General features: G+C 40.5%; 4 protein-coding genes across 6 annotated transcripts; 2 read left to right on the top strand and 2 right to left on the bottom strand.

The window, feature by feature from the left end:
- Window positions 1-7515: 7515 nt before the first annotated feature.
- On the top strand, window positions 7516-32768 carry LOC128700759 (uncharacterized). Its single transcript, XM_053794169.2, has 4 exons — window positions 7516-7731; window positions 26179-26254; window positions 29607-29939; window positions 30890-32768. The coding sequence occupies exons 1-4, from the start codon at window positions 7653-7655 to the stop codon at window positions 31143-31145; spliced, it is 744 nt and encodes a 247-aa protein (XP_053650144.1). The 5' UTR covers window positions 7516-7652; the 3' UTR covers window positions 31146-32768.
- Window positions 32769-37106: 4338 nt separating this feature from the next.
- LOC128700757 (heparanase) lies at window positions 37107-51410 on the bottom strand. Of its 2 annotated transcripts, XM_053794165.2 has the most exons (11): window positions 50093-51407; window positions 49259-49424; window positions 48495-48937; window positions 48100-48273; window positions 47668-47838; window positions 46679-46760; window positions 46243-46376; window positions 45708-45898; window positions 45221-45353; window positions 43763-43889; window positions 37108-39347 (listed from the first exon to the last, which is right to left on the bottom strand). In XM_053794165.2, exons 1-11 carry the CDS (start codon window positions 50637-50639, stop codon window positions 39191-39193), a joined length of 2325 nt encoding a protein of 774 aa, XP_053650140.2. In that variant the 5' UTR covers window positions 50640-51407; the 3' UTR covers window positions 37108-39190. The 2 variants fall into 2 exon arrangements, with proteins under 2 accessions (XP_053650141.2, XP_053650140.2); XM_053794166.2 differs by lacking the exon at window positions 47668-47838 and having other exon boundaries at window positions 37107-39347; window positions 50093-51410.
- A 214-nt stretch (window positions 51411-51624) lies between these two features.
- LOC128700758 (uncharacterized) lies at window positions 51625-69845 on the top strand. Of its 2 annotated transcripts, XM_053794167.2 has the most exons (6): window positions 51625-52603; window positions 54318-54935; window positions 58893-58976; window positions 60805-60962; window positions 66755-66898; window positions 67811-69845. In XM_053794167.2, the coding sequence occupies exons 2-6, from the start codon at window positions 54318-54320 to the stop codon at window positions 67830-67832; spliced, it is 1026 nt and encodes a 341-aa protein (XP_053650142.2). In that variant the 5' UTR covers window positions 51625-52603; the 3' UTR covers window positions 67833-69845. The 2 variants fall into 2 exon arrangements, 1 of the variants encoding a protein (XP_053650142.2); XR_008408795.2 differs by lacking the exon at window positions 51625-52603 and having other exon boundaries at window positions 54298-54935; window positions 66766-66898.
- A 4782-nt stretch (window positions 69846-74627) lies between these two features.
- LOC128700812 (uncharacterized) lies at window positions 74628-139248 on the bottom strand. The gene is made up of 22 exons (XM_070096989.1): window positions 139118-139248; window positions 135246-135348; window positions 130864-131022; window positions 129704-129898; window positions 127173-127325; window positions 125455-125673; window positions 122203-122351; window positions 116580-116724; window positions 115481-115595; window positions 114160-114382; window positions 101932-102129; window positions 96191-96435; window positions 95428-95597; window positions 91162-91350; window positions 85307-85484; window positions 84724-84841; window positions 83352-83462; window positions 81963-82073; window positions 81378-81488; window positions 79716-79811; window positions 78192-78338; window positions 74628-77908 (listed from the first exon to the last, which is right to left on the bottom strand). The coding sequence occupies exons 2-22, from the start codon at window positions 135307-135309 to the stop codon at window positions 77723-77725; spliced, it is 3282 nt and encodes a 1093-aa protein (XP_069953090.1). The 5' UTR covers window positions 135310-135348; window positions 139118-139248; the 3' UTR covers window positions 74628-77722.
- Window positions 139249-144179: the final 4931 nt, after the last annotated feature.

Raw genomic sequence — 144179 nt, 5'->3', positions numbered from 1 at the left:
ATTGTAGATAGTCTTAATGACCGGTGTAGCAGAAGTTTTTTAGTATGATAATAAGATGTTATCTTCATTGTAGAATAAAAGAAAATATTATAACCTTTATATAAATAAAAAGGAAAAAGGGCCCAAAATTGGAAAAAAAGGTCACTTTTTGTCGGGACGGGTTTATCCTAGGCCCTCTACACATATGCTGCTAGGGTTATGAAAATTTCCCAAATGTAACTGTATTTTTGTATCCCCTAAATAAACCTTTAACTTACACAGCCTACTGGCCCATACTTGGCAAATCCAACCCCTAGAATTGCGATTACTAGCCTAGGGAATAATATTTCGAGGGCCCAGAAGTGAGGAAAGTCTTAGGTCTGTTCTGCCTTTTATTGACAAGTCAAGGTGGCTAGCAAAATTACAATTGAATATCAAAAGAAGTGAGTAATCAAAAGATAGTACCTGCCTACTTGGAGGTTGCTCTGGGGGTCAACGCCCCCCGAGGCCTGGTCCACCACCAGACCTCACTATGCCAGTTTATATAATGTGGTGAAAGCCTGTTCCCCATTCCCAGTTTTTGGGGTTACATGGATTGTGTGTTGGTTATCAAGGTATAAAACACGGGGCAAAAAAGGTTAACGGGTATAAAACCACTGGTATATAGTGGTTGGTTATCACAGGTATACAACACTGGTATATAGTGGTTGGTTATCACAGGTATACAACACTGGTAGATCAGTGGTTGGTTAACCACGGGTATACAACCCCCTGAACCCAAACCAGTGGCGGGGCTCCAACGTAGGGCAAGACTGATCCCAGTGGTAGAGAAACACATACAGCACCGGAAACTCAGTGGCTCTTTAATCACCGAGCGTCATCAACTGACAGGAGAAAAATTTCCTGTTTCCTGAAGACTAAAAACACCACCACTACCACCTGTTCAACCACCACTACCACCTGCACAACCACCACCACAACCATCTACACAACCACCACCACTGCCACCTGCACAACCACCACTACCACCTGCACAACAACCACTACCATCTACACAACCACCACCGCCACTTTTTAACAAATAGTCTAGGGGCAGTCTCCCGGGACACGGGGTTTTGGCTCTGATCTGGGGCATTGGGAAGAGACGGTTATTTAACATAAAAAAAAACCAAATGGGTATCAAAAGCACCGTGGGAGGTACAATGGCTGTATTCTGATAGTTGGGTGAAAATGTGTTTCGTAACGTTCGTGCTAGGATGCGAGTGTTCTTAGGATATATGGAAAGAATGTTAAAAAAAAAAATTAAAAGGTTTTGGCTGGGAAAGTCAACGGAAAGGGCCCCAAACAGGGTGACCAAAAAACCCAGCTGTGGGTCATCATGTGACTTAGACCCACGTCAGAAAAAACTTGTCTTGTTTCCTGACGATTCTTACCTAATCTAACATGCCAAGATATCTAAGGTGTGAGTGATGGTGAATGTTTTCATTCCTGTCATGTTAATGAGCAACGAACACAGAGCAACACAGCCAACCACCGCTGCTCTCTAAGACATCCTTCATAATCCAACATCATCCTGAGGAAGACATTGTTTACAAGACAACTACATGAGTGTCTTCAGTAACAATGGGTGTAAGAGAGGCTACACATCCGTCTGCTACATTGTTCTCCAAGAAGATGCTCTCTATAATGAGCGCTTCTTAACTATCTCATTTTTATTTCCTCTGGCGTTTTGACTTGCAATAAATCGGTTTCCTCTCTCTCTCTCCTATTATTTTCTCTTGCCCTATTTACTTCTTTCTCTATACCATTTCCCTCCTCTTATACATTATATCCCTTTTCTTTTTTACTCTTCTTTCTTCGTATCCGTCCTCTCATTTCCTATATTGCTCCTCTGTTTCCCTGAATCCCTCCTGACTTTTCTTATATCCCTCCTCCCTTTAGCTTTATCCCCGCTCTCTTTTCTTATATTTCTCCTTTTTTTCCCCTGCATTCCTTCTCCGCTCTTTTCCTGTATCCTTCCTTATACCTTTCTTTCACTGTATTTCTGCTTTTTTCCCTATATCCCGCCTATCATTATCTATACCCCTTACGCTTTATTTCTCCTCTTTTCCTATTTCCCTCTTCTCTTTTGGTCCCACTTCTCTTCCAATCCATCCTTCGTCTTTCAATCTCCCACTTCTCTCACACTTTCTTCCCCCTGCAGTCGCTACCATAATTAAGTTTAAGAACATAAGAAGAGTCTCAACAAGAAAAAGGGGGGAGGAAAAAAAACCTTTTTATATTATGCGGAATTCTCCCCTTTTTAATTTCCCAAATTTAAACACTTTTGTTGCTTTTCAGTGACATCTTTCTTCTTGATCAGTGACATCTCGGTGTTCTAGATTTTAATAGGAAAGACGAGTAGGAAGGAAGTCTGAGCGTGGTGAGTTATGGATAGGAGGAGACACATTTAAAATTTTAAACAGTAGTGACGAAGGTTGTAAACCCAGTTTTGATAAAATTTGTAACAATTGTAAACAACACAAGTGCGAGTGTGGTAGCCGTCGGCTCTATGGAAGAGCTCGGCAAAACAGTGGCGTCTGTGGTTAAATGAGGACGGGGAAAGATGTTAGTATGGGGGCCACCTTTCCCCACATTTTACCCAATGAACCCAGTGTTACTATGTTGGACCGCGGTAATAGAGACCTCTAGTTATTTCGTCTGACTTTATTGGGTTATCCTAGGTAATTTACACATATGCTACTATGCATGATAATTTGCGTATCTGTATTTATGTGTAGCTGTACCTAAATAAACTTACTTAGTTAACCTGTGGTGTGAGTGGTGGAAATCTTGCATGCTTGTGTATAGTATTTTATCAGTGCATTGATGAGGCGCTGTGGGAAAATTTCCACAAAAATTTAGAAGGGGAGATGATAAAGGTCTTCAAAAGGGGCGAGAAACTTTCCGGGAAAGAAATTCCAGACCCAAAAAAGTATATTTCACGCTAAAAATGATTCCCAAAAAGTTTTAAATTTTTTTGGTTTTTTTAAATGCAACGATAAAAAAACTGGTAAGGGGAAAAAGGTTTTTTTTATTAATGGTGAATATTTCCAGTGAATGCGGGGGCCACTTCCCGTTAAAAATTCCGCCAGTGTGGAGTGTCAAAGAAGAGAAATAATATTCAGACTGTCTTTATTGGCCTCGGGAGGACAAGAAACCTGTTCCCCCGGGAGCCCCCACCCCGCCTGAAGGAAAACATATTTAGGATTACTAGTAATTTTGGTGTGCTTTTAAGGGGAGACATGCAATATGGAACTCACATTATGAGTTCTTACAACTAAATTTTAAAAGAATGATAGATTTAGGCGGCCGTGTCTAGCAGTAAAATTATGATACTAATCTTCTGAGGAGACAGACTTGTTAACTGATTGTTGTGTTCATGTATCAAATAAACGATGAAGAAAGGAAATGTATCACTGGGATACACAGATCTGGTCGTCAGGACCACAATGGCAGACCAGCATCAGCTCAAGGCCTGAACAAAAGAAGTACGTACATGTAATAAGTGATCTCTCCACACCCACCTCACTTACACAACCAAGAGATGGTTATCTTACATCACTACACACACACACACACACACACACACACGATGTAGTGGAGGCAGTGATCCATACATAGCTTTAAGAAGAGGTATGATAAAGCTCATGGAGCAGGAAGTGATCCAGTAAAGGGCCCAAAGAAGGAAAAGGGGGGCCCGGGCCGGGAAACGACCGCTGGGGAAAAATAACTAGGTGAGGCCCCACACAAACACACACAAGGGGACCGTAGAAAATAGGAAAGAACGGCAGGTGAAGGGGGAGAAGGGCAGACTAATTTAGGAAAGGGGACTTGAGGGAATAAATTAAAAGCCCGTGGGACGGGGAAAATGGGAAAGGGGGAGCCCGGATGAGACGAAATCTTAAAATGAAAATTATGTGGAAACGCAAGGACCGAGTCCTTGGTTTAACCAAAGATACAGAAGGGTATATTAAAAAAGAAAAGCATATGAGCGTGAAGAAACTACAGAAAGCGGGCACATGAGAATAGAGAAGTGAGCGAGTTAATGAGAAACGAACATGCTGGATGAGGAGAGAGGCTTAACGACAGTCAATTTGAGACTGACAGCAGCAAATGTTAAGTCTGAACCAAAACAACCGCGCCACATCAGAAGAAAGATAAGAGTAAAAGACCACGTAATTCGACTGAAGGAGGAAAGTTCATGAACAATGCCAAGGAAGCCTGTGAGGTGTTGATCAAATATTTTGAAGAGTCTTCTGTGTGGAAACAGGAGCAATACTAGAAAGACTAGGGTACACCGACAGGTACTGGATGTCATCCACAATACGGAGATATTTCAAAGGCAATTGGACCTCATAAGCTGTTACCATGAATTCTGCGAGAGGGAGCAGAAACACATGAATCTCTAGCTAAGATTTACAACAAGTCAATGGATGCAGGACAGTTGCCAGAGATCTGGAAGACAGGGAATGTAGTCCCTACATATAAAGGAGAAAGACATGAAGCGCTGAACCACAGACCAGTTTCTCTGACATGCATACCTTGCAAGCTAATGGAAAAGATTATCAGGAGAGTGGTAGAATACTTAAAAGTGACTTCATAAATAATATCCAGAAAGGGTTCAGAGATGGCAAATCTTGTCTTATCAGTCTGTTAGTTCTATTAGAAAGTAACAGCTGAAAAAAACAAAGGGAAAAAAGAAAAAGGGTCCCCTTTTTGAAAAATAAGAAGGCATTTGATACCGTACCCCATAAGAGTCTGAGGCAAAAACTTGAGGTGCAGGCAGGAATAACAGGGAACGCATTCCAACGGATCAAAGAGTCCTTTAGAAAAGGAAGAAAAAGAGTGATTGTCAGGAAAGAGATGTCAGGATGAGGAAGAGCAAATTAACAGGGTTTTCCCCCAAAGGGCCCGTATAAGGTTTTAGTTTTTTTTGGTAAATTTCCCGATGGGGACTGAATCAGATGTATTCCTGTTTTATTATTATTAAAAAATTAGCCAGGTTTTTCCCCGGGGGGCCTTTTAAATGGTGGCCCGGCCGGTTCCTTTGGGTGTCTGAGACCCTGGGGCTCCCCATGGGAGGGGCACAAAACCCCCTACCTTTTGGGGCCAATTTTCCCCGGGCCCAGCCACAAGCTAGGCCCCTGGTCTGCATCCCCCCCCCAAAGGGGAAAAGGGGAAAGACAGTCTTATGGAAAAAGGGTCGGGGTCCCGGCACCCACCCTACCCCAGAAGGGTTGGGGCGGTGTCGATGATCCCCTGTTTGATGATGATGTAAAGCTAATGAGGAAACTAATAACACGAGTACAGGGAAAAACTCCAACTGGATCTGGACAAACTGCAATATTGGTCAGATAAATAGATGCATTAATTCAACCCCAGTAAATGCAAGGTTATGAAGATTGGCGAAGGGCAAGACCTGACACGCAATATATTCGGGGGACAAAGACTGCAAGACCTCACCCATTGGGAAAGATTTAGGAGTGAGCCAATAAACGCCTGGTGTACCGCCAGAGGTTCACATCAGCCGAATAACCTCTGCATCCAATGCCATCTGGCAAATCTTTTAGAGTAGCCTTTGGAAATCTCAGTAAAGAGTCATTTTTTACCCCCAAAAGGAAAGTCAAAGGGCCCCTCTTCGGATCGGGAATTATGGAAACCCCCCCCCTGAAAAAAACATTTTAAGAAACTGAAGAAAGTGCAGAGGTTTGCACCGAATTTTGCTATGTTAAGGAGCATGAACTACCAGAAGAGGCTAGAGGAATTGTATGTAACGATACTGGAGGACAGAAGAACTAGGGAAGACATGATAACAACATGCAAAGTACTTAAAGAAATTGATAAGGTAGACGGGGATAAACTGAGGCGGGAAACCGGTACTCAGGGACACAGCTGTTACACACAGCCTCAGGGATGTCAGGAAATATTTCAACCTGAAGGTGGCGGGAAGTGCAATGATCTCGATGAAAAACTGGTGAAGGCGGGCTCCATACATAGTTTTAAGAGCAGGTATGTCTTGGAGCCCATGAGGCTATAATTTAAATTTAATCCCCGGCAAATGGTGTTGAAGGCAGGCCAGGCCCAAGACTCAACCTCTTAACTGTAATAGGGGGATATAAAACAAAGTATATTTTGTGTATATCTACTGTTCTTTAAACCTTGCATATAAATGTAAGAATCATCCACTTGAGTGACCATCCACAGTACGCGTCTCCAGATAAGATGTTATCAGGTGAGCTACAAAATATTGACCAATATTTGATTTTCTTCATTTATATAACCAACATTTTTGAATAAAGGTGCTATATGCCTAATTAATTAACATATTTAATTTTTATACTACTTTCAATAATTTACTTTAACATAATGTAATTAAATATTTGAGATAAATGATACTTTAAAAATTTACTTTTATTTTGAGTTTTCCATATAAATACTACTAAAAATTTTTTTAACATAAAATTTTCAAGAAATTCAACATTAAATCACCCAAAATTTTTCAGTCTTATTGCTTGGGCCCCAATTTCACCCGGGGTTTTAAAATCCATTCAGTTTTTTATCATTTCATAGGGAAGCACTTAATTGAAGGGGGCCCTAGAAGCCTAGGGGAAGGGGGGGGAAAAACAAATTCCCCTTTTTTAAAAATCCTTTACCAAAAAAGGCAACCCTTCCATCTTGGAATTATATGGATATCATGTTATTTCTACAGTACCGAAATATGCGCCCTCTCAAAAATATCAAACCGGATCAATTTCAAGGCTGAAACATCCTACATTCATTAAATACACTTTAAGTTTACTTTAATCCCGATTTTAGATATTAAAATATTTACTGGTGGAACAGTTTGCATGCAATCTCGTGCAATAAACCCTAAACCTAACATACTGCTAATCGTTAAAGGTTTACGACCTGTGTCAGGATAATTCTCCTGGCACAAGAACAAAAAAGTATGTGAAACTCACAGTTATGTAACTCTTAAAAGAAAATCAGTAGATTATTAGTATAGTCAGAAAAACACAGTAAAAGCCTACGGGTCATTAACAGATAATTTGCAGAACAAAACCTCAAAAATATTATATTTCTTATTAAACAGTCTTAAACAAATTAAAAAAATAGTGAAAATTGGATCAAGTCTCATTCCCCCACGTACTGTATGACCCTTGTGGGTTTAACACTGCCCAATGTATATCATAATAATTCTCTAGAGATTGAGATGTACCGTGTGATAAGCAAAATAATTTTTTTTTTTATCAACAAAAATTTTTTTTTTGGGGTGAGTCAAACTCCAAACGACATCTCAATAAACATTTCTGTGAAATAAACTTCACATCACATTCTTGCAGTCCGATGTTAAAAACATAATGGTTCTATGGCGGTTTAGGAGCTATGAAAAAAAAAAGAATAGTTTCCGAGTATTCGTTGTTACGCGTGTGTGTGTGGGAGGCGGGGCCAGCATCTGCTGCCACGCCTATAACACTGGTATATATTAGTGGCCCTCGCTGCCAGGGAGTCAGTTGTGCACCAACACAAGTCTTAGTAGTACTCACGTGCACTCCCAACACCAGCGGCAGGAATTCCCACGTGTGGAGGCAGAAGAAGATTTCTTGTTGGCCTGTGTGGAGTGAGAAAGAATGCAGCTCTCTGTGACTCTCCTGGGCTGCCTGGCCGCCTGCGTCAGCGCCTTCCCCGTCATGTTTCTGGCTTATTCAGGTGAGATATGTTATGTGCTAGCACTCACACGTTGTAGAACGGCATTTTACTGGAACGACCGTTTCGGTTTGTGGAAAGCTTTTATCACGGCTTGATAAAGTTATACACAGCAAAACGTTGTCGCAGTGAAAGCTGTAACCTGTCTGTCTTACACCTGCCAGCATTACGTTATTTGACCCCAAGTAGCACTGAAGCATGCCTACTGGCCCATGCTAGGCACGTTAAATATTAAATCCCTGAGGACCAGGCAGCATACAAGGTGTGGTTGGTGGCTTGATTCACCGTCCACAAATCACGAGAAACTTTTTCCAATTTGCACTAACCTTTATTTTTTGTTTTTTGAGATCCTGCTCACATCCGCCCATTCTCACTCACGTATTTAATGCATTTATAAAACTGCCCGTGCGATCTCGGCTACAATAAAACTATTGATTCTTTCTGTATATGGTGTGTAAGACCTTTGTTGATTCCCATGAGCATATTATCTTTTCGTAAGTACACACTCCGAGTTTGAGTTGTATTGCTCAAGGCTGTTTAATGTTTGTGCTGTGTTCAGGGTTTTGTTTTCTCATTGCTTGTGCTGTGTTGTTCAGGGATTTGTTGTCTCATGTTTCTACTGTGTCATGTTTTTCCTATGTTGTGTTATATTTTTATTATATTGTCTCTTCTTTGAACAAACATTTCACTCTGGAATAATAATAATAAAAGGGTAATCAAGTTTGATCCTTAAAAAAAGGGAATATTACTTCCAGTTCCTTGAATTAGGAGCCCGTCCTTCCCTTGAACTTACCGTGTGGATAATTATTCTTGTGTTTCAGCACCAGACTCGCTAGGATAAAAGCTATGCTTGTTATTTCCTGTTGGGATACTTTCCACATTATTTCTCTAAGTTGTTATTTATGTTTTTTGTGTTAGGATAATTTTCAGCTTTCTGCTCGCAGGCTGTATTTGCTGCCTCTCGTGGCAAGATGAACTATCAGGATTTTTCTTGGCTAAGTTATGCTTTACTTTTCGTTTAAGTATAATAAATACTAGACTGTTTTGGATATCAGGATAAGTGTAATGTTGCTGAAAAAACGTGGGTTACTCCATAAGTTATAATGTGTGTGTTGGTTATCAGTTGTCAAAGGCATTTGCCTCTCCCTCTATTTTTTTTTTTTTTTGAGAGGGGATGGTTTGATGAATGAGCTAGAGTGAGATCTTGGTTATCACCCTCCCCCCTTTCCCCCTACTTATGATACAGTGCCACACATGATAATGGTGGCACTGTCGGCACCTGTCAGTCATTGTGATGGCATCATCTGCAGAAGGGAGAGAGATTGTTGAGATGAAGGTCAAAGCCCTCACTCCAGTGCTATACTAGACCAAGGCTACCTCGGAAACTGCTCCCCCAAGCTATTAAAATTTCCAGTGGGGGAGCACTAAATCCGTAGGGGCTATACAGAGTCAGGGTAATGGGAGGCAATCTGATTCGACCCAAGGAAAGGGATGATAGTTCCAATTCTTGATATCAAAAGCCTTCACCAGACTGAAGGCACCCCCCTTAAGGGGTACGTCTCAGGCCCGTCATGAACCTGTTTCAAGGCCTTAACTTGTCCAAATAAGTGTGTTCTACATACTTGTACTCATCAATTTGTGGTTGCAGGGGTCGATTCACAGCTCCAGGCCCCTTCTCGTGCACATGTGTCTGTGTACACATACCTGTGTCTTTCAGCACTTACCCTTCTGAATTATCAAGCTGCGTGAATATCTTGTTAAAACAAAAGATTGTTTTGTTTTTTGTGTGATGTATAATAATGAGAAGACAGTTCAGCTGAATGTTAAAACCCACCTGCCTTCTGCTCCAAGTTGGGTCTGCTGTCTACAATCTACTTTCACTTCATTAACTCATAATTATTTTATTCGCTGGGAAGCAGTAAACATGTAAGAATCATGCAGTGCTTGATAAATGGGATTGGTAGGGGTAGGGTAGCTACAGTTACTAGGATAAGTTTTAGTTATAGTTTGCACATTCGTTATTCGTATATATCTGTTTTATATTGCACATTCACTATTTGTGTATACATATATTCAGTTAGGAGGGTATTTAATTTGATATCTTGTTATTTTAGTTTAATTTTGTGATATTCTGCTTGCCGATGCGGACTCATGATGCATCTTTGTAATATTTTATTACTGCCCACATGATGGCTATGGGGCGCATAATATATTAAACTAAGTAACAGATGCCCGTAAGGTAGTGAAGGTTATATGTTTATCAGCAAGCATCTTAACAGATTATATAACGGAGTATTAACATGGCAGAAGATAATGAAATGATTACAGGGGAGAGGGTATAGTAGTCCATCACCGTAATAAAGTTACCCATGGGGCGTCGAGTGGAGGGAGAGTCACCCCAGTACAGGCTGCTCAAACCCCATCAACATCATTACCACTAACACTACCACCACATAATGATAAGGTCACACAGTGTCAGGTAAAGAGAGGGAGTTGCGGTGAATGGACATAACTGACCTTGGTAGTCTTCCACAAGAATGACCGGCCCGCCAGGTAACATGCGTCGTTAGTTTACGGTACACAACAGGGGATATTATATATATATATATATATATATATATATATATATATATATATATATATATATATATATATATATATATATATATATATATATATATATATATATATATATATATATATATATATATATATATATATATATATATATATATATATATATATATATATATATATATATATACAGTATATATATATATATATATATATATATATATATATATATATATATATATATATATATATATATATATATATATATATATATATATATATATATATATATATATAATATATATATATATATATATATATATATATATATATATATATATATATATATATATTTTTTTTTTTTTTTTTTTTTTTTTTTTTTTTTTTTTTTTTTTTTTTCAACAAGTTGGTCGTCTCCCACCGAGGCAGGGTGACCCAAAAAAGAAAGAAAATCCCCAAAAAGAAAATACTTTCATCATCATTCAACACTTTCACCACACTCACACATTATCACTGCTTTTGCAGAGGTGCTCAGAATACAACAGTTTAGAAGCATATACGTATAAAGATACACAACATATCCCTCCAAACTGCCAATATCCCAAACCCCTCCTTTAAAGTGCAGGCATTGTACTTCCCATTTCCAGGACTCAAGTCCGACTATAAGAAAATAACCGGTTTCCCTGAATCCCTTCACTAAATATTACCCTGCTCACACTCCAACAGATCGTCAGGTCCCAAGTATCATTCGTCTCCATTCACTCCTATCTAACACGCTCATGCACGCTTGCTGGAAGTCCAAGCCCCTCGCCCACAAAACCTCCTTTACCCCCTCTTTCCAACCCTTTCGAGGACGACCCCTACCCCTCTTTCCTTCCCCTATAGATTTATATGCTTTCCATGTCATTCTACTTTGATCCATTCTCTCTAAATGACCAAACCACCTCAACAACCCCTCTTCTGCCCTCTGACTAATGCTTTTATTAACTCCACACCTTCTCCTAATTTCCACACTCCGAATTTTCTGCATAATATTTACACCACACATTGCCCTTAGACAGGACATCTCCACTGCCTCCAACCGTCTCCTCGCTGCTGCATTTACCACCCAAGCTTCACATCCATATAAGAGTGTTGGTACTACTATACTTTCATACATTCCCTTCTTTGCCTCCATAGATAACGTTTTTTGACTCCACATATACCTCAACGCACCACTCACCTTTTTTCCCTCATCAATTCTATGATTAACCTCATCCTTCATAAATCCATCCGCCGACACGTCAACTCCCAAGTATCTGAAAACATTCACTTCTTCCATACTCCTCCTCCCCAATTTGATATCCAATTTTTCTTTATCTAAATCATTTGATACCCTCATCACCTTACTCTTTTCTATGTTCACTTTCAACTTTCTACCTTTACACACATTCTCAAACTCATCCACTAACCTTTGCAATTTTTCTTTAGAATCTCCCATAAGCACAGTATCATCAGCAAAAAGTAACTGTGTCAATTCCCATTTTGAATTTGATTCCCCATAATTTAATCCCACCCCTCTCCCGAACACCCTAGCATTTACTTCTTTTACAACCCCATCTATAAATATATTAAACAACCATGGTGACATTACACATCCCTGTCTAAGACCTACTTTTACCGGGAAGTATTCTCCCTCTCTTCTACACACCCTAACCTGAGCCTCACTATCCTCATAAAAGCTCTTTACAGCATTTAGTAACTTACCACCTATTCCATAAACTTGCAACATCTGCCACATTGCTCCTCTATCCACTCTATCATATACCTTTTCTAAATCCATAAATGCAATAAAAACTTCCCTACCTTTATCTAAATACTGTTCACATATATGCTTCAATGTAAACACTTGATCTACACATCCCCTACCCACTCTGAAGCCTCCTTGCTCATCCGCAATTCTACATTCTGTCTTACCTCAAATTCTTTCAATTATAACTCTACCGTATACTTTTCCTGGTATACTCAGTAAACTTATTCCTCTATAATTTTTACAATCTCTTTTGTCCCCTTTCCCTTTATATAAAGGGACTATACATGCTCTCCGCCAATCCCTAGGTACCTTCCCCTCTTTCATACATTTATTAAACAAAAGTACCAACCACTCCAACACTATATCCCCCCCTGCTTTTAACATTTCTGTCATGATCCCATCAGTTCCAGCTGCTTTACCCCCTTTCATTCTACGTAATGCCTCACGTACCTCCACCACACTTACATTCTGCTCTTCTTCACTCCGAAAAGATGGTATACCTCCCTGGCCAGTGCATGAAATTACCGCCTCCCTTTCTTCCTCAACATTTAAAAGTTCCTCAAAATATTCTCGCCATCTACCTAATACCTCCCTCTCCCCATCTACTAACTCCCCTACTCTGTTTTTAACGGACAAATCCATACTTTCCCTAGGCTTTCTTAACTTGTTTAACTCACTCCAAAATTTTTTCTTATTTTCATTAAAATTTCTTGACAGTGCCTCTCCCACTCTTTCATCTGCTCTCCTTTTGCACTCTCTCACCACTCTCTTCACCTTTCTTTTACTCTCCATATACTCTGCTCTTCTTATAACACTTCTGCTTTGTAAAAACCTCTCGTAAGCTACCTTTTTCTCTTTTATCACACCCTTTACTTCATCATTCCACCAATCACTCCTCTTTCCTCCTGCCCCCACCCTCCTATAACCACAAACTTCTGCCCCACATTCTAATACTGTATTTTTAAAACTATTCCAACCCTCTTCAACCCCCCCCCCCCCTCACTACTCATCTTTGCACTAGCCCACCTTTCTGCCAATAGTCGCTTATATCTCGCCCGAACTTCCTCCTCCCTTAGTTTATACACTTTCACCTCCCTCTTACTTGTTGTTGCCACCTTCCTCTTTTCCCATCTACCTCTTATTCTAACTGTAGCTACAACTAAATAATGATCTGATATATCAGTTGCCCCTCTATAAACATGTACATCCTGGAGCCTACCCATCAACCTTTTATCCACCAATACATAATCTAACAAACTACTTTCATTACGTGCTACATCATACCTTGTATATTTATTTATCCTCTTTTTCATAAAATATGTATTACTTATTACCAAATTTCTTTCTACACATAGCTCAATTAAAGGCTCCCCATTTACATTTACCCCTGGCACCCCAAATTTACCTACTACTCCCTCCATAACATTTTTACCCACTTTAGCATTGAAATCCCCAACCACCATTACTCTCACACTTGATTCAAAACTCCCCACGCATTCACTCAACATTTCCCAGAATCTCTCTCTCTCCTCTACACTTCTCTCTTCTCCAGGTGCATATACGCTTACTATAACCCACTTTTCACATCCAATCTTTATTTTACTCCACATAATCCTTGAATTTATGCATTTGTAGTCCCTCTTTTCCTGCCATAGCTTATCCTTCAACATTATTGCTACTCCTTCTTTAGCTCTAACTCTATTTGAAACCCCTGACCTAATCCCATTTATTCCTCTCCATTGAAACTCTCCCACCCCCTTCAGCTTTGTTTCACTTAAAGCCAGGACATCCAGTTTCTTCTCATTCATAACATCCACAATCATCTCTTTCTTATCATTTGCACAACATCCACGCACATTCAGACTTCCCACTTTGACAATTTTCTTCTTCTTATTCTTTTTAGTAGTCTTTACAGGAAAAGGAGTTACTAGCCCATTGTTCCCGGCATTTTAGTTGACTTTTACAACACGCATGGCTTACGGAGGAAAGATTCTTATTCCACTTCCCCATGGATATAAAAGGAAAAGTAATAAGACCAAGAACTATTAAGATAAAATCAAAGAAAACTCAGATGAGTGTGTATAAATAAACATGTACATGTATGTGTAGTGTGACCTAAGTGTAAGTAGAAGTAGCAAGACGTACCTGTAATCTTGCATATTTATGAGACAGACAAAAGACACCAGCAATCCTACCATCATGTAAAACAATTACAGGCTTTCGTTTTACACTCACTTGGCAGGACGGTAGTACCTCCCTGGGTGGTTGCTGTCTACCAACCTACTACCTATATATATATATATATATATATATATATATATATATATATATATATATATATATATATATATATGTATATATAGGTAGTAGGTTGGTAGACAGCAACCACCACCCTATATATATATATATATATATATATATATATATATATATATATATATATATATATATATATATATATATATATATATATATATATATATATATATATATATATATATATGTCGTGCCGAATAGGCAGAACTTGCGATCTGGGCTTAAATAGCAACGTTCATCTTGCCATATAGGACAAGTGAAAATTTGTGTATGCAATAATTTCGCCAAAATCACTCTGAACCTAAAGAAAAAAATATATTTCACTGTGTTTGTTTAGTATTAAATTATTTTAAACAAATCTAAAATATATTTAGTTGGGTTAGGCTAAAATAAACTGTTCTTGTTATAATAAGGTTAGGTAAGTTTTCTAAGATTCTTTTGGAGCAAAATTAAAAATTTTTTACATTAACATTAATGAAAAATATATATCTTTAAACGTATAAGAGAAAATTTTAGAAAGGACTTAATTTTAAACGAGTTCTTGCTAATTGACCAGTTTTACATATTCGGCACGACATATATATATTATATATATATATATATATATATATATATATATATATATATATATATATATATATATATATATATATATATATATATATATATATATATATATATATATATATATATATATATATATATATATATATATATATGTGTGTGTGTGTGTGTGTGTGTGTGTGTGTGTGTGTGTGTGTGTGTGTGTGTGTGTGTGTGTAACGCTGGCCATCTCCCACAGAGGCAGGGTGTACATTTCAGTATAAACATAATATATATATATACTTGTTTCTACCATACAAGTATAAGTTGGAAATCATAAATTTACGGCATTGAGTTCAACAACACAAAAAATGAAACATTTGATTAATTACGGGAAGCGTTAAACCCATAGGGATCATAAAGCGCCTAGGGAATTTGAGGTAATTAGGTTTGATGTAAGGACTGTAACTTAAATTTACTAAATCAAGAACCTCTCATAGTCAGCAAGGTAACCTACCATCGTAGAATGAAATGAGACATACACCTGTGTGTGTCATCTTAAGTTACAGTGGAGTGTTTAATGGTTGGTATCTCGTATAAGTTAACTAAATCTTGGCTGCATTCTGCTGGAGTCGTTGGTAGTGTATTCGTCAGGCCTAAAGTTATGGACCGGTAACCGAGTAAAATGTCAAAGTCATATGACCAGAAGCTTAAGTGGAAGATTATTATATGACTAAGACACGCGTCATGAGGCATTTATCATGTTTTCTGACGAATCTTACTTAACCTGAACCCTGAGAGAGCACAGCACCATCTGGTGCTCCACGGTATCTACCACGGTATCTACACTCTTCAGGTCACTTGTTCTATCTAGGCTGGAATATTGCTGCACTCTAACAGCACCTTTCAAGGCAGGTGAAATTGCTGGCCTAGAAAATGTACAGAGAACTTTCACGGCGCGCATAACGGAGATAAAACACCTCAATTACTGGGAGCGCTTGAGGTTTCTAAACCTGTATTCCCTGGAACGCAGGAGGGAGAGATACATGATTATATACACCTGGAAAATCCTAGAGGGACTAGTACCGAACTTGCACACGAAAATCACTCACTACGAAAGCAAAAGACTTGGCAGACGATGCACCATCCCCCCCAATGAAAAGCAGGGGTGTCACTAGCACGTTAAGAGACCATACAATAAGTGTCAGGGGCCCGAGACTGTTCAACTGCCTCCCAGCACACATAAGGGGGATTACCAACAGACCCCTGGCAGTCTTCAAGCTGGCACTGGACAAGCACCTAAAGTCAGTTCCTGATCAGCCGGGCTGTGGCTCGTACGTTGGTTTGCGTGCAGCCAGCAGCAACAGCCTGGTTGATCAGGGGCTGATCCACCAGGAGGCCTGGTCACAGACCGGGCCGCGGGGGCGTTGACCCCCGAAACTCTCTCCAGGTAAACTCCCTACGAACCCCGTACGGGCGGTATAAGGGGTGGACCAGAGGCCTAACTTCTCCCTGCGAGCCCTGTGAGGGCGGGGAATGTAGCTAGGATTAGAGACAATTGTCCCAGATGAAGAGGATCAAACACCTCTTCCCATGGAAAGACATTTTGTATATCAATGACTCCACAGTGGGGAGCCAAGGCCGGGTCACCATAGGTAAAGACCCGGGTAGTGTAATACTGCGAATCTCTACCAACCTGAACCCTGACATGCCTTTGTCATGAGATAAGCCGTTCTGTTGTGCTGGTACTACGTTAGGGGCGCTGCAAGTCACCATAGGTGGCCGATGATGGGGGTGTATACTTAGAGGTGGTTTCGGGGGTCAACGCCCCCGCGGCCCGGTCCGTGACCAGTCCTCGCGGTGGATCAGGGTCTGATCACCCAGGCTGTTACTACTGGCCGCACGTAAACCAACGTACAAACCACAGCCCGGCTGGTCAGGAACCAGGCTGGTCAGGGGTGCTACTTAGGCCTAAATACAGTTACTGTTTGATTCACTTTTAGGACAAAATAGCAGTTCTATAGATTCAGTATCAAAAGCCTGATCGATCATTGCCAATATCTGGGAAGTCTGGTGTGAGATCGGGGCGCAGGGACGGTGACTACCGAAATCGACTCCAGGTCAAGTTGGAACCTGATGACCTCCCACTGTCTCAGTGCTGCATGGACCATCACTCCTTCCCCTACGGGTTAAGCGTTTCCTCATGCATATAGTAATCATAATATCTACGCCACACATTTTCAGCCGTAATGATAATATTTATAACTACGCCACACAGTATGGGGTGACGCATTTAAGACGCATGTAATAGTGATTGCGGAAGTTAGTGGGACGGGACCCACATGTTGAAGGTAAACACGCTGTTGGGTACTGGAGAGTGAGGGGAGGGGTACGGGAACGGGAGAGGGGATGAGGTGGAGTTATTAGATGGGGAGGTGGTATCCAGTGATGGGTTTGTATGAGTTGAAGGGTGGTAGTGGTGATGGTGAAGGGTGGTGGTGGTGAAGGGTGGTGGTGGTGAAGGGTGGTGCTGGTGGAGACGGTGGTGAGGGGAGAGTGGGTGGCTGTTTATTATTATTATTATTATTATTATTATTATTATTATTATTATTATTATTATTATTATTATTATTATCATTATCATCATCGCGACTTATGTACCTGGACTTAATCAGGTTTGATCCAAGGGGTGGGTGGCTCTAATACCTGTAATCAAGAGTTCTTCACCAACATCGAGGCACCTTCCCTCCCCCTCTCCCCCGGCCACTTGAAGGATTGATGGGAATAGATTGTAAAGAAGTGAAAATAAACATGACTGTCCGGATTTTACAGACACGGAGTCACCTTTCGTAACATAACATTTACCATAACAAAGAAATAAAATTTACCAATAACAAATGATAACATTTACTGTTAACAATGAGTAACATTTAGCAAAAATGAATAACATTTAACAATTACAATGGAAAAGGTTGAGAAAAGTTATAACGCAACAGTTGCCTGGTCAAGGACTGGGGAGGCCTGGTCAAGGACAGGAAGCCTGGTCAGGGACTGGGGAGGCCTAGTCAAGGACTGGGCTGCGGGGGGACGTTGACTCCCGGATTATTATTATTATAATCAAGGGGGAAGCGCTAAACCCGGAGGATTATACAGCGCCTGGGGGGGATGTGGAAGGCATTCAGGCTTAATTCGGGGAACTGGAGCACAGATCCAGTTCCCTAAATCAAGAGCCCCTCACCAACATCAAGGAACCTTCCTTGAGGGGTTTGACTCCCGGAACATCCTCCAGGTACACACCAGGTAGTAAAAGTTATTTGTCGCTAAAGAGAGGAAAGGTGGTGGGTGGAGGAGTAATAGTGGAGGGAAGAGAGGGTGGGAGAACAGGGAGGAAGGTACGAGTGTTCACGTCTGGTATGAACAGATGTCACGACAGCTGCAGACACACAAAACGAACGAACAGTTACGAAAGACCACCGAAAAAAAAAAAGAAAGGGGGACAGGAGAATAGGCTTGGTGAATTGGATTTTGATGCTCCAAAGTTTGACTCGCTGCTTAGTAATTTGATTATTTGACAGTAGTATATACATATGTTCAAAGACTCTTATGACAGCGAATTCAAATTACAATGAACCCTCTTGTAAGTGGAGTTGGAAGCTACGCTCTGCCTTCCTGGCCTTTACCAGACATTTAAAGAGCAATGAATAACTCCACTCAACCAGGAACTCCTTAAATAAGGATTGAGCGATGGTTTCACCCTTTACGTATCCTATTCAATCTATCTAAATTAATCAGATTCACAGAGGACTGACGACTTAGTCTAACATTTGCATAGGCTTCGAAGTTACTTTAAGGAAACCCCCTCAAAGGAATCAGTCTGATCAGCTGTGTTGTGGTGCATACGTTGGCCTGCCAGCGGCTAGCACCACCAGCCTGGTTGATAAGGCCATCCACCGGGAGAGATTTGGTACCGGGCCCCCTGAACAGTGTCTAAGTAGACGTCTGACTGAGTTATTTGTATATGCATTTATGGGACGGTAACATTGAAAATTGTAGTGTCTGCAGTAAACAGAAGAGTTACTAACGGGAACTCACACCCTCCACACCCACATCCACCCTACCCCCCACCCACTTCCACACCCACATCTACACCTCACAAACATACCCCAACCTTTCACCATGGCTAACAGTATATTCGTGGAGAAGTGATAAGCCCATATGGATCATACAGCGCCTGTAGCAAGACTAATAACTGATGCATGGGAGAAGGTAACCCCAATTCTCTGAATCTAGAGTCTTTTCCCGGGAACAATACGCTCTTCCTACAGGGTTTACCATTGATAGTTTGGGTGGCCTCTAGCTTATTGACCTTTGGTCATAACCCAAAAGTCAAGGTTTTGATTCCCAGTCCGGCGAAACTACGAGCAAGCTTCTTACGCTCTCTGCTGTCCTTGTTCACCTAGCAGAAGCAGATGCTATCATTATTCGCCTAGCAGTTGGAGTAGCATATTATTAATGGTATACAATACCGACAAATTGATGAATAAGACACATGTACAGCACTTGGGTATCTTTATTTCCCAAACTCTTCACTTGCACATCAGATTTTTTTCAGTGGAATACAGAAGGGAGACGATTTTCATAGTAGAATAAGTGGATACAATGTTTATTAGTGGATCCTATTAGTTGCATCCAGAAAAAATGCAGCCACTATATATATATATATAAGAAAATTGCAGAGCTACTGAAAGTATTCAGATGAGCGCCTGAAGTGTTCACAGAACGCAATCTAAAACGGTGACCGCATGAGACCTACTTGGTATTTCCCAGCCAACTCGTAAAACATACTTTCTTCTGGTCATTAATCCCGTTCCGTTGTGGTTCTTGCGTCCTCCACAGCGGTGGACTATGTGAACTGCACTGCTAGGTGAACAGGGACAGCAAGTGAATAGAGACAGCAGATAAGGAACAGCAAGTGAAGACGAGCACAAAGTGAACAGGAACAACGAGGGACAGTAGGTGAAAAAGGACAGCAGGTGAATAGGGACAGCAGGTATAAGGAGACTTCCTCATGTCTCAAGCCACCTGTGTCCTTACGATTGCAAACTGTATACACCACTGATCTTTAAGGAGGGTCACTAACCCACCCAAGAAAGCCAAGCAGTGTGGCTTATTTAAGGCCCTCCCCAAAGATGTGATCCACAGTAGTTTACTGGAGTAGCTCTAGGTATTTAATTTTAATGTTGAGACAGGGACAGCAGGTGTTAGGGAGACTAGTTATGCATACGTCTCGCATCACCAAGGGTTTACAAGTCGACGTGCGCACATGCACGCAGTCGTGAGATCTTCCCACAAGACTCAGCCAGGGTCAACTATGATTCACTAGGTTAGGGATGCAACACGTAATCTCTTACATTGTTCTACACCTTATCAATCAGCAGATGTGGAATGGGCTAAGTCATGGAGAATCACCTGACCCATTATAAGTGTCCTTACGTCAGAATACTAAGGTCAGCGTGGGTACTTATTTAAATGATAGGTGAACAGGGGGAGGTTCGGAGAGTTGCTAATGTTTCAGCAGGCCTGAGTATCGAGCCCAGGACCTCTGAATTGTAAGACGAACGCAGTTACGGGTGAGCTTGGGGTCACCCCCGGTCACTAGCCATTGTGAAAGGTTGTGGGAGTGGAGTGAGTTCCCACTCGTCACACACCACCACTACACGCGCCACAGCTTTCACATAAAAAAAATAACCTACACTTTGGAGGAAGAACTTTACACGACGTTTCGGTCCGCCCTGGACCGTTATTAAGTGACAACCCTGACAGCAAAAAGAGATGCTACCATATGTTTCACCTATATAAGCTTTACCGAGCACAAAAAAAAAGCCTCGTGTGGGTGAAACGTCATTCTTATAATGGTTTCCTTTCGCTGTATGTTTCCTTTTAAGATTTGATAATGGTTCAGGATGGACCGAAACGTCGTCTAAAGCCTCTTCAAAGTGTAGTTTATTTGTGGATTGTTCCGTCCACAGTACTGTGACTCATTCTTCACACAAGACGAGCACCACCATCACAGCTGCCACACACAAGAGAACCACACCTACATTCTTTGGCCCTTTGATCCCCGCGTTTTTTTGTTTTCCCCAAAATTTGTGTGCGTGTGTGTACGTGCTTGCTTGTGTGTGTGCTCACCGACATGTGTTTGCTGGGATGGAGACACTGTTCGTGACACTGCTTCTTGGGTTTTGTCTGGGTGTTCACGTGCATGCGCGGGGTTGTACATGTGAGGTATGCAATACCGACAAGATGAAGAACAGAACACATGTGCAACATCTGGATATGTTTAAAGATACCCAGATGTTCCACATGTCTTGTTCTTCATGTGTGGGTTTACACGAAATGAGTGGGAGGGGCTCAGACATCAGCAAAGCCATTCAGGTCACACGTATAACATTGCCCAGACGGTACCTGCACATGCCAATAATTGCACGAATCTTTCCCAGTTTACAGTACACCAACGTTGAAAATTTGGAGCCGATCCGATGAAGCGTTCTCAAGTTATTAACGAAAACTGGAGGAAAAAAAATGCAGACAACCAGTGTAAGGTGATAATGCAGTAGGCATTGTGGGTCATGCTAGGCAGGTCCTAATCACACCCAACCATTCTTCTATATGTGCAGGAAAACATCAAAATAACTGTTTTGAGTACCCAAAAGGACGGTAGGAAAACAGATGTAACTGTTAACTCGTCAATAATGATCACCCAGGATGCTCACTGTGATAGGAAACACAATGAAGCTTTATTAATTTGTTTATGACCTCACTAAATTCCTTATCAGTGACTCGGATTTCCTGGTATCGTCGCATTTGACAGGACAAAACATCGCTCCAGGAGGAAGTGGCTGCATGTGATTGTTTGTCGTTTGTGTTGCTGGGGAAGGCAGTGCTTCCTGCGCGTTTTAATGTCAAGTAGTGAGAGTTACAGCGACAGGAAGTGGGGATACTTAGCACGTGAGGTGGGTAGATAAGAGAGGAAAAATAAAATTAGAATGTGAAATATACTAGGCTATCCTGCACCCCCCGCAAAGCCTTTCCTGATAGTTTTTTTTTTTTTTGAGGGGGAAGGGGGTTCGCATCTGACGGACCTTGGTTCGATCCCAACACAAGTTGGAGCGGTGAACATATTTCTTTACACCTATTGTTTCCGTTCACCTAGTAGTAGTAGTTACCGGGGTTTTAGCCGATTACCGTGGGTCGCCTCCTGGGGAAGATCAAAGGACCCACAATGGATATAAACCACATATAGTGGCTTTATTGGGTTATCCTGGGTTACTAACCCTCTGCGTTAATAATCCGAATAAAATTTTCAACTTATAATGTATCTTAGTTATTTTTACGGGGTGAACCAGTGAACCAAGAAAAGTTTCACAGTCTCATGACCAAGAGAGCCACTGAGCGAGTCGTCATGTGACCAAGACTCATGTCAAGGAATGTTTTTGCTGACATCATACCTGCGCCACCCACAGGTCCTGGTGGCTGTTGCCCACCCTCCTGACGCAGGCGCCGTCGTAAGACCCTACTTGCTGTCTTCATTTATTTGTAGTTACAAGAAATGATATTAAACGAAACATCCTGTCTTGCAAGGGAAGATAATACCCATGACATCCTATATTTGTATCATGTTTTTAATGACTGTAGCCTCTTGAAGCCAGTTCCACCAATCTACAGTATTGCTGTGCCTGCAGGGGTTAGTTTCCAGTTCCCGGTCCATGGTTTCTGAGCATGCAGTATCCGGTGTAGTTTTTTTCGTATATCATCCTTCACACTCATATTGGAACATTATGTGACGATCTTGTGATTTTTAAATGACTGTAAAATATATTCCCGGTACGGAGAACAATCACCGACCAGGACCCATGTCCCGAGACATTTCCTGACGATCAAAACATCACCATTTGTCACCTCCTTGTGAGACAATGTTTCTTTTTCTTGACTTGTTTTCCCTTCAAGTGTGTGGAGGGAGGGGTGATTTTAGGGCTCTTGATCCTAGTAATTGGAGCTGTCCACCCCTTCCTAGTATCAGGCGCTGTATGACCCCTACAGGTTTAGCGCTTCCCGCGATTTAATAAAAAGTAATGTGGTTCTAGGGACTTCGAGAAGTTTGAATATTAGTGTTTCATTTAGCCTCCTGATACACCTCTGGAATTCATCTGTTTAATGGATTATGGGCTGGTCAGGAGCATGCTGGCCACTCCAAGCAGAGACCAGAACTCTTCTATGACATATTAATCACAATGTCATGAAATTGTATACGCGGGATATTGTGGGATTACAGATATTGTCTTTCATAACCATGTTACTACACAAACGTTAACTTGTGGATTTAATGCCTTTCTTTTGATGAATGTAATAATAATGAAGACTGTGTTTGGTTGGTTTAATTTTTTTAAATTATTATCGTCAAATTAAGCGCTAAGCTCGTAAGGGTCACATTGCTGCAATGAGGTATGTTTTGAAAGAGAGTTTGCATCAACGGTGGGACTTTGAGACAGGTCATTATTATTATTATTATTATTATTATTATTATTATTATTATTATTATTATTATTATTATAAAAAAGAAGCGCTAAACCTGAGAGAGGAGGCCATCTAGTGTGTACTGGGATGGTTTGGACGACGGAAGTTCATCCTGTGTGCACTCTGATAGGTAGGATAGAGTATTAATAAATTTTGGATTGCCAGTTGTTTCCTTATGTGATATCCGCGTGTCCAGTAGGTAAGCGTTAACGTGTCTCCCAAACCCGACAACGGTGGGAAGATGGCCAAAATCTTAAACGTGGTTTGACAGAAAAAAATTTATTGTGGTCGAGTGCGGACAAACCTTGTTGTCAACGGTTGCCTAGGTGATGAAAGAGCACTGAAAAAATAGTCCAAATAAGATATATCCCTGTGGGATATCTGAAGGCATAGGTAGGTACAGGCAGTTTCTGCCCCCTTTCGAGCGTTCATAAGTTCTAACCTAAAGAGTAAAGCCTTTTGACTACACGAGAACCATTAAGGCTGCATGTCAATTGTACATCACCAGAGAGCTTAAATGAGAGGTAAAGACGCAGAATGCTTCACAGGATGTGGTGAAGCAACCTTCATGAGAGTGCTTTGAGGCTGTATATAATAGGGCCCACGAGGCAGAGATTAATGTTACTGCTTGTGTGTAATTTGGGGTCTCAGGAACTGAGACTCAACCCAGGCAACCACAGAGAGGTAAGCACATAGATAACTGCAAGATGGCACCGGAGGAATTCAATACCAACAAATGCTTCTGTTGATATCGAATTTCAGTAGTCACTTGTTGGGCCAGTCTTGTAATCTTATAGTCCAGATGTGTTGGTTTACATGCGTATGCGATCACTTGTCCGCTGACACGGGATAACCAAAGAAAGCAGTCTGGCTTATTTCATTTGAAGTCTTTCTGGCCCTTATCCAGGAATCAGTACACAACAATCGATTAACACGGTACATATTTATTGATAGCTGAACATGGGAAGCAAGTGTTAGGAAACTTGCCCGTAAGTTTCACCTCAACCGGGAATCGAGCTCCGGTCCTTTCGGTTAAGCTAAATGCTCTAGCACAGATCATGGAGTCCTCCCTAGCTACGAGACGTTTATATATATATATCTACATTAACCAAGGCGTGTATAAGTATGTCCTTGGCTAGTGTTTGAACAACAAGCGTCTCCCGCTCAACATGTATATTGAGGCCAAAAGACTACTTGGCAAGATAACAATGCATCTATATATCATTTAACTGCCAGAGCAGACAAAGATAATGATGATGGTGACAAAGACAGCATAAAGTATTTGAAATTACCGCAGGATGGGACACTAGCGCATCTCCCTGTTATTTGCAGTGAGCAAGGGCTACAGTGTGTTGGTTATCCAATGTTATTGTAGCTCCTGATCGAAAAGACTTTAGTTTTAATACCCGGTGAAGATAAGACGTGTGAGCAAGTTTCCTTACACCTACCTGCTGCTCTTGTTCACTTAGCAGTAAATAGCTACCTAGCATTTATATTAATCAAGTGTTGTGGGTCGCAACCTACGGAAGAGGCTCTAAGGAACCACAGAAGACAAGCCACAATTTTTTTTAGTGGTTATTAATCCTCCCGGGGGTAATAAACCGAAGCCTTCGCTTGCTTTTAATTGAGTCTGTACACGCTCCAATGTGCTGGCTATGGATTTTGAAAAGAATGTGTTGCGCAGTGAGTGCGTCCGCTGAGTATGCGAGTGTTTGCGTGTCTCCTGAGGACCACCATAGTTACCCCTCACACCAGGGAAATGATCTAACATTAGATTAAAGTACTAAGTCTTAACAGATAACTTAGAATTCTTTAGATTAAATTTTTTTTAAAGGCTCTTGGATGGTACATATAGCTTAGAATTCTTAGTACAAAGATCTTTTCAAAGATCTGAGATGATTTGAGAAATCTTAGAAATATATGTATCATATCTAAGTTTGATCTTCTAGGGTGTTGCACTGTGGGCGAAATGTCGTATAATAAATATTCACTGGGTGAAACTTCGAATAATTAAGCATTACTGTGAGTAAAAGTCATATAATAAAGACACAGTAAAACGTCATATAAAGAATCACAGTAAAACGTCATATTATAAAGCCCCGATGGGTAAAACGTTTTATAATAGAGCCTCATAGGGTGAAACGTCGAAAATAAAAATTTCCCTTTCTAGTGTGTTTTTTAAAATTACCAGAATCTTGAAAGAATATAGCAGGTGTGATTGAAGGCCAAAATACCGAATATTTTTAGTCATCCCTCATTGATTAGATCGCAAATAAACTTTACATAGCTTTTTCAATTTTAATACGGTAGTGATTATACTGTTTATTTAAAAGGAGTTTTGATATAAGTAAAAAGAAAATATATTAGGCTATGGAATCAAATTTTAGTGACTTGTGAAACGAAAGATTGTTTGTGGATGAAGTATTGTGCTTTTTTGGGTACCATTTTCCGTTTTTGGAGTTTTTTATTGATTTTTATTATATTGCATTGTATTTTGGGGTATTGTGTTGTATTTTTGGATATTGTTCCACAGAGATTTTTGCAAGCCCAGATGTACACCGCTGCATTATAGTTGTATTAATCGTATTGCTGTATTATGGTGTATTAATCGTATTGCTTTATTATATTGTATTGTAATTGTTGTATTACAGATGGACGAGCACTCACTCGTCGAGCCAGCCTACTAGACTGTAATCCCCCCCTCCCAGGCCTACCACCATCATACAGGTGAGTAATTCCATCAATCCACTATTCAACCTGTCATTCTACCAGTCATTCAACCTGTCATTCTACCCGTCATTCAACCTGTCATTCTACCCGTCATTCAACCTGTCATTCAACCTGTCATTCTATCCGTCATTCAACCTGTCATTCTATCCGTCATTCAACCTGTCATTCTATCCGTTATTCAACCTGTCATACTACCCGTCATTCAACCCGTCATTCTATCCGTCATTCAACCTGTCATTCTATCCGTCATTCAACCTGTCATTCTACCCGTCATTCTATTCGTCAGTCTACCCATAACAATAGGGTAGCAACACACTGCTCATATGTACGTTTGTTTTCTAACACATCTGCCACCAAGGTTGGATGACCCACAAAAAAGGAAGAACACTCGCCATCATTCATTCATTAGATTTCTGCAAACTTTTCTGACAACCCATCTATTAAATGAGTGACGATGAATGTTTCTCGTCCTTGGCTCACCTCACTTCGAATGTAAAAATCAACCCAACCGGCATCAACCGATGCCGTTAAAAAAAATTCATGGCAGTGAAAAGGCTTTTGATTCAAGGAGTTTGATCTACCTTATCCCATTTCTCCCAAGGCGTTGTATGACCCTTGCGGGTTTTGCGCTTTCCCTTGAATAAAATGACCCAATGGAAAACGTCACATTGACTTTAATGTTAGCCTACATTCAGTTCTACATAATTTCCTACGTTAAACTATTATCAAGTTTCAGTGATGCATGAGGCCTCAATAAAAAAAAAATTGCTTACTAATAAAACATCATCGTATGGGTCGCCAGCTGTTACCAGTCACACGAGATTTATATACAAGACAGGTGGTCTGGTAATTATCAATTACCCAGGACACGTTCATACACCTCACCTAGTGATAAGTGTGGAGGGAGGAAGGAAAGATATTGGAGGAGGATGTGGGTAAATGCAGTGGTTAAGGAGGGTGAAGAGGAGATACAGGTCACTGGGGACTCCTGATAAAAGTGTGAGGATACTGGTAATTAAAAGAGCAGGTGGAGTGAACATAAGAAAGAACGCTTCAGCAGGCCTATTGGCCCATGCGAGGCAGGTCCAATTCTCCTACCGGCTTAAGCCAACGCCCTAACCTAGTCAGGTCAGGTCACATTCACTTAAGGAAGGAGCACGGCATCTGACCTAGTAGCACAAGCTAGTCAGGTCCAACTCACACCCACTCAAGGAGGAGAGAATGCTATGAAGAGAGAGAAAAAGAAGAGAAAGGAGAGGCAACAAAGCGGAAAAGAGAGAGCAGGAAGGAGGAGGTAATATTGGAAAGCGAAGGGCAACGAGAATGTTAGGTAGGCAGAGATAATGTGATGTGACAACAGAGGTGGTGGAAGGAAGGGATGTGTTGGGAGGGGGAGGGAATAACACTGGAGACCTTGCAAGGCGAGACCTTGCAACACACATCAGTATGACTCTCTGCAAGGTCGCCTGCCAGTTTGTGTATTGGGGGTTGAGTTTTGGCTCCAGAAAGTCACACATGGAGTTCATAAGAGTATCACGGTTCGTGTGGTCAGTCTGCCTAGTATTTGCTCTTTTGAATCCCTGAGATATAATTGAGATATAAAAGGACAAAAGTGCATACATTTTGAACATTTTTTTTTTTAGATATATTTCGGTCCTAGGACCTTTGGATTGACCTGGTCACAGGACCGAAACGTATCCAATAAAGGTGTCCAAAGTGTATTATACACCTGTGACCTTTCCATCCATACTGTCAATATCAATATAGCTTCTACCTTTAAATAATCCCCCGTCTCCTCCCTTTCTCCGTTGTCCCTCCTGTATTCGTTTCCTGGCGACCTTCCTTTGGTACTGGTCTTAAATTTTTATTAGGATAATTACCGATAATTTTACATGGAATATTATTTTTTTTACAATGGTTACATTCAGCATAGAGCTGTTAATATGCACATCTTGGTGATATATTATGATGATTTAGCTAGGATAACCCAACAAACGCCAATGGCGTGGTGTGGGTGCTTTTAATGAAAGGGGCAAGAGGGCAGATATCTAGGTGAGAGGTACTCTTAAGATGAATGGGGTTAGAGGGACTTTTCTTATTTTACAATAAAGTTCAAACCTGCAGCTACCCTGTTCTACATGAGCGCTACATGATGGGAATAAAAGCTAGTTATGTTTCCCTATCGTATTCCATCACATAGGATGGGTTGTGTCTACATGAAGTAATGAAATAGGTCAGCAGGACCTGGGAGATTTCAGTAGGACGATAGGGATATCGTCAAGCATGCTATCATAGGTTCAGTCGCTAGAATTTAAATGTTGCGTTCCAGCGGAGCTGGAGTTGGGGTAACAAGCCCACAGGTGTGAATTGAGACAAGTAATGAGCACATGCCTAAATTTTAGAAGTCATTTTGGGCAAGACTGAGATTTTATATGAAAATAGTTGAACAAACTCAATCCTGAGCTAAGCGTTATCTAGAATAAGGATTTCCTCAGCAGAGCTGGTGTAACTATTACGTGGGAATCAACATCTCTCAAGATGGTATTTCTGTGTGACCTTAAGGGAAAGGGAGGGGGGGGAGTGAAGGACATTTAGAGGGCGTCCCAGGTAGCCTCGTCGTCTCCAATGTCAACAACTTACCCCACCTACCTCTCAGGGGAATACCCAACACTTATCAACCCCCATCCCTTGCGGCCTTCCACCACTATCCCCTTCTCTTCCTCCACTACATCCCTCCCCCTTACCTCCACACCTGATACACTTGTCCCCAACCATATCCCTTTATCTGAGCCTCATCATATAAATTGCGTGAGGTCGTAATATCAACTTGCAACACGGTAGCAACTCTGGTATTAATGAATTACGACAATCACCTGTAAAAACCATTTGCAGATTTTACTAGATAAAAAAATGAATCTTATGAATAAGGTTATATATAGCATGATGTATGTATCTCACAGTGTGCACATGATGGGATGTTGATAAGAACATTTATATACCGTTCAGGACATTTATTAGTGGAAACATTTCGCCATGAGTGGCTTTATGGATTGATGGAGCTACTCGTGGTGAAGCGTTTTCTCTAATAACTGTCCTGAACTGTACATAAGTGTCCTTACTCCTTATCCACAGCTTGTCGGTATCACCATACCATTTACAACCATATGTGCTGAGTTTACTTTATTCTTTGTATTAAAGTATTCTTGACTGGTGGTGTATAGGTGACTTGCAGCATTAATGACCCTCGTGTAGTCGATAGGCTTTGAACAATAAACCAACTAGCTTCTTAAGTATTCTAATCATCTAGGTGTCTCTTAAGTGTGGTCACAGTGGTTTACCTTTGTTGTAGATGTCGTCCTGTGAACGAACAGAGCCGCCAGCGTTCCGTGCTACCTAGCCCGGAGCGTCTACCCATACTGGAGATCCTTGAAGATAACCTCGACGGAGAGACAGTAGTGGAGATAGCTGAGCAGATCGAGCCTTGGATGGCCCCCATTAGACAGGCAGAGCAGGCCGCTGAACAGGTCGAGCCTCGTATAGCACTCTTGAAGAAGGCACAGCAGGCCCTAGCGCTAGACCACGCTGAGAGAGAGCCAAGTTATATCATCACTGTACCTAAAGTCAAGAAGCTCAGGAAACATAAATGTCGTTCTGGCCAAGTCTACATCGCCGAGGTTGATCTGTAAGTTATTCGCCTTTGTTTTCTCTCTCTCTCTCTCTCTCTCTCTCTCTCTCTCTCTCTCTCTCTCTCTCTCTCTGTTGAGGTAAATCTGTAAGTTATTTTGTCTTATATTCTCTCTTGCACCCTGGCAACAAAGAAGTACCAAGGAGTTTATTGGCTGTTGTGGGTCGCATCCTACGGGAGGACCCCAATGGAAGTAAGCCATTGTATTCAGGTTATCCTGATTAATAACCCTCCGCGGTTAAATGGCCTTGTGAATGCCCCTCTATACTCTTAAGGTAAAAAAAAGTTTAAGAAAACTGCTCTACAGCACTGTCTTTTGAAGGCTTCACTGATTGAAGACGACGACTTCATACAGATTGTAAACCCTTGGTAAGTTTACTGGCTATCAGATGCACGACGGTAATTAGGCTGCATGTAACTTGTACACGGATGCTTTCAACATATATACCCTAAGCGATATACACCTCTCGGTGTATATAACCTGTGACCTGGAATATACGTGTCCTTAGATTTCAGTATGCTCTACTTTTGCTTGGTTAATTGGCTTTAAATCGTATCGACCATAAAGGTCAGTAAATCTGCATGTAACCTGTTTACCAACACTCAAGGCCATATTAATCCCTAATATAAGAATTAAAGTAAACTTAGTGTATATACACCGAGAACTGAACACCCATCTGTGTAAATACAATACACAGCCATACACCTCTGTGTATATACACAGATTATTATAATCAAAAAGAAGCGCTAAGCCACAAGGGCCATACAGCGCTGCTTATATACACAGAGACAAACACTTATGGGTATATATAACATTGGTTGTACTCCCGTTTAGAATTTGGATATTTATTTTCACTATTTGAGTTCGTTTGTTTTATATACTGTACCTTTGTTTAGAAATTAAGGTCATTTGTAAATAAACTAACCTTTCATTTTTTTTCGCTCAGATGTGTTGACATGGATGGTCATGAAGTTCTCCATTCAGATTCTTTAGTGAGTGATGACTCCAAAACACAGCCTCACTACCCACAGTACCCCACTAGACTCACCCCCGTTGAAGTGGGCTACGAGAAGAGAAAGAAATGTCCGGAGGGTCAGATATACGTTCCCGAAGTGGACATATGCTCGGATATAGACCCAGTGATTCTGCCTCCTAAGTTCAGCCACAAGAAGGAGGCGGGGTCCAAGAAGGAGAAGAATTAATTAAGGAGGCCACTTGAGGCAGCTGGAAAATTAGTGTTAAGAAGGGGACCAAGAGTTACAGCTCATTTCCCGGCAAACGTAAATACGTAATTTTAAATAGATAAATTACAGACTTAATGCCTGAAAGTTGGAGCTTTTGTACATATCAAATTAAAGTTTATTTATTGACTTTTATACATATATACATATGATTTAGTTAAGTGCATTGGGGTTCCAAAGTGGTTCATTGGTAGGTTGTGGGTTCTAATGGGTGGTAGTCTTGATAAATACTAGTTATGGCTGTTTCTTGGTAACTACTTGGACGGGGGGGGGGAGTGAGGGGAATTATATTAAAACATCGCTAATCCGGCCAGGGTCAAACAACGCTGACCGGGAGGGAAGGGTTTATGTATAGACCCCAGGAGAGTCAAAGAACAGAGTATAACACATTATAACTTCCTCAACTAGTTTTGGAGTGTTATTAAAAGTGACGAGGATGAAATTTATATTTTTATGCTGTGTTTTGCGTGTTTGTGGGTATAAGATGTCTTTCATAGGATATATAATAAAAATATTTATGTCCACGAGTATATTTTATGGACATAATGGAGCACACCCATAGGACTAATGGCCCATGCTAGATAAGTCATATACATTTATGTAACCTGTTTTAAAATTGATCAAAAGTTTGTTTAAATTATGCTACTTGGCTTTCTAAATCTGAATTTATATAGAGTTTTTTTTTTTTTTTAAGATATTTCCAACACCTTATTTTTATCCCTGCTCCTTTCCTTTAAAAATCCCCTCATTCTGCTCCTCTCTCGGTTGCAAGTATTTTTAATTCATCTTTTTAGGAAATATTTCTGATGTAAGATTAACTTCGCCATTCTCCCCTGTTTACCAGCGCACTTACATCTATCCTGTAATAGATTTTACCTGCCTTACCAATGAGAATTGTCACATGTCAGTGTAACTTTATTCAATTTGGTATACCGATTATGTTGTATAAACTGTATATTTGTGAGTGCTGTACGTATGTCTACTGAGTAATCGTATCAGTGGATTCAGATTTGAAGAAATTAGTGTAATTATTTAATTCGTGGGGAGGCAATAAATCCAAAGAAGTCATACGGCAGCTGAGAAATGGGAGATAATGAGGTATGATACACTGGAGGGATGGCACCAGCTCCTTGATGGGCGTGAATGAGGAGAATGTTGAAACTGCCAAATAACGTCATGAAAGCCAATGCTTTAGGGAAGGTTTAAAAATAAGTTAGAAAAAGACTTCACTGGGAATTACTGGATGTTAGGAAGACCTGCCTAGCATGGGTCAGTAAGTTTGTTAAACTGCTTATACCAGGAATTTTTAATATTTCCATATTAAATATTTTCTTGAACAATTCAGTGTTTCACAAATATTCTTTATCTCAAAGACTAACACGTATATTATGTATAACAATATGTATATCCACGAATATTCAGTATGTACAGTATACGAATTATTCATGTCTACTTCTATACATATACCACTGTGTATGTCCCAAAAAAAAAATGTTGAATTGGAGCGAATATTCTGTCAGTTTGAAAGTACAAAACAGTTGCCAATTCGCATTTTCCTTGTCCAATAAATTATTATAACTTTTACTCAAATTTTAATTCAACCTTCTATGAAAAAGACTAAGGAAAATTCGGAATGTATGAATTTTTCATGTTTATTAAATGCTAATACGATATAAGAATAAATGGTAATTAAAAAGCTAGGGTTTAATTTGGTAGGCCTATAACTTTAGAATTAACATAAGCCCAGATTAACCTTATAAACACAAGTATATGGAATAGGTGGTAAGTTACTAAATGCTGTAAAGAGTTTTTAAGAGGATAGTGAGGCTCAGGTTAGGGTGTGTAGAAGAGAGGGAGAATACTTCCTGGTAAAAGTAGGTCTTAGACAGGGATGTGTAATGTCACCATGGTTTTTTAATATATTTATAGATGGGGTTGTAAAAGAAGTAAAAGCTAGAGTGTTCGGGAGAGGGGTGGGATTAAATTATGGGGAATCAAATACAAAATGGGAATTGACACAGTTACTTTTTGTTGATGATACTGTGCTTATGGGAGATTCTAAAGAAAAACTGCGAAGGTTAGTGGATGAGTTTGGGAATGTGTGTAAAGGTAGACAGTTGAAAGTGAACATAGAAAAGAGTAAGGTGATGAGGGTATCAAATGATTTAGATAAAGAAAAATTGGATATCAAATTGGGGAGGAGGAGTATGGAAGAAGTGAATGTTTTCAGATACTTGGGAGTTGACGTTTCGGTGGATGGATTTATGAAGGATGAGGTTAATCATAGAATTGATGAGGGAAAAAAGGTGAGTGGTGCATTGAGGTATATGTGGAGACAAAAAACGTTATCTATGGAGGCAAAGAAGGGAATGTATGAAAGTATAGTTGTACCAACACTCTTATATGGGTGTGAAGCTTGGGTGGTAAATGCTGCAGTGAGGAGGTGGTTGGAGGCAGTGGAGATGTCCTGTCTAAGGGCAATACGTGGTGTAAATATGGAGAAAATTCGGAGTGTGGAAATTAGGAGAAGGTGTGGAGTTAATAGATGTATTAGTCAGAGGGCTGAAGAGGGGTTGTTGAGGTGGTTTGGTCATTTAGAGAGAATGGATCAAAGTAGAATGACATGGAGAGCGTTTAAATCTGTAGGGGAAGGAAGGCGGGGTAGGAGTCGTCCTCGAAAGGGGTGGAAGGGGTAAAAGAGGTTTTGTGGGCGAGGGGCTTGGACTTCCAGCAGGCGTGCGTGAGCGTGTTCGATAGGAGTGAATGGAGACGAATGGTATTTGGGACCTAACGATCTGTTGGAGTGTGAGCAGGGTAATATTTAGTGAAGGGATTCAAGGAAACCGGTTATTTTTTGTATAGCCGGACTTTAGATTAGATTTTAGATTTTGCCACCGAAGTGGCTAGTTTATTGTGCACCCCATATCCATCCTGTGGACGGTAGCGCGAGAGCATATGGATACACAAAAGGCCTAGGAACTAGGCCCCAAAGGGTTAACAGGAATACATATGGATTTATATCTACATATCTATAGTTCACTTATCTGTTGCAAGCAAATTTAGGAAATTTGCTTAGTATACCTGGTATCTTATTTTCATTAATAAGATATCTTGACATGTCACATAGGTTATTATACTGTCTGTCTCTGTATTCCTCAATAAGTGGACAATTAAGCACATAGTGTTCAAGAGAGTGACCATATGCCTGATCACATAATTTACATTTGGTTTGATCATCATCTGTGTCTCCCAAACTGCCAGAAGTACTTGTAACCAAGCCTAAGCCTGGCCACTACAACATCAGTCAGTCTGTTCACATTGCAAGTTGCTCCATAAACATACTTATCTACGTTCATGTTATCATAGTGGGTTATAGATCTACTCAGGCTTCTAACTGCATTCCTGAGTCCTGGAAATGGGAAGTACAATGCCTGCACTCTAAAGGAGGGGTTTGGGATATTAGCAGTTTGGAGGGATATGTTGTGTATCTTTATACGTATATGCTTCGAAACTGTTGTGTTCTGAGCACCTCTGTAAAAACAGAGATTATGTGTGAGTGAGGTGAAAGTGTTGAATGATGAAAGTATTTTCTTTTTGGGGATTTTCTTTCTTTTTGGGTCTCCCTGCCTCGGTGGGAGACGGCCGACTTGTTAAAAAAAAGTTTATATAAATGAGTCTTTATTTCCCTTTTTATTTCTTATTCCTGAAATATTTAATTTCCAAAAACAGGATGTATATATATAGGTGTATTTCAGAGTATATCTGCTGAGAGTTTAATTCCTATTTTATATCGGTTTTACAGGTGAAAGTATTCATGTCTGGTGGTGACCATGTCAGGTGGAGCTTTATTGACCCTAGAGCAGTCGACAGGCTTTAACCCCTCCCCCCTGCCTCCCCATTAACCAACTAGCTGACCGGTTTCAATTTTGCTGCCTGTATTGAAATAAATAACACTTCGGAAAAGGTAAGCCTAACAATAGCTTATACATACTTTATTATTCTATTGACAAATGTCACACTGACGTTCCTCGCTTCCATACTACACTGACACACTGAAGTTACTTCACACTCAAATTGGCAGGTTTATATCTTCCTGGTTTTCAGGTCATCATGTGTAAAAAATAAATAAAAAAAGACCCCTCCTGACCTAATATCTATGTATGTTACTGATTGGATTCTTTGACACTGATTAAGAAACTGGAGTACAAACGATTAAAAACCAATAATTTTGTCATAGTGTTCTACCTGACCTTCAACAATTTTTTTTTTTTTTACATTTGCAGGAAGTAAATGATCAAACAAATAGATCTGCCATGTCTATTGCCAATTTTGGGAGGGAATTGTTTTGGACTCGAAAAAAAATAATATAGGCTTACATTTTTCGAGAATTTTGTCAAAATTTCAATAGTTACTGCTTAAAATAACTCCATATTTACCAACCCATCCTTTTAATCCCATAAGTATTTATGTGTATTCTTAACTACGAATTTCAGCAAATTCCTTGGTTAAATCAGATTACGTTACATTATCATCTATCCATCAAAAAGTATAACACCACAACAGAAAAAATATCTAAATATAAGATAAAGGCAATAAAAAGTTCAGCCGTGAGCAGTGAACTGGGAGCCACTGAATGAGGGAAAGATAAAGACAGCTTAAACAAGGTTTAAGCTGCCTTTATCAGTCTCCCGTTCGACTGTCTTTACAACAGTGAAATGATGTCTGATCAAGAGACGGGCTGATTTTGACGTATCTAATTAACAAAATAAAGTGGACCCTCGGTTATCTGCCGTAATCCATTCCCGGTCAGCCTAAAAACCGAAATGGCCGAAAACCAAAATAATATTTCCCATAAGAATTAATGTAAATACAGTTAATCCGTTCCAGGCACCCAAAAATATTAAAAAAAATAATTTTTTTAAAGATTAAATACAGGTATTTTTTTAGGATATTATATGGTTACCCACACCTCCCTTCGACACAGCATACCCACACCTCCCTTCAACACAGCATACCTACACCTCCCTCCAACACAGCATACCTACACCTCCCTCCAACACAGCCAACCCACACCTCCCTTCGACACAGCATACCCACACCTCCCTTCGACACAGCATACCCACACCTCCCTTCGACACAGCATACCCACACCTCCCTTCGACACAGCATACCCACCCCTCCCTTCGACACAGCATACCCACACCTCCCTTCGACACAGCATACCCACACCTCCCTTCGACACAGCATACCCACACCTCCCTTCGACACAGCATACCCACACCTCCCTTCGACACAGCATACCCACACCTCCCTTCGACACAGCATACCCACACCTCCCTTCGACACAGCATACCCACACCTCCCTTCGACACAGCATACCCACCCCTCCCTTCGACACAGCATACCCACACCTCCCTTCGACACAGCATACCCACACCTCCCTTCAACACAGCCAACCCACACCTCCCTTCGACACAGCCTACCCACACCTCCCTTCGACACAGCCTACCTACACCTCCCTTCGACACAGCATACCTACACCTCCCTTCAACACAGCCAACCCACACCTCCCTTCGACACAGCCTACCTACACCTCCCTTCGACACAGCATACCCACCCCTCCCTTCGACACAGCATACCCACACCTCCCTTCGACACAGCATACCCACACCTCCCTTCAACACAGCCAACCCACACCTCCCTTCGACACAGCATACCCACACCTCCCTTCGACACAGCATACCCACCCCTCCCTTCGACACAGCATACCCACACCTCCCTTCGACACAGCATACCCACACCTCCCTTCGACACAGCATACCCACACCTCCCTTCGACACAGCATACCCACACCTCCCTTCGACACAGCATACCCACCCCTCCCTTCGACACAGCATACCCACACCTCCCTTCGACACAGCATACCCACACCTCCCTTCAACACAGCCAACCCACACCTCCCTTCGACACAGCCTACCCACACCTCCCTTCGACACAGCCTACCTACACCTCCCTTCGACACAGCATACCTACACCTCCCTTCAACACAGCCAACCCACACCTCCCTTCGACACAGCCTACCTACACCTCCCTTCGACACAGCCTACCCACACCTCCCTTCGACACAGCCTACCTACACCTCCCTTTGACACAGCCTACCTACACCTCCCTTCAACACAGCCAACCCACACCTCCCTTCGACACAGCCTACCTACACCTCCCTTCAACACAGCCAACCCACACCTCCCTTCGACACAGCCTACCTACACCTCCCTTCAACACAGCCAACCCACACCTCCCTTCGACACAGCCTACCTACACCTCCCTTCGACACAGCATACCTACACCTCCCTTCAACACAGCCAACCCACACCTCCCTTCGACACAGCCTACCTACACCTCCCTTCAACACAGCATACCTACACCTCCCTTCAACACAGCCAACCCACACCTCCCTTCGACACAGCCTACCCACACCTCCCTTCGACACAGCCTACCCACACCTTCCTTCGACACAACTTACCCACACCTCCCTTCGATACAGCCTACCCACACCTCCCTTCGATACAGCCTACCCACACCTCCCTTTGACACAGCCTACCCACACCTCCCTTCGACACAACTTACCCACACCTCCCTTCGATACAGCCTACCCACACCTCCCTTCGACACAGCCTACCCACACCTCCCTTCGACACAGCCTACCCACACCTCCCTTCGACACAACTTACCCACACCTCCCTTCGATACAGCCTACCCACACCTCCCTTCGATACAGCCTACCCACACCTCCCTTTGACACAGCCTACCCACACCTCCCTTCGACACAACCTACCCACACCTCCCTTCAAAGCAGCCTACTCACTCCCCCACAGCCTACCAGCAATCCTATCTTCCCCACAACCTACCCACACCCCACACAGCCAGTGTTCCTTCATGACTAGGCTCTCCAACAATAAACAATCACAAGAACGATTTCTTCCATCACTTAAAAGCCAAGGTCAGTGATGTGACCGAGTCAATATTGTTCCTAAATTTGCAAGATCACGTTAATGTTGCATGTACAATACACATATGGTACTTCCTTATCATTATTATTGGTCAATATTTACTACAGAGGTTAGGTTAAGTAAGGTTATGTTAAATGTAGGTTAGACGAGTACATGCGTGCGTGGGTGGGTGTGAGATAGACTTGCCTAACATGGACCACTTAGTAGAACTGCTGCTGTGTTCCCCCATCCTTGTATTCTAATTTAGATTCCGTTAGGTTGGGTTCTAACCAAACCCAAGCTATATAAAAAATTATGTTGAAGACTTATTCATTTACGTGAAGAGGCAAACTCGTGTGAGTTATTCAGCTCAAGGGGTGGTGGTGTTAGATCAGTATTATATTTATGAGGTAGCTTTAAACTCATAGGGGTCATACAGCGTTTGGGGTAATCAGGTTTGACCCAAGGAGGGAGGACTAGTGCAGGCTTGATTCATTTCCCGTAGCTCGCCTGCTAAGGCACTCTGCTCACACACTGAGGTCCGTGGTGCGATCCCCGGTACGAGTGAATATATTAGGACGTGTTTCCTTAAGACACCTGCTGTCTCTGTTCACCTATCAGTAAAACTGGTACCTGGGTGTTAGTCGATTGGTGTGAGTCGCATCCTGGGACAAGGCCTAATTTGCCTGAAATGCCCTGCATAACAAGGGGCTTTCTGTATAGTAGTGTGTCATTGATGTCAGCTAGGCCTATATACCTTGTACACGTACTTTTAGAAATAAAGATCACTTTTATTTTTATTATTATTCCGCTGATGGAGAGCCGGACGCTGCCTAACATGTTACCTGAAGGACTTCCGCGTGTTGAAGATATCCTTGTGTTTGACGAGGTGTCTGGCTGCCCACCAGCGGGGTAGGGTGAGGTGAGGGCATGAAGCAACACATGTACAGGGTTGTCTAGCTACACACAGACTGTAGGTATGGGCATGAGGCAGCACTTGTATAGAGGAAGGTCTGGTTACACACAGGCGGGGGCTTGGGCATGGGGCAGGACCCAGAAACCCAGGGAGGTAGCGGGTATTTGGAGGGTGCCGGGGGGCTGGGAGCTGGGCATTAGGTCTGGCAGCTGCCCATCTGATGTCACGTCCAACACTCTGCCATTCAACATCACCTGTCTGAAGAGAAGATAAATTAAGTGAGAAACTATCTACGACTAAGCTGACAATGAGCAGAGCTTTGCCTGAGAAAATCTACGGAAATGTTTCACCGGACTTCGTGTTTATGTACTGTATGTTAGTTACCATTTTGTCCTAGGCACATGTCGATTAGACACTTGGCCTATTGTATATAAGTGTGTGCGTGTGTGCGTGTACTCACCTAGTTGTACTCACCTAGTTGAGGTTGCGGGGGTCGAGTCCGAGCTCCTGGCCCCGCCTCTTCACTGATCGCTACTAGGTCACTCTCCCTGAGCCGTGAGCTTCATCATACCTCTGCTTAAAGCTATGTATGGATCCTGCCTCCACTACATCGCTTCCCAAACTATTCCACTTACTGACTACTCTGTGGCTGAAGAAATACTTCCTAACATCCCTGTGATTCATCTGTGTCTTCAGCTTCCAACTGTGTCCCCTTGTTACTGTGTCCAATCTCTGGAACATCCTGTCTTTGTCCACCTTGTCAATTCCTCTCAGTATTTTGTATGTCGTTATCATGTCCCCCCTATCTCTCCTGTCCTCCAGTGTCGTCAGGTTGATTTCCCTTAACCTCTCCTCGTAGGACATACCTCTTAGCTCTGGGACTAGTCTTGTTGCAAACCTTTGCACTTTCTCTAGTTTCTTCACGTGCTTGGCTAGGTGTGGGTTCCAAACTGGTGCCGCATACTGCAATATGGGCCTAACATACACGGTGTACAGGGTCCTGAATGATTCCTTATTAAGATGTCGGAATGCTGTTCTGAGGTTTGCTAGGCGCCCATATGCTGCAGCAGTTATTTGGTTGATGTGCGCTTCAGGAGATGTGCCTGGTGTTATACTCACCCCAAGATCTTTTTCCTTGAGTGAGGTTTGTAGTCTCTGACCCCCTAGACTGTACTCCGTCTGCGGCCTTCTTTGCCCTTCCCCAATCTTCATGACTTTGCACTTGGTGGGATTGAACTCCAGGAGCCAATTGCTGGACCAGGTCTGCAGCCTGTCCAGATCCCTTTGTAGTTCTGCCTGGTCTTCGATCGAGTGAATTCTTCTCATCAACTTCACGTCATCTGCAAACAGGGACACCTCAGAGTCTATTCCTTCCGTCATGTCGTTCACAAATACCAGAAACAGCACTGGTCCTAGGACTGACCCCTGCGGGACCCCGCTGGTCACAGGTGCCCACTCTGACACCTCGCCACGTACCATGACTCGCTGCTGTCTTCCTGACAAGTATTCCCTGATCCATTGTAGTGCCTTCCCTGTTATCCCTGCTTGGTCCTCCAGTTTTTGCACTAATCTCTTGTGTGGAACTGTGTCAAACGCCTTCTTGCAGTCCAAGAAAATGCAATCCACCCACCCCTCTCTCTCTTGTCTTACTGCTGTCACCATGTCATAGAACTCCAGTAGGTTTGTGTGCGTGTGTGTGTGTGTGTGTGTGTGTGTGTGTGTGTGTGTGTGTGTGTGTGTGTGTGTGTGTGTGTGTGTGTGTGTGTGTGTGTGTGTGTGTGTGTGTGTGTGTGTGTGTGTGTACTCACCTAGTTGTACTCACCTAGTTGAGGTTGCGGGGGTCGAGTCCGAGCTCCTGGCCCCGCCTCTTCACTGATCGCTACTAGGTCACTCTCCCTGAGCCGTGAGCTTTATCATACCTCTGCTTAAAGCTATGTATGGATCCTGCCTCCACTACATCGCTTCCCAAACTATTCCACTTACTGACTACTCTGTGGCTGAAGAAATACTTCCTAACATCCCTGTGATTCATCTGTGTCTTCAGCTTCCAACTGTGTCCCCTTGTTACTGTGTCCAATCTCTGGAACATCCTGTCTTTGTCCACCTTGTCAATTCCTCTCAGTATTTTGTATGTCGTTATCATGTCCCCCCTATCTCTCCTGTCCTCCAGTGTCGTCAGGTTGATTTCCCTTAACCTCTCCTCGTAGGACATACCTCTTAGCTCTGGGACTAGTCTTGTTGCAAACCTTTGCACTTTCTCTAGTTTCTTTACGTGCTTGGCTAGGTGTGGGTTCCAAACTGGTGCCGCATACTCCAATATGGGCCTAACGTACACGGTGTACAGGGTCCTGAATGATTCCTTATTAAGATGTCGGAATGCTGTTTTGAGGTTTGCTAGGCGCCCATATGCTGCAGCAGTTATTTGGTTGATGTGCGCTTCAGGAGATGTGCCTGGTGTTATACTCACCCCAAGATCTTTTTCCTTGAGTGAGGTTTGTAGTCTCTGGCCCCCTAGACTGTACTCCGTCTGCGGTCTTCTTTGCCCTTCCCCAATCTTCATGACTTTGCACTTGGTGGGATTGAACTCCAGGAGCCAATTGCTGGACCAGGTCTGCAGCCTGTCCAGATCCCTTTGTAGTTCTGCCTGGTCTTCGATCGAGTGAATTCTTCTCATCAACTTCACGTCATCTGCAAACAGGGACACCTCAGAGTCTATTCCTTCCGTCATGTCGTTCACAAATACCAGAAACAGCACTGGTCCTAGGACTGACCCCTGTGGGACCCCGCTGGTCACAGGTGCCCACTCTGACACCTCGCCACGTACCATGACTCGCTGCTGTCTTCCTGACAAGTATTCCCTGATCCATTGTAGTGCCTTCCCTGTTATCCCTGCTTGGTCCTCCAGTTTTTGCACCAATCTCCTGTGTGGAACTGTGTCAAACGTGTGTGTGTACTCACCTAGTTGAGGTTGCAGGGGTCGAGTCCAAGCTCCTGGCCCCCGCCTCTTCACTGGTCGCTACTAGGTCACTCTCCCTGAACCATGAGCTTGTGTGTACTCACCTAGTTGTACTCACCTAGTTGAGGTTGCGGGGGTCGAGTCCGAGCTCCTGGCCCCGCCTCTTCACTGATCGCTACTAGGTCACTCTCCCTGAGCCGTGAGCTTTATCATACCTCTGCTTAAAGCTATGTATGGATCCTGCCTCCACTACATCGCTTCCCAAACTATTCCACTTACTGACCACTCTGTGGCTGAAGAAATACTTCCTAACATCCCTGTGACTCATCTGTGTCTTCAGCTTCCAACTGTGTCCCCTTGTTACTGTGTCCAATCTCTGGAACATCCTGTCTTTGTCCACCTTGTCAATTCCTCTCAGTATTTTGTGTGTGTGTGTGTGTGTGTGTGTGTGTGTGTGTGTGTGTGTGTGTGTGTGTGTGTGTGTGTGTGTGTGTGTGTGTGTGTGTGTGTGTGTGTGTGTGTGTATGTATGTATGTGTATGTGTGTGTGTGTGTGTGTGTGTGTGTGTGTGTGTGTGTGTATGTGTGTGTGTGTGTGTGTGTATGTATATGTATATGTATATGTATGTGTATATGCATGTGTATATGTATATGTGTTTAATGGCTACTGCAATTATTTCTCTCTCTCTCTCTTTGGGGTCCAGTCCCTGGACCCATTATGTACCTTTGTAATCTTTTGACTACCGTCCACAGGATGGGTATGGGGTGCATAATAAATATATTAAACTAAAAACTCTCTCTCTCTCTCTCGTAAAAACATACATAAGGGAGATTACCAATAGACCCCTGGCTGTCTTCAAGCAGGCACTGGACAAGCACCTGAAGTCAGTACCTGACCAGCCGGACTGTGGTTCGTACGTTGGATTGCGTGCGGCCAGCAGTAACAGCCTGGTTGATCAGGCTCTGATCCACCATGAGGGCTGGTCACAGACCGGGCCGCGGGGGCGTTGAACCCCGGAACTCTCTCCGGGTAAATTCCAGGTAATATAAATACATACTGTATTGTACAGGAACACGAAGTCCGGTGACAAATTTCCGTAGACTTTCCATCGCACTGCAAGACAATCCACTGGGTGGGTCTTGCATTAAGATCGCTGTCTGCGACTGTATTGTGTGTGTGTGTGTGTGTGTGTGTGTGTGTGTGTGTGTGTGTGTGTGTGTGTGTGTGTGTGTGTGTGTGTGTGTGTGTGTGTGTGTGTGTGTGTGTGTGTGTGTGTGTGTGTGTGTGTGTGTGTGTGTGTGTGTGTGTGTAAATACTACAGTGAAAATAGGAAATAAAACTTAAGCGCTTTCATGTGCTTACACATATATTTATATCAGTAACAAACCGCGGCTAGCCGGGGGATCGAACCCGTGTTTTAGCCCGCCTCATGGAAGAGGGAAAATTCACGACGCCCAGTGATGTAGAGCATGGTGAATTTTCGCTCTTCCCACGAGGCAGGCTAAAACAACACGGGTTCGATCCCCCGGCTAGCCGCAGTTTGTTACTGATTAAATACCACTTGTTCGTGGTTACAATAATATTTATATAAATAAAGCGCATATATTACTATAAATGACTGCAGAAGCGGTGTGTGTCAGCAGGGTAACTGAACACAACTGGAAAACGTTGTCAAATCTACACTAGTATCACTCGAAATACAAGAAGTGCGGCTCACCTGGACTGCAGGTTTCCATCAGGTGGCTGGAGTAGGTACTTGAGGAGAGGTGATGTGGCCAGGTGGCCACTCAGAGTCACCTGCGCCGGCTCCTTGGACAGGTTCATCCCAAACACTACCACACTTCCTGTCACGGCACCGTGTTGTGGAGAAAACATAAGAACAACCTTAATAATACTTATTTCCACAAGTACATGTACAAGGTATACAGGCCTAGCTGACATAAACGACATAATACTATATAGAAAGCACCTTGTTATGTAGAAAATTTCGGGCAAATTAGGTCAGTTTTGTCCCCAGGATGCGACCCACACCAGCCGACTAACACCCAGGTGATCATGGACAGTAGGTGCCTTATGCAAACACGTCCTAATGTTTCCACCCGTACCGGGGATCGACCCCTGAACCTCAATGTATGAGCTGAGTGCACTACCAATCGAGCTACGGAACACTTTGATGTACGTATTTCAGCCTTGAGACCGAAATGATTACTGGGTTTGGAAATTGGGTTGATGGTTTAAATTTTGGATAATGAATTATAATACATGTAATAGGTTTGATGAGTAATTTTGGATGACCAGTTGGGCTTGGATTATATTTTGATGGAAATACTGAATTGACGGGTTCGATTTTGGGGGAATTTGTGAAATCTGAGTTGGAATATTTAATCATGGATGGCATACTAGGTTGATGGATTCAGTTATGGATGACATACTACGTTAATGGACTTAATTATAGATGACATGCTACGTTGATGGATTCCACCATGGATACCATTACCAGGTTGATAGATTCAATTACAGATGACATACTAGGTTGGCGGAGTCAGTATAGGATGACACATTAGGTCGATGGAAAAATCCTGGATGATATACTTGGATCAAGAGCCCTTCACTATCAGGTTCTTACACTACCTCTCTTAAAAATGAATTCGTTAAGTATTGGAGCGAAAAGTTGAAGTTTGAAGAACGAGGTTAAATGAACCAGGAGGGTGGGGGGGGGGTCATACATATTTGGTCAAATAATAGTCAGCCTTAGGTCACTAAGTTAAATTATCTTTACTTTGCTCAAATGTAGCATTATTTTCTCAAAATACAAAAGGATTTGGTCAAATAGAGATTTTTTTTTGGTTAAAATGTTAAGAGTAATGGGTAAATTTTTTAGAGCATTTGGTAAAATGTTGATTATTTGGTAAAAATTTTTATACGATTTAGTCGAAAACCTTTTACATTCTAGCTCAACTGTAAATGAATGGGATTAAATAATGACCCTCTGTTACCCCATTTTTTCCCTCAAATTTATCCTAGTCTCAAAAATTCGTCTTCTATTATGTAAAGTACGCTGATTTTCAGGAATTGTATATTAAATTATTAGGACAAAATTTAATTTTTTGGCTTTTGAATATAGTGTGTAATGCGGGACTAGTTTTGCCTGGCTGAATTATAGCAACAGACTCACCTGGTGTATAATCCCCAGTTAGGTTCCTGAGGCAGTGGGCGTAGAGGCGAGTAGTGGGTTGAGTTCCCCTAAGACGCAGACTTAGAACTCTACCTCCTACAAGACGCTTGTAGAGCACAGAGAGCCAGTAGTCCTGTTGCGAGGGAATGTTGGACAAAAGTACCTTAGGACAAAAGCCCCTAAAAAGGCAACAAACCTAACATAACCTATTTGCCCTACTTTGCAATGGAATTCCAGGGTTTTTGTTTGGTAGGCTCTTTCAGTGACCCACCAGGTCACTGAAGCAGACATTTTGCGTAGTCTCGGGTCATTCCGGGTGATGTTGAACAGGTGTGTATATCAAGCGAAACCTTATCATATATTATGATACTGCTTAGATTATCTTATTTTCCAGTACTACTACTCCAACTAATACTAATAACTAATGTACATTTGTTGAGACGCTGACCGTATGTAGCCATGTTCACCTCCAGTTTCTGTCTCTTACCGGATTCGGAACTAGATCCGTAGAAATCAGGGCGTAGCAGCTTTCATAAAGCGTCTCCCTAGCCACAAGCTCCACTCCACCACTACCATGGAGGGCGGCTGCCAGCCCCAGTTTGTCCAGCCAGAGGAAACCAGCCACGAAGGCGTCGCTCAGACCCCTGGCACCACCACCATAGGCTGAGCTTGTCTCCGCTGTCAACACAGTCCTGGCGTCAGTGTTAGCCAGGTAAAGCGTAAATTTATGACAGTCCTGAAGAATACTAGAAGAGGAACTGAAAACAAGGGTGAAACGGACTAGAAGAATAGGAACTATAAGTCACTGGCGACGAGTACTAGAAGAGGAACTAGAAAACAATAGTGAAGAGTCCTGGAAGAGGAATTATTAAATAATGGTGAAAAGTACTAGAAGAGGAATTATAAGATAATGGAAAAAATAAAATTCTCAAGGGAGAGGGAATATAGGACAAGCGTGAAAAATACCTGGAGTTACAGGAAGCCAATATAAGAAATCACCTGAAGAGGGAACAGGTTCTTACTTAGCCAAATAGGAGTCCCGGGAGAGAACTGGTCACGGACCGAGACCACCTGAGTAATTTGCCACTTGAATTGGTCCATCAAAGAGGGGGAGAGGAAGTCTTCTACCTGGGCCGTCCTGCCATCCATGTAATACCTAAAATGTTATATGCTATTTAGTAAACCAAACTTGGATACACTCGAGGTGAGATGTTATACTAGTCGATAGATTATTATTATTAGTTGTATCAGTAATAGTAATAGTAGCAGTAGTACTGTAATTTTTATTATTAAAAACTTAAAAAAACATGCACTGAATCCCTGTTCTATAGATATATAAAAAATACAGCTCCATTGTTTACAAAACCTGTGATTTTTTTTTAATATATTTTTCGAAAGTCAAGCATGTATATGTTTAGTATGAATGCATGTAGGAAGTTTGAGAGTATACATGCTTACTGGTGCCAGGTGACAGCAGTCAAGTTGATCTTGAGGGAACCCAGAAACACTCTGAGGAACTCCAGCGACGTTTCGCCCAAGCCTGACCACAGTGAGTAAACATTTGAGCATATTTATTTTGTTTCGTGTAAACTTTAGATTTGCAGCTCGTATCTATATATATTAAGAAATGGTAGTCTACATTATTTTTAAATTTCTGGAAAAAGCTGTCAAACATAGCTTTACATTTTTTAAACAGTAGGCGACTGACTATTATTAGACATTCCCGAAGAGGGATCTTTAAAGCTGATAAATCTTACTTGGAGAAACATTTCTGTGACCTGTGTTGGTCCCAATTTGCCTTTTTTATGTAGAATAAACTGACAAAATTGAAATACTGATTTTCACGAGATAATTTCTGACAGCCTCATCTCATTGCCCTTACCTTTCAACGCTGATAGCTTGATAATTCAAATTCTGAGCGGCATAAAACTTACTGTGCTTGTGTATTTTAGGATATTTGTCCCTCTGAGATAACAAGAGAATTCGTCTTTAATTTTGCTTCAAAGTTAATGTTTCTTAGTGGAAGATTTGAATTAGTCTAGGGCTGTAGGTGTCCTAATTTTGTTATTTTCATTGAAAAAGGTGGGGATATTAGTGTCCATATGATAACTTGTAAATATCAAATCTGATTCGCTTCAAATCTTTAACGCCAATACGCAACTGCTTTATAAATATATTCCAGACTCAGCATTAACATTTTCGCGTGGATTGACCTACAGAGCTGGAGTTATGCAGTGCGGGAATACCTTACACGGATCGTACAGCAAACGTAATATATCTCGTTAAATTTTTATGCATCATACAGCGCCTGGGGAAAATGGAGTTATTGTTTGATCCACAAAAGGGGAGGATAATTCCAAATCTTTACATCAAGAGACCTTCACCAGTATCAAGGACCTGCTCTCCCTACCCTGAAGGGGCGTGCAACAAGTAACGAGGTTCAGTACCCTGGTGGTCCTGCTGCTGGCCACGTTGTTTAGGTCTGGTGATGTCTGGAGCCACGATGGGTGCTTGGCCAGGGAAGTGGTGTTGCAGCTCCCGGTACAGCTGCAGGTGGTCACTGGCTGACCTCTCTCCGGTGATGTTGAAGCCGAAATTGTGAGTGTAAGCGTTGGGCTCTAGGAATAAAATAGGTCGAATTAGTTTTTAAGAAGAGATATGATAAGGCTCTTGGAGCCGGGAGAGTGAGTGGACCGAGTAGCGACCAGCCAAGAAGCTGTGAATCGACCCTTGCAACCACATATAGGTGAGTACACACACACGCACAATCATTTATTTAGTTACTAAAGTTTAATTCGTATAATAATTTGAATAATTAGAAACGGGACTCATAAGTATGTGGTTTGCTACTCCTATAAATGATATAGGTGGAGCCTTACCGTTGCCCAGCTGCCAGATAAGGTGAGCATCCTTGGCAGCAGCAGCTTGCATGAGGAGCCTAGCATTGGTGGGGTCCCAGGAACCATCCTTACCCCGGTAGAACTGGTTCACATCGAACAACAACTTCATCCCTGTTGCCTCTGCCAGCACCATCAGCTGATCCCAGTCTTGTCCTGCCCACAAAACACTACGTAATTTTGCTTTCAAGTATAACATTGTTTCACTGTGGTGCATGAGTAAATAGGTCAAGGTAATTTAAGTGTTACATGAATGAGGATAAGGAATAATTCATTGCACAGTGTTGACAACGAAAAAAATATATTTCATTCTTGGTTTCCCTAAACAGTAAATAACAAAATAAACGCAACTAAACAAGCTAAATCAGAACTCTTACTAGTCATGGTGAAGTTTGTGAACGTTGACGAGGCGAGGTCACTGTTACAGCGACGTCTTTCAACGTTTTCCTCTGGAGAAAGATGACCTGTTCCAGCACTACTGTGAGAGCTGTCTGCTACCTCAGTGATGGAACTCCAGCCTCTCTGACTCCATGGGTACTGGTACCTGTTCCATTTAGCGTTTTTTATGTAGGGAATGTCTGTTCCAGCCTTAGTGTGGTTATTCTCATAGTTTATTTCGTTGCCAGAGTTTGCGGTGTCTTGCAGGACCTGGAGTGAGGGAGTTACTGAGGTAGTGTGTTGCTCGAGGTTGTGGCTGGGAGACGCTGGCCAGGAAACGTTTTGACTTGCTGGGTCATAAGTGAGAAAGTTAGCTGCTGATCCCCCCATCCTGAGGACAGCTGGAGCCAAGGCTCTGGTGAGAGTCAACACCAGAGGGGAGCTGAGGTCAAAGAGATCAAGTCAGGTCAGATTGAGTCACGTACCAAGTGTCACTGTCATTGATTTATTGTTGACTTATTAGCTATACTGAAGGGACTAATAAGCCAAAAAAATGAACAAACTTGATGACTAACATGCATAATTAGTGGGAAATAAGGAAGACTTCATGCTTATAGACCGAAGGTAACGAACTTATCTTTATCAAGTAGAAGTGGTTTTCCACATGAACACACTGTGTGTGCTAACCTATTTGTGGTTGCGGGGGTCGAGTCACAACTCCTGGCCCCGTGTGTGTGTGTGTGTGTGTGTGTGTGTGTTTCACCTGGTGTTGAAGTTTAACCATTTGTGTTGGATAAGGCGGGGACCCAGTGCCACGCTCAGGAAAGTTGCTGGCACTTCCCTCACCACTGCTGCCACGTCGACCTCTGCCACGCTTACTTTGTTTGACTCGCCCGCTTCCTCCATCCTGCACACCTTCACCAACAACTCTACCAGGAAGAGAGAGAGAGAGAGAGAGGCAGGTGAGGAGGATACAAGAACATTAGGTCTCTACTCCGCTCTAACACACACATGCCTGCTGGGTGCTCAGGCCTCTACTTTTCAATATTTTTCCTCACATCATTCATCCAACCTTTCTCAGGACTTTCCTAACACTGCCTTCCATCTACCAGAGTTATACACCCTCTTGATCCACAAGAGTCTATCCTGTTACTCGGCCATTATATTTTTTTATTCAGCATATAGGCCACTCCCTATTATATAATATTAATAGTCATGTCAATTTCAGGTATGTCCAGCTGTAGTATTCACCCTAAGAGTTTTTACATTTACTACCCACAAAAATCAATAAATGTCTGAGCTATTGGAAACATTTCACATCACTTGGACTGTACTTTCTAGAGCGGTGAAGAGAGATACCTGATACTCTAATATACACATAGAAAATACTTAAGAGTAAGGTCATCAATCTTTACGCTACTATAACAAAATGCTGGAGCGAGAAACACGGGAACAAGTATAAACTTAATGAAGAGAAGGGGTGCCCTAGGCATACTTAAAGAACAGTCACCATCCGTGATCATCTTCCTACCAGAAGATATCAGAAATAATGGTGAAACATAGGTAAAAGTTGTCAAGAGGAAACTGGATGGGGTACCTTCAAGAAGTGCTAGATCAGCCTGGCTGTGATGGCTATGTTGTGCGGGGAATCTTGTTCGCTTCTTGTGCTGAACGATAAAATTAGCGAAGGTTTTACTTGCCAGCCAGTAAGGTTGAAGAGCTGTAAATCTTGTCTTTTGAAGTTGTATAACGCTGTCTGGTGACGTTAAAAGAGGGTTGGGTAAATACCGTTGGTCAGCCTCCCTCTCCACAGTGTTTACCAGCGGCTTTCTTAACTTATACATCTTGGTGAACCAACGTAGATCACGCTGGAACTTTGTGGCCCTTTGTTGGGCTCGCGTTACTAAAACGTTCAAGGTGTTTGAGTCTTTCATTATGTGGTTTGTATCAGCGGCCGCCAGGAGTGTCTTGAGGTCTTTACAAGCCTCTTGCAGACATCCTAGTAGGCTGGAGTAGGTTGTGCAAGAAGTGTGTAGGCCGGTGTAGGGAAGGAGAGAAGGGCCGGCGTGCACCGATGATACCCCAAATAAGGTATGCGCACATGCAACATATACCAACACCTGCAACATAACCTTCAGTCCCATGGCTGGTTTTCAAAGTACAATATTCACCGGCAAATTTCAGCCATCTACCATATCTACGTTTTCTCTCGCTTTCACTTAAAATTGTCAGATCGTTGGGTTTAGTGTTTCCCGTGATTGTAATAATAATATTCACAGGTCACTTGCGTTAAAAACACTTATTATTGTAACTATAACTTATGAAGCAGTAAGCCCCGTGTGGGTCATACTGTGGAGGGTGTGATAGAGGTTTGAGTCTTCCATCTCTCAGTGCGTCTCTGTCTCTAAGCATCCAGGCTGCTGGTGATTGTTAGAAGCACAAAATACAGATTATTAGTTGCACACAACGTCACAAGCTATGTGGAGAGATATACACTTAAGAGTCTCTTGTAAAATGGCGAAGGTTTGACCACTGTGATAGTTTTGTCCAGTGGTGTGGCTGAGGGTCGAGCAGCAGTGGCTACTTGGGAACACGGGAGTGTTGAGTGCTCACTACACGACAGGATGATCTGAATGACTTATTAGTGGCGGTGGTGGTGGTGGGTGATGGTGCTGGTAGTAGTAGTACTGATGACTTGCACTCGTCCAAGATAAGTCAGCTGGTGTTCTCCACGCTGGTGTCCTCCACGAAGGTGTTGTCCACGACGGTGTTCTCCACGCTGGTATCCTCCACGCTGGTCTTTTAGTGCTCTGTAATGTGCTTCTGTCTCCTCGAGGAGGGTTATCCTGATTTCATCTAGTGTATTAAACAAATTTAATCAGTAATTTATCTTTGTTTTGATCGTTCTTATCTCTCTCCACACACACACACACACACTCACTTACAGTGTGTGTGGAGAGAGATAAAAATGATCACACTCTAGGATCCATACACAGGCAGGATCCATACATACCTGGAGAGAGTTCCGGGGGTCAACGCCCCCGCGGCCCGGTCTGTGACCAGGCCTCCTGGTAGATCAGAGCCTGATCAACCAGGCTGTTGCTGCTGGCTGCACGCAAACCAACGTACGAGCCACAGCCCGGCTGATCCGGAACTGACTTTAGGTGCTTGTCCAGTGCCAGCTTGAAGACTGCCAGGGGTCTGTTGGTAATCCCCCTTATGTGTGCTGGGAGGCAGGTGAACAGTCTCGGGCCCCTGACACTTATTGTATGGTCTCTTAACGTGCTAGTGACACCCCTGCTTTTCATTGGGGGGATGGTGCATCGTCTGCCAAGTCTTTTGCTTTCGTAGTGAGTGATTTTCGTGTGCAAGTTCGGTACTAGTCCCTCTAGGATTTTCCAGGTGTATATAATCATGTATCTCTCCCTCCTGCGTTCCAGGGAATACAGGTTTAGGAACCTCAAGCGCTCCCAATAATTGAGGTGTTTTATCTCCGTTATGCGCGCCGTGAAGGTTCTCTGTACATTTTCTAGGTCGGCAATTGCACCTGCCTTGAAAGGTGCTGTTAGTGTGCAGCAATATTCCAGCCTAGATAGAACAAGTGACCTGAAGAGTGTCATCATGGGCTTGGCCTCCCTAGTTTTGAAGGTTCTCATTATCCATCCTGTCATTTTTCTAGAAGATGCTATTGATACAATGTTATGGTCCTTGAAGGTGAGATCCTCCGACATGATCACTCCCAGGTCTTTGACGTTGGTGTTTCGCTCTATTTTGTGGCCAGAATTTGTTTTGTACTCTGATGAAGATTTAATTTCCTCATGTTTACCATATCTGAGTAATTGAAATTTCTCATCGTTGAACTTCATATTGTTTTCTGCAGCCCACTGAAAGATTTGGTTGATGTCCGCCTGGAGCCTTGCAGTGTCTGCAATGGAAGACACTGTCATGCAGATTCGGGTGTCATCTGCAAAGGAAGACACGGTGCTGTGGCTGACATCCTAAGAAGAGGTATGATAAAGCTCATGGAGTAGGGAGAGAGTGGATCTAGTAGCGATCAGTGAAGAGGCAGGGCCAGGAGCTATGAATCGACCCCTGCAACCACAATTAGGTGAGTGCACACACACACACACACGCACACACACACCTACTGTCCCGTGACCTTTACTAATCAGCTAACTAAGCTAGGTGACCTGCTATTTAATTTGTATGTAACACGTCTGTACACACTAACAAGTGTTCCCTTCCGAGAGAGAAGTGGCGTGCCTTGATGCTGCTGGTCTGCTCTTGATGCAAGAAATTGAGGTTTACCTATTTATTTAGCAAAATTGGATGCATCAAGAGTGTGCTGCTACTCTATTCTATGTAACATTTAGACGGTGGGAAGAAGAGCTATTTCCCTGTCACTTCCCATTACACGAGCTGGGTTACAAACAAGGTCTTGAAATGTGTAAGCCTGGGCTGGGAGACATCAGTAGGGCAATGACGATACCAAGTGTTGGATTAAAAGTTCATCAGCTACAGTCGCTTCAAGGGTCATTTAGTACAGGGAGCTGTGGAGGATCGATCCTCCATCCATTAATCGCAGCCCCGTGGCTCACCAGCCAGGCTGTCCGCGATCTGTTGAAATACTGGAATGTTAATTAAGATCCAGCACTGGTCAACCAGTGGTGGGTGTTGCTGTGGTCCACCGTACTGCCATCAGTTACCCTTCCTTCACTTGTTCTTCAGCGTCAAGGTGGTAAACAAGTGGAATCCACTGAAGGAGACGAAAGATGCAGGTTCTATGCAATTTTAAATCATGAAAAAATACGATAGTTCAAGATTGGGGATCATGAACTCGAACTGAACTAGTTACTCTGTAAATCTGAAGGATTTACATGTTTGTTAAAGAGCTGCATTATTATTAAATGGAAGGCCTTAAGCCTGAATTGTTACACAGCGCCTTTGTGCTGGTACGTTATCAGGTATGATTCCAGGAAGGTGATTTACTGTATGACCCTAGTAGGTTCAGCGCTTCTTTTTGCTAATAATAATTAATTAAGGAAGGTGAGTGTAGCTCAAATTTTTTGAGTCGTGAGCACTTCGCCAGACTTAGGACATGTTTCCTAACTCTAAGATGGTAGGGTGCCTGTAGGGACCTCGGTAAGAATTCTGGAGACTAGTGTAATATTTGTCATTCTGATGTTCTTTAAATGACGCCGAATATTTTACTCTGGTACGAAAGTACTTATTGTTTTATTAAGTCTGTGTGAATGTTTTTACCTGGAAGAGGAGGAGCGTTAGTTTCGACTTCGCATACGTGAAATAAACACGTGTGAGGCTGGAATCTTTTTGCACAGTGATGATTAATATTTAAGTTCCAATGTTGTGTACGTACACACGAAAACTTCCTGAATTAGTGACCCTGGTTTTGTACGCGTGTGAGCGAGCTATACCACGTGCACAGTCAGGGACATGTTATTTCCTCATATTAACATGGAAAACAAATAATTGAAGAACTAAACTTCCCGACTTTACACTAATACACGAATTAATGATACCAGTAAAGATGAAATGGGTTAGTTTAACTTTGTGAAGAGGAATTAGTGCAGAAAGTAATTCACAGGTGAAATGGATAGTGCTAGTCAATAAGGTCCCATTTGGCAGTATGACGACAGGGACTGTTTATTACATGTTGTATAATCATCGGTGGTGGCCTTGTGAGTGTAGGAAGAGTGTACAGCTGTACGAATGTGGGGAAGGGTTGGTGGGTTAGTGGGCCTCCACCACACCTGTTATTCATCATAGTTGTATAGAGACTCATTGTGGCAGGAGTTCCTCAGATGGCTACTACTGATTCTGCTCACACCTGGACCCCACCGTCAGCCAAAGTGTTGAGGGCGGGGGAGCCAAGCGATGGGCGTACTCACGCCCACACGCTGCCCCAGGAGGACTACTACAACAGTGTGAAGTTCACAGTCGGGTACCAGGAACTGCAGGCTCGCTGGTCCAGGGGCACACCCGGGCACACACCAAGGACCTCTCACAAGACAAGCACTTTTATGCCACACCAGGAATTACTGACTACTCAAGCAAGGTACGCGAGCGACGCCCCACGCCCCAACAAACGATGGGATTCGTCAGTGGACACCTCGTCTCTGGACATACCCCACACTGTCCCTTCCTCAGTGGACACGTCCCCAGCTATCTCTCCAAGACCAGAGAGAATGCGTGACGAAAAAACTGTTCGGGATATATCATATACGTTGTCTTGTGCGTGTGCGTCACAGGAGTCATATTGTGAGTGCGAACAGGTCTCCAGGGAGGAGGTCCAGGATGCTGTGGGTGACCACAGTAGCAAGGGACGCTGGGCGGGCGTAGTGGACGCCTTGCGGAGAGTTCTTACGAGTCTTCGAAGTCGCCCACCACCAGCTCCCCCCAACACTTCCCTCCACAGGAAGGTCAGTCACGTAGGGCAACTCCTACCCTGTGTTCCATCACTAGTAAGTTTATTTAGGCACATGTACACATAACAGTTATAATTTGCCTAAGATAACCCCCCTCCCCACAAAAAAAAAAATCAGACAAAGTGACATTTCCATTGGGGTCGTACACTACACTTCCACCCAGGGTACTGGAGTACCTTTCCCTTTCTTCGGATGGAACTTGATTGTCTCCCGGTCCCCCCAAGAGCTGTCTAACCCCGTATTGGATTTCTGTATTTCATGTATACATCTTACTTATCTCCCGTGTACTGCTTGCACACTTCATGTATACTTCCTCTGTACATTCTTACTTCCTGTGTACATCTTTTGTAATTCGTATGTATATATTGAGTGCTTTATGTGTGCATCATGTGTACTTCGAGTGTACATTTTGTGTGCTTACCGTGTGTACACTTTTCATTCCCATTTTGAGTAATTCATGTGCACTTCTTGTGCATGTCCTGTATGCATCTTGTGTACTTCATATATATTTATCATGTGTATTTCCTGTGTACATTTTATGTATTTCCTTTGTACATTTTGTGCATTTTATGTGTACATCTTCTCATATGCACATCTGTTTTCTGTGCCACGTGTATATCTGTATTTCCTGCGCAAATCACTTCCACTGCCTGTGCACACCTTGTCTCTTGCATGTGTACAGCTCTCTCCCTCTCTATCCATCTCTGTCTGTCTGTCTGTCTGTCTGTCTGTCTGTCTGTCTGTCTGTCTGCCTGTCTGCCTGTCTCTCTCTCTCTCTCTCTCTCTCTCTCTCTCTCTCTCTCTCTCTCTCTCTCTCTCTCTCTCTCTCTCTCTCTCCCTCAATCTCGCTCTCCACATAAACACGATCATAACGTGTCTAATCAGCTGTTACAATTAACTCATCTTACGATAGGTTCCTCATTAACTACATTGAAAACAATTTTATAGAATTTCAAATATGTTGTGTATATCTGTCATGACATATTAAACTAACCTACTCTGAGGTGTGAAATATGTTTAGAATTTGAAGTAGATCGAACCAGACAGGATTTTAATACACGTAACATATGTTCATTGTTTTCGTTGTGTAGAATTTAATTGTGGTGTGTGTGGGGTGGGTAAGAACAAGGTGTGAGGCGGGATGTGAGGTAGGGATGAGGCAGGTGTGAGGCAGGGGTGAGTCAGGTGTCCACTTTACACATCTGTGAAACTCACCACCCAGACAGACAAGGCCAAATTTGTGTGTATATACGTGTCCTCCCTTCACACATCTGTGCTTATACACAAAGATAGAAATATGTATGTATGTATATATATATATATATATATATATATATATATATATATATATATATATATATATATATATATATATATATATATATATATATATATATATATATATATATATATATATATATAATGTATATATTATGTATATCTATATCTATATATATATATATATATATATATATATATATATATATATATATATATATATATATTATATAATATAATGTATATATTATATATATCTCTATCTATATATATATATATATATATATATATATATATATATATATATATATATATATATATATATATATATATATAATATATATTATATAAATATATATATATATAATATATATTATATATATATATATATTTTTTTTTTCAACAAGTTGGTCGTCTCCCACCGAGGCAGGGTGACCCAAAAAAGAAAGAAAATCCCCAAAAAGAAAATACTTTCATCATCATTCAACACTTTCACCACACTCACACATTATCACTGCTTTTCAGAGGTGCTCAGAATACAACAGTTTAGAAGCATATACGTATAAAGATACACAACATATCCCTCCAAACTGCCAATATCCCAAACCCCTCCTTTAAAGTGCAGGCATTGTACTTCCCATTTCCAGGACTCAAGTCCGACTATAAGAAAATAACCGGTTTCCCTGAATCCCTTCACTAAATATTACCCTGCTCACACTCCAACAGATCGTCAGGTCCCAAGTATCATTCGTCTCCATTCACTCCTATCTAACACGCTCATGCACGCTTGCTGGAAGTCCAAGCCCCTCGCCCACAAAACCTCCTTTACCCCCTCTTTCCAACCCTTTCGAGGACGACCCCTACCCCTCTTTCCTTCCCCTATAGATTTATATGCTTTCCATGTCATTCTACTTTGATCCATTCTCTCTAAATGACCAAACCACCTCAACAACCCCTCTTCTGCCCTCTGACTAATGCTTTTATTAACTCCCACACCTTCTCCTAATTTCCACACTCCGAATTTTCTGCATAATATTTACACCACACATTGCCCTTAGACAGGACATCTCCACTGCCTCCAACCGTCTCCTCGCTGCTGCATTTACCACCCAAGCTTCACACCCATATAAGAGTGTTGGTACTACTATACTTTCATACATTCCCTTCTTTGCCTCCATAGATAACGTTTTTTGACTCCACATATACCTCAATGCACCACTCACCTTTTTTCCCTCATCAATTCTATGATTAACCTCATCCTTCATAAATCCATCCGCCGACACGTCAACTCCCAAGTATCTGAAAACATTCACTTCTTCCATACTCCTCCTCCCCAATTTGATATCCAATTTTTCTTTATCTAAATCATTTGATACCCTCATCACCTTACTCTTTTCTATGTTCACTTTCAACTTTCTACCTTTACACACACATTCTCAAACTCATCCACTAACCTTTGCAATTTTTCTTTAGAATCTCCCATAAGCACAGTATCATCAGCAAAAAGTAACTGTGTCAATTCCCAGTTTGAATTTGATTCCCCATAATTTAATCCCACCCCTCTCCCGAACACCCTAGCATTTACTTCTTTTACAACCCCATCTATAAATATATTAAACAACCATGGTGACATTACACATCCCTGTCTAAGACCTACTTTTACCGGGAAGTATTCTCCCTCTCTTCTACACACCCTAACCTGAGCCTCACTATCCTCATAAAAGCTCTTTACAGCATTTAATAACTTACCACCTATTCCATAAACTTGCAACATCTGCCACATTGCTCCTCTATCCACTCTATCATATGCCTTTTCTAAATCCATAAATGCAATAAAAACTTCCCTACCTTTATCTAAATACTGTTCACATATATGCTTCAATGTAAACACTTGATCTACACATCCCCTACCCACTCTGAAGCCTCCTTGCTCATCCGCAATTCTACATTCTGTCTTACCTCTAATTCTTTCAATTATAACTCTACCGTATACTTTTCCTGGTATACTCAGTAAACTTATTCCTCTATAATTTTTACAATCTCTTTTGTCCCCTTTCCCTTTATATAAAGGGACTGTACATGCTCTCCGCCAATCCCTAGGTACCTTCCCCTCTTTCATACATTTATTAAACAAAAGTACCAACCACTCCAACACTATATCCCCCCCTGCTTTTAACATTTCTGTCATGATCCCATCAGTTCCAGCTGCTTTACCCCCTTTCATTCTACGTAATGCCTCACGTACCTCCACCACACTTACATCCTGCTCTTCTTCACTCCTAAAAGATGGTATACCTCCCTGGCCAGTGCATGAAATATATATATATATATATATATATATATATATATATATATATATATATATATATATATATATATATATATATATATATATATATATATAAATATATAAAGAGAGAGAGAGAGAGAGATAAATCACAAGATTCTTCCCTCAAGACGTCAGAGTTAACTTCTGGCACGAGATGAGATCATTGTTCATGTTTCCTTAATTTTTTTGCCGCTGTTCACCTAGCAGTCAGTAGGTACACAGGTTTTGGCAGCCTCTTGCGTGAAGAGGGCCAATGAGCCCCTATGAATATAAGCCAGATAGAGTATACTTATTGAGTTTTCACGACCTGCTAACTCTTCGAGTTAACTGAATATAATCTGCAGGTGGCTGAGCTGGAGTGCGAGTTAGAGACATACAAGCAACTCTCTGAGGCCAAGAAACGTTCTGCTGACCTCCTCAAATATCAGGTGAGCCTCGTGTGTGTGTTTGACAGCTTACTGGTAATTATCTTTAGTTACAGGGGTGACCCATATGGGCTTAAAGCTTTTTTTCTACTGTTTACCTGGAGTTTACCTGGAGAGAGTTCGGGAGGTCAACGCCCCCGCGGCCCGGTCTGTGACCAGGCCTCCTGGTGGATCAGAGCCTGATCAACCAGGCTGTTACTGTTGGCTGCACGCAAACCAACGTACGAGCCACAGCCCGGCTGATCAGGAACCGACTTTAGGTGCTTGTCCAGTGCCAGCTTGAAGACTGCCAGGGGTCTGTTGGTAATCCTCCTTATGTGTGCTGGGAGGCAGTTGAACAGTCTCGGGCCCCTGACACTTATTGAATGCTAGTGACACCCCTGCTTTTCATTAATAATAATAGCAGGAGTAGATCCATGCTCGCAGTCAATTGCAATTGTCTATTGCTTAATTTGAAGAAAAACTGTACTTCCGTCTTTTAAATATTTTTAGCGAGTTAAAATTGTCATATTCTCCCTGTTTTTACATATATTTTCCTTCAGATCCTGTTATAAACGTGTGATGATCGTGTTTCCTGTCGTTCTTGACTATATTAACTTCTTGTGATAGTACATATTAATGTTCCTTTACAACTTTTGTCTATTTTCTCTATTAGGTCAGATTCTAATTTTTATTAAATTTCATCATATATTTCTTCACCTGAGCATTTTATTCAAGTCTTCCTCAGCAGGGACTTAGTGCTTCTTTCATTGCATAGTTTTCTCAGCAGCTGCAAGCTTGTCTGTAGAATTATCAGTAGTTATACTCTGGCAGATAGTTATCTCAAAGACCATAACTAGGACAAGTACTGAGTTCTGTGACAATACTACCAATACTGCACTAGTGGGATATCATGTTTGATCACAGTAGTCATTCTCTCGTGGTAGTTTATCCCTCAGGACACAACACAGTGTTTCTTGACAACGTTGGTCTTAAACTATGACCGGTTCAGTGTTCAAGTGTTCAATTACCTACTCCAGCTAGATTCCACATGCAATTTAAAAAGCAATGGCTCATTACATAGTAAATTCTAAAGGTTAGGTAAGGTTTGTCAGGAAACAAGAGGAAGTGTTTCCTGACCCGGGTCTTAGTCATATGATAACCCGCAGCTAGAGCTTTTGGTCATCTGACAGAGGACTTCCGCAGGCTTACCTCTCCACCTCTTTAAAAATCATGGCTATGATTATAACTATTTAATAATTAGGTGTATCCCATTTATACAATAAGATAGTCTCGTTAAATGTATTAATGTGCCATTTATACCTCCAATTACTGGACTATTATGCCAGGATTCCATCAGATGCTTTCTTGATATGCAAATAAAGACCAGCCCATCTCTTTCTAGCTTCCATAATTCTTTTATCACAAAAAATGAGCAAATTTGATACATACTGGTAGAATTTGTCAATGCAATTGTTTCATTAGCTGTCTTTAACACTATTGTTTGTGGATGTGTAATTTTGAGGAGGAGATAGGCTTCCCGTGTTTAATTTTAAATAAACTTGTAAAAGAAGCCGATTTAACCAAAAACAATTGAATTCAAATTATTGTATGTAAATTACACCACCATTACTGAGCACCATAACCCAAAGATCTCTCATCACTCAGCAACGAGACACAGAGAGGTATAGATCTCTCAGTGTATATTCACTGAGGATTTGCTTAAATCCCTATTTTAGGGGTTAAAGTATTCTTCACTGGTAATGAACAGGTTCTGTGCAGCTTTAATGACCCGAGTGTAGATAATCATCTATTGACCAACCAGCCAATGTAACTACCTTGTGTGTTTCAGTTAATGGAGGTGTTGTACGAGCAGGTGGTGAAGCAGGTGGAGGACCACCACCTGCGGCGCCTTCTGGAGAGGGAGGTGATGGGGTTAGAGATCGAGAACCACCTGTTGAGGCTGACCACTAACCATGACCTCATAGTTCTCTGCACACAGCTGCTCAGGTGAGACAGTTTGACATGGAGACATGGTGAGAACGAGTCAGTGGTGAGAGCGAGACGGGTGCGACTGAGTTCATTAGCGAGGCATTCTTAGTTATGAAAGTTAAGACACATGTGCAACACCTGGATAGCTTTATTGTTGACGTTTCGCCATCCAGTGGCTTTATCAATGCAGATTCTAGGACATAATTAGAAGACAGTAGAACTATATACAAAAGATGAGAATATACAGAAGATGGGAATCTCTGGAGAGATTCTCCACCACCACGATGCTGTGAACACTAACTCCAACGCTGAGGGACTGATTACCTCATCTTTTGTATATAGTTCTACTGTCTTCTAATTATGTCCTAGAATCTGTATTGATAAAGCCACTGGAGGGCGAAACGTCTACAATAAAGATATCCAGATGTTGTACATGTGTCTTAACTTTCATATTGTCGGTATTTTATACCTTTCTTGCACATTCTTAGTTATCCTTGCTGTCCTGTGTGACTTGTGGGTTTAGCGCTTAGTTTTGACTAATAATTTCCCAGCTTTCAGTACACATAGCACTGTAAAACAAGTACGAAGAAGTAACCTAACTTTAAAACTTTGGTTGCGTGATGCAGTAGCATAGTTCACTGCTGGATGATAATAAGAACTTCGTACATAGTTTTACAAAATAGTCTGACACTCATTCTAGTAGATACATATGTACGGGCATTATAAATATGTACGGGCATTATAAATATGTACGGGCATTATAAATATGTATGGGCATAGACAAAGTTACAGACATCTTAAAAAAGAGACTGTGTATATACTCACTAAATATGTGTTCCTTTCATTAATTTCAAAATTTGTTTGAAGTTATTATTGCGCTGCAGTGTACAAAATGATGTACTGATGAGCTGGTTTAGAAAGACACGTAAGCAAACACTATAACATATTTATTAGAAAACGTTTCAGTCCTGGGACCTTGAGAAGTGATCAAGGTCCCAGGACTGAAACGTTTTCTAATAAATATGTTATAGTGTTTGCTTACGTGTCTTTCTAAACCAACTTGTCGGTATTTATTACCAAGGTTTGTACCATCTTGTCTGACACTGATGAGCTACGTATTATATATGTCTTTCTTAGCTCGTTTTAATGGCAGAGAATGAACCAGTTCTGTGCAGTCGAGCATAATGTGGACTTAAAATGTTTTTAACACTCACCTGTGTACCACACCTATGATTAATATTATTTAAAAATAAACTATCAGTCGTTAACAATGGAAATTAGCTCCTATACAATGTGTTTTTCCTGATCCTTTTCCAGTGTATTAATGAGTACATATGCTGAGGCTTTAAGAAAAAATAAATTTAAAGAATAGTGGCATCATACGTAATTTTAAAATTATCATGAATTTTGAAATTTACTTATTATGCTTGTTTATCAACTACACTCATGCAATAGACTGAAAAATGAAAGATTACAAGAATTCACATGATATATACACCAAGATGTGGATTTCTCTCAGTCTGTATATGAAGAGAAGCTTATTTATTCTTTATTAGGGATTAAAGTATTCTTATATGGTGGCGAAAAAGTTACATGTAACTTTAACCTAACCTAACCTAACCTAACCTAACCTAACTTAACCTAACCTAACCTAACCTAACTTAACCTAACCTAACCTAACCTAACCTAACCTAACCTAACCTAACCTAACCTAACCTAACCTAACTTAACCTAACCTAACCTAACCTAACCTAACCTAACCTAACCTAACCTAACCTAACCTAACCTAACCTAACTTAACCTAACCTAACCTAACCTAACCTAACTTAACCTAACCTAACCTAACCTAACCTAACCTAACCTAACCTAACTTAACCTAACCTAACCTAACCTAACCTAACCTAACCTAACCTAACCTAACCTAACCTAACCTAACCTAACCTAACCTAACTTAACCTAACCTAACCTAACCTAACCTAACCTAGCCTGTCCTGGGAGACAGTAATGGTGAAGCTGGAGGTGCTGTCTTGGGAGACAGTAATGGTGAAGCTGGAGGTGCTGTCCTGGGAGACAGTAATGGTGAAGCTGGAGATTTTGTCCAGGTAGTCGGGAATTATACGCAGGAAGGAATACATATAAATGACCTCATAGGGGACAGGAGCCGTAGTGGGGAAACAAGTGTAGTCAAAGATAAGATAAAACCAATATTGCAAACTAGAAATACCACAGGAAATAGCAAACAAGAGGACTCCACTAGCAATAGTGAGGATATATTACCAAAAACAACTGGTGGGAGCTCCATTGTTGGTGCTAGGGAGGATAGGAATAAGACAGGGAAACATGCACCAACAGGGAATACAGTCACAGAAACCCAAGGCAAACGGAAACCAAGCCTGTGCACATACTATGCACTTGGTATCTGCAGACATGGGAAATCTGGAAAAACAGACGGGACGTGCAACTATGACCACCCTAGAAAATGCCGTGCCCATATGACAACAGGAAAATGCAAACTCCCTTCCTGTAAGCTTTTTCACCCTGAAATGTGTACCTCTTCAGTACAGGAAAGACTGTGCTATAACTTAAATTGCCAGGCACACCATCTAAAGGGGACAAAAAGATACAAAACATCCAGGCCATGGGAAAACCTGGGTAGCCACAGCCACTCAAGAGGGAGAGGTTTTTTAGTGCCAGGAAGGAAAAAAAACTGGCAGGAAATGGCAGAAATCGTACACCTAATCCAGTCATTCCTGGAGTGGAACCACAGTCGATAGCCTCCACTCCAAACCAACAGATACAGATACTAATGCCTGAAAAAAAATCCCCCCCCAGTACCAACAATACCACCAGTCCGATGACATTCTTCTTTGCAAATATACAGGGTCTAAAGCCAGCAACAAACAACAAAATACCTTTCATCCGTGGACTGCTTGCAGAGGCAAAGGCAATGTTCGCGGCTTTCACTGAGACCCACATAAAGGATCACTTGGACAACGAAATATGGATCCCAGGTTACAACCTATACAGATGTGACAGAGTGAACAGGCAAAAGGGGGTGGGTTGGCCTGTACATTGCAGAGTCACTTGTTTGCACAGAATAAATGCCTCAAATGATGTAGTGGAAGTTTTAGCAGTAAAGGTCGAGAACCAAAACCTAGTCATTGTGGTAGTCTACAAGCCTCCGGATGCAACATCCCAGCAATTCCAGGAACGGCTGTTAAAAATTGACCACTGTCTGGAAAATCTTCCAGCTCCTGCACCCAACATCTTGCTCCTGGGGGATTTCAACTTAAGGCACCTAAAATGGAGGAATATAGCAAATAATATTGTTGCAGACCGACATAATGAGATTAGTCACGAGGGAGCATTCACCAAATTCAACTTCAATAACAAAAACATAAAGTGGGACCAAGTAAACCAAATCCTAACTGATATAAGCTGGGAAGATATACTAAGCAACACAGACCCCAACTTATGCCTAGAACAGATTAACTTGGTGGCACTCGATGTATGCACAAGGCTTATTCCTCTAAGAAAAAGGAGGAGTAGATGTAAAATAGAAAGAGACAGGCGCTCCCTTTACAGGCGACGGAAAAGAATGACAGAGCGGCTAAAGGAGGTCAATATATCTGAAATGCGTAGGGAGACACTGGTCAGAGAAATAGCAAGCATCGAACTTAAGCTAAAGGAATCTTATAGGAGTCAGGAATCGCGGGAAGAAATAAAAGCCATAAATGAAATCGAAAGAAACCCAAAGTATTTCTTCTCCTATGCCAAATCAAAGTCAAGAACAACGTCCAGTATTGGGCCCCTACTTAAACAAGATGGGTCCTACACAGATGACAGCAAGGAAATGAGTGAGCTACTCAAGTCCCAATATGACTCAGTTTTTAGCAAGCCGCTAACCAGACTGAGAGTCGAAGATCAAAATTAATTTTTTATGAGAGAGCTACAGAATTTGGTTAACACAAGCCTATCCGATGTTATCCTGACGCCAAATGACTTCGAACAGGCGATAAATGACATGCCCATGCACTCTGCCCCAGGGCCAGACTCATGGAACTCCGTGTTCATCAAGAACTGCAAGAAGCCCCTATCACGAGCTTTTTCCGTCCTATGGAGAGGGAGCATGGACACGGGGGTCGTCCCACAGTTACTAAAAACAACAGACATAGCCCCACTCCACGAAGGGGGCAGTAAAGCAACAGCAAAGAACTACAGACCGATAGCACTAACATCACATTTCATAAAAATCTTTGAAAGGGTCCTAAGAAGCAAGATCATCACCCATCTAGAAACCCATCAGTTACACAACCCAGGGTAACATGGGTTTAGAACAGGTCGCTCCTGTCTGTCTCAACTATTGGATCACTACGACAAGGTCCTAGATGCACTAGAAGACAAAAAGAATGCAGATGTAATATATACAGACTTTGCAAAAGCCTTCGACAAGTGTGACCATGGCGTAATAGCGCACAAAATGCGTGCTAAAGGAATAACAGGAAAAGTCGGTCGATGGATCTATAATTTCCTCACTAACAGAACACAGAGAGTAGTCATCAACAGAGTAAAGTCCGAGGCAGCTACGGTGAAAAGCTCTGTTCCACAAGGCACAGTACTCGCTCCCATCTTGTTCCTCATCCTCATATCCGACATAGACAAGGATGTCAGCCACAGCACCGTGTCTTCCTTTGCAGATGACACCCGAATCTGCATGACAGTGTCTTCCATTGCAAACACTGCAAGGCTCCAGGCGGACATGAGCCAAATCTTTCAGTGGGCTGCAGAAAACAATATGAAGTTCAACGATGAGAAATTTCAATTACTCAGATATGGTAAACACGAGGAAATTAAATCTTCATCGGAGTACAAAATAAATTCTGGCCACAAAATAGAGCGAAACACCAACGTCAAAGACCTGGGAGTGATCATGTCGGAGGATCTCACCTTCAAGGACCATAACATTGTATCAATCGCATCTGCTAGAAAAATGACAGGATGGATAATGAGAACCTTCAAAACTAGGGTGGCCAAGCCCATGATGACACTCTTCAGGTCACTTGTTCTATCTAGGCTGGAATATTGCTGCACACTAACAGCACCTTTCAAGGCAGGTGAAATTGCTGACCTAGAAAATGTACAGAGAACCTTCACGGCGCGCATAATGGAGATAAAACACCTCAATTACTGGGCGCGATTGAGGTTCCTGAACCTGTATTCCCCGGAACGCAGGCGGGAGAGATACATGATTATATACACCTGGAAAATCCTAGAGGGACTAGTACCGAACTTGCACACGAAAATCACTCACTACGAAAGCAAAAGACTTGGCAGACGATACAACATCCCCCCAATGAAAAGCAGGGGTGTCACTAGCACGTTAAGAGACCATGCAATAAGTGTCAGGGGCCCGAGACTGTTCAACTGCCTCTCAGCATACATAAGGGGGATTACCAACAGACCCCTGGCAGTCTTCAAGCTGGCACTGGACAAGCACCTAAAGTCGGTTCCTGACCAGCCGGGCTGTGGCTCGTACGTTGGTTTGCGTGCAGCCAGCAGTAACAGCCTGGTTGATCAGGCTCTGATCTACCAGGAGGCCTGGTCACAGACCGGGCCGCGGGGGCGTTGACCCCCGGTACTCTCTCCAGGTAAACTCCAGGTAACCTAACCTAACCTAACCTATTAATGACCCAAGTGTAGTCGATAGAGCTTTAAACCCCATTAACAATCCCAGCTTATTCTACTTATTTAGTTTGAGGCTCGAGATATTGCAGTACCATTGGTATAAACAAGCAATAAATCTGCATTAGTGATCTTGCAGAGAAGCTGCAGCATCATCTTCATACCGAACACCTGACTCATGACGAAGCTACGTACCTGGGTCCTGACATTACCACATACAACAGTGGCATCATGTCTCCCAAGTTACGTCTCTTCCCCACTACCATTCTCACGTAATTATTGTTATACTTTGTTACTGTTCTGCCTCTTCCTACCACCCTCCTTATCATACCTCCCAACTCACCATATCACTCATATCATACCTCTCATTATACCACTCATCACATACTTCTCAACTCACCATACTACCAGTCACATGCCCCTCATCGCATCATACCACCCATCACAGACCCATCATCGCATCATACCACCCATCACAAACCCATCATCTCATCATACCACTCATCACAAACCCATCATCTCATCATACCACCCATCACATACCCATCATCTCATTATACCATCCATCACATACCCATCATCTCATCATACCACCCATCACATACCTCACAATACCCGCACCACACCATTTATAAATTTTATTCATCCAGTGGGTAAATATTTAAGCAAGACATTCATTTTTACATGGAAGATGGATTTTCGGTGTAACTTAACTAGTCAAACAAAAGCAATGAAAGTCCATAGTTTAGGAAAAGTTACAGAGAGCATTCAAAAAGTCTCGTAGTATCTATTTCAGCAAAATACGTGATATCTTTAAACAGTGTAAGTCCGTGGTGAAATGAAACAATACAATTAAGTTTAAATAGAATCTGAACAAAAGTCCAGGACTTTTTATAGCTGGACAGATTCATTAATGATAAAATGTGTAAAAAAATTGTAGGTTGTTTGAGTTTCGGTCTTGAGAAGACGTGGACTATGGCTGTCATTTGACCAAGACAGGTCCACGAGTCAAGTGCAGTCCTGATATATAAGACACCTGTTATTGCTTTCTAACTTCCTTCGATGTTCCATGAGAATGAAATTGATGTGTCATGAATATGCTTGAAATTTTCTATTTAATTGTGATAACTCTATTAGAGTGTTATGGCATTTATTTCGATTTATCTATTTTCTTGTTTCTTCAGGAGCTGGGCGTCGTGCAGATGAAGATATACAGTGGTGGCTCTCGTCAGTGTGACAGAAAAGTTTATGTTGAGGATGCTGTGTATTATTTATTATTTTAAAATGAAAGATGTATAAACATTCTAATATGTGATAATATAGTTTAGTGAAACTATTAAGCTACCAAGTTCTACGCAGTGATATAGACTAGGTCCTATGTGAATAATAGTATATTTCTATGACTAATCCCGTGTTTAAAAACATAGGACTAGTCATAAAAACACTTGGCATCACTCTAAACCGATCGACACCATGCCTAACCCTTCTAGGGTAGGGTAGGTGCCTGAGCCCGAGCCTTTAGCTCATAAGACTGTCATTCCCATTAGCCCCCTTGGGGCGGGGATGGCAGACCAGAGAGGCCTAGCTTGTGGCTAGGCCTGGGGACAGTTGGTCCCAAAGATGAGGAGGTACTTGTGCCTCCTCCCATGGGAGACTTAGGTCTCAGACACTCCCTAAAGAGGGAGCCAAGGCCGGGCCACCACTTGGAAAAGGCCCGGGCCGGGAGAATACCGGCTAATCTTTAACTAACTAACTAACACTCTAAACCAGATTTCGTTCGCACGCGACCACTTGGGTATCGTGAGCAATAAAATATATTAGACTGAGTCACTCAGTCACCTTGAGCTCCACAACAAGGCTTCCTCTTTATCATCTCACAAATATGTTGCCTTGGATGTCAGGACCTTGTCTGCTCTCCAAACCACTGTGCCCTGGTATCATTTGATTCCTGGTTTCTTGACCAAACTGTTGTATCCCTTGACTTCAACATCTACAGCGGTTCTCAATTGCACATTCTCTAGTTATGTCACATTTCCATGCAACTCGAGAAGCAGATTAATAAGAATCGTCTTAGATACCTAGAATTCTTTTCCCTTCAAGATGACATACATTGTCTTCTGATCTTGTCTGAGCTCACATCACCATTACTTTAAGCTTATTCAGGTTGAACTTGTGTGAAGAATTGCAGAACCAGCCATACAGTCTTTTCAAGTCTACAGTTTCTTCTAGCCATGTAATGTGCATGTACTCATCATTGTATACTTTATGTACACAGATATATGTTTGTATATAATGTACTCGTAGGTTAGGTATAATGACCCGCCATTGGAGCTTTTGGTCATTTGAGCGAGGACTTCAGCTGGCTTACCGGTCCACTCTTTTACAAATTATGGTCATAGTTATAACCTTTTTTTGTACTCGTACACATGAACCATTATATATACTTGACAGTTTGCTTTTATCTCCATTTTAAGAATTAATATGCAGCATTTATTGCTGATTAATAGAGGACAGGTGAATTAAATAAAACCTTAGTGACTCGTGTGCAGTCGATGAGCTTTTTACCTGCGACTTTTAATAAATTATGAATATTTCTTAGACTTATTTACAGCTCAATTTATTTACTTATTTTGAATCATCAGTAAATATTTCATACCCATTATAATAATAATGGTACAGAGTACTGATAAGTACTGTAATTCAAGCTATAAAGTTCCCCTGAACTAATCTGCTTGGACTTCCTACTCATTTCCGCAATATTGCAAGCACCTGATGATCTGTTGATTGCAAAACGAAAGGCCTAGAGCTATTCAACTCCCCCTGTCATTGTTTTGCATCTTGTATAGTTTGATGTTTCCTTCCTTAACATGTTTTAGTTGTTTTGATAGTAACCCAGTATGTCTTCAATATTTACACTTTACATATAAAGTACAAGGAACAATAACAGTGCCAGTACTGAGCCTTGTGGGACTCCCACCAATATTTCTAATCCTGATGTCTCAGTATTCTTGCTGTCTTCACTTTATCATCTCTACAGCAAATAAACATCTCACAGTGACTTAATGAGTTACACAAATCCATGTCATGTGAAGTAACAGGTCAGGTATTGATTTTCCCTGCGCTTTATTGGATAGAATATCTTCTAGTATTATTATTGTACGTTGCCTGGTCTACACTTACTGTTTATTGCTAAATAAATAAATATACTTTTATGGCGAACGTTTTATTTATTTTCTTCGGAAAATGTATATAAAAACAGAGAGAAAAACAAACAACTAACTGAATTATTAAAAAAAAAAAATTTCATTCAAATTCTCTGATGTGAATGAAATGCATATTTGGTGCGATGGAACTGAGCTGGAACAACATCTCATAAGATGGGTTGCTGCACTGAATACTGGGTGACGTCATCAGTGATACCGACCTCTCATTGGCTGAACCTTTTGATTACATTTACATAACAAATCACCGACCGTCTTACAAGCCTAGTGAGGACTTGCAGTGCTAAAGTACGCTTTCTCTTATTGGCTGTCACGATGGGTGTGTCTACAGAGTTTCCACCAATGAAATACGAGCGCGGGAAAGTCACCATCAGCTCAACAACCCGAGTTATGAATCGCTGTTAGCGCGTTCGTCCTCAAATCTTCACTGAGGAGACAGGTCAAAGTGTCCCCGACACGGAAAGGTCCGTTAATTATCATTCATACATAATATATATATATATATATATATATATATATATATATATATATTTTATATATAAATATATATATATATATATATATATATATATATATATGTATATATATAATTATATATATAAATATATATATATAAAAATATATATATTATGTATATAAATATATATATATATATATATATATGTGTGTGTGTGTGTGTATATATATTTTTTTTTTTTCAACAAGTCAGCCGTCTCCCACCGAGGCAGAGTGACCCAAAAAAGAAAGAAAATCCCCAAAAAGAAAATACTTTCATCATTCAACACTTTCACCACACTCACACATTATCACTGTTTTTGCAGAGGTGCTCAGAATACAACAGTTTAGAAGCATACACATATAAAGATACACAACATATCCCTCCAAGTTGCCAATATCCCAAACCCTTCCTTTAAAGTGCAGGCTTTTACTTCCCATTTCCAGGACTCAAGTCCGACTATATGAAAATAACCGGTTTCCCTGAATCCCTTCACTAAATATTACCCTGCTCACACTCCAACAGATCGTCAGGTCCCAAGTATCATTCGTCTTCATTCACTCCTATCTAACACGCTCACGCACGCTTGCTGGAAGTCCAAGCCCCTTGCCCACAAAACCTCCTTTACCCCCTCTCTCCAACCCTTTCGAGGACAACCCCTACCCCGCCTTCCTTCCCCTATAGATTTATATGCTTTCCATGTCATTCTACTTTGATCCATTCTCTCTAAATGACCAAACCACCTCAACAACCCCTCTTCAGCCCTCTGACTAATACTTTTATTAACTCCACACCTTTTCCTAATTTCCACACTCCGAATTTTCTGCATAATATTTACACCACACATTGCCCTTAGACAGGACATCTCCACTGCCTCCAACCATCTCCTCGCTGCTGCATTTACCACCCAAGCTTCACACGCATATAAGAGTGTTCAGTCCATCAATCTTGAGTAGAATATTCTACTCAAGATTGATGGACTGATTACCTCATTCTCCTCCTGTTCTTCAAGTTTCTCCTATGTATGGACTGATGAAGCCACTGTGTGGCGAAACGTTTCCTCAATAAAGATACCCAAGAGTTGCACATGTGTCTAATTTATCAACTACTATACTTTCATACATTCCCTTCTTTGCCTCCATAGATAACTTTTTTTGACTCCACATATACCTCAACGCACCACTCACCTTTTTTCCCTCATCAATTCTATGATTAACCTCATCCTTCATAAATCCATCAGCCGACACGTCAACTCCTAAGTATCTGAAAACATTCACTTCTTCCATACTCCTCCTCCCCAATTTGATATCCAATTTTTCTTTATCTAAATCATTTGATACCCTCATCACCTTACTCTTTTCTATGTTCACTTTCAACTTTCTACCTTTACACACACTCCCAAACTCATCCACCAACCTTTGCAATTTTTCTTTAGAATCTCCCATAAGCACAGTATCATCAGCAAAAAGTAACTGTGTCAATTCCCATTTTGAATTTGATTCCCCATAATTTAATCCCACCCCTCTCCCGAACACCCTAGCATTTACTTCCTTTACAACCCCATCTATAAATATATTAAACAACCATGGTGACATTACACATCCCTGTCTAAGACCTACTTTTCCCGGGAAGTAGTCTCCCTCTCTTCTACACACCCTAACCTGCGCCTCACTATCCTCGTAAAAACTCTTTACAGCATTTAGTAACTTACCACCTATTCCATATACTTGCAACATCCACATTGCTCCCCTATCCACTCTATCATATGCCTTTTCTAAATCCATAAATGCAATAAAAACTTCCCTACCTTTATCTAAATATTTTTTTTTATTATCACACTGGCCGATTCCCACCAAGGCAGGTTGGCCCAAAAAAGAAAAACTTCCACCATCATTCACTCCATCACTGTCTTGCCAGAAGGGTGCTTTACACTACAGTTTTTAAACTGCAACATTAACACCCCTCCTTCAGAGTGCAGGCACTGTACTTCCCATCTCCAGGACTCAAGTCCGGCCTTCCGGTTTCCCCGAACCCCTTCATAAATGTTACTTTGCTCACACTCCAACAGCATGTCAAGTATTAAAAACCATTTGTCTCCATTCACTCCTATCAAACACGCTCACGCATGCCTGCTGGAAGTCCAAGCCCCTCGCACACAAAACCTCCTTTACCCCCTCCCTCCAGCCTTTCCTAGGCCAACCCCTACCCTGCCTTCCTTCCACTACAGGCTGATACACTCTTGAAGTCACTCTGTTTCGCTCCATTCTCTCTACATGTCCGAACCACCTCAACAACCCTTCCTCAGCCCTCTGGACAACAGTTTTGGTAATCCCGCACCTCCTCCTAACTTCCAAACTACAAATTCTCTGCATTATATTCACACCACACATTGCCCTCAGACATGACATCTCCACTGCCTCCAGCTTCAATGTAAACACTTGATCTACACGTCCCCTACCCACTCTGAAACTTCCTTGCTCATCCACAATCCTACATTCTGTCTTACCTCTAATTCTTTCAATTATAATCCTACCGTACGCTTTTCCTGGTATACTCAATAAACTTATTCCTCTATAATAATTTTTACAATCTCTTTTGTCCCCTTCCCTTTATATAAAGGGACTATACATGCTCTCCGCCAATCCCTAGGTACCTTCCCCTCTTTCATACATTTATTAAACAAAAGTACCAACCACTCCAACACTATATCGCCCCCTGCTTTTAACATTTCTGTCATGATCCCATCAGTTCCAGCTGCTTTACCCCCTTTCATTCTACGTAATGCCTCACGTACCTCCCCCACACTTACATTCTGCTCTTCTTCACTCCTAAAAGATGGTGTACCTCCCTGACCAGTGCATGAAATTACCGCCTCTCTTTCTTCCTCAACATTTAAAATTTCCTCAAAATATTCTCGCCATCTACCTAATACCTCCCTCTCCCCATCTACTAACTCCCCTACTCTGTTTTTAACTGACAAATCCATACGTTTCCTAGATAAGATAAGATAAGATTTCGTTCGGATTTTTAACCCCGGAGGGTTAGCCACCCAGGATAACCCAAGAAAGTCAGTGCGTCATCGAGGACTGTCTAACTTATTTCCATTGGGGTCCTTAATCTTGTCCCCCAGGATGCGACCCACACCAGTCGACTAACACCCAGGTACCTATTTGCTGCTAGGTGAACAGGACAATAGGTGTAAGGAAACGTGTCGAAATGTTTCCACCCGCCGGGAATCGAACCCGGGCCCTCCGTGTGTGAAGCGGAAGCTTTAGCCACCAGGCCACCGGGCCACCTAGGCTTTCTTAACTTGTTTAACTCCAAAATTTTTTCTTATTTTCATTAAAATTTCTTGACAGTGCCTCTCCCACTTTATCATCTGCTCTCCTTTTGCACTCTCTTCACCTTTCTTTCATTCTCCATATACTCTGCTCTTCTTATAACACTTCTGCTTGGTAAAAACCTCTCATAAGCTAACTTTTTCTCTTTTATCACACCCTTTATTTCATCATTCCACCAATATATATATATATATATATATATATATATATATATATATATAAATGACCTGCTTATGACATATCACTGAATTAGTACATTGTTCACTTATTCGTTTATTATGAAAAGTCCTGCAGCAGATTCCATCTTGCAAAACTTTTTTCAGTAGTATAAGGGAGGGAGGGTATATATAATTTGAAAGAATTTAGCAGTAACATGAGAAAGGGGACACTGGCAGCCTAGATAGAAATGTGATTATTATAATAATCAAGGGGGAAAAGCTAAACCCATAGGATTATACAGCGCCTGGATAGAAATGTGAGAGGTATGGAGTATGAAAGAGGGGAGACAGGAGTCTATAGTGAGGGAGGGGAGACAAGTGTGTGGAGAGACCAGAAAGAAGCCTGTAGTGAGGGAAGAGAGACTGGCAGTCTGTGAATGAGGGGAGATTGACAGCTTGGAGTGTGAGAAAGGGAAGACTTAGAGGAGCCTGAAGTGTAAGGGAGGGAAGACTGGGAGCCTGTAGTATGAGGAAGTGGAGATTTTAGCAGCGTAGAATGTGAGGGGGGGGGAAGATTGGCAGCCTGTAGTGTCACAGAGGGGGGATTTTGGCAGCCTGTAATATATGGGAGGGGAGACTGGCAGCCTGTTCCCCATTGAAGCTTAATTTTCTCATAGAAAATTCCCATGGTAACACTGGAGTTTTATCAAAATAGTTCACAGAACATTACTGAAAATCCTGATGCAGTCTCTAAATGAAGAGATGGAAGGCTTAAGCAAACACAGTTAAAAACAGTAACAACTTTAATGGCTCAATGAAAACACACCAGTAACATTTACAACACAAGTTATAGTACATAACAAAAGCTCATTTCACAGTTCATACATTCTAATCACTCACTTGGGAAGTCACTGAATAAACAATTTATTAAACTATGTACAGCACATAGCTTCACTGTTTCCAATTATGAGAACCCAAGCAAAATACTTACATTTCACAGCTTGTTATAAATTCATTATTATCAAGAAGTTGCATTTGGAATGATGTGACTGCTGTGGTTCACCGACACTGATATAACCTGGTCCTATAAGTTAGACACATTACATAGGCATTTTGGTTATCAAAAACAAGAAAAATACATTACCAAGGTTCTCATGCAAATGACTTCAGGAATTCCATTAACAAAACAATTGCAGATATGGTTAGGCATTGACCAGGAAAGACTCAATTTATGTTTTGGGTTGGTAATGAAAGATGCGCTTTAAGAAATATTTAACTGAAACAGACTGAAAAAATATATTCATCCCTATATTATGTATATTATATGTTCCACCCTGGACAATAGAGGGATGTAGGTCAGAATAATACATGTCAAGACTTTATTGGAAAATGTGGCAAATAGTCTGACATGATACAGTACACAAAGAATACCTATTGCAATACTACACTACTGTAAATTGATTGCATGTAAGCAGTACTGCATCTCCATTATTTCCAGCAAACTACGTATATTTACTGGAAATAACTGGAGATACTTCATACTACACCTGCTCTAAGAATACTGCCTAAGAGGTCCAGTCTTAGACCAGGTCTCCTGATTGATGGCTTGGTCAGTCAGGTTGTTAATGCTGGCTGCATGCAGCTAGACGTAGATATCACAGCCTGTCTGACCAAGCATTGTTGGAAGGAATTTGTCAAGTTTCTTCTTGAAATTAGGGATACAATGGCAACTCATGTTTGAAAGGATTTGGTTCCTTTACAATTACTAAATTATCTCTCTATTACGTTGACTGTACTCCTGAATTTTGTGAGTGATAAGTCATGGCTGTCTCTCACCCACATATATAGTATCATATTTCTCTTACAGTGCTAAAGAAAACACCCTATTTTCATCTACAATATATTGAAAAACTAAGCACTGAAGGCACCATTGCTAATTATTTCTGCAGTATATAATAACCTTGGTGAGTGAATAAAAATAACGGAAATATAAATTATAGTAAAAATGATTATTTCATTGTATGATTTAGCATAGATATAGCAGTTTGGAGGGATATGTCATGTATCTTCATATGTATATGCTTCTAAACTGTTGTGTTTCTGAGCACCTCTGCAAAAACAGTGATTATGTGTGAGTGAGGTGAAAGTGTTGAATGATGATGAAAGTGTTTTCTTTTTGGGGATTTTCTTTCTTTTTGGGTCACCCTGCCTCGGTGGGAGACGGCCGACTTGTTAAAAAAAAAAAAAATACAGTAATGTCCTCCATGGGGAAGTTGAATAGAATTCTTCCTCCGTAAGCCATGCGTGTCGTAAGAAGCGACTAAAATGCCGGGAACAAGGAGCTAGTAACCCCTTCTCCTGTATATAGTACTAAATTTAAAAGGAGAAACTTTCGTTTTTCCTTTTGGGCCACCCCACCTCAGTGGGATACAGCTGGTGCATTGAAAGAAGAAGATACAGTAATGTGATGTATGGAGGCTCACACATACAGTTCCACTAATAAATAAGTAAAAATGTAAAAAGAATAAGGTTTTAATTTCAATTCTTGTTATATCCATCAAGGGAGGTCCCTTGATGCAGGTGAGATGCTCTTGATCCAAGGAACAGAACATGACTTCCCCTTCCTTGGATAGAATCTGATTACCTCTGATTCCCCAGGTGTTGTATGACCCCTATAGGTTTAGTGCTCCCATGTATATAAAAATAATCATTCTGGTTATTTCTGCAACTTACAGATAAGGGAGTTATTATTATAATAAACATAACTAAGCACTAAACCCAGAAGGGTCACAGATAAGAGAGTAATTCATGTCCCTAGTGACTAGTTAATAACTTAGGTATAAGTGCATTCATTATATCAGTGATAAAACAAAATTAAATAAAGAGGTTTGGAGATTAGGAAGAGGTGCGAGATTACCAAAACTATTATCCAGAGGGCTGAGGAGGTGTTACTGAGATGGTTTGGACGTGTAGAGAGGATGGAACAAAACAGAATGACCTCGAGAGTGCATAAATCTGTAGAGGAGGGAGGGTGGGGTAGAGGTTGGCCTAGGAAAGGTTGGAGGGAGGGGATACAGGAGGTTTTGTGTGAGAGGGGCTTGGACTTCCAGCAAGTGTGCGTGAGCATGTTAGATAGGAGCAAATGGAAACAAGTGGTTTTCAGGACTTGACATGCTGTCAGAGTGTAAGCAAGGTAACATTTATGAAGGGATTCAGGGAAACTGACAGGCCAGACTTGTTTCCTGGAGATGGGAAGTACAGTGCTGGCAATTTGAAGGAGGGGTGTTAATGTTGCAGCTTTAAAACTATAGTGTAAGCATGCCTCTGGCAAGACAGTGATGGAGTGAATGATGATGAAAGTTTTTCTTTTTTGGGCCACCCTGCCTTGGTGGGAAATGGCCAATGTGTTAATAAATAAAAAAAATAACATATTAATAATAATTTTGTACCAGAAATAACAATGAATGCCAACTCTGGTACTTTTCATGTAAGCAACTTATTTTGGTGTATTTTTATTACAAATGAAACAGGAATAAACATTTCTTGTGAAATTTTAAGTCTGCATGAACATCATGGGAATAGTTGAGAATAAGTGATGCACTTATTACTTGAAATATATCAATTAACACTTTACAGATAAAGCATTATTATTAAGAGATGTTTATATGTATATATATGATGATACTGTAAATAATAAATAAACAATATATTCCAGTATAAATAATTATATAAACTCTGCAATAATAACTGCTGTTTAAATTATATATAATACTGTATTTAGAATAACAATACATCAGCTGAAACTTCCATCTTTGTATCATTTCCTATTCTTTCCCATCTTTATCACTTTGCCCCACTTCTCTCTCTCTCTCTAATCTCTTCAAAGGGCTTCCCTAGTCCTAGGAAAGGGGGGAAACTGGTCCTGGATAAGCTTGGTATTGATGAAGTTAAAGATCCACTTCTGTTCACGCTTGGTGTTGTCACATTCTGCCATCTGCACTGCGTTGGATATAACTACAGCTTCCACACACCATCTGTGGCTTTCAGATTCGATCTGTTGGGTCTCCTGTATATAAAGAGGAACTGAGTTGGGATAATTATTTCAAAGCTCCAGAAGTTGGTGCTTGTTAATAAATGGTGGTCTAGCAATACAAAGGCAATGTCATTGATGTTTAATTAAAGTGCAGCAATAAGGTATGTGTATTAATATTAAATACTGAAATTCTGCAGCTATAGTTCATAGATTAAAATTATAAAAGTCTATTAGCAGCTCTTAGTATTAACACAAAGAAATTATTATAGAAACTTTTGTTTTTGTGATTGAGATAGGGTCATTATTTCAGACTTACAGGGTCATATCTCCAGGTCTGGGAAGGTACGTGCTGTGTGTTCTCGCAGTTGTAAGTGGATGGTGCATTACCCAAGGCATGGGGCACCATCCAACAGAATTGCTCATTCTGTACCTTGATTGTCTTATGCCAGCTCAATGAGAAGTACTGTAATGAGAAAGCAGAAGAATGAATTTAGGTAAGACAGAAGTTTATAGTAACTAACTGGACTATAATAAGTTTACTAAAAAATGGTTGAATAACATTTTCTGAAAGGTACATAACATGTATAACATAGCAAGATTGAAATTAGATGAGTTAAAAAAAAAAAAGGCTTGTAATGAAACATACAGGTGAGCATACCTCAATAAGAATAAGGAGTTGCTTGTTGCATTTATATAATAAAAAAGTAAACAAAGTATGAAAGGGTGAATCAGATAGCAATGGGCAAGTGTTGCAAATATAATGAATAGGCAGTATGTTAATGAAAGTTATAGAACTTTTATAAGTATTGAGGCACAGGAAAAGGGGTGTAAGAAAGAAGATAAATGGCTTGTGTGAAGTAATTCTGGCTGATTATGTGTTTATAGACAGGGTTGTAAGAACAGCAAAACTAATGTTCGGGAATGGTGTAATCTTAATACTGTTGATAACAAATATATAAAGTGAGAATTGTCATGGCTCCTGTTTGCTGATTACAGAGCTACTCAGAAATTCTGGAAAAACCTGTAGAAGAAGATACTGTTTGGATTATCACCCTAGTGTTAGTAACCCAGGATAACCAATAATGTCAGTGGAAATAAGTCATCTGGCTTATTTTCACTTGGGTGCTGTAATACTCTCCCCCAGGATGCAACCCACTCTAGTTGCCTAACATCCAGGTACCTACTTACTTCTAGATGAATAAGGAGAGAAGATGTAAGGAAACATGCCCAGCATTTTCACTCTTGCAGGGGATCACAACCCCAGTCCCTCAGTATGAGGTGAGACAGCTACCAATTGAGCCACAAGGAAGTTGAAAGTGAATGCAGACAAGACCAAAGCAATGAGAATTAGTAAAAGTTTTGGTACTGAAAGATTAGAAGTTGTTGGTTGTCATCCAAGTTGACATCTTCGAGAGTTTTTCATTAACAGTTATTGAGGACACCCAAATCTGGATAAGAAATAAAAATAAAAGTTTGTTTATGTGTATCGGTGTGTGAATGCGTCTAAAACAACCTATAAAATTAAATACTAAGTTATTACAAGTAAGATTAGGCTGCTTTAATTTAACATGAATTATTTTAAATTTATGCATGCAGCAGTAAACTGCCCATAACCAAATTGCATAAATGGGTGTAATTTCTGGCAGTGAGGGAGACAGATTGAGTCTCTCAAGTCATTGAAAACCATATGCAAAATATGTGCTTCATGAAGCATGGCTGAATACACATATTCTGATGGAAGCTTTACTAGTAGCAGTCAATCATTTTAGTGTTTTCTTGTCACTGACAAAGAAGAAGGACTGCAAGGACGCTATAAGACGTTGGGGATATTGTGTCTCACCTGACTATCTCCACCATGGCAGCCATACATGATGATGCTGCCATATTCTCTTGATCCATTGTCCAAACATAATGTTGGAGATGCCACACTCTTAATCTGTAAAATGCATTGGTATCACTAGAGTATTGTATTGTTTTACTTTATATTATTGCTGATAGGCACTTGATTAAGGAGGATGGATAGAAAAACAAAGACCTCCAATACAGCAGACCCAATAATAAAATTACTTAATAATAAAGCAGGCAGTCAACTTGATAAGAAGTGCCTTAAACAGTACACAAAGGAACATAACAGTCAAAGGAACATAAACTGCAGAGGCTATTCAATTTAATAACCTCTGCAGTTTATGTTCCTTTGATGAATCTATGATCAGTTTTCAGGATCCTCAACAAAGAGTCATTCATGATTCTCTATACAACATATGTCAGGCCCAAGTACAGTATTAGCACTAGTATGGAACCTATACCCTGATAAAGCATTGAAGAAACTGGAGAAAATTCACAGGTTTGTAGTGAGATTATTAATAGAGTTAAAGGGAAGGATCTATGAAGAGAGACTACAGGAAATGACATTGACAATACTGGAGGATAGAAGAACAAGGTAAGATATGACAGCCATACAAAATACTCAAGAAAAACTTGATAAGAGTAGGCAGCAAGAGGAAGGGAACAGGTACACTAGGGCACAGTTGGAAGTTTTAAAGTCATGGAAAAGTCACAGGGATATAAGGAGGAATTTGTTCAGAAAACGGATGGTTAAAAAGTGGAACAATTTTGATGATGAGGTAGTGAAGCCAGGCTCCATACATAGTTTTAAGAATAGGTGTGCCAGGGCCCACAAAGCTTGGAGGGAGTAAATCTAGCAAGCAGCAAGTTAAAAGGCAAGGCCAGGAGCTAAGACTCGACACCTGTAACCAGGTGAATACACACACACATTTATGTTATCTTGGCTTTTTTTTTTTTTTTTTTTTTAACCCTTAAAATGTCCAAACGTAGATCTACGTTTTTTCAACATTTGAAAGTATGTAAAAAAATGTAGATTTTTTTTTTTTTTACATTTGAAAACATGTAAAAAACTTTGATCTACGTTTTTTTTTTTGTTATATTTGAAAATATGTAAAAAAAACGTAGATCTACTGTTGGAGCACTACGCATGTGAACGTAAATCTGTTTGGACAGTTTAAGGGTTAATATGTCAGATGTCTCCCTCTGAGGTAGAGTGACCCCCAAAAAAAGTTTTTCTTCTTTTTACATTTAGTAATTTATACAGAAGGGGTTACCAGCCCTTTGCCTGGCATTTTGGTCATCTCTTACGATATGCAAGGCTTATGGAGGAAGGATTCTTCTCCACTTTCCCATAGAGATCTTGGTTTATACATGTATCTAACTAAATTTATTTTTTCAGCTATTTAGACTAAATTCAAAGAATGAGCAAAGCTCTTTTATTATGGATGCACAATAATATCAAATTCATGAATATTTTAAATGGTTTTACATAAACACTATAGAGATGAGCACCTGCTATAATTTTTGACCAATGGTTAGACAACGTACCATATGTACATAATTGCATATTGTAAAAAACAGAAAGATATAATTACAGGAGATTACTGATGATGTTAAAAAATTGAATATCTTACTTAAAGCTTGAGGTGACACTTACTGTTCCATTAGCATAGTCTGGTGGCTCAACTGGTGGGTATTTTTCCAACAAGTCAGGAGCCACATTCTCCAAGTACCACTTAAAGCTTTTGCATTTAAGACGTTTACGTATCTGAGGAAATTTAGGCCTTTTTACATTAAAGCTTGCAGTCCTTAAAACTGTTTGCAGATAAAAACACAATCTTAATGCATGAGCCTAAAATTAATTATAAAGTTTTATTGTTCACCTGATAAGGACCTTTAATATGTGAAAAACACCAACGATACTGTACACAATGCAAAAAAATACTTATGACATTTATTAAGCTCTGGGAGAGGAAAATGGTTATTATTTTTGTTATATGTACTCTATAAATCAGTGTATTTTGATAAGAAAAATTGAATGCTTCAGAATGTTTTTATAAACAGCATCTTAGGCTATATTATAATTCTGGTACATCAAGCTCAATTGTAGCAAGAGTTGCTCATTACAATACAGAACTTTTTTCACATTATAATGAAATTCTCCCACTGAATATCCTCCTCGCTACTGTATTTCATCTGTTGTATCATATAAAAAACAGTTTGTGTTATTTGGAAGACAGACCGCTAGTTCTCTGGAGATATCCCCAGGGTCCACTTTCCTCAGATGGTGGTTTCTGCGGTATAAAGCCTCAGCATACTCATCCATCCATACTTCTGCCACACGCTTATAATTCTGGAAGAAAAAATGGTATATCTTACAGAGTAAACTGCTCTATCAAACAGTATAGTGTTACTCTTAATTGAACTTGTAAGTGTGGCACTGTATCTGACTTTCCAGATTATTTTTTATTATTATCACACTGGCCGATTCCCACCAAGGCAGGGTGGCCCGAAAAAGAAAAACTTTCACCATCATTCACTCCATCACTGTCTTGCCAGAAGGGTGCTTTACACTACAGTTTTTAAACTGCAACATTAACACCCCTCCTTCAGAGTGCAGGCACTGTACTTCCCATCTCCAGGACTCAAGTCCGGCCTGCCGGTTTCCCTGAATCCCTTCATAAATGTTACTTTGCTCACACTCCAACAGCACGTCAAGTATTAAAAACCATTTGTCTCCATTCACTCCTATCAAACACGCTCACGCATGCCTGCTGGAAGTCCAAGCCCCTCGCACACAAAACCTCCTTTACCCCCTCCCTCCAACCCTTCCTAGGCCGACCCCTACCCCGCCTTCCTTCCACTACAGACTGATACACTCTTGAAGTTATTCTGTTTCGCTCCATTCTCTCTACATGTCCGAACCACCTCAACAACCCTTCCTCAGCCCTCTGGACAACAGTTTTGGTAATCCCGCACCTCCTCCTAACTTCCAAACTACGAATCCTCTGCATTATATTCACACCACACATTGCCCTCAGACATGACATCTCCACTGCCTCCAGCCTTCTCCTCGCTGCAACATTCATCACCCATGCTTCACACCCGTATAAGAGCGTTGGTAAAACTATACTCTCATACATTCCCCTCTTTGCCTCCAAGGACAAAGTTCTCTGTCTCCACAGACTCCTAAGTGCACCACTCACTCTTTTTCCCTCATCAATTCTATGATTCACCTCATCTTTCATAGACCCATCCGCTGACACGTCCACTCCCAAATATCTGAATACGTTCACCTCCTCCATACTCTCTCCCTCCAATCTGATATTCAATCTTTCATCACCTAATCTTTTTGTTATCCTCATAACCTTACTCTTTCCTGTATTCACCTTTAATTTTCTTCTTTTGCACACCCTACCAAATTCATCCACCAATCTCTGCAGCTTCTCTTCAGAATCTCCCAAGAGCACAGTGTCATCAGCAAAGAGCAGCTGTGACAACTCCCACCCTGTGTGTGATTCTTTATCTTTTAACTCCACGCCTCTTGCCAAGACCCTCGCATTAATTATTAAGTAATATTAATGAGAAAGTCAATGGAAGATTTTGCTAAGAGAAAAGACCTTTAACTGACCTTACTAAGGAAGTCACCCTTGACAGATGGTCGACCTTCAGGGGCAGCTCTGAAGACATGGCCAACCCTACTGCACGGTGCATCAAGCATCCTTCCACCACACTGCCAAATCTGCAACACAATGTCATGGTCTGTAATGCAGTTTAACATAAATATATGTATGATGGGCATAAATATAAAAAATACTGCTGAATAAGCTAAAGGGAGATAAAACAGATTACAGTGGGGGCCTATGTGGCATTCGTATCTATAACTAAATTCACCAAAAACTAAATTCACCCAAGAGATACTACCACCCATAATACTGGACAACAATAACAAAAAAAAAAACACTATCTGCTACTGAAGTCATTTTCTCTCCACTGGATGTCTCCAACCAAGGTAGGAAGACCCAAAAAGGAAAACAGTCACCATCATTCATTCAATAGCTTGATGTATTCTCTCTTAACTTGACTATACTGATCCAAATCAGAAGTCACCCTTGTCACACTTAATCTAGCACATCAGAATTTAGTTACTTAAAAAGATTTTATCAGGCACTGTTTATAATGTAAAAAATCAAGCACAATGCACAACTGATGTATGAGCATTTTATTTAACTGTCTACAACTTGTCAGCAATACTCAAAATAAGCAAAAACCTGATTTCCAGTTTTTGTTACAACTAAATTTTTTTTTTAACACGTCGGCTGTCTCCCACCAAGGCAGGGAGACACAAAAAAGAAACAAACAGTTTCATTATCATTCAACACTTTCACCATCATTCACACATAATCACTGTCTTTGCAGAGGCACTCAGATATGACATTTCAGAAGTCACTCCAAACCAGCAATATTCCAAACCCCTGCTTAATAAAGTGCAGGCACTGTACTTCCCATCTCCAGGACCCAAGTCTGGCTAGCTGGTTTCCCTGAATCCCTTCACAAAATATTACCCTGCTCACACTCCAACAGCACGTCAAGTCCCAAAAACAGTTTGTCTCCACTCACTCCTAACACACTCACACAAGCCTAATGCATGTATTCTGGATATGATAATTAAATGAATTCTCTAACCTATTAATGAACTAGGTTATAGTACAGCAATACACAATTTTTCCAGACCCTCTTCTCACTTTTCATGACAGGGCAATGAAGGATAAGCTCTCTTTGTTATCCATCTTGGTTTGACTGACAAACTTGATAGTGACAATTTACAGGGCAAGCATTTATTTTGACTTAATTCTGAATGACAGTGAATAAATTTTCTCATTTTTTGGGCAGTCACTTTCCCTTGGTGGGAGATGGCTACTGCATTAAAAAAAATTCAGAGTTAAAACTCGTCAGACTAAAGTTCTACTTTAAAAACTGTCTCTCATTATTATGCTACCCACCTTGAAAGACAGGTCATATTGCTCACCACCCCAGATAGCAAGACCAGGGTCATAGCCTCCCAACTCCCAGAAGAACTTGCGGCTAATGGCAAACAGTCCACCATTCATGACAGGATTCCTGCCAATAATAAACATTCCTGATTTATACAAAGTTAAAAAAAAAAAAGTTGCAAATTGTCTATTGATTTAAACATTGCAATACCTTTAAACAAAGCTTTTGTAATCCATGTAGAATTCACTGAAATACTTCCTTACATTTTAGGCACTTACCGAATTGTTTATTTTCGACTTTTGTTCAATTAAATTATTTATGCCAGAGTTCCAATTCTATGTTTAAAGGAAGTGTCTGCAACAATTATTTTTGGTGCAACATAAATGTCTTGAATTGTTTATTACATTAATTGACTGATGAAAATTTTGTGCATATAGAGTTCATAATTCAAGTAAAATTAATAATGGAAGACTAATGATGTCATGCACTAAGAGTTACAAGAAATGCCACTTTAAATAAGTTTTTTGCAATTTTAAAACTAAATTAATTCCAAGAGGTATGATAACTTAAATACAATTATCCTAAACTTACTCGAATGGATCTGGCAAGAGCTGCTCATCTCTCTCTCTCAGAGGTAATCTTTTATAATATAATCGCCAGTCAAATGCTCCTCGGCCACCGTTGTCTTGTGGTGAGTAAGCAAATGTATGTTGATCTATTATATCAATTAGAGGACACACTGCAGTGCGGTGGTTTTTCACAATGGGATCTGCACAAGAAAGACAGCAGGTGGTATGAAGGTTTAATTCATAAAATACTATACAGTACTTCATTCATGTTAATGCATAGCATTATTTGTTACTGTATTAATTATGGTTTTCAAGATGAACTTGCTGAGTGGGCTTATTTGACTGAGATCGTTCTGCCAAATAAACTGAATTAATATTAACACAATAAGAGATGAAATAGGTGAGGGTAAAGAAAGTAGCAAGTGTTGAAGAGTTTCTGGGAAGATATTTGTTAATTGCAATAAAACTGGTAATTCATAAAAGTACAGTATTGGTGTAAAGGGACTAAAATGTTGCAGCAAGGAGTTTGGAGGTAGTGAAAATGTCTTGTCTGAGATAAATTAATTGTTTTAATATTATGCAGAGAATAAAGACTGAAGTTATTATACAATATGGTTATTTATTTTTTTTATTATCACACTGGCCGATTCCCACCAAGGCAGGGTGGCCCGAAAAAGAAAAACTTTCACCATCATTCACTCCATCACTGTCTTGCCAGAAGGGTGCTTTACACTACAGTTTTTAAACTGCAACATTAACACCCCTCCTTCAGAGTGCAGGCACTGTACTTCCCATCTCCAGGACTCAAGTCCGGCCTGCCGGTTTCCCTGAATCCCTTCATAAATGTTACTTTGCTTACACTCCAACAGCACGTCAAGTATTAAAAACCATTTGTCTCCATTCACTCCTATCAAACACGCTCACGCATGCCTGCTGGAAGTCCAAGCCCCTCGCACACAAAACCTCCTTTACCCCCTCCCTCCAACCCTTCCTAGGCCGACCCCTACCCCGCCTTCCTTCCACTACAGACTGATACACTCTTGAAGTTATTCTGTTTCGCTCCATTCTCTCTACATGTCCGAACCACCTCAACAACCCTTCCTCAGCCCTCTGGACAACAGTTTTGGTAATCCCGCACCTCCTCCTAACTTCCAAACTACGAATTCTCTGCATTATATTCACACCACACATTGCCCTCAGACATGACATCTCCACTGCCTCCAGCCTTCTCCTCGCTGCAACATTCATCACCCATGCTTCACACCCATATAAGAGCGTTGGTAAAACTATACTCTCATACATTCCCCTCTTTGCCTCCAAGGACAAAGTTCTCTGTCTCCACAGACTCCTAAGTGCACCACTCACTCTTTTTCCCTCATCAATTCTATGATTCACCTCATCTTTCATAGACCCATCCGCTGACACGTCCACTCCCAAATATCTGAATACGTTCACCTCCTCCATACTCTCTCCCTCCAATCTGATATTCAATCTTTCATCACCTAATCTTTTTGTTATCCTCATAACCTTACTCTTTCCTGTATTCACCTTTAATTTTCTTCTTTTGCACACCCTACCAAATTCATCCACCAATCTCTGCAGCTTCTCTTCAGAATCTCCCAAGAGCACAGTGTCATCAGCAAAGAGCAGCTGTGACAACTCCCACCCTGTGTGTGATTCTTTATCTTTTAACTCCACGCCTCTTGCCAAGACCCTCGCATTTACTTCTCTTACAACCCCATCTATAAATATATTAAACAACCACGGTGACATCACACATCCTTGTCTAAGGCCTACTTTTACTGGGAAAAAATTTCCCTCTTTTCTACATACTCTAACTTGAGCCTCACTATCCTCGTAAAAACTCTTCACTGCTTTCAGTAACCTACCTCCTACACCATACACTTGCAACATCTGCCACATTGCCCCCCTATCCACCCTGTCATACGCCTTTTCCAAATCCATAAATGCCACAAAGACCTCTTTAGCCTTATCTAAATACTGTTCACTTATATGTTTCACTGTAAACACCTGGTCCACACACCCCCTACCTTTCCTAAAGCCTCCTTGTTCATCTGCTATCCTATTCTCCGTCTTACTCTTAATTCTTTCAATTATAACTCTACCATACACTTTACCAGGTACACTCAACAGACTTCAACTTTCAACACACCGGCCGTATCCCACCGAGGCGGGGTGGCCCAAAAGGAAAAACGAAAGTTTCTCCTTTTACATTTAGTAATATATACAGGAGAAGAGGTTACTAGCCCCTTGCTCCCGGCATTTTAGTTGCCTCTTACAACACGCATGGCTTACGGAGGAAGAATTCTGTTCCACTTCCCCATGGAGATAAGAGGAAATAAACAAGAATAAGAACTAGAAAGAAAATAGAAGAAAACCCAGAGGGGTGTGTATATATGTGCTTGTACATGTATGTGTAGTGTGACCTAAGTGTAAGTAGAAGTAGCAAGACGTACCTGAAATCTTGCATGTTCATGAGACAGAAAAAAGGACACCAGCAATCCTACCATCATGTAAAACAATTACAGGCTTTCGTTTTACACTCACTTGGCAGGACGGTAGTACCTCCCTGGGCGGTTGCTGTCTACCAACCTACTACCTTGCCTCAACAGACTTATCCCCCTATAATTTTTGCACTCTCTTTTATCCCCTTTGCCTTTATACAAAGGAACTATGTATGCTCTCTGCCAATCCCTAGGTACCTTACCCTCTTCCATACATTTATTAAATAATTGCACCAACCACTCCAAAACTATATCCCCACCTGCTTTTAACATTTCTATCTTTATCCCATCAATCCCGGCTGCCTTACCCCCTTTCATTTTACCTACTGCCTCACGAACTTCCCCCACACTCACAACTGGCTCTTCCTCACTCCTACAAGATGTTATTCCTCCTTGCCCTATACACGAAATCACAGCTTCCCTATCTTCATCAACATTTAACAATTCCTCAAAATATTCCCTCCATCTTCCCAATACCTCTAACTCTCCATTTAATAACTCTCCTCTCCTATTTTTAACTGACAAATCCATTTGTTCTCTAGGCTTCCTTAACTTGTTAATCTCACTCCAAAACTTTTTCTTATTTTCAACAAAATTTGTTGATAACAGCTCACCCACTCTCTCATTTGCTCTCTTTTTACATTGCTTCACCACTCTCTTAACCTCTCTCTTTTTCTCCATATACTCTTCCCTCCTTGCATCACTTCTACTTTGTAAAAACTTCTCATATGCTAACTTTTTCTCCCTTATTACTCTCTTTACATCATCATTCCACCAATCGCTCCTCTTCCCTCCTGCACCCACTTTCCTGTAACCACAAACTTCTGCTGAACACTCTAACACTACATTTTTAAACCTACCCCATTCCTCTTCGACCCCATTGCCTATGCTCTCATTAGCCCATCTATCCTCCAATAGCTGTTTATATCTTACCCTAACTGCCTCCTCTTTTAGTTTATAAACCTTCACCTCTCTCTTCCCTGATGCTTCTATTCTCCTTGTATCCCATCTACCTTTTACTCTCAGTGTAGCTACAACTAGAAAGTGATCTGATATATCTGTGGCCCCTCGATAAACATGTACATCCTGAAGTCTACTCAACAGTCTTTTATCTACTAATACATAATCCAACAAACTACTGTCATTTCGCCCTACATCATATCGTGTATACTTATTTATCCTCTTTTTCTTAAAATATGTATTACCTATAACTAAACCCCTTTCTATACAAAGTTCAATCAAAGGGCTCCCATTATCATTTACACCTGGCACCCCAAACTTACCTACCACACCCTCTCTAAAAGTTTCTCCTACTTTAGCATTCAGGTCCCCTACCACAATTACTCTCTCACTTGGTTCAAAGGCTCCTATACATTCACTTAACATCTCCCAAAATCTCTCTCTCTCCTCTGCATTCCTCTCTTCTCCAGGTGCATACACGCTTATTATGACCCACTTCTCGCATCCAACCTTTACTTTAATCCACATAATTCTCGAATTTACACATTCATATTCTCTTTTCTCCTTCCATAACTGATCATTTAACATTACTGCTACCCCTTCCTTTGCTCTAACTCTCTCAGATACTCCAGATTTAATCCCATTTATTTCCCCCCACTGAAACTCTCCTACCCCCTTCAGCTTTGTTTCGCTTAGAGCCAGGACATCCAACTTCTTTTCATTCATAACATCAGCAATCATCTGTTTCTTGTCATCCGCACTACATCCACGCACATTTAAACAACCCAGTTTTATAAAGTTTTTCTTCTTCTCTTTTTTAGTAAATGTATACAGGAGAAGGGGTTACTAGCCCATTGCTCCCGGCATTTTAGTCGCCTCATACGACACGCATGGCTTACGGAGGAAAGATTCTTTTCCACTTCCCCATGGACAATAGAAGAAATAAAAAAGAACAAGAGCTATTTAGAATAAGGAGAAAAACCTAGATGTATGTATATATATATATATGCATGTGCGTGTCTGTGAAGTGTGACCAAAGTGTAAGTAGGAGTAGCAAGATATCCCTGTTATCTAGCGTGTTTATGAGACAGAAAAAGAAAACCAACAATCCTACCATCATGCAAAACAGTTACAGGTTTTTGTTTCACAGTCATCTGCCAGGACGGTAGTACTTCCCTGGGTGGTTGCTGTCTACCAACCTATGGTTATATACCAACCTATGGTTATATACAGGGTAATATCAGTGTAAAAAAAAAAAGGTTACCGAGATGGTCTGGTCATGAAGAATGACTGGAGATATAAAGCTGATGAAGAAATATAAATCTGCAGTTAATGGTATGCATCCAAGAATTAACTAGAAGTGTGTGGAAGAAGTATTGAGAGGTAGAAGCTTGAACATTCAGCAGGTATCTATAAATGTATTTGATCAGAATGAGTGAAGGACAGCAGTCTATGATATATGACAAGCTACTGAGTGTTAACATGGCAATATTATAAAGGGATTCAAAGAAGCCACAAGCTGAGATTCAAGTTTTGGAGGCTGGGGAGCACAATGTCTAAACCTTAAATAATGGGTTGGGGATGCTATGGCTTGCTGGGTAAGCATTAAGCTGTGATCTAAATGCATTTGAAAAGTCAGAATTAGGCCACTATCAGCTAACAGAGGATCAAACCTCCACCACTACTTCCACTGGATAACCTACATAGATTTAGTGTTTTATGAAATACAATGCAATACAGAATATAAATAGTAGAAAATGTGTTTCTGTAGCAGAAAATGGCTGTTACAAAAATTTATTTTGAACATAATTTTTATTGTACTGTGGTGAAAAACTTCTTTTATGTCTCACAATTAATATTTTTGCTAAATGCAAACACAAAGAGGGGCTGAAAGTTTGGAATGTAAACACAAAGAGGGTCTGAAAGTTTGGAATGTAAACACAAAGAGGGTCTGAAAGTTTGGAATGTAAACACAAAGAGGGTCTGAAAGTTTGGAATGTAAACACAAAGAGGGTCTGAAAGTTTGGATATTACTTAACAACAGTCACAAAGCTTAGAAGAAATGTGTTTGATTTAATTACTGCAGTTATCCAGGGTTTAATGCATTTTTGTGAGTACGTACTGTATTATAATAATAATAATAATGATAATAATTATTACTTAAAGAATCATTTAAATAGTATATTCACAAAAGTAAAGAACAAAAAGACACAATACCATGACTGGAACAATACACAAATAACTTGCACATAGGAGAGAGGAGCTACCACGGCTTTTCAATCCAACTGTGATTTTGTAAAAGGTTCAAGTCGGACCGAAACGTCGTTGTATGCTCCTCTCTCCTATCTGTGGGTTATTTGTGTATTCACAAAAATATTTTGCTTGAACTTACCTAGGAGGGGCGGGAGCCAATTAGTCATGACCTCACAGTGGGAATCAAGGACGATAATAACATCTGCAGTGGCAGCTTTGGCTCCTTCCTGGCGTGCAACAATGAGCCCAACACGGGTAGGTAGTCGTACTACCTTTGCGATGGGCACATGATCAGCTAACCACTTGTCTAGTGGCTCCTTCAGGAAGTCTGCATACAGTTACAGTGTTAATGCTGAGTCACTAAGACCAATATCAGGTAATGTGGCAGGCCCTCTGTTGATGTAAAGAGGCTTGGTTTAGGTTCCTAGAATACACTACTTACACTGCATGTTAAAAGGCACAAATTGACATGAAAGATAAGATTTTTTTTAACATGTCAGACGTCTCCCATCGTGGCAAGGTGACCCAAAAAAGATAGAAACACTTTTACCATCATTCAACACATTTACAATCATTCACACACAATCACTGTTCTTTCCAGAGGCACTCAGATACAACAGCTTAGATGTCACTCCAAACAGCCAATATCCCAAACCCCTACTTTAAAGTGTAGGCATTGTGCATCCCACCTCCAGGACTCAAGACTGGCTAACCAGTTTCTGTGAATCCCTTCGCAAAATATTACCCTGTTCACACTCCAATAGCTCGTCAGGTCCCAAAAAACATTCGTCTCCACTCACTCCTACCTAGCATCTATACATCTGCTGCGTGTCCATGCCCCTTGAATACAAAACCTCTTTTTATTCCCCCTTCCCTCCATCCTTTCCTAGGATGACCCCTTCTCCCCTCCACTGCAGATTTAAACACATCCTATTTTGCTCCATCCTCTCTAAATGACCAAATCACCTCAACAATCCCTCTTCAGCCCTCTGAATAATACTTTTAGATAAGATATCAAGAGGAAAAAATTCATATCAGTATAGACACTTAATAAAAAGATTTCAGGAGAGGAACATAATAGTTGCCATATGTGAAATCTTCCTGGAATTAAACAGAGGCACAGAAGACAATGAGTTTGGTTCTTTTATGTTCTTTTATTAGCAGGTTGGATATGATGTGGACATGCCAATTATGGGCCAACAAGCCTGTTCAAGTGTTCCTCCTTTGTTATGTTCTTATGTATGAATTTGTTCAAGAAAGGTTTTCTTATGTTCCTATGATTCATTGGGGTATGTAAAATCCAACCATGTCCTCTTGTTCTTGAATCATATCTCTGCAAGAGCTTATATTTCTCAATTCTCTTTATGCCCCAAGGTATTTTATAAGTTGTGATCATATATCCTCTTTCTTCATTCTTCTAGTGACAAAAAGACCTATGGCCTTCTTTCTTCATGGCAAAATACAGTGGACCCCCGCATAACGATTACCTCCGAATGCGACCAATTATGTAAGTGTATTTATGTAAGTGCGTTTGTACGTGTATGTTTGGGGGTCTGAAATGGACTAATCTACTTCATAATATTTCTTATGGGAACAAATTCGGTCAGTACTGGCACCTGAACATACTTCTGGAGTGAAAAAATATCGTTAACCGGGGGTCCACTGTACACTCAGCTCTGGCACCAATCTGGATAGCATCCTTCGGATTTTCTTCGGTTTCACTTGTTTTACATAGAATGCTGAGATGCCCGCTGAGTTGTCACTCCTGGCTGATCCAGTTTTTTTTTTTACAAGTATCAAAAATATTAATAAGCAGATTTTTACCACATTTACATAGAATTTCACTTGTCCTGCATGTTGGTGACTTTAAAGGATGATACACATGTAAAAGAGTTTAAAAGAAGTAGTGTACATATACTGTAGTAGTAATGGAAGTCTCAGGAAATAACTTGTATTAGTGATGAGAAAGAAAAATATGCTAACTGGACATTTCTAATATTGCAAATAAAACTTAAGGATGATGTCCAAGTTCTGTATGAATGCATTCTACAAAACTGCAGCAAAGGTGCACTTATTTCTAGGACTATGTACTGTAAATGAAAAAGAAAAACAATGTGATAAACAAATGAAAATCAAATTAATCAAAAGATATCAAAACATGAGTCATAAGGAACAAAAGATCAAAAGAAAAAATCAAAGATAAGTACAGTATACAGGACAAGGTGATCAAAGACAGTCCTAGTCTTATGAAAGGTATGACAATGGTGTCATTATTGATAATGAATTTAAATGCCTGTCTCCTGCAGCGACTTATAACACCTTTCCCACCATGAAACTTAGAACACTTTGGGTTGATGTTAAAAAAGCCACCTGCTACTGTTTCTGTGATGATTTAATTGAATTCACCATGTTTCAGAGCATGGGCAAAAAAAAAATATAAAAATGTGAACTCAACATTTAATACCCTTACTGGATAATGTTGATACATTATACCACTACTTATGACTGTAGTCCAGACATTTTCTCCAGTTCTCAACTACTACTGTCCTAAATGATGTTTAAATGTTATGAAAAACTAACATGCTCATTTTTTGGCTAACTGACTTTTGAAATAGTAAACTCCAGGTCCTAACAATAATAATCATATTATTTTATTATTATTATCACACTGGCCGATTCCCACCAAGGCAGGGTGGCTCGAAAAAGAAAAACTTTCACCATCATTCACTCCATCACTGTCTTGCCAGAAGGGTGCTTTACACTACAGTTTTTAAACTGCAACATTAACACCCCTCCTTCAGAGTGCAGGCACTGTACTTCCCATCTCCAGGACTCAAGTCCGGCCTGCCGGTTTCCCTGAACCCCTTCATGTTACTTTGCTCACACTCCAACAGCACGTCAAGTATTAAAAACCATTTGTCTCCATTCACTCCTATCAAACACGCTCACGCACGCCTGCTGGGAGTCCAAGCCCCTTGCACACAAAACCTCCTTTACCCCCTCCCACCAACCTTTCCTAGGCCGACCCCTACCCCGCCTTCCTTCCACTACAGACTGATACACTCTTGAAGTCACTCTGTTTCGCTCCATTCTCTCTACATGTCCGAACCACCTCAACAACCCTTCCTCAGCCTTCTGGACAACAGTTTTGGTAATCCCGCACCTCCTCCTAACTTCCAAACTACGAATTCTCTGCATTATATTCACACCACACATTGCCCTCAGACATGACATCTCCACTGCCTCCAGCCTTCTCCTTGCTGCAACATTCATCACCCATGCTTCACACCCATATAAGAGCGTTGGTAAAACTATACTCTCATACATTCCCCTCGTTGCCTCCAAGGACAAAGTTCTTTGCCTCCACAGACTCCTAAGTGCACCACTCACCCTTTTCCCCTCATCAATTCTATGATTCACCTCATCTTTCATAGACCCATCCGCTGACACGTCCACTCCCAAATATCTGAATACATTCACCTCCTTCATACTCTCTCCCTCCAATCTGATATCCAATCTTTCATCACCTAATCTTTTTGTTATCCTCATTACCTTACTCTTTCCTGTATTCACTTTTAATTTTCTTCTTTTGCACACTCTACCAAATTCATCCACCAATCTCTGCAACTTCTCTTCAGAATCTCCCAAGAGCACAGTGTCATCAGAAAAGAGCAACTGTGACAACTCCCACTTTATGTGTGATTCTTTATCTTTTAACTCCACGCCTCTTGCCAAGACCCTTGCATTTACTTCTCTTACAACCCCATCTATAAATATATTAAACAACCACGGTGACACCACACATCCTTGTCTAAGGCCTACTTTTACTGGGAAATAATTTCCCTCTTTCCTACATACTCTAACTTGAGCCTCACTATCCTCGTAAAAACTCTTCACTGCTTTCAGTAACCTACCTCCTACACCATACACCTGCAACATCTGCCACATTGCCCCCCTATCCACCCTGTCATATGCCTTTTCCAAATCCATAAATGCCACAAAGACCTCTTTAGCCTTATCTAAATACTGTTCACTTATATGTTTCACTGTAAACACCTGGTCCACACACCCCCTACCTTTCCTAAAGCCTCCTTGTTCATCTGCTATCCTATTCTCCGTCTTACTCTTAATTCTTTCAATAATAACTCTACCATACACTTTACCAGGTATACTCAACAGACTTATCCCCCTATAATTTTTGCACTCTCATTATTGTTGTAAAATTATATGATTATTATTGTTACTGCACTATTATATGTAGACCTACATATTAGCAATTGTCATATGTACTGCAAGTAATATGTGCAGTACTGTACCTGTATTACCATATTGAGTACAAATAACATGTATTCTGATGGGGTTGGGCTGTATACTTACAGTATAGATAATTATGATCATGACTCACCCTTAATAGTACTGCCATCATCAACTAGGATGATTTCCTTCAGAAGTTTCTGAGGAGAACGGTTTATGACGGAGACAACAGTGCGTAAGAGGGTGGTCCAATGTTCCTCAAAAATGGGAATCACCACACTTACCGTTGGCAGTCTGGCACTATAAAGTTTTGTCTTGCACCTGAAAAAAGTGGAAGACAATGAAGATGGAAGCAATGTTGCTAGTTACTAAAGACACAAACATGATCGGCAAATGTTACAAACTTGTATGAAGACAATAAAAGAGCAAATAATATTACTGCACTGTACTGTATATTTTGATCCCACACCGAAGTCCTCTTCAGCAAACTTGGGATGGGGTTAAAATATATGGGACACATATTATGTTTTGTCTCCACATGGGTTCATTTGTGCACTGACCAGTGTTTATTGCACTGTTATGACTGGATGACTGATAGGGTACTGTATGCTTAGTCCAAAAAAAAAAGTGAAAATTATTTACTTTCCTTTTAGGGAAGTTTTGTAAGAATGTTGATAATAAGTGTATTACACATGTATGTATTTAGGTATTTATGCCAGAATGTGGGTAAATGGTGATGGATTAAATTTCTGCAAAGCTGTTTTCCTTTGAACGAGTCAAGGTAATCAATGCAATACGTATGATTATTAGGTTAGTACTTTCATTTAGTCACAGCTATTAACAAAATAATGTTTGATGCATTTTATAATTAGCTAATGGACTTCCTGCATTTACAGTCAGAAACTACCACTTACTTGGGATGACGGATGTCTCTAAGTGATCGATCTAAAGCGAGATCATCACTGAGCAGAGCGTTAAAGCCATTGGTGTAGTAGAGGGCATCTTTTTTCTTCTCAACACCAGATGGAAGGAAATGTGCCACACCTTGCTCACCAGGACCTTTCCTGGCCCTGTCCAGAGCTTCTTGTGTGTGGTTGTGCCAATCCACCTGTTGCTGCTGCTGACCTACCATAATTCCAGAGTCAGGGAATGCATTTATCTGCAACAGGATGAACCATTAAGTAAAGACAACTTGTGTGGCTTTTTACTTAACAATTACTTGTCATTTAGTCAATATTAAAATTGTCTGAGTCATCTAAATAATCATTTTTGTCATTCATAATATCAATCATTAATTATTAGTGTACTGTATTCATAATCACTATTCCCATATAATAATAATAATAATAATAATAATAATAATAATAATAATAATAATAATAATAATAATAATGCTTATTTTTACATGTACAAGGTATTCAGACCATAGCTGACATCAATGACATACTACTGGTATATAGAAAGCCCTTTGTTATGCAGAGCATTTCCTGCAAATTAGGTTAATTTTGTCCCCAGGATGCAACCCACACCAGTTAACTAACACCCAGGTACCTATTTTACTGCTAGGTGAACATGAACGGCAGGTGTCTTAGGGAAACATGTACTAATGTGTCCACCCATACCTGGGATCGAACCACTGACCTCAATATGTGAGATGAGTGCGCTACCAACCGAGCTACGGGACACACACACACACATAATATATATGAATACACACACAAACTATATATAGATGCACACACAAACGATATATATTTTCATCAGTTGCTTCACAAATGGTTCATCTTCAAAAACCAGCTGTATAGACCTAGTGGTATAAAGGAAATTTCAAATGTCTTGGTATCCCCGATATATAAATAAGTTTAAGTACAATAACACACAAGTACAATTAAACAAGTCCTGGATGATTACACTTGCCTTCCATGATAACCTGCATATATTACCTAGAGTTACTTTAAAAAGTCAAAGTAACTTATTTCCGCTAGGGTCCTAGTTTCCTTCTCCTCAATGATACCCTTGCCTTAGTATCCCTCCTCAACACCCTTAGTATCCCTCCTCAACACCCTTAGTATCTCTCCTCAACACCCTTAGTATCCCTCCTCAACACCCTTAGTATCCCTCAACACCCTTAGTATTCCTCCTCAACACCCTTAGTATCCCTCAACACCCTCAGTATCCCTCCTCAACACCTTTAGTATCCTTCCTCAACACCCTTAGTATCCCTCCTCAACACCCTTGCCTTAGTATCTCTCCTCAACACCCTTAGTATCCCTCAACACCCTCAGTATCCCTCCTCAACACCTTTAGTATCCTTCCTCAACACCCTTAGTATCCCTCCTCAACACCCTTGCCTTAGTATCTCTCCTCAACACCCTTAGTATCCCTCAACACCCTTAGTATACCTCCAAAACATATTTAGTATCCTTCCTCAACACCCTTAGTATCCCTCCTCAACACCCTTGCCTTAGTATCCCTCCTCAACACCCTTAGTATCCCTCCTCAACACCCTTGCCTTAGTATCGCTCAACACCCTTAGTATCCCTCCTCAACACCCTTAGTATCCCTCAACACCCTTGCCTTAGTATCGCTCCTCAACACCCTTAGTATCCCTCCTCAACACCCTTAGTATCCTTCCTCAACACCCTTGCCTTAGTATCGCTCCTCAACACCCTTAGTATCCCTCCTCAACACCCTTAGTATCCCTCAACACCCTTAGTATCCCTCCTCAACACCCTTAGTATTCCTCCTCAACACCCTTAGTATCCCTCAACACCCTCAGTATACCTCCTCAACACCTTTAGTATCCTTCCTCAACACCCTTAGTATCCCTTCTCAACACCCTTGCCTTAGTATCTCTCCTCAACACCCTTAGTATCCCTCAACACCCTTAGTATCCCTCCTCAACATATTTAGTATCCTTCCTCAACACCCTTGCCTTAGTATTCCTCCTCAACACCCTTGCCTTAGTATCCCTCAACACCCTTAGTATCCCTCCTCAACACCATTGCCTTAGTATCGCTCCTCAACACCCTTAGTATCCCTCAACACCCTTAGTATCCCTCAACACCCTTAGTATCCCTCCTCAACACCCTTAGTATTCCTCCTCAACACCCTTAGTATCTCTCAACACCCTTGCCTTAGTATCCCTCCTCAACACCCTTGCCTGAGTATCCCTTCCCAACACCCTTAGTATCCCTCCTCAACACCCTTGCCTTAGTATCCCTCCTCAACACCCTTAGTATCCCTCCTCAACACCCTTAGTATCCCTCCTCAACACCCTTAGTATCCCTCCTCAACACCCTTAGTATCCCTCCTCAACACCCTTAGTATCCCTCCTCAACACCCTTAGTATCCCTCCTCAACACCCTTAGTATCCCTACTCAACACCCTTAGTATCCCTCCTCAACACCCTTAGTATCCCTCCTCAACACCCTGAGTATCCCTCGTCAACACCCTTAGTATCCCTCAACACCCTTAGTATCCCTCCTCAACACCCTTAGTATCCCTCCTCAACACCCTTAGTATCTTTCAACACCCTTAGTATCCCTCCTCAACACCCTTAGTATACCTCAACACCCTTAGTATCCCTCCTCAACACCCTTAGTATCCCTCCTCAACACCCTTAGTATCCCTCCTCAACACCCTTAGTATCCCTCCTCAACACCCTTAGTATCCCTCCTCAACACCCTTAGTATCCCTCCTCAACACCCTTAGTATCCCTCCTCAACACCCTTAGTATCCCTCCTCAACACCCTTAATATCCCTCAACACACTTAGTATCCCTCCTCAACACCCTTGCCTGAGTATCCCTCCTCAACACCCTTAGTATCCCTCCTCAATACCCTTAGTATCCCTCCTCAACACCCTTAGTATCCCTCCTCAACACCTAGTATCCCTCCTCAACACCCTTAGTATCCCTCCTCAACACCCTTAGTATCCCTCCTCAACACCCTTAGTATCCCTCCTCAACACCCTTGCCTGAGTATCCCTCCTCAACACCCTTAGTATCCCTCAACACCCTTAGTATCCCTCCTCAATACCCTTAGTATCCCTCAACACCCTTAGTATCCCTCAACACCCTTAGTATCCCTCCTCAACACACTTAGTATCCCTCCTCAACACACTTAGTATCCCTCCTCAACACCCTTAGTATCCCTCCTCAACACCCTGAGTATCCCTCCTCAACACCCTTAGTATCCCTCCTCAACACCCTTGCCTGAGTATCCCCCACGCCACGTGTTGAGGGGGTTCGCGGCCCCCACGTGTTGAGGGGGTACGCGCCCCCCACGTGTTGAGGGGGTACGCGCCCCCCCCCTCAATCAATGGTCCTGCCTTCTATGGTGACGTGGCGTAACTTATCTAGCGGATGGAAGAGTATAAAGAATTATTTTACCATCAGTCAGCAACTTTGGGTCACTAATTACGTATTACATCCATGAGGGGGGAGCATTAAACCTGTAGGGGGTCAGAGCCCGGGGAGAATGTGACACCAACAGGTTTGATCCAATGGGAAAGCGAGTTCAAATCCTTGGATCAAGAGCCCGCTCACTGACATCAAAGAATCTCCCTACTGGGGTCGGGCCACTCAAAAAAAAAAAATTGTAAGCTACCAAAATTAACATAATTAATCCTCCTTAACACATTATAACATTGATAGTCATTGTTCGAGTTACATTATTTATTTGTAATGAATGTATTTCTCCATTTAAGAATTAATTCTAATTAATATATATTATAATAAGTACTATGTCATTTATACATTCACAATGTGTGATATATATATATATATATATATATATATATATATATATATATATATATATATATATATATATATATATATATATATATATATATATATATATATATATATATATATATATAATATATAATAAGATCACAGTAAATAGGTAATATCACAATAAGCAGAACAATCACTGTGAAAAAATAGTGAAATTCTAAGAGATTTCGTGACTTTTCACATTATCAATTAACTATAGTTCCTTGATAATGCCAGAAGTCACGAAAGCGCTTGTAATTTCACTATTTTTTCACCTAAAGTCAGTACCTAACCAGTCAGGCTGTGGTTCGTACGTCGGGTTGCTCGCGACCAACAGCAACAACCTGGTTGATCAGGCCCTGATCCACTACGAGGCCTGGTCACAGGCAAGAACAGCAACAGGTAGACTTCTCAGATTAATTAAAAGTAGAGTGTTGACGCCGACCTGTCCTGTCCTGAGTAGAACTGGTCGACCTCAACACACTGCCTTTCCTTGCAGATTTCCATCCCCGTGGCTTATTTTATATATATATATATATATATATATATATATATATATATATATATATATATATATATATATATATATATATATATATATATATATATATATATGTCGTGCCGAATAGGTAAAACTGGTCATTTGAAATTAAGTTCTTTCTAAAATTTCCTCTTATACGTTTAAAGATATATATATTTTCATTTATGTTAATATGAAAATTAATAATTTTGCACCAAAAGCACCTTAGGAAACTTACCTAACCTTAAAACAAGCGTAATTTAATTTAACCTTATCCAACTAAATATATTTTAGATAAGCTTACAATAATTTAATAATAAACAAACACAATGAAATACATATTTTTTTCATTAGGTTCAGCGTGATTTACATTACCCTTAATAATTTATATTACATCTCATCCACAACTCTATTACCAAACCAGTACTTTCCTATATCCTTCCTGAATCTGAATTTTTCCAACTTAAAACCATTGCTGCGAGTCCTGTCTAGGCTAGATATTTTCAGCACACTATTTACATCCCCTTTATTTATTCCTGTCTTCCATTTATACACCTCAATCATATCCCCCCTAATTCTACGTCTTTCTAGAGAGTGCAGATTCAGGGCCCTTAGTCTATCCTCATAGGGAAGGTTTCTGATACATGGGATCAACTTTGTCATCCTCCTTTGTACATTTTCCAGAGAATTTATATCCATTCTGTAATAAGGTGACCAAAACTGTGCAGCATAATCTAAATGAGGCCTAACCAAGGATGTATAGAGTTGAAGAACAACCTGAGGACTCCTATTATTTATGCTTCTTGATATGAAGCCAAGGATTCTATTAGCTTTATTGCGAACACTTATGCACTGTTGTCTTGGTTTCAGATTACTGCTAACCAGAACTCCTAAATCTTTTTCGCAATCCGTAATATTAAGATCTACATTATTTAGTTTATATGTGGCATGGTTATTGTCCTGTCCAACATTTAGAACATTTACATTACAATCGTCCAGGTTCTTATCTAAGATATACATTGATAAGCTGAGCTGCCAACCACATCTTATTTATTTCTCACTGGTTATCCTCATTAATGGTTATTATATTTCCTGATTATTATTATTATTATTCGTTAAAATTATTATAATCTTAGGGATCGCTAAACCCGTAGGAATATAGAGCACGTGGTGGGGGGATGGAATTCAGCGTTAGTTCAGGGAACTGGAGAACAGATCCAGTTCCCTGGATCAAGAGCCCCTCACCAGCGTCAAGGAACCTTCCTTGAGGGGATTGGTGAAAAAAAATGGCTAACGTGTATGGGTTTGAAGAATATGTTTTAGTTACTAAACTTGGTGTAATATCTGGTACTTACATATTCACTGAATTCTTCCTCTCTATCTCTCGAGCCTAAAATTCCTCCATGCTTGTCCTTTATGCTTTCTAATTTCTTCCTCACTGCGCTCCAGTCATGGTGTTCGCTCTTCCTGTACACGTAGTACATGGCAAGACCTAACAGGAAGATGATATACAGGTGTTGGTACACTCCTCTCCTCCTGAAGAGTTTCATTGTTGAAAGTTAATTATATTGATGGAGAGACCGGCATTACCCTTCCTGACAACGGTCTTCCCTCTACTGGCTCTGCTTGGCAGTGCCAGTTGTATATACACACCACTGGTGGTTCACAGCTCTGCCAGACGTATGTACTACACAGTTGGTTGTTCACAGCGCTTCCAGACGTATATACTACACCCTACTAGTGGTTTATGACACTACCAGTCGTGCACCCTACACACTGGCGCCATGGCACTTCCCACAAGTGCCACGTATTATTACACCAATAAGCTGATACTGATCGTATAATGGGTTTCCAGTTGTAGTTTAAATCCTACCTTAATATCACACACGTTCATTAAGGCTGTACGTAGCTTTGTCACCATCAGACAAGAATACTTTAATCCTTAAAACAGGGATTAATCTCTCAGCATATATACGCTGAGAAATGCACCTTTGTATATGCTGTCCGGTCGTGTAATAATGATTACTGTGTCCACGAAGGTGATATCAAGTCAGATTTGGCAGAACCTCTTTCAGTTTTCCAGAGCAGTTCTTTTGAAGATACTTAAGTAGCTACAGAACCCAATGATTATATTATTATAATTATGGTGAGCGCTAAACCCGTAGGATTATGCAGCGCATGTGGGGGTGGGGATGGAAGGTATTCAGGCTTAATTCAGGGAAACCAAACCATACCCCGGCCGGGATTGAACCCGCGGTCAGAGAGTCTCAAAACTCCAGCCCGTCGCGTTAGCCACGGGCTGGAGTTTTGAGATTCTCTGACCGCGGGTTCAATCCCGGCCGGGGTATGGTTTGTTTGCAATCGTGTCATTACGATTTCGTGAGTCAGTTAATTCAGGGAACCGGAGCACAGATCCAATTCCTAGATCAAGAGCCCCTCACCAGCGTCAAGGAACCTCCCTTGAGTCTAGAGTGATATCTATTTTATATTTTTACATAACATACATCTCCTTAAAGAGGAAAGAGAGGAAGACGAAGTGCCACACTTGGCTTCACTCTGAGGACAGCGAGAAGTGAGCCTCTACACCACAAGACGGGCAGCAAGCAGCAAATTCATTCTCTTCCCTTCTCCACAACATCACTTCATCTGAGATCATTTATTCCTAGGATGATTCGAGTTTTGAACATGTTCATACAACACAATGATATCAACGAAATAAAATTTGCTGATCAAATGAAATTCCTGGCCCACTGATGGCTCCAACTTTATCTTGTTCCATATTTTTGTCTCATAACAATAAAAAAGGCTTTCAAATGAGCTTGTAAATGAAGTCAGGAACCTTAATCTAACCTTGTAAAACCCTGTGTAAAAGAGAGAGAGAGAGAGAGGAGAGAGATAAGCTAGTGTATGTGCATTAGCGCAGGCTGCTACACATTGACACAAACAGACACAGACACAGACACACACACACACACACAGCAACCGGTGAAGAGGCGGGGCCAGGAGCTAAGACTCGACCCCTGCAACCACAAATAGGTGAGTACAAATAGGTGAGTACACACACACACTGGAGGACAGAAGGGTCAGGGGAGACATGATAACGACATACAAGATACTGCGGGGAATAGACAAGGTGGACAGAGATAGGATGTTCCAGAGAGGGGACACAGGGACAAGGGGTCACAACTGGAAGCTGAAGACTCAGACGAGTCACAGGGACGTTAGGAAGTATTTCTTCAGTCATAGAGTTGTCAGCAAGTGGAATAGCCTAGCAAGTGAAGTAGTGGAGGCAGGAACCATACATAGTTTTAAGAAGAGGTATGACAAAGCTCAGGAAGCAGAGAGAGAGAGGATCCAGTAGCGATCAGTGAAGAGGCGGGGCCAGGAGCTGAGTCTCGACCCCTGCAACCACAATTAGGTGAGTACAATTAGGTGAGTACACACACACACACACACGTGATCACACTTTTGAACATACACACGCACCAACACCTGCATCACACGTGGCCCACCACACAACACCTGGTGTGGACAGTGTTGTTACACCTGTACAACACTACTCTTTCCTTTTTAAGAAACTGGCATTATTATATTCATGAGGGGAGCGCTAAACCCATAAGGATTAAATAGCTCCTGGGAGATAATCAGATTTGATCTAAGGAAGTGAAGGGTAGCTTCATTTTCCGAATCAAGAGCCTCACTGGCATCAAGGCTCTTGATGGCAGCACTCTGTAATACCTCCATAACTCAGTTGCAGTTTAAGTCTACCCAACCATGAATTTCTTTAATCAGTGCACAAACTGATAACCTATTCAATGTAACTGCTAAGTATAGTTTAAAAATGTAGTTATTATATTTTTTATTTTTATTAACACATCAGCCGCTTCCCACCAAGGCAGGGTGGCCTGAAAAAGAAAAACTTTCATTATCATTCACTCCATCATTGTCTTGCCAGAGGCGCGCTTACTCTACAGTTATAAAACTGCAACATTAACACTTCTCCTTCAGAGTGCAGACACTGTACTTCCCATCTCCAGGACTCAAGTCCTGGAGTACAATAAACATGAAATAAACATGAATAAACAAGAAAAGACTAAGCATGTAGTGTAATATAATAAACGTTCATCAATATAAATTAGTCAGTTGTACAATACTATTTGAGTTATAAAAGTAGTGCTGATAGTCTCGTAAAATCATTGGTCTGACAAAATAATTTTTGGTCATACGAAATCATTTTCAAGTCAAATTTCCTGAGGTCAAAAAAAAGTCAAATTTCCTGGGGTTAAAAACAAGTCAAATTGACTCACGAAATTGTAATGACACGATTGCACACAAACCATACCACGGGAGGGGATAGAACCCGAGTCAAATTTCCTGGGTGTGGGCCAAATCCCAGGAGGCACATTCATAAAATCAGTCAATTATCCTGAGAAAATAGGGTAGGGGCACTGAGGTTTGAAATAAGACGAGTGACTAAACTTGTCTCTGATTACTTATATCAAGAGCCCTTGACCAACATCAAGGCACCTACTCTTGGAGAGACATGATGGAGATGAAAGGCTCTGGAGAGCACTGGAAATTTCTTTATTTACCCATAATGGTTGTTATACTCACCATATATTTTTTTACCACATTGACTCTCTCCCATATAGGATGACTCAAAGAAGGAAACACATTCACCATCATTCATTCAATTGCTGTTTTGCCAGAAATGTGCTGACATCACAATTCTGACTACCCTTTTTACTACAACATCCCCACTCCTCCAAAGTGTAGGCACTGCTACCATATATGGAAGGTAGAAAGAGTTTGGTCGAGTTAATGGGAGGGAAAGGATTATCTGCCTCATCTGAACACTCAGTAGTGGGAGGGGGCTGTTGCTGAGGAGGTTATGTTTGTGGATGCAGTACATTAACCTGCCCAAAATGCACTGCATGTTAGTGGCTTTCTTTTGTGCTTAACAATGTTTTAATAAATTTAAACTACATTTCGTATAATGCAGAAATAAATAAAAATGTTTGTTTGTTTTATGTACTGTAATGTATTTGTGGAGGAACGAGCCTCCACTGAATGGCCCACTAGGGTTTAGCATTTCACCCAAATATAATTATCAAAATTCTATGCCCGACTCATTGACCAAATTATTACTATTATCATACAGTGTTAAAAATAGGTGTTAAACCCATAGTAGGTAGTAGGTTGGTAGACAGCAACCACCCAGGGAAGTACTACCGTCCTGCCAGATAACTGTGAAACAGAAACCTGTAACTGTTTTGCATGATGGTAGGATTGCTGGTTTCTTTTTCTGTCTCATAAACCCGCTAGATAAGAGGGATATCTTGCTACTCCTACATACACTTTGGTCACACTTCACAGACACGCACATGCATATATATATATATACATACATCTAGGTTTTTCTCCTTTTTCTAAATAGCTCTTGTTCTTCTTTATTTCTTCTATTGTCCATGGGGAAGTGGAAAAGAATCTTTCCTCCGTAAGCCATGCGTGTCGTATGAAGCGACTAAAATGCCGGGAGCAATGGGCTAGTAACCCCTTCTCCTGTAGACATTTACTAAAAAAGAGAAGAAGAAAAACTTTATAAAACTGGGATGCTTGAATGTGCGTGGATGTAGTGCGGATGACAAGAAACAGATGATTGCTGATGTTATGAATGAAAAGAAGTTGGATGTCTTGGCTCTAAGCGAAACAAAGCTGAAGGGGGTAGGGGAGTTTCGGTGGGGGGAAATAAATGGGATTAAATCTGGAGTATCTGAGAGAGTTAGAGCAAAGGAAGGGGTAGCAGTAATGTTGAAGGATCAGTAATGGAAGGAGAAAAGAGAATATGAATGTGTAAATTCAAGAATTATGCGGATTAAAGTAAAGATTGGATGCGAAAAGTGGGTCATAATAAGCGTGTATGCACCTGGAGAAGAGAGGAATGTAGAGGAGAGAGAGAGATTTTGGGAGATGTTAAGTGAATGTATAGGAGCCTTTGAACCAAGTGAGAGTAAATGTGGTAGGGGATCTGAATGCTAAAGTAGGAGAAACTTTTAGAGAGGGTGTGGTAGGTAAGTTTGGGGTGCCAGGTGTAAATGATAATGGGAGCCCTTTGATTGAACTTTGTATAGAATGGGGTTTAGTTACAGGTAATACATATTTTAAGAAAAAGAGGATAAATAAGTATACAAGATATGATGTAGGGCGTAATGACAGTAGTTTGTTGGATTATGTATTGGTGGATAAAAGACTGTTGAGTAGACTTCAGGATGTACATGTTTATAGAGGGGCCATATATATATCAGATCACTTTCTAGTTGTAGCTACACTGAGAGTAAAAGGTAGATGGGATACAAGGAGAATAGAAGCATCAGGGATGAGAGAGGTGAAGGTTTATAAACTAAAAGAGGAGGCAGTTAGGGTAAGATATAAACAGCTATTGGAGGATAGATGGGCTAATGAGAGCATAGGAAATGGGGTCGAAGAGGTATGGGGTAGGTTTAAAAATGTAGTGTTAGATTGTTCAGCAGAAGTTTGTGGTTACAGGAAAGTGGGTGCGGGAGGGAAGAGGAGCGATTGGTGGAATGATGATGTAAAGAGAGTAGCAAGGGAGAAAAAGTTAGCATATGAGAAGTTTTTACAAAGTAGAAGTGATGCAAGGAGGGAAGAGTATATGGAGAAAAAGAGAGAGGTTAAGAGAATGGTGAAGCAATGTAAAAAGAGAGCAAATGAGAGAGTGGGTGAGATGTTATCAACAAATTTTGTTGAAAATAAGAAAAAGTTTTGGAGTGAGATTAACAAGTTAAGGAAGCCTAGAGAACAAATGGATTTGTCAGTTAAAAATAGGAGAGGAGAGTTATTAAATGGAGAGTTAGAGGTATTGGGAAGATGGAGGGAATATTTTGAGGAATTGTTAAATGTTGATGAAGATAGGGAAGCTGTGATTTCATGTATAGGGCAAGAAGGAATAACATCTTGTAGGAGTGAGGAAGAGCCAGTTGTGAGTGTGGGGGAAGTTCGTGAGGCAGTAGGTAAAATGAAAGGGGGGTAAGGCAGCCGGGATTGATGGGATAAAGATAGAAATGTTAAAAGCAGGTGGGGATATAGTTTTGGAGTGGTTGGTGCAATTATTTAATAAATGTATGGAAGAGGGTAAGGTACCTAGGGATTGGCAGAGAGCATGCATAGTTCCTTTGTATAAAGGTAAAGGGGACAAAAGAGAGTGCAAAAATTATAGGGGGATAAGTCTGTTGAGTATACCCGGTAAAGTGTATGGTAGAGTTATTATTGAAAGAATTAAGAGTAAGACGGAGAATAGGATAGCAGATGAACAAGGAGGCTTTAGGAAAGGTAGGGGGTGTGTGGACCAGGTGTTTACAGTGAAACATATAAGTGAAGAGTATTTAGATAAGGCTAAAGAGGTCTTTGTGGCATTTATGGATTTGGAAAAGGCATATGACAGGGTGGATAGGGGGGCAATGTGGCAGATGTTGCAGGTGTATGGTGTAGGAGGTAGGTTACTGAAAGCAGTGAAGAGTTTTTACGAGGATAGTGAGGCTCAAGTTAGAGTATGTACCTGAAGTTTACCTGGAGAGAGTTCCAGGGGTCAACGCCCCCGCGGCCCGGTCTATGACCAGGCCTCCTGGTGGATCAGAGCCTGATCAACCAGGCTGTTACTGCTGGCTGCACGCAAACCAACGTACGAGCCACAGCCCGGCTGGTCAGGAACCGACTTTAGGTGCTTGTCCAGTGCCAGCTTGAAGACTGCCAGGGGTCTGTTGGTAATCCCCCTTATGTATGCTGGGAGGCAGTTGAACAGTCTCGGGCCCCTGACACTTATTGTATTGTCTCTTAACGTGGTAGTGACACCCCTGCTTTTCATTGGGGTGATGTTGCATCGTCTGCCAAGTCTTTTGCTTTCGTAGTGAGTGATTTTCGTGTGCAAGTTCGGTACTAGTCCCTCTAGGATTTTCCAGGTGTATATAATCATGTATCTGTCCCACCTGCGTTCCAGGGAATACAGGTTTAGGAACCTCAAGCGATCCCAGTAATTGAGGTGTTTTATCTCCATTATGCGCGCCGTGAAGGTTCTCTGTACATTTTCTAGGTCAGCAATTTCACCTGCCTTGAAAGGTGCTGTTAGTGTGCAGCAATATTCCAACCTAGATAGAACAAGTGACCTGAAGAGTGTCATCATGGACTTGGCCTCCCTAGTTTTGAAGGTTCTCATTATCCATCCTGTCATTTTTCTAGCAGATGCGAATGATACAATGTTATGGTCCTTGAAGATGAGATCCTCCGACATGATCACTCCCAGGTCTTTGACGTTGGTGTTTCGCTCTATTTTGTGGCCAGAATTTGTTCTGTGCTCTGATGAAGATTTAATTTCTTCGTGTTTATCATATCTGAGTAATTGAAATTTCTCATCGTTGAACTTCATATTGTTTTCTGCAGCCCACTGAAAGATTTGGTTGATGTCCGCCTGGAGCCTTGCAGTGTCTGCAATGGAAGACACTGTCATGCAGATTCGGGTGTCATCTGCAAAGGAAGACACGGTGCCGTGGCTGACATCCTTGTCTATGTCAGATATGAGTTTGAGGAACAAGATGGGAGCGAAAACTGTGCCTTGTGGAACAGAGCTTTTCACCGTAGCTGCCTCGGACTTTACTCTGTTGACTACTACTCTCTGTGTTCTGTTAGTGAGGAAATTATAGATCCATCGACCGACTTTTCCTGTTATTCCTTTAGCACGCATTTTGTGCGCTATTACGCCATGGTCACACTTGTCGAAGGCTTTTGCAAAGACTGTATATATTACATCTGCATTCTTTTTGTCTTCTAGTGCATCTAGGACCTTGTCGTAGTGATCCAATAGTTGAGACAGACAGGAGCGACCTGTTCTAAACCCATGTTGCCCTGGGTTGTGTAACTGATGGGTTTCTGGATGGGTGGTGATCTTGCTTCTTAGGACCCTTTCAAAGATTTTTATGATATGGGATGTTAGTGCTATCGGTCTGTAGTTCTTTGCTGTTGCTTTACTGCCCCCTTTGTGGAGTGGGGCTATGTCTGTTGTTTTTAGTAACTGTGGGACGACCCCCACGTCCATGCTCCCTCTCCATAGGATGGTAAAGGCTCGTGATAGGGGCTTCTTGCAGTTCATGATGAACACGGAGTTCCATGAGTCTGGCCCTGGGGCAGAGTGCATGGGCATGTCATTTATCACCTGTTCGAAGTCATTTGGCGTCAGGATAACATCGGATAGGCTTGTGTTAACCAAATTCTGTGGCTCTCTCATAAAAAATTCATTTTGATCTTCGACTCTCAGTCTGGTCAGCGGCTTGCTAAAAACTTAAGTCATATTGGGACTTGAGTAGCTCACTCATTTCCTTGCTGTCATCTGTGTAGGACCCATCTTGTTTAAGTAGGGGCCCAATACTGGACGTTGTTCTCGACTTTGATTTGGCATAGGAGAAGAAATACTTTGGGTTTCTTTCGATTTCATTTATGGCTTTTAGTTCTTCCCGCGATTCCTGACTCCTATAAGATTCCTTTAGCTTAAGTTCGATGCTTGCTATTTCTCTGATCAGTGTCTCCCTACGCATTTCAGATATATTGACCTCTTTTAGCCGCTCTGTTATTCTTTTCCGTCGCCTGCAAAGGGAGCGCCTGTCTCTTTCTATTTTACATCTACTCCTCCTTTTTCTTAGAGGAATAAGCCTTGTGCATACATCGAGTGCCACCAAGTTAATCTGTTCTAGGCATAAGTTGGGGTCTGTGTTGCTTAGTATATCTTCCCAGCTTATATCGGTTAGGACTTGGTTTACTTGGTCCCACTTTATGTTTTTGTTATTGAAGTTGAATTTGGTGAATGCTCCCTCGTGACTAATCTTATTATGTTGGTCTGGGGCTCCGCGCATACATGTCTGAACCTCAATTATGTTGTGATCTGAGTATATTGTTTTTGATATGGTGACATTTCTTATCAGATCATCATTGTTAGTGAAGATGAGGTCTAGTGTATTCTCCATTCTAGTAGGCTCTATTATTTGCTGGTTTAAATTGAATTTTGTGCAGAGATTTAAAAGCTCGTGTGAGTGTGAGTTTTCATCAGAGCTGCCTCCTGGTGTTATTACTGCAACAATATTATTTGCTATATTCCTCCATTTTAGGTGCCTTAAGTTGAAATCCCCTAGGAGCAAGATGTTGGGTGCAGGAGCTGGAAGATTTTCCAGACAGTGGTAAATTTTTAACAGCTGTTCCTGGAATTGCTGGGATGTTGCATCCAGAGGCTTGTAGACTACCACAATGACTAGGTTTTGGTTCTCGACCTTTACTGCTAAAACTTCCACTACATCATTTGAGGCATTAAGCAGTTCTGTGCAAACAAGTGACTCTGCAATATACAGGCCAACCCAGCCCCTTTTGCCTGTTCACTCTGTCACATCTGTATAGGTTGTAACCTGGGATCCATATTTCGTTGTCCAAGTGATCCTTTATGTGGGTCTCAGTGAAAGCCGCGAACATTGCCTTTGCCTCTGCAAGCTGTCCACGGATGAAAGGTATTTTGTTGTTTGTTGCTGGCTTTAGACCCTGTATATTTGCAAAGAAGAATGTCATCGGACTGGAAAGAGGGAAAGAGGGAAAGAGGGAAATTATTTCCCAGTAAAAGTAGGCCTTAGACAAGGATGTGTGATGTCACCGTGGTTGTTTAATATATTTATAGATGGGGTTGTAAGAGAAGTAAATGCAAGGGTCTTGGCAAGAGGCGTGGAGTTAAAAGATAAAGAATCACACATAAAGTGGGAGTTGTCACAGTTGCTCTTTGCTGATGACACTGTGCTCTTGGGAGATTCTGAAGAGAAGTTGCAGAGATTGGTGGATGAATTTATGGGTGTGAAGCATGGGTGATGAATGTTGCAGCGAGGAGAAGGCATGTCTGAGGGCAATGTGTGGTGTGAATATAATGCAGAGAATTCGTAGTTTGGAAGTTAGGAGGAGGTGCGGGATTACCAAAACTGTTGTCCAGAGGGCTGAGGAAGGGTTGTTGAGGTGGTTCGGACATGTAGAGAGAATGGAGCGAAACAGAGTGACTTCAAGAGTGTATCAGTCTGTAGTGGAAGGAAGGTGGTGTAGGGGTCAGCCTAGGAAAGGTTGGAGGGAGGGGGTAAAGTAGGTTTTGTGTGCAAGGGGCTTGGACTTCCAGCAGGCATGTGTGAGCGTGTTTGATAGGAGTGAATGGAGACAAATGGTTTTTAATACTTGACGTGCTGTTGGAGTGTGAGCAAAGTAACATTTATGAAGGGATTCAGGGAAACCGGCAGGCCGGACTTGAGTCCTGGAGATGGGAAGTACAGTGCCTGCACTCTGAAGGAGGGGTGTTAATGTTGCAGTTTAAAAACTGTAGTGTAAAGCACCCTTCTGGCAAGACAGTGATGGAGTGAATGATGGTGAAAGTTTTTCTTTTTCAGGCCACCCTGCCTTGGTGGGAATCGGCCAGTGTGATAATAAAAATAAATAATATAAACCCATATGGGCTACACAGCATCCAGCGGCCCAAGTTTTGTCTTGCAGGAAAAAGTGCCAAACCCACACAGTTTTTTATGCTTCTATACAGAACTCAGCAGAATAACACAGTACTGTACTACTTTAATAACACACATTACACCTTCACCTTTTGAAAGAGGCATTTCGACAGAGCATTAACATTGCAAGTTGTAAACTACATGCATCTTCCAAGGTGTTAAGTAGCAAAAGAAAACTAAATGAATGCTGAGAGTGTAAATATTAAGGAAAATACAGTCTTTCAGTGATAGAAACAAATCCAGCCTGTTTTGCAGACTTTATTTTATACACTCACCATACACAGTTCTCACATTAGTATAAAAGGTACTGCTGATGTTAAAGCCAAACTCGACATCCGTAAAAGAATATAGTACATTTATACATAGAAAAAATCAAAACTGTAATAAAAATACAAAAGCATTTTATTTCCACAGATAATGTTTAAAAACATGGTTTCCACAGTACAAAAGTTGAGTTCACTTTTACCATCAACAGTACCTACTGTTAACCTGTACATATGGCTAGGTATGCACAGACAGGAAAGGTCCTCTGTCTTATACACACAGTACAGGTGCTCCTCGTGTTACGATGGTTCAACTTACGATATTTCGACTTTACAATGGTGCAAAAGCAGTTATACTTTGGAGATGGAAACTTAAGATAATTACCCAGCATGAAGGCAGCAAGTCTGTAACTTGTATTAATTTATTAACCTTTCAATGCTGGTATTTAGTATAGTGATTATTTGTTTATTTACGTGCATTTACTTATTTATTTAGCATATCAATTTTGACTTAAGATGGGTTCGCTAGAACGTAACCCTATCGTAATTTAAGGAGCACCTGTTGTACCTCTATTGTTATAACCCAGATTCACCCAAGAAAAAGCAGCCCTCAAAACAATCATAAACTCTAATAAAAGGCAATACACTATGCCCTTATTCAAGTCCCTAAGCCTACTATATTAGGACCCCCGTATCCACGGGAAATGTGTTCCAAGTACCTGCCGTGGATACTGAAACTGCGGATAGTAGTGAACCATATACATAAGCCATTTTTTGTTTACATACATACATACCTGTTATAAAATTTAATTGACAAATTATGCACAATAAGTGGAGAATTATCACTTTTTCTCTTAGGCTTTGAGAATGTCCACCATCACTACTATTGCACTCTGAGGCCATTATTAAGCAAAATTAAAGGTTATATTCGTGCCACAGTAAACTGTAGATAACTGAAAGTGAAGATACTAGGACCCATATATACGGGGGAGTCATACTGTAAATATAAATGCCATTCATTACATACTACTGTTTGCTCCACACTTTCAAAACATTTGACTGTAATATCAGTGTTCATCTATGACAATTCCTGGGAAATTATAATGGAACACAGACAATATACCAGAAACAAATCTTTTTTAATATTCTTTGTGCTGGTAGAATATGTAACTTAAACTAAAAAAATGCAACATAAATTACTGAATTCAAAGCAAAGCTTAAAATTTATTGTGTGGTTAATTACTGTAGTCTAATTTTATAACCTGTCATTAATACACTGCATACTGTAACAAATTCTTTTGTTGTAAATTGATTAAGTACAGCATTATTTAATCTTTTCTGATCAGATCATTACAAATTTTTAGTGACCACTCTGTAAACTGCATCTTAAATATTTTCTAAACTTCCAGATAATATCTTGTCTTGAGCCCATATATAACTATGTAATCTTTTAGTGGTAAGCAGTCTTAGTCCTAGTCTCAATTTTCCCACAATGCTGGGCATGCTCTGGGTCTTTGATTTATAGCATCTTTGATAAAGAATGAATTGAAAGAAATATTAAAATTATTATTATTATTATGCTTTTTTTTCAGCAAACAGACCATCTCCCACTGAGGTGGGGTGACCCAAAAAAAGAAAAAAAATTCACCATCATTCACTCCATCACTGTCTTGCAAGAGGTGCCAATACTACAGATCAAAACTACAAATATCCCCACCCCTCCTTATTACTGTTATTATTTCTGTGGTCCTCTGGTTTTCCTGCCTAGAGTTACAGCTTCAATTTTTGCAAGAAGAATAGAGTACCAGTCTTCTCCTTTCTTCATCCACTGGAATTTGGTAGGAAGATCTTTGAGGTGATCAATTCCTTCAGTTACTGGCTCTGCTCCTGCCCTTTGCACTGCCTCAGGAAACTTAGCTGGGGATGCTGTAGCAATGTAACCATGGGGCACATCTTGCTTCCTACAGAAGCACATCAAAACACATTGTTGGAAAAAATATAAGCTTTAATTCACTGAGTGACTAAGTAAGTAAGTTTATTCAGGTATACACAAATACAGTTACATAGATTATCATACATAACAGCATATGTGTAGAGAACCTAGGATAACGAAAAAAAAGTCAGACAGAATGACTTATTTCCATTGGGGTCCTCTGTGCAACAACAACCGTTCCAGTAATATTTGAATCCACGAATTCATGTGAAAAACAATAACCATTGTGCATGGGGTTAGGTCAATAATGCAGTGATCTCATACTCTGTTACATGCTCGCACACATACATGCAGGCTAATGGAACTGACTTTAATGACATGAAGGATAGAAGTACCAGGTGAGATAGAATAACAATATACAAAATACTTAGGGGAACTGATAGAGTAGATAGGGACAAGCTATTTGAGAGGCAAGAAACAGGAAATTAGGGACACAGATGGGATACAGTGATGTCAGAAAGTATTTATTCATTCTCAAAGTGATCAGAAAGCAGAATGATCTTGGTGAAAAAGTGGTGGAGGCAGGCTCAATGAACAGTTTAAATAGCAGGTATGACAAGACCCACAAGCCTAGGAGTGAATTTGGTAAGAGGCAAGTTGAGAGGCAGGGCCAGAAGCTAAGACTTGACCCCTGTAGCCATTAATAGGAGAGTATATACAAGCATGTATACATATGCATACACACACATTTATGCATGCATACATAATACAGATGGGTCATAAATATGCATGAACGCCCATAAGTATGCCTTTAGCAGACAATTTGCCCGACATATTCGAGAAATAATAGGGTAACTATGGTTTTTCCATACTTTAATGGCTGGCCTGGAAACTTACTGGACTTAAATCCAATACAGAACATTCGGACAAAAAAGTCTCACCAAGTTCCAATCATGGTGGACCCAGATGTTCACCATGAACATTGAAAGGAAACAATTATAAATCTAGAAAACATGCTAAGTACAACAAACACTTGATGATGCATAAGTCTGAATACAATTGTGGATAGACAGCAAGAGGAAGGCATTCAAAAATTCTTTGGATGAGAGTACAGGATGCTTCTTACCGTTGGTAGTGATAAGTGGCAGCAACTGCAGTGTGTGGACACACTATATAATTATGTTGTTCGTGTATTCTCTGCATCGTTTCAACTATTTTGTCATCATCAACTACAAAGGACTCTGTGGACATGAAAATATTACAATTTAAAAAAATATGAGTTAAAAAATATATAATACATGTAGTGTAAAGATTCTGAACGGATTTATTTACAGCGTACAATTTAGTACTTTGTTGCTCCTTAGCAAGTGTTTGATAGCAGTGTTATAGTCTATTCTTAGTATTCAAAGGCTGTTTTATTTTATTCTCTAACGAAAAAGTTACCTAAGAATGTGTATGAATTTTAATTTTCACAGGAAGAGAAGTTGTGCAGAAGCGTAACTTGGAACTTTGTTGGGAATGAGACTATGTCATGGACACTCCTATCTAAGCAGGCAAAGGAGGGTCACTAATAAATCTCTGCAGTACCAGGTCTATGGACAGCTGCCTCTCATTAAAGACTGCTGTGAGGTAAGACACATATGCAACAGTTAGGTATCTTTATTGTGAAACGTTTTGCCTACACAGTAGGCTTCTTCAGTCAAGTACAGAAAAGTTGATAGAAGCAGAAGATACTTGAAGACGATGTAATCAGTCCATCACCCTTAAAGTTTTGAGGTGGTCAGTCCCTCAGTCTGGAGAAGAGCATTGTTCCATAGTATGAAACAATATGACTGAAGAAGCCTACTGTGTAGGTGAAACGTTTCACAATAAAGATACCTAACTGTTGCATATGTGTCTTACCTAACAACCTGTCGGTATTTTATACCATTTTAATGTTCAAAGACTGCTGTGGATGGTAGGAAGAGGGAAACGAGGAAAAAGAGGTTACTATGAAAAATATAAATATAATACTAAACTATATAATCACAGAGATAGCACCATAATGAAAAAGGTAAGGATTTCAAGCCTGAGATTATCATCATCATCTTAATAGGGAAGCATTAAACCCATAAGAGCCATACAGTGCATGGTGATGGGAGGGGTGGGGGTAATCAAGTTTGCCTCTTGCCACATACAAAGGTAATCCAACATTTGAGAAGTACTAAACTTTGTGAACAGCTTACCAACAATGACCTTCTTTAAGGAGTCCATTATATTCTGGGGTATGGCAACACTGCCTTCCTTGTCAAATATATCCATAATTTCCTTAACTCTTGTTGTTTCACTACTAGCATACATATACACCAGCCTCTCTACATTAAAAGCCACCTGAAATATAGTACAGAAATATTAAAGTTACCAAAATAAAGAAAAATCAAGGAGTGTTTATACCCAAAAGGAATAAAAATAAATACTGTATCTGATAATCTTACAGTCAGACTAAAAAGATAAAGATTTTATTTATTTGCCAAGGTTACAATGTACAATTACAATTTTGATTTGCTAAGCACAAAGAAAACCACTATCATGTTGGGGCATTTCAGGCAGACTAATCCTAAAAAATCATTCATTTATGATGATGCGAGTAGATTCTAAAGGAAAAAACAAAGTTATCTCCAGAATGCTAGTCCATTTAGGAGTTTAAGACAAGGTATGACAAGCAGTGCTAAAATGCTAAACAAGTAGATAAATACATAGATGCCTTTTTTATGCATAAAGAAAACTTAGGTAATTGGGTAATATCAGACACTAATCATTCAAGTAAGGTTAGAATCTATAAATAAATCCTATCAAAACTTAAATAGAGTGCTAACTCTTAAAGTTTAAGTTTGGTATTAACCCCTCGACTGTTGCAACCCCCAATCCTGAGGTGTCTCCTGGGGTCGCAAACAAAATTATTTTTCTTAAGAAATGATAGAGAATCTTTTCCCGATTGTAATGACACCAAAATAACGAAATTTGATGGAAAACTGACGGAATTACACTCTCGCGAAGTTAGCAGCCTCGGCGATATTTACAAATCGGCAATTTTGCCCACTTTTAGCCCTATTTTCGGCTAATTCCGTTGTTCCAGTCGACCAAACTCATAGCTATTTCTTTAGAACTCCATTTTTTCTATTGATTGAGTACAAGAAACTGCCCATTTACCGATTTCAACTACCCAATAACGTGGTCAGAAATTTGTAATTTAGCCAATTTCACGAAAATTAAAAAAATATGACAATTTCAAAATAAGGTCCAGAATGAACAATGCAGACATTCCTGGCTCTAAAATAACATTGTCTTTGTTCATCAGTCATATCTCCAGGCCCCTTGGATATTACTCTTGCTTTCTATTTTGAATTTTTATTCAAACAAAAAATAGAAGATTTACTGTTATGCAGACTACTGCAATATTGTAATAATTGTACAAATAATGTCAACCCATTCATGACTTCATATTAGAATGGCTAGTTGGACATTTATTGGACAATGACATCAATTGTTTACTTTTGAACATCGGCAAAAATCAAACATTTCCCCTACTTTGAGCTCCATTTCCAGATTCTTTTCATAGTAAAACCAATCAAAATCGCCTCTATTTCTATAATATGTTTTCCATTCTATCAAACGAGACCAAGAAAACGAGAATACAACCATAAATACTATACGAAAATAGACCACAAAGTCGGCATTTTAATTAAAAAAAAAAAAAAACGGTCGGAGTTTTTTTTTCTCGTTATGCACTGCGTGCTCCAGAATTTTTTTATATGGTGCACACCGACCCATTTTCTCACATGTGGGCCTACCACCTTTCTCCTGCTTGATTTGAAGCCGCTAGAATTTATGAGTATATATACTGTCAAAGTGGGAAGTCTGAATGTGCGTGGATGTTGTGCAAATGATAAGAAAGAGATGACTGTGGATGTTATGAATGAGAAGAAGCTGGATGTCCTGGCTTTAAGTGAAACAAAGCTGAAGGGGGTGGGAGAGTTTCAATGGAGAGGAATAAATGGGATTAGGTCAGGGGTTTCAAATAGAGTTAGAGCTAAAGAAGGCGTAGCAATAATGTTGAATGATAAGCTGTGGCAGGAAAAGAGGGACTATACATGTATTAATTCAAGGATTATGTGGAGTAAAATAAAGATTGGATGTGAAAAGTGGGTTATCGTAAGTGTGTATGCACCTGGAGAAGAGAGAAGTGTAGAGGAGAGAGAGAGATTTTGGGAAATGTTGAGTGAATGCGTGGGGAGTTTTGAATCAAGTGTGAGAGTAATGGTGGTTGGGGATTTCAATGCTAAAGTGGGTAAAAATGTTATGGAGGGAGTAGTAGGTAAATTTGGGGTGCCAAGGGTAAATGTAAATGGGGAGCCTTTAATTGAGCTATGTGTAATACATATTTTATGAAAAAGAGGATAAATAAATATACAAGGTATGATGTAGCATGTAATGAAAGTAGTTTGTTAGATTATGTATTGGTGGATAAAAGGTTGATGGGTAGGCTCCAGGATGTACATGTTTATAGAGGGGCAACTGATATATCGGATCATTATTTAGTTGTAGCTACAGTTAGAGTAAGAGGTAGATGGGAAAAGAGGAAGGTGGCAACAACAAGTAAGAGGGAGGAGGAAATGTATAAACTAAGGGAGGAGGAAGTTCGGGTGAGATATAAGCGACTATTGGCAGAAAGGTGGGCTAGTGCAAAGATGAGTAGTGGGGGGGTTGAAGAGGGTTGGAATAGTTTTAAAAATGCAGTATTAGAATGTGGGGCAGAAGTTTGTGGTTATAGGAGGGTGGGAGCAAGAGGAAAGAGGAGTGATTGGTGGAATGATGAAGTAAAGGGTGTGATAAAAGAGAAAAAGGTAGCTTATGAGAGGCTTTTACAAAGCAGAAGTGTTATAAGAAGAGCAGAGTATATGGACAGTAAAAGAAAGGTGAAGAGAGTGGTGAGAGAGTGCAAAAGGAGAGCAGATGATAGAGTGGAAGAGGCACTGTCAAGAAATTTTAATGAAAATAAGAAAAAAATTTTGGAGTTAAACAAGTTAAGAAAGCCTAGGGAAAGTATGGATTTGTCAGTTAAAAACAGAGTAGGGGAGTTAGTAGATGGGGAGATGGAGGTATTAGGTAGATGGCGAGAATATTTTGAGGAACTTTTAAATGTTAAGGAAGAAAGAGAGGCGGTAATTTCATGCACCTGCCAGGGAGGTATACCATCTTTTAGGAGTGAAGAAGAGCAGAATGTAAGTGTGGGGGAGGTACGTGAGACATTACGTAGAATGAAAGGGGGTAAAGCAGCTGGAACTGATGGGATCATGACAGAAATGTTAAAAGCAGGGGGGGATATAGTGTTGGAGTGGTTGGTACTTTTGTTTAATAAATGTATGAAAGAGGGGAAGGTACCTAGGGATTGGCAGAAAGCATGTATAGTCCCTTTATATAAAGGGAAAGGGGACAAAAGAGATTGTAAAAATTATAGAGGAATAAGTTTACTGAGTATACCAGGTAAAGTGTACGGTAGGGTTATAATTGAAAGAATTAGAGGTAAGACAGAATGTAGGATTGCGGATGAGCAAGGAGGCTTCAGAGTGGGTATGGGATGTGTAGATCAAGTGTTTACATTGAAGCATATATGTGAACAGTATTTAGATAAAGGTAGGGAAGTTTTTATTGCATTTATGGATTTAGAAAAGGCATATGATAGAGTGGATAGAGGAGCAATGTGGCAGATGTTGCAAGTATATGGAATAGGTGGTAAGTTACTAAATGCTATAAAGAGCTTTTATGAGGATAGTGAGGCTCAGGTTAGGGTGTGTAGAAGAGAGGGAGACTACTTCCCGGTAAAAGTAGGTCTTAGACAGGGATGTATAATGTCACCATGGTTGTTTAATATATTTATAGATAGGGGTTGTAAAAGAAGTCACTGGTAGGGTGTTTGGGTGAGGGGTGGGATTAAATTATGGGGAATCAAATTCAAAATGGGAATTGACACAGTTACTTTTTGCTGATGATACTGTGCTTATGGGAGATTCTAAAGAAAAAATGCAAAGGTTAGTGGATGAGTTTGGGAATGTGTGTAAAGGTAGAAAGTTGAAAGTGAACATAGAAAAGAGTAAGGTGATGAGGGTATCAAATGATTTAGATAAAGAAAAATTGGATATCAAATTGGGGAGGAGGAATATGGAAGAAGTGAATGTTTTCAGATACTTGGGAGTTGACGTGTTGGTGGATGGATTTATGAAGGATGAGGTTAATCATAGAATTGATCAGGGAAAAAAGGTGAGTGGTGCATTGAGGTATATGTGGAGTCAAAAAACGTTATCTATGGAGGCAAAGAAGGGAATGTATGAAAGTATAGTAGTACCAACACTCTTATATGGGTGTGAAGCTTGGGTAGTAAATGCAGCAGCGAGGAGATGGTTGGAAGCAGTGGAGATGTCCTGTCTACGGGCATTGTGTGGTGTAAATATTATGCAGAAAATTCGGAGTGTGGAAATTAGGAAAAGGTGTGGAGTTAATAAAAGTATTAGTCAGAGGGCAGAAGAGGGGTTGTTGAGGTGGTTTGATCATTTAGAGAGAATGGATCAAAGTAGAATGACATGGAAAGCATATAAATCTATAGGGGAAGGAAGGCGAGGTAGGGGTTGTCCTCGAAAGGGTTGGAGAGAGGGGGTAAAGGAGGTTTTGTGGGCGAGGGGCTTGGACTTCCAGCAAGCATGCGTGAGCGTGTTAGATAGGAGTGAATGGAGACGAATGGTAGTTGGGACCTGACGATCTGTTGGAGTGTGAGCAGGGTAATATTTAGTGAAGGGATTCAGGGAAACCGGTTATTTTCATATAGTCGGACTTGAGTCCTGGAAATGGGAAGTAAAATGCCTGCACTTTAAAGGAGGGGTTTGGGATATTGGCAGTTTGGAGGGATATGTTGTGTATCTTTATACGTATATGCTTCTAAACTGTTATATTCTGAGCACCTCTGCAAAAACAGTGATAATGTGTGAGTGTGGTGAAAGTGTTGAATGATGATGAAAGTATTTTCTTTTTTGGGGGATTTTCTTTCTTTTTTGGGTCACCCTGCCTTGGTGGGAGACGGCCGACTTGTTGAAAAAAAAAAAAAAATAAAAAATATACACGTCAAACACGGTGGCTCGTAAGACATATATATACGACTGAAACAGTCAAAGGGTTAAACATAGCCAATACTACAAGAAGAAACAAGAGAGCCAAGGCTTATTCTGGATGACGGGCATTTATGAGTGAAGAATGAATGGAGGTGGCTTGTACAATTAATGTGTGATCACATGTACATCAAAAAGAACAATTACACAACAAATATCAGCTTGGTTATTCAGTGAATTATTGAGTGCCCAAAAAACTCATTACTTTCAGCAAATTGAAGTAGAATTCTACATTCATAACCTGAAGATTATAGCTCATTATTAATGTAGCTGATGAATTATGGTCATGCTTATTATTTTCCTATACATCAGCATAGAGCAAACCTCCCCTTCCTTACCTGCTTATTCATGATATAATGGCTTAAAAAATCATGCAAACAATTACCTGTTAACTAACTTGTATTACTAAACAATTTGGCACAAAAGGCATAAAAAAAAGCATTACTTCATTTTTTTTTAACTTGCTGGTTGTTTCCCACAGAGGTAGGTGACCCAAAAAAGAAGAAACACTTTCATCATCACTCACTCTATAAATAATTTTCCAGAGGCATACTGATACTACAGTTAAATTCCACATATAGTGGAACCTTGAAAATTGAACGTACCAAATATCGAACGTTTCAAAAATAAGAAATTTGGTTAACTTTCTTACCTGTATATCCATGGCAGAGGCTAGTGTCTGATGAACTTGTTCCTTTTGTGAGAAGACTCCCTTCTCTATGACTCTCTCTACACTGTTATTGACATTAACTCCAGCTACCAGTGTTATAGGAAGACCCATTTTCTGTGCCAGACAACCAGCTTGTGACAAAAATTTCTTATAAACAGAATGTAATTGTGAAATACTATGTGTTCTGGAATGAAAGCAAACAAATTATGGTTAAAATAAAAAATTCTGAGAGCCTTTGAGCAATATTTGCTAAGTATGAGATTTATCAAGTCTTGCAGAGGGACGCACACACATACAACACACCAATAAACAAAATCACTGAAGTTTCAACATCGCACCACCCCATAGCTCATTCTCCAGAAACGTGGACCAACGTCTGACATAATGACACTACATCTCACTCCTTCCGACACCACCTCACCTTTCAATGCCTGTCTTCATCCAATGTTATTATGTACTGTATTGTACATATATATTATTTGTGTGCTTCTCTGTAGTACTTGATGAAATTTATGCCCGAGTGAAACCATGACCAATAAAATCTTGCCATGTTAAATGTCTTTGTTTTTTCCCTTCACCTTGGGAAATACTGGTTTAATTATAAAACTGGTACAATAATTTGTGGCTAATATGAAAATACTACATTCTGTATATACCAGGGGTCCCCAACCTGAGGTCCGAGGGCCTTATGTGGCCTTTCTAGGAAATGGATGTGGCCCTCACAAGAAATTATGAATTTACTTTTATGTAGGTTCCACACTGCACAGTGTGGAACCTACATAAAATATTTAAAGCCATTTTACACTAAGAACCTTATTGCAGCCCTCCTTTAAATTTGGCTTTTCAAATTAGCCTTTTCATACTAAAAGGTTGGTGACTACTGGTCTACACAATACTGTTCTCAAACATTTGGATAATTTGAAAATTATGTATTAATACTTAGCCTGAAGTATCTATCAACCTATATTTTTTTTTCTACATACAGTAAAGAAATAGGTATACAGTTATAATAAGACTTCAAAGAAAAATTCTGAGATTTCTCCTTAAGAATGTTTGAATATTCTCTCTCTCTTGTTTTACTCCATCTTTTATAAGTAATTATATATAAACAGTATCAGCAAATACTGTTGAGTGAATGCGTGGGGAGTTTTGAATCAAGTGTGAGAGTAATGGTGGTTGGGGATTTCAATGCTAAAGTGGGTAAAAATGTTATGGAGGGAGTAGTAGGTAAATTTGGGGTGCCAGGGGTAAATGTAAATGGGGAGCCTTTAATTGAGCTATGTGTAGAAAGAAATTTGGTAATAAGTAATACATATTTTATGAAAAAGAGGATAAATAAATATACAAGGTATGATGTAGCACATAATGAAAGTAGTTTGTTAGATTATGTATTGGTGGATAAAAGGTTGATGGGTAGGCTCCAGGATGTACATGTTTATAGAGGGGCAACTGATATATCGCATCATTATTTAGTTGTACCTACAGTTAGAGTAAGAGGCAGATGGGAAAAGAGGAAGGTGGCAACAAGTAAGAGGGAGGTGAAAGTGTATAAACTAAGGGAGGAGGAAGTTCGGGCGAGATATAAGCGACTATTGGCAGAAAGGTGGGCTAGTGCAAAGATGAGTAGTGGGGGGGTTGAAGAGGGTTGGAATAGTTTTAAAAATGCAGTATTAGAATGTGGGTCAGAAGTTTGTGGTTATAGGAGGGTGGGGGCAGGAGGAAAGAGGAGTGATTGGTGGAATGATGAAGTAAAGGGTGTGATAAAAGAGAAAAAGGTAGCTTACGAGAGGCTTTTACAAAGCAGAAGTGTTATAAGAAGAGCAGAGTATATGTAGAGTAAAAGAAAGGTGAAGAGAGTGGTGAGAGAGTGCAAAAGGAGAGTAGATGAAAGAGTGGGAGAGGCACTGTCAAGAAATTTTAATGAAAATAAGAAAAATTTTTGGAGTGAGTTAAACAAGTTAAGAAAGCCTAGGGAAAGTATGGATTTGTCAGTTAAAAACAGAGTAGGGGAGTTAGTAGATGGGGAGAGGGAGGTATTAGATAGATGGCGAGAATATTTTGAGGAACTTTTAAATGTTGAGGAAGAAAGGGTGACGTTACACATCCCTGTCTAAGACCTACTTTTACCGGGAAGTAGTCTCCCTGTCTTCTACACACCCTAACCTGAGCCTCACTATCCTCATAAAAACTCTTTACAGCATTTAGTAACTTACTACATATTCCATATACTTGCAACATCTGCCACACTGCTCCCCTATCCACTCTATCATATTCCTTTTCTAAATCCATAAATGCAATGAAAACTTCCCTACCTTTATCTAAATACTGTTCACATATATGCTTCAATGTAAACACTTGATCTACACATACCCTACTCACTGTAAAGCCTCCTTGCTCATCTGCAAACCTACTCTCTGTCTTACCCCTAATTCTTTCAATAATAGCCCTATCGTACACTTTTCCTGGTATACTCAGAAACTTATTCCCCTATAATTTTTACAATCTCTTTTGTCCCCCTTCCCTTCATATAAAGGAACTATACATGCTCCCTGCCAATCCCTAGGTACCTTCCCCTCTTTCATACATTTATTAAACAAAAATACCAACCACTCCAACACTATATCGCTCCCTGCTTTTAACATTTCTGTCATGATCCCGTCAGTTCCAGCTGCTTTACCCCCTTTCATTCTACGTAATGCCTCACGTACCTCCCCCACACTTACATCCTGCTCTTCTTCACTCCTAAAAGATGTTATATCTCCCTGGTCAGTGCATGAAATTACTGCCTTAAAATATTTTCATCCTTAGCTTATAGTGAGTGGTGAATATATTTACTGTAGGAAGTGTAAATAAATGAAGAGTGGGTATAATTGAAAACTGCTGCATTAGCAAAACACCGTAAAGCAAAGAGCTATAAAGCAGTACCAGCCTGTGTTTAGATTGCTTAAATTGCATTATCTGCACTGTCACTTACTTAGGTAATGTACTGTACTTTATTTTTTGCATGTAAAATTCTCAATGTGATGGCTTCTGGACTCCTGTGTCTGTTACCTGATTGCTCACTGTGTAGCAAATACAAAGGTGAGGGGGAGTTGTATAAAGGCATACAAAAACACTGATACCCATTATACATTACTTTTAATATTATTTGTGAAGATGGTCCTGATCTACATGGGGAAATGAGTTTAGAAGAAATAAGAAAATTAAATTTCAACTTCTTAATACAAGAGTTACCTGTAATGTTGCCTGCAGCTCCAGTAGGTACTACCACTTGAACAGGCTTGCCTACACTACCACACACCTGGTAGTAAGCGAAGAAGTAATGAGCTGCCTGTACCAAGATACGACCCCAGTTGATGGAATTAAGAGAGATGAGATTGTGAGTGGAAACTAACTTCTCCTCAGCAAAGCACTGCTTGATTGGCTTGTCTAATTCATCAGAGTTTCCTTCAGCTACAAGAAGAAGCATAAAGAAATATATTGTTAAAACACAAAGCAGAGAAAATTGTCACTTGATAATATGAGCTAATTTTGTGAGAACCCTTTTAAAGCTAGTTTACAAAGACCAGATTCACTATTAAGCACAATTTGGAGTGAGAACTTTAGGTGATATTTTGGTTTATCCCAGAATATTATGAGGTTGTGATTAATGGAGAGAAAAAAAGTGAAGCATAAGACAGGTAAACTGAAAAAATAAAAAAAAAAAAGGTCAGGTAAAAAAAAAATATCAAAAGCTGGATCAGGAAAAAAGAGATGAGGAGAAAGTCAGGGTTAAGTTAAGTCAGGTGTGTAGATAAATGGTTCAGAGAACTGAGAGGTTGATAAATTAGACACATGGGCAACACTTGGTATCTTTATTCTGGAAATGCTTTACCACACAGTGTCTTCATCAATCCAATACAAAGAAGAATACTGAAGATCAGGAGTTTGAGGGACTGATTACCTCCAACTCCTTCTGATCTTCACCATTCTTCTTTGTATTGGACTGATGAAGCCAGGGTGTGGTAAAACACTTCCAAAATAAAGATATCCAAGTGTAGACCATGTGTCTAATTTATCATTACATCAGGTGTGTTTGGGAAGATTGGACCAAACTTTGAATGTGAGATATAAATGTGTGTAAAACATTACAAAAGATTACCTTTGCTGTAATGGAAGCTTATACCCCAATACACATTTTCCTATTCCTTATCCTCCAAGCCATAGCATGATGTTGTTAGTGTGAAAATAGTGAAATGTTAGGGAGTGCAGGACAATAATTTCTAATTTTTTCTTGCAAAATCACATTCCTTCATTGGCCAAGAATACATCTTTTTTATATACTGTATTTGTAGGTTTAGAAGATACTGCAGTATCTAAATTCAGTACTATTCTACTGAATTCATTCCATCACTGTGCCTGATATCACATGTTATCTTCACATTATTTCCCACTGCAAAGTTGTAAGTTTACCAAAACTTTCATGATAATAACAATAATTATACTGAGCACAGCTCTTGCCCTCAGGAACTTAGCAGTTTTGCACTTGCTTGTTATATATGGCCATGATAATCACACTGTAATCTCTTGCATATGTTGTTTGTCTGTTGCTAATGCCATGTTGATGTGCTGCTCACATTGGATTTTTTCTCATACAAGTTCTGTTACTAATCCTGAAGAAGAACACAATGTTCTTTCATCCCATAAACATTTTATTATACAACCTACAACACAATCTTCCCTGACACTTTTATTCATGAGAAATTCAAGTCTTTTGCAATCTGTGGAGCAAACTTCTGAACCACACCTGATATTCTTCCAATTTTTCTACTGGTTAAGAAGTGATAAGTGGGTTTACCTGGTAGCTCTAGCTTTTGTATGGTTACTAACTGTTGCACCAAGTCATATAATGATAATCATGTATGCCTCTAGAAATATCATCCTTTCCAAAACAAACTTCTAAGAGAACATACCACAAAAGACATGAACATTATCCTCAATAACTGTAGTCATCTGTAGCTCCTGAATAGGTGTGCAAAGTCCATGAGGCAGGAGCACAATGATGTCTATACAATCGTGTCCTCGTACACTTTCAATGGCTGCACTACCAGTGTCACCAGATGTAGCTGCAAGTACCAACCATCATTTTATCTCTCAGTTTTTTTATGTCTCTACAGACACTGCTGATAATTAATATTTACCTTAATTCGGAATTCTATAAGCTGTTGAATTAAAGCAAAAAGTTTACGCAGCAGGCATCATAAATATGCAGACTATTTGCTTAGCAGATTAAAAAAGTGCCAAGACAATTTATATATGGAAGATGGTGCTCCTTGCCATACTGCCAAAAACATAAAGAATGGGCTAAATTACTATGATTGTTTCCCTACTTTAATGACTGGCTTGGAGACTCACTGGAATTTAATCCAATACCATTTGGAAACTTATTAAGTGCAAGCTTTGTGACATGGATGTGTCCTCTAACCCCAAAATGTTGAGTGCCATTAACCAGGTGTGGGATGGTACTGACTTTTCTTTGCTCCATAAGTTAGTCTTACAAGTGCCCAGGAGACTTAATTAAGAAGTGCATCAAGAGTGATCCTATGAAATACTAGTTGGGGTGAGCAACACATACATTTTTCACCAGGCTCTGGTGGCCTGGTGGCTAACGCTCTCGCTTCACACGGTGAGGGCCTGGGTTCGATTCCCAGCCAGAGTAGAAATATTGGACGTGTTTCTTTCCACCTGTTGTCTATGTTCCCCATCAGTAAAATGGGTACCTGGGTGTTAGTCGACTGGTGTGGGTCGCATCCTGGGACACTGACCTAAGGAGGCCTGGTCACAGACCGGGCTGCGGGGGCATTGACCCCCAGAACTCTCTCCAGGTAAACTTTCTCCAGGTAAACTTTCTCCAGGTAAACCTCTCCTCACTTAATGATGGAGTTCCATTCCTAAGACCATGTCAGTAAATGAATTCGTTGGTAAGTGAGGAGCATACTATAATGGTAGTGGGTTTGTGTCAACCATCTTTGTTATTGTTTGAATGTCACCTTTGCACCATTTATAGCATTTCTGGTATATTTTCAAATGTTTATACAGTAGTGTACAGTATATTGTAATAAACAGAATAAGAGGAAAAATCAGCTCTAATATACATTATTTAGGTATGCATACTGGTCAGAGAGCCAGTCATAAGTCTGAGTTGTCGGTATATGTTGCTAAGTGAGGAGAGGCAGTAATTAAAACAACAGGTTATTGTGAGCAGTCTTGCTTACTGTGTCATCTGTTTATGCACATGCATATTTATGATGCCAACTGTACATCATTTACAACAATGACCTTAAATTCAGTAATAATAATAATAATAATAATAATAATAATAATAAAATGTTTTTTGGTCATTTTAGGAACCAGGAAAATATTCCTGTATTCCATAAGCCCAGCTGCCTCTATCTAGAGTAATGCAAAGGATAGCACAGAGTGCAACATAGGTTTTTAATGTAGTTAAATATCAGTTCTGAGGACTTGAAGCTGGCCAGATGAAGCAGTCACAAGTTATCACATGGAACCTAATATCCCAATTTCTTCAATAAAATTGACAAACTGGCATCACAGCCCAAAACTAATTTAAACCAATTTTGAAAGATTAAAGAAGGGTCATTCTTAGGTTATCACAGTGACCAATATCCTAAACTACAGTACACCAAGACTAAGCTTCAAGTCACACAAGTTACATTTTCAAATTATTGAGGTTGATGGTTTGAAGCCAATAATGTTGCATCGTTTACTTTTGATACTACTGAACACAAAACATGCTTGTTAAATTTAGAATTATGCACATGCTAAATAAATATTACTGGCTTTACCACAATGTAAGTTGTATTTTAAGGTGATAAAGATATGAAAAATCTAAAAAAGAGGGTAGTTCAACAAGTTCAATATCACGAGTTCCATGGATCCAGTACAACATTTAAGGCTCATGGGCTACACATAAATAATTTTATCTTTGAATAATACAAGACCTTGTACAACAAGCAATGCCAGCATATATGGGGGGGAGGGTAGGGTAAGAGTACAAAATTATTATTATATTACAAAGCCTGGATGATTTGGAACTAAACCTTCTCTATCAGTATAATAGAGCTGTAACACAGTAGATTATAAGCCTTATAGGTTGCCTTTTATTAATGAAGAATTTTATGACTCTACTCCTGAGTTTTGTTTGAATGTTCGCAGGCGACAAAAAATTGACCAGCAGGCTACACATGGCCTACAGGCCTGTAAATGAACCACCTTGATCTAGAAAATACATGTAAATACTGAGCATTTCTTTTGCATTCTTTATAAATGCCAATGTCGCTCATTCTGACCTTAACTTATTAGCTGGAACTTTTGTGTTACGGTAATATTTTTTTTTTTTAGGGTTTTCAACATGTTAGTTAAAAATATTAAACAAATTTGTTCACCTTTTCGACCTGTCACTCAAAACATCTGTAAAACTTACCAACAAGAACTGTGCAGTGCTGTCCGTTCTTGCTGAGAAAATAGTTCAGTAATCCGGCTACAACAGACATACCTAAGTCTTTGAATGCCAGAGTTGGGCCATGGAAGAGCTCCACAACATTGAGTCCATCCGGTAAATGCTTGATGCGTACAATTTCTGGAACTCTGAACCTTGTTAGGCTAGTCTTAATGACATCTGAGGAAAAATATATACAGTACAGTATACACAGCTAACCCACATACTGGAGATGCAACTAGATTAGTATTTAGTCTGTCCTACACCATTGTTCTGAAATTGGTGGGTCTTATCAACCAAGCTGTGATGGCTATGTGAGCAAGCAAGGTACTAACAACAACAGCCCAACAGCCTGGATGAACAGGCAATCAACAAGGAAGCCTGCAAGGGTAGAAGAATCCTTGAAACCACACACAGGTATGTCATCCTTAGTACACATTATTTGTGCCATTCTAAAAAGGCAGCTAGTGGTTTGTGTTTTTATATCACACTGGCCATCTGCCACTGTGATAGGGCAAAAAAAAGGAAACATTCACCATCTTTCAGTTAACAAATATATCGCTAGAAGTGCAGGCATAATTCAAATGACCCTTTGAACTAATACCTTCCCACTCCTCTTCCAGAGTGCTAACATTGTACTTGCCACCTCTCAGATCAAAGGTGGGCTAACCGGTGTCCCTGAATCCCTTTGTCACACTCCACCTAAACATCAAATACTTCAAACCACTTGTCTCCTCTCACTCTGCTCTAACACACTGACACAGGCTGGAAAATGTTTTCTTTTATGGGTCACCTTGTCTAGGTGGGAAGCAGAAATTTAAATGTTAAAAAAAAAGAAAACTGTTGTTTGCTCATAATGATTTGAAAAATGGTTTAATGAGTATATTCTGAAGTGAAGAACAAAGTTGAAAATCTACTTTCAATTATAATGACAATGATCATAATAACAATATTAGGTGGTATCAAAAATTAAGGTTTGGTTCTTAAAATACAGAAATGTAAAACTAAACTGAGGTACACTATCACATATTATCCATCATGAAAAAACCTGCAAATATAAACTAAATATAATCACAACAACACTAAGTAAAAATCCTTAGGCTAACATTATGTCTTAGGAACATTTATAATGAATGACAACTTACTGTCTAAGGATTTGTCTGAAATTTCCTGCTCATCGATAAACTTGCGTGCAATGGCATATACCAGCTCTGGGTAGGAATAATTACACCACTGCTCTAAGTGTGATTTGCTCAGCTCTGGGATTGTTTCAGGCATGTACAACCCACCATCTCTTGCATATCCTGAAACATAATATGCATTACTGTACTAATATAAGTAATAATACAATATTCACTGGTCATATCTTTAATCTTGTTTGTCATATTGGTATGTACAGGACAGCACTGGTATAATTGGCAATTACCGATTTGTAGTTTCTGGAGCCAAGCTATGATTGTGACGTCCTATCTTCAGTGTTTGGTTAGACAGGCAATTTCTTAATACCTTCTCTTGGGTTTCATTCCAGCAGTTTACCTTTTTTATTTGTGATGACACATTTTCTAGAATCCCTTTGACACCTTTTTTTCCCATCTCAGTTTACAAATGTAGTTACAACATAATATCAAGGGAATTTTCAAGGTTTTCAATCTTTTTTCAATGGTTATATTTCTCAACATCTGGAGTCATTTTGTAGCATGTTTTTGCATATTATGATTTATGGGGCTGTATGACCCTGGTAGGTTTAGCACTTACTTTTGATTATAACAATATGATTTATGGTAATTGTTTATCACGTGGATGACACACTGCCATGGCATATTCCAAATATGGTCTAACATATGTTGTGAACCATAGATACAAACCCTCAAATTTGGAACTACTAAATTCTGCTCAAAACTAGCCACTTTATAAGACTATATATTCTAAATATTGTTCAATAAAATTTAATTTGTAAATAATGGCTTGGTTAGCCACGTTAAACATCATTCAATCTGGCCAGTAACTGTTACGAAAAGAACGGCTATATACAAACAATCCAGCTTCCTCTCAATAAACTTTTTTCTGATAATTCATGTATGACTTATCATTATTATCATAAGGTGCTGCTGACCCTAGGGGTCAGTGTTGGGGAATGAGAGGTTTTGTGGTTTGATTGAAGAAACAGAAATCCTTCACTGTATCAAGACACCCCTTCCCCTCCCTTTAAAGGGAACTCATGTGTGAACCAGAAAACAAGTAAGACTGAACACTCATCTACATGTTATAAACCCTCAATTTAAGGGAATACAGGTGGCCCTCCACATTCGCAAGGGTTAGGAGATCAAGAACCTCATGAATCTTGAAAATTTGCGAATGTTTGGTGCACAAATATGATGTAGGGAAACATAATAATATGTACTGTAGTGTTTGTGAATTTTTGATACGCAAATACGTATATTATAGGGAAATATAATACAGTGGTCCCCCGCTTTTCGTAGTTCCCGGCAATCGTAAAATTCGCCAATCATAGGGGTATTTTCAAATAAACATGGACTTGCTTTTCATAGGTTGACTTGCGAGTCGTAGTTCGTCTGGGACGCGTACCCACAGCGTGAGCCAGGGCGGCAGCCAGTCTGGCATTGTTTACCAGTGAGCGAAGGTCCCCTCACGTGCTCCAGCAAAATATTCCATAATATTCCATTTATTTTAGTGCTTGCAAGTACTAAATAAGCTACCATGGCTCCAAAGACAGCTCCTAGTGCCAAGCCTGTGGTAAAGAAGGTGAGAAATACGATTGAATTTAAGAAAACCATCATTGAACAATATGAAAGTGGTACAAGTGTGGCCGAACTGTCCAGGATGTATAAGAAACCCTACACAACCTTATGTTCCATAGTGGCCAAGAAAAATGAAATAAAGGATGCTGTTGTTGCAAAGGGAGTAACTATGCTGACAAAAATGAGATCACCAGTACTGGAAGAGGTTGAGAAGTTATTATTGGTGTGGATAAATGAGAAACAATTAGCAGGAGATACTCTTATGACTTCGTTTATTTGTGAAAAGGCTAGGCAGTTGCATGAAGATTTGGTAAAGAAATTGCCTGCAAATAGTGGTGAAGTGAGTGAATTTAAGGCCAGCAAAGGCTGGTTTGAGAGATTTAAGAACCGTACTGGCATACACAGTGTGGTAAGGCATGGTGAGGCTGCCAGTTCGGACCACAAGGCGGCTGAAAAATATGTGCATGAATTCCAGGAGTACATAGAGGCTGAAGGACTGAAACCTGAACAAGTGTTCAATTGTGACGAAACAGGCCTCTTTTGGAAGAAAATGCCAAAGAGGACCTTCATTACACAAGAGGAAAAGGCAATGCCAGGACACAAGCCTATGAAAGACAGGCTGACGCTAATGTTCTGTGCTAATGCTAGTGGGGATTTCAAAGTGAAGCCATTACTAATGTACCATTCTGAAAATCCCAGTGTGTTCAGGAAAAACAATGTTATGAAGAGTAAATTGTGTGTGTTTTGGAAATCTAATAGTAAGGCATGGGTCACGAGGGAAATTTTCGTCGAGTGGTTCAATGAAGTGTTTGGCCCTAGTGTGAAGGAGTATCTCCTGGAAAAGAAATTGGATCTCAAGTGCGTGCTAGTAATGGACAATGCACCTGCTCATCCTCCAAACTTGGATGACCTAATTTTCGAGGAGTTTGGGTTCATCACAGTAAAGTTCTTGCCCCCGAATACCACTCCTCTCCTCCAACCCATGGACCAGCAGGTTATTGCAAACTTTAAAAAACTCTACACAAAAGCAATGTTTCACAGGTGCTTGACTGTGACCACAGACACTCACTTGACCCTAAGGGAATTTTGGAGAGAACACTTCAGCATCCTCCACTGCATAACCCTTATAGGTATGGCTTGGGAGGGAGTGACTACCAGGACTTTGAACTCTGCCTGGAGAAAATTGTGGCCAGATTGTGTCGACAAGAGGGATTTTGAAGGATTTGGGACTGACCCTAATGAGCCTATGTCTGTTGTAAAATCAATTGTGGCACTGGGGAGTTCCATGGGGTTGGATGTGAGTTTGGAGGATGTGGAAGAATTGGTGGAAGACCACAATGAAGAGCTCACCACTGAGGAGCTGCAAGAGCAACACATCGCAGCTCAGAATCTTGCTGCAGAGGAGGAGGAAGAGAGATGGAAGAAGGTGCCTTCTTCAGAAATTAAAGAGATTTTTACTATGTGGGGTAAGATGGAAAGCTTTATGGAGAAACATCACCCTAACAAGGTTGTTGCAAGCCAGGTTGGCAACATGTACAGTGACAAAGTCTTGGGCCATTTTAGGGAAGTGTTAAAGAGATGCCAGAAACAGAGCTCTCTCCACAGTTATTTTGTGAGACAGGACTCCAGTGACTCTCAAGGTGGTCCTAGTGGCATTAAGAAACAGAGAAGAGAAGCAACCCCAGAAAAGCAAATGGTACCTGAGGTGTTGATGGAAGGGGATTCCCCTTCCAAACTATAAACAATCCACTCTCTCTCCTCCTCCAGTCTCCCATACACTAAGAAGAATCTCCAATAAAGGTAAGTGTTATGCTGTTAATGTTTCATTCATCATTTCCCATTGTATTGTTTATGTACTACATGTATATTTCATGTTAAAATTTTTTTTGTTTTAATACTTCTGGGTGTCAGGAATGGATTAATTGTATTTACATTACATGTATTTCTTATGGGGAAAATTGATTCGTAAATCGTAAATTTCATTTATAGTAACGGCTCCAGGAACGGATTAATTACGAACAACAAGGGACCACTGTAATAGCATTTACTTAGTTATGGTTTAATGACAAATAATGAACAAACAAAACACTCATCACTCATAAGGTTAGGCAGACGAACTCTGACGACTTGTGATGATGATGATGATGATGGCAATGACGATGATGATGGAGATGATAGTTAGCCATGCAATTACTGATGACAGTTGAATGGAGGTGATTATATGGAGTGTAACTGCATGGCATGATGAGTCTAGTGTGTAGATTCTAACTCTTCACTGCCAGCGTCACTGCCGACATCGCTAGAGTCAGAGTTAGCAACGGAGTCAGCAACGGCTAGAGTCAGAGTTAGCAACGGCTGGGCATTCGTGAATGTTTGAAGCTCGCTAAAGTGGAGGGCTAGCTGTAATAGGAAAAAGCAGGTGTGCAGAAATGGTAATGGTGGTGGACAGCCAATAAGTGGTATTGGTGCAATTGTAGCAATAACTGATAAGTCGGTAACCAGCGGTCTCTGTCTGTTATTTCTCAACCAGTTGACGCAAAGGCTTTTGTCCCACGTTTTCAAAGTCCGTTAAATCATGGCCCATTAAACCTTCAATAAACTGAAGGCTTCCCATACTTTAGTTTTATTTTAATGTTTGCTACTATTTTGGTTTAAATTACCTACAAAACTGAATACAGTTATCCTAAATCATTAAACAACTGTTTCATGAAAATAATGATTACCACATACCTGTGTTATACAGTGTATTTTACTACAATTATTCTCACCTGAGAATAAGACATCTTCAAAAGACAGTCCAGTCTCTAGTCCTCGGGTGCTACAGTACTTCATGGTTTCTACTTTTGTTCAATTCTTCAGTTAATGGGAAACCTGTAAATGAAGTTAAACAGCTACAAGCAGATTCATATGGAAATCTTAACATATTTTCTTGTCTTGCCATCAGTTCTAATTCCTAAGATAAAGACCCTTTCATTAGTTTATATACAAGGCCCATAAATCTTCAATCTACCATTAGATATAAGGTAAGTTTATTTAGGTACAGGTACGCACAAGTACAGTTATAAAAATTTAGCTGATTACAATTATCATACTTTTTTTTCAAGATGCTGGCCGTCTCCCACTGAGGCAAGGTGATCCAAAAAAGAAAGAAATACTACTTTCACCATCATTCACACATAATCACTGTCTTTGCAGAGGCACACAGACACAAGAGTTCAGATGTCAGTCCAAGCAGCAAACCCCTCCTTTAAACTGCAGGCATTGTACTTCCCACCTCCAGATTCAACTCCATCTGACAGATTTCCCTGAATCCCTTCACATAATACTACCCTGCTTACACTCCAACAGCTTGTTAGGTCCAAAAACCATTCATCTCCACTCACTCCTATCTAACATGCTCACACATACCTGCTGTATGTCCAAGCCCCAAACCTCTTTTACCCCCTCCCTCCATCCTTTCCTAGGTGACCCCTACCCCTCCTCCCCTCCGCTATGGATTTATACACCCTATTTTGCTCTATCTTCTCTAAATGACCAAACCACCTCAACAACCCCTCCTCAGCCCTCTGAATAATATTTATAGTAACTCCAAACCTCCTCCTAATTTCCATATTACAAATTCTTTGTATAATACCTACACCACACATTGCCCTTAGACAAGACATCTCCACTGCCTCCAGCCTCCTTTTTGCTGCAGCATTTACAACCCATGCTTCACACTCACATAAGAGTGGTGGTACCACTATACTCTCATACAGTCCCTTCTTTGCCTCCATGGATAATGTTCTTTGTTTCCACAGATACTGTACCTCAATGCACCACTCACCTTTTTTTCTTCATTGACTCCATGGTTTACTTCATCCTTCATAAACCCATCCACCGACAAGCCTACTCCCAAATACAGTGGACCCCCGCATAACGATTACCTCCGAATGCGACCAATTATGTAAGTGTAATTATGTAAGTGCGTTTGTACGTGTATGTTTGGGGGTCTGAAATGGACTAATCTACTTCACAATATTCCTTATGGGAACAAATTCGGTCAGTACTGGCACCTGAACATACTTCTGGAGTGAAAAAATATCGTTAACTGGGGGTCCACTGTATCTGAATACATTCACTTCTTCCATACTCCCTCCTTCCAATCTGATATTCAATTTTTCCTTCCTTATCTAAATCGTTTGATACCCTCATCATCTTACTGTATATCTATGCTAACTTTCAACTTTCTTCCTTTATACACCCTCCCAAACTTGTCTACTAACCTTCACAACTTTTTTTAGAATCTCCCAAAAGCACAGTATCATCAGCAAAAAGTAAGTATCAACTCCCATTTTTGCACCTGAATCTGCATAATTTAATCCCACCCCTCTCCCCAACAACCTAGCATTATCATACATAGTAAAATATGTGTAATTACCTAAGATAATCCCCCCAAAAAGTCAGAGTAAGTGACTTATTTCCACTGGGGTCCCTGTAATATCTTATTATTTGAAGATTAGCTGTAAGATACAGAAGAAATAATCATGATTAAAACAACAAGTAACTAGGTGTTAGTCATCGGTTGTGGGTCGCATCCTGGGGGAGAAGATTAAAGTACCCCCAACAAAAATAGAACAGACTGTCCTCAAAGGTAAGCTGACTTTATTGGGTTATCCTTGGTTACTAACCCTCAGGGTTAGTAACCAAGCAGGTACAGGTACACATAAGTACAATTATCATATACATATAGTTATGAATGTCTAAATTACCTAGGATGACCCAAAAAAAAAAAATCAGTGACTTATTACTTAAAGCTTAGCTGTAAGATACAGTAGAAAAATCATGGTATGGATGGGGATTGAACTCGCGGTGAGTGAGTCGTAAAACTCCAGACTGACGCATTAGCCAATTGTGTCATTACGATTTCCTGAGTCAAGATACAGTAGAACTTAATCAGGATTATAACCTTTAAAGTTAAAAGAGCTAAGAAACTCAACTGTGTGAAAATGAGTTACAGTAAAAGGAGATACAATAGGAATAAGGTGAACTGAGTTATTTATAAGAACATTAGAGAGGATCAGCTTGCAATAATAAGTACACTATGTATGATAATACATATGTTGCTATGTATGATAATACATATGTTGCTATGTATGATAATACATATGTTGCTATGTATGATAATTTATGTAACTGTATTTATGTGCACCTGTACCTGAATAAACTTACTTAACACCAATGTTAGCTATACAACAAATCCCTCTTCATTAGGTACCTTTTAGTACTCTTCCTGAACTGGCTCAAGCTATGACTGGCTTTGACATCTGCAGGCAAGCCATTCCACTCCTTTACTACTTTATAATATATGGTGTTTGAAGCCTGACCACCTATTGTGGGTACTACAAAACTGTGTTCCCCTTCCCTAGTACCATACAGGTTTGGGTTCCCAGCCTTGACAAACTTGCCAGCAAGATATTGTGGACACTGTAACAAATTTCATAAACATCATTTAACTTCAGTTGCTTTACTCAATCTTCAACATTCAGCATATACAGTTGTTGTAATTCATCCTAGCCTACATTCTCTCTTGGACTAAGTTTTAGGCACAGGTACACATAAAGTACAATTATCATACATAGTGTAAATTACCTAGGATAATTAAAAAAACAAAAACAAAATGACTTATTTCCATCAGGGTCAGAGGCCTAGGATGAATCTCACCATTTTGACCTGGGTGACTTGTAGTCTGTCTGTCTTTCTTTTTTTTTTTTTGTTCAAGTATAGTACCATGAAGAATGAGAATAATCTACATGACATTACATGTCATGTAGATTATTCATGTAATCTACATGACATTACATGTCATGTAGATTATTCTCATTCTCACAGGGTCCTGTGAGCCTCAGTAAGTAGACAGTCTGTCTCTAGATTATTATAGTAAAAAAGAAGCGCTAAACCACATGGGCTATACAGTATTTGTCTCTAGAGGAACTTCAGCCTGGCATTACCTTTCTTTACTAACAAACAAAGTTTATTTCTTTGCAAAGCTTACTTCTTTGTAATTACAATAATGGGGGTACAGTACAAAGAGCCACTATCATGCCTAGGCATTATGGGCAGACTCAATTTAATGGCTTACTGACTACTTAATACTAAACAAATTGATCATAGTTTAAGTTATATATCTTTGTTATAACAGACAGTAGTCTTCACCATCAATTCTCCTGACATGCTTGTGGCCTGGTGGCTAAAGCTCCCGCTTCACACACGGAGGGCCCGGGTTCGATTCCCGGCGGGTGGAAACATTCCGACACGTTTCCTTACACCTGTTGTCCTGTTCACCTAGCAGCAAATAGGTACCTGGGTGTTAGTCGACTGGTGTGGGTCGCATCCTGGGGGACAAGATTAAGGACCCCAATGGAAATAAGTTAGACAGTCCTCGATGACGCACTGACTTTCTTGGGTTATCCTGGGTGGCTAACCCTCCGGGGTTAAAAATCCGAATGAAATCTTATCTTATCTTGACTCACTGAACATACTAAGTGATGGGTTCCCATTACAATGGACATTAAAATTATTTACCAGTTTCAGTTCACTTTTAGAGACAAATAATATAATGGGTTGTGTCTTCCCGAGGTGTAGTTTGTTGTCTACTAACCATTTGCCACATTACACTAGTTCTAGTGATAATATATAAGAACATAAGAAAGAAGGTTGTTGCAGGCCTACTGGTCCATGCTAGGCAGGTCCATTTCACACCTACTTCAGGAGGAAGGAGCAGCACTGCTGGACTAAGTTAAGGTATAACTCACACACCCACACATGTACTTGTTGAAGCTATTTTTAAAGCTACACAAGATGAGTTCCACTCATCCACAACTCATTTATTAAACCAGTGTTTTCCTACATCATTTTTTTTTTTAGGATTATTATTATTATTATAATCATGGGGAGCGCTAAACCCGTAGGATTATACACCGCATGTGGGAGGGGAATGGAAGGTATATTTTTTTTAACTAAACGCATTGCTGCGAGTTCTGTCTTGGTTAGATATTTTTAACGTTATTTACACCTCACTTTATTCCTGTTTTCCAATGGAAATAAGTAACTTTGATTTTATTGGTTTATCGTGAGTAATTTACACTATAAGTGTACTTATGTGTACTTGTACCTAACTAAACTTACGCCTAGATCACATTCCCTCTAATTCTACGGTTTTCTAAAGTGCAGATTCAGTGTCCTCAATCTATCCTAGTAAGTTATTCAGGTACAGGTACACATAAATAGTTACATAAATCGTCATACATAGCAGCATATATGTAGGTTACCCAAGATAACCCTCCCCCCCCAAAAAAAAAAAAAATCTAAGTGGTTTTTCCACTGGGCTGGGAAAGATTTCTGATACATGGGATTAACTCTAATACACTGAGCAGTAGTAGCACATTAGCTATATCTTGTGGGTCTTTACCTGAGACTAACAAAGTACTGTTGTCTGCGTACAACAAAGGATTAAACTTGACATCGATAGATAGATAAGATTTCGTTCGGATTTTCAACCCCGGAGGGTTAGCCACCCACGATAACCAGAGAAGGTCAGTGCATCACCGAGGATGTCTTAACTTACACTGGGGTCCTCAATCTTGTCCCCCAGGATGCAACCCACACCAGTCGACTAACATTTCACATAACATAAAATAGTCAAGGACCCAGAATATTACCTTGGGGAACCCCACATGCTATCAGCAGGGCTCTTGATTCTGTATTATTGATCTTAACAATTTGTTTCCTGTTGCTCAGGTAGGACTTGAAAGTCTCCAGAGCCTTAGTCGATAGGTTGTAGTTTCTTATGTAATAAGTTAACTATATCGATTGACTTTGTAAGTCTGGGGTCACCATACCTATGTGATTCCATAACATTTGAGTTCTCAGGTAGTCCACTAGATTAATTAAGATTATTATTATTATAATCAAGGGGGAAGCGCTAAACCCGGAGGATTATACAGCGCCTGGGGGGGGATGTGGAAGGCATTCAGGCTTAATTCGGGGAACTGGAGCACAGATCCAATTCCCTAAATCAAGAGCCCCTCACCAACATCAAGGAACCTTCCTTGAGGGGATTAATTAAGAGAGGTGTGAAAATTTGTGTGGACTGCCTCCAAGTGAGTCACCTACCCTGGCAAACTGTTGACACCGAGCTCTGAGGTGGGTACCTCAGCCTCACAAGTGGCTTATAGGACAGATTTTCACAAATGATTGATGTTGCAAGAAACTCGCCTGCATGCACGTATAAAGGACTAACTTACTTAGTGTTGCAGCAAATATCCTTATCTTCAACCTTCCTAAGCTTAGCCCCTTTGGACTTCCTGGAGTTTACCTGGAGTTTACCTGGAGTTTACCTGGAGAGAGTTCCGGGGGTCAACGCCCCCGCGGCCCGGTCTGAGACCAGGCCTCCTGGTGGATCAGAGCCTGATCAACCAGGCTGTTGCTGCTGGCTGCACGCAAACCAACATACGAGCCACAGCCCGGCTGATCCGGAACTGACTTTAGGTGCTTGTCCAGTGCCAGCTTGAAGACTGCCAGGGGTCTGTTGGTAATCCCCCTTATGTGTGCTGGGAGGCAGTTGAACAGTCTCGGGCCCCTGACACTTATTGTATGGTCTCTTAACGTGCTAGTGACACCCCTGCTTTTCATTGGGGGGATGGTGCATCGTCTGCCAAGTCTTTTGCTTTCGTAGTGGGTGATTTTCGTGTGCAAGTTCGGTACTAGTCCCTCTAGGATTTTCCAGGTGTATATAATCATGTATCTCTCCCTCCTGCGTTCCAGGGAGTACAGGTTTAGGAACCTCAAGCGCTCCCAATAATTGAGGTGTTTTATCTCCGTTATGCGCGCCGTGAAAGTTCTCTGTACATTTTCTAGGTCGGCAATTTCACCTGCCTTGAAAGGTGCTGTTAGTGTGCAGCAATATTCCAGCCTAGATAGAACAAGTGACCTGAAGAGTGTCATCATGGGCTTGGCCTCCCTAGTTTTGAAGGTTCTCATTATCCATCCTGTCATTTTTCTAGCAGATGCGATTGATACAATGTTATGGTCCTTGAAGGTGAGATCCTCCGACATGATCACTCCCAGGTCTTTGACGTTGGTGTTTCGCTCTATTTTGTGGCCAGAATTTGTTTTGTACTCTGATGAAGATTTAATTTCCTCATGTTTACCATATCTGAGTAATTGAAATTTCTCATCGTTGAACTTCATATTGTTTTCTGCAGCCCACTGAAAGATTTGGTTGATGTCTGCCTGGAGCTTTGCAGTGTCTGCAATGGAAGACACTGTCATGCAGATTCGGGTGTCATCTGCAAAGGAAGACACGGTGCTGTGGCTGACATCCTTGTCTATGTCGGATATAAGGATGAGGAACAAGATGGGAGCGAGTACTGTGCCTTGTGGAACAGAGCTTTTCACCGTAGCTGCCTCGGACTTTACTCCGAGGCAGCTACGGTGAAAAGCTCTGTTCCACAAGGCACAGTACTCGCTCCCATCTTGTTCCAGAAACCACGTGCAACCGGCCTGCACCTCAGAAATTCCTATATCCAAGGGGGTGTGTATCCCCTAGTACAACTATGCAGACACGGACACTAGCTTCTAGGTAGACAAGAGACACTGGTACGCGTGCAGCCAACAGTAACAGCCTGGTTGATCAGGCTCTGATCCACCAGGAGGCCTGGTCACAGACCGGGCCGCGGGGGCGTTGACCTCCGGAACTCTCTCCAGGTAAACTCCAGGTAAACGTACTGGGCATGCACTGCCAGTTGCATACAGGCCTACAGTTCAACTCATTCACAATTTTCCCCCAGACACTGGCCAGAAATCCTAAGAGAAAGTGGAGGTTTTGTCTTACTGTAAGTACAGGTCACAGTGGTGACCTGTACTTAACTCAGTGGTGACCTGTACTTAACTCTGTGAAGAAGTGTCTTGTTTGCTCCCATGGACTGAACCAAGATGCCCTCCATCGAGCAACTTTACCAGCAACTTAAGGAAGAATTGAGGGCAGCGAAGATGGAGATACGGCGATTGACCGAGGAAAACAAGAGGATTCGTAGTAGTCCTCCTGTTTCGAGTCCTCAGGTCAAGAAGGGATCGTGGTCAGTGGCTGGACAGCAGGGGACAACGAAGTTGACGATCAAGAAGACGAATGGAAAGCCAGAAACGATGAAGAAGAAAGAGACTGCTGTGGAAACTCCTGTGGAAACCTCCAACGCATTCTCGGTGCTACCCGACGAATGTGAGTCGACTACTGGGATCGTCACGACGAACGACAACAAGGAAGGTAAGAATATTGTTGTTGTTGGGGATAGCCAGGTTAGATACATGGATAGGGCATTCTGCTTGAAGGACAGGAGTAGGAGACAAAGGGTATGCTTTCCTGGGGCTGGGATGGAGGACATTGTTAGCCGGCTTGACAACATCATGAACGGTAATGGGATCAATCCTATTATTTGCCTCAGTGCTGGAGGCAATGATGTAGGCAAGCGTAGAAGTGAGGATTTAGTTAGAAAGTTCAGGACAGCTATAGACATAATTAGGAAGAAGGGGGGGGGGCGCCCTGTTATATGTGGCATTTTGCCAAGAAGAGGTGTTGGTAATGAATGGTTGTCCAGAGCAATTGGTATTAATTGTTGGCTGGATAAACACTGTAAGGATAATGCAGTACCATTCATTGACAACTGGGACAACTTCTATGGCCGAAATGACATGTATGCCAGGGATGGGGTTCACTTATCCAGGGCAGGTGTGGGTTTTCTTGCTAACTCAGTTGAGGGGGTTGTTAGGACTTTAAACTAGGATTAGTTAGAGGTATGGGTTTAGAAATGATAAATAATGAGTATGGATATATTGACTTATGCTCTGATATTAAGAATCTTAATAGTAACTGTCATGGAGTAACTCTGGGTAATGATAATTTCAGAAATTGTGTAAAAAGAAAGATGAATAGGAAAAATGTGCAGAAGAAAAAACATATGATGGTATTTTATGCTAACAGTCGAAGTGCAAGAAATAAAATTAATGAACTACGTTTGGTAGCATGTGCTGGGAACTTTGATATCATTGCATTAACTGAAACGTGGTATGATTTAAAGAGTCGGGATATGACTGCTGAGTGTAATATTCAGGGATTTAAGTTGTTCAATGTGGATAGATGTAATGGGAAGGGGGGAGGAGTTGCATTGTATGTTCGAGAAAATATTAATTGTTGCATAAAAACAGGTATAAAAATAGATGGAGCAGTAACAGAGTCTGTTTGGGTAGAGTTCGTGGAGGGTCAAGAAAAACTAATTCTAGGTGTAATATACCGACCTCCAGGCTTGGATCACGATAGAGGGAGACTTCTTTGGGACGAAATTGTTAGGGCTTCTGGACACAGTAACATAGTCATAGTAGGGGACTTTAACTTTAGTCAAATTGACTGGAATTCTTTGACAGGTAATCTAGAGTCCAGTGACTTTATGGAAACAGTTCAGGACTGTTTTCTGAAACAGAGCGTAACTGAGCCTACCAGGGGTAATAATTTGCTAGACCTAGTCTTGTCAAATAAGGAAACACTCGTGAATAATCTGGAGATCACTGAAGAGCTTGGCGCAAGTGATCACAAATCCATCACTTTTAGCATTAATTGGGAATGCAAGAATAATGATAATACAGTAAAAATCCCTGATTTTCGTTCTGCC

This window comes from Cherax quadricarinatus, chromosome 56, assembly GCF_038502225.1.
Source record: "Cherax quadricarinatus isolate ZL_2023a chromosome 56, ASM3850222v1, whole genome shotgun sequence".
NCBI lineage: Eukaryota > Metazoa > Arthropoda > Malacostraca > Decapoda > Parastacidae > Cherax > Cherax quadricarinatus.
The sequence above is the reverse complement of the archived record's forward strand: the minus strand, read 5'-3'. Positions and strand labels throughout refer to the sequence as shown.

What these genes read in the sequence shown, in the direction of transcription:
- LOC128700759 (XM_053794169.2), top strand. Translation starts at nt 7,653, where the DNA reads ATGCAGCTCTCTGTGACTCTCCTGGGCTGCCTGGCCGCCTGCGTCAGC. An exon ending in CATGTTTCTGGCTTATTCAG is followed by an intron (nt 7,732 to 26,178) that starts GTGAGATATGTT and finishes GTTGTATTACAG; the next exon opens with ATGGACGAGCACTCACTCGT. An exon ending in GGCCTACCACCATCATACAG is followed by an intron (nt 26,255 to 29,606) that starts GTGAGTAATTCC and finishes CCTTTGTTGTAG; the next exon opens with ATGTCGTCCTGTGAACGAAC.
- LOC128700812 (XM_070096989.1), bottom strand. Translation starts at nt 135,309, where the DNA reads ATGAAGTACTGTAGCACCCGAGGACTAGAGACTGGACTGTCTTTTGAA. An exon ending in CCTCTGCCATGGATATACAG is followed by an intron (nt 116,725 to 122,202) that starts GTAAGAAAGTTA and finishes ACTATATTTCAG; the next exon opens with GTGGCTTTTAATGTAGAGAG. An exon ending in GCCATGGTGGAGATAGTCAG is followed by an intron (nt 78,339 to 79,715) that starts GTGAGACACAAT and finishes TTCTCATTACAG; the next exon opens with TACTTCTCATTGAGCTGGCA.
- LOC128700757 (XM_053794165.2), bottom strand. Translation starts at nt 50,639, where the DNA reads ATGGGACTGAAGGTTATGTTGCAGGTGTTGGTATATGTTGCATGTGCG. An exon ending in CCAGCAGCAGGACCACCAGG is followed by an intron (nt 46,761 to 47,667) that starts GTACTGAACCTC and finishes CACTGTGGTCAG; the next exon opens with GCTTGGGCGAAACGTCGCTG. An exon ending in ACTGCTGTCACCTGGCACCA is followed by an intron (nt 46,377 to 46,678) that starts GTAAGCATGTAT and finishes ATAACATTTTAG; the next exon opens with GTATTACATGGATGGCAGGA.
- LOC128700758 (XM_053794167.2), top strand. Translation starts at nt 54,318, where the DNA reads ATGGCTACTACTGATTCTGCTCACACCTGGACCCCACCGTCAGCCAAA. An exon ending in CTCTGCACACAGCTGCTCAG is followed by an intron (nt 60,963 to 66,754) that starts GTGAGACAGTTT and finishes AATCTGCATTAG; the next exon opens with TGATCTTGCAGAGAAGCTGC. An exon ending in TTCCCCACTACCATTCTCAC is followed by an intron (nt 66,899 to 67,810) that starts GTAATTATTGTT and finishes TTGTTTCTTCAG; the next exon opens with GAGCTGGGCGTCGTGCAGAT.